At 34.2% G+C, this 109,741-nt stretch overlaps 7 protein-coding genes across 14 annotated transcripts; 2 read left to right on the top strand and 5 right to left on the bottom strand.

Moving 5' to 3' along the window:
- Window positions 1-3,646: 3,646 nt before the first annotated feature.
- LOC132729812 (uncharacterized) lies at window positions 3,647-8,196 on the top strand. Its single transcript, XM_060715638.1, has 4 exons — window positions 3,647-4,012; window positions 4,945-5,122; window positions 6,141-6,379; window positions 7,041-8,196. Exons 1-4 carry the CDS (start codon window positions 3,938-3,940, stop codon window positions 7,260-7,262), a joined length of 714 nt encoding a protein of 237 aa, XP_060571621.1. The 5' UTR covers window positions 3,647-3,937; the 3' UTR covers window positions 7,263-8,196.
- Window positions 8,197-11,480: 3,284 nt separating this feature from the next.
- On the bottom strand, window positions 11,481-22,699 carry LOC132729810 (uncharacterized). Of its 4 annotated transcripts, none has more exons than XM_060715634.1 (2): window positions 22,515-22,699; window positions 11,481-13,289 (listed from the first exon to the last, which is right to left on the bottom strand). In XM_060715634.1, the coding sequence occupies exon 2, from the start codon at window positions 13,167-13,169 to the stop codon at window positions 12,441-12,443; it is 729 nt and encodes a 242-aa protein (XP_060571617.1). In that variant the 5' UTR covers window positions 13,170-13,289; window positions 22,515-22,699; the 3' UTR covers window positions 11,481-12,440. The 4 variants fall into 4 exon arrangements, with proteins under 4 accessions (XP_060571617.1, XP_060571618.1, XP_060571619.1 ...); XM_060715635.1 differs by lacking the exon at window positions 22,515-22,699 and adding an exon at window positions 18,985-19,326; XM_060715636.1 differs by lacking the exon at window positions 22,515-22,699 and adding an exon at window positions 13,999-14,089.
- Window positions 22,700-28,713: 6,014 nt separating this feature from the next.
- LOC132729813 (uncharacterized) lies at window positions 28,714-34,015 on the bottom strand. 3 transcript variants are annotated; one of them, XR_009625674.1, is made up of 3 exons: window positions 32,554-34,015; window positions 30,405-32,390; window positions 28,714-29,315 (listed from the first exon to the last, which is right to left on the bottom strand). XR_009625674.1 is itself a non-coding variant. In XM_060715641.1 (3 exons), exons 2-3 carry the CDS (start codon window positions 29,926-29,928, stop codon window positions 28,837-28,839), a joined length of 606 nt encoding a protein of 201 aa, XP_060571624.1. In that variant the 5' UTR covers window positions 29,929-29,943; window positions 30,474-30,594; the 3' UTR covers window positions 28,714-28,836. The 3 variants fall into 3 exon arrangements, 2 of the variants coding, with proteins under 2 accessions (XP_060571624.1, XP_060571623.1); XM_060715641.1 differs by lacking the exon at window positions 32,554-34,015 and adding an exon at window positions 29,802-29,943 and having other exon boundaries at window positions 30,474-30,594; XM_060715640.1 differs by lacking the exon at window positions 32,554-34,015 and adding an exon at window positions 29,802-29,943 and having other exon boundaries at window positions 30,405-30,569.
- Window positions 34,016-43,209: 9,194 nt separating this feature from the next.
- LOC132729795 (uncharacterized) lies at window positions 43,210-56,145 on the bottom strand. Of its 2 annotated transcripts, none has more exons than XM_060715615.1 (3): window positions 56,122-56,145; window positions 45,191-45,393; window positions 43,210-43,913 (listed from the first exon to the last, which is right to left on the bottom strand). In XM_060715615.1, the coding sequence occupies exons 2-3, from the start codon at window positions 45,351-45,353 to the stop codon at window positions 43,438-43,440; spliced, it is 639 nt and encodes a 212-aa protein (XP_060571598.1). In that variant the 5' UTR covers window positions 45,354-45,393; window positions 56,122-56,145; the 3' UTR covers window positions 43,210-43,437. The 2 variants fall into 2 exon arrangements, with proteins under 2 accessions (XP_060571598.1, XP_060571597.1); XM_060715614.1 differs by lacking the exon at window positions 56,122-56,145 and adding an exon at window positions 49,046-49,138.
- A 298-nt stretch (window positions 56,146-56,443) lies between these two features.
- Window positions 56,444-71,211, bottom strand: LOC132729793 (uncharacterized). 2 transcript variants are annotated; one of them, XM_060715612.1, is made up of 3 exons: window positions 71,111-71,211; window positions 57,288-57,489; window positions 56,444-57,092 (listed from the first exon to the last, which is right to left on the bottom strand). In XM_060715612.1, exons 2-3 carry the CDS (start codon window positions 57,466-57,468, stop codon window positions 56,617-56,619), a joined length of 657 nt encoding a protein of 218 aa, XP_060571595.1. In that variant the 5' UTR covers window positions 57,469-57,489; window positions 71,111-71,211; the 3' UTR covers window positions 56,444-56,616. The 2 variants fall into 2 exon arrangements, with proteins under 2 accessions (XP_060571595.1, XP_060571596.1); XM_060715613.1 differs by lacking the exon at window positions 71,111-71,211 and adding an exon at window positions 57,996-58,072.
- LOC132729792 (uncharacterized) lies at window positions 64,972-66,106 on the bottom strand. The gene is made up of 2 exons (XM_060715611.1): window positions 65,887-66,106; window positions 64,972-65,691 (listed from the first exon to the last, which is right to left on the bottom strand). Exons 1-2 carry the CDS (start codon window positions 66,065-66,067, stop codon window positions 65,213-65,215), a joined length of 660 nt encoding a protein of 219 aa, XP_060571594.1. The 5' UTR covers window positions 66,068-66,106; the 3' UTR covers window positions 64,972-65,212.
- A 4,907-nt stretch (window positions 71,212-76,118) lies between the features above and the next one.
- LOC132729818 (cathepsin B-like) lies at window positions 76,119-84,264 on the top strand. Its single transcript, XM_060715646.1, has 8 exons — window positions 76,119-76,277; window positions 77,582-77,709; window positions 78,443-78,661; window positions 80,291-80,415; window positions 80,964-81,048; window positions 81,471-81,623; window positions 82,242-82,314; window positions 83,977-84,264. The coding sequence occupies exons 2-8, from the start codon at window positions 77,584-77,586 to the stop codon at window positions 84,183-84,185; spliced, it is 990 nt and encodes a 329-aa protein (XP_060571629.1). The 5' UTR covers window positions 76,119-76,277; window positions 77,582-77,583; the 3' UTR covers window positions 84,186-84,264.
- Window positions 84,265-109,741: the final 25,477 nt, after the last annotated feature.

Genomic DNA, 109,741 nt, shown 5'->3' on the forward strand with positions numbered 1-109,741 from the left:
GAATATAATGAATTAAAGGAAAACAAAAATAAATATAATGATGATACTGGCACATGAATAATTTATGGAAAGCTTCTATCGCTTTATATGTCTGATTGAAACTTACCTTCGTATGTAAAAAGACTACATGTATTAATTATATATATAAATATTAAATATCTTTCTAATGATAAATTTATTTTGATATAAAATTGACATATAATCGAAACTTATGTCTAAGAAAGATATTTAGATATATATTTGCTTAATGAGCTTTTGTTAAAACTCCTGATAGAAAATAATAATAAAATCGACCAAAGTGTATGTAGATATGTCCCTGGTAATATAAAACTGATGTACTCACCACGAACAGCTCATTTACGTAATGTCTTTAAATTTTCACAATGAATGATTTATTAATTCATGATAAAACATATGAAAACTCATCTTGAAGACAGAAAACTGTTCTCTAATTTGACTACATTTTATTTCATGTTAATGGCAAATCGACAAACAAATACAATGTGTATCCACATTATTAAAACAAATTGTACAGTTTTTCTAAATAGAAATATATGAAATATAGTTTAAATATTTATACATCGACAACAATATCATATCTGGGACACGAAATAATTACATTGTAAAATCCAAATGAATGCAGCTTTTCTGTGCATTAACATTATTTTATTTTTGTACCGTAATAAATATGCAAAATATTTGAACCAGGTTAACCACGTCCGAGTATCAGTTTTAAAGTGTTTCTTCTTTCAAACATCAGCAATTTATGCACCTCTCCAACCGCCTACTATTTTTCTACATATGTCATGACAATGGCAATCTGATCTGCATACCTAAAATTTTCCCTTTTAAAATATATAATGGTTTCAAAACAGGACATAACAGAACATGCATAAAAGATGTTTATCCAATAAAAAAGTAGCCATGAATGTAAAATTCTTTTTCATTAAAAAAAAACAACAAAAAACAAAGTAGTATTTTGACTTCCATGCAAAATAGTAAATAAATGAAATAATACACGTACTACAACTGTAGTAATTGCCTAAAGGCAACATGGACAAAGGATAGTTCGGGTAATTTAACAATGAGTAACCTTTAGGAAACTAAACAGGACATCAAAGATTTATAAAACTTTGAGAAATAAAAATAAATGCATTTCTGGGGCAAACTGAATCTTTAATTATGTTTAATAATGTACATCTTCTGATTACAAAAAACAACGACATAACTTGAAATGCAGGGAGGAGTTGTGAACGACCGCGGTAAAATTGCTAAGGTTGCATTATCTAGGAGTGGACTTTCTGTAAATCTATAAAAGTTTTAATTATGTAGATTGGATACGTCCATAAAGAAAATAAGAAAAAATATTTTTTGAATTTATTTATTTCATTTCCAATAGGCTAATAAGCACATGAGGACAACTATTACAAACATACTATATATGACATGACAGAGTAATGCATGATAATGATAATAATACATCTCTTTTTTCAAATATTTGAAATATAGGAGAAGGTTGAAACTCGACCTTAAAACTTCTCCAGTAGAGGAGAAACGATTATTCAATACAATACAATATAATATATATGTAATCATGGGAATAGTACTCCAATTTTTAGTCAACCTTTATCGAAATCGAAACAAAAGATAAAAAGGTCAACTAATTGGCTATTCGTGAAACATTAATCATCAAAATAACTGTACATTTATTCTTTTCTCTTTGAAACTTTTAGTATTGAATTTTATATCTTGAAATGAGTAATACTTCAACTGTGCTGTGGCAACCAAACGAAAAGATGAAGAAAAATATAGAGATATATACATTATTTTACATGTATCATTGCCCGTACATAACGTTATTTCTAATAGCAAAAGCGTTGTATACATATATTCCTAAATTTCTAATTACAGTTTTGTTATCAGATTTAATCAATTCTAAAAACTTAAACATATATACTTTTTCCTTAAATCATTATAAAGACAACATTCAATTACAAAATGAAATTCATCCTCCAATAAACCACATAAGTTACACTTCCTTTCATTTCAATATCATTTAGGCAATATATACGAGTATGCACATGTATGATGTTGACGGCATCACATTGATATATTGGTTTTCAAATTAACCATTGACATGAAAGTATGAATAACTACCCATGTGCACTCTATATTATGTATATTTATAAGTCATATTTTATGTATCTGCGCGTACTATTTGATAAATATATAAAGCACCTTTAATCTGTACGATTTTTCAGTTCTGTGGAAAGGAATTTAACTACGGAAACTGCACTGGAATCAACAAACACAAAGTAACTGTTATGTGCCGTAGCCAATGGGATTATGAATTGAAAAGAAAGGTCCTCACGGAATAGACCGTGTTCATGAACAGATTTATTTATTTCTAAGTTACATCGATTATTGACATTTGATCTCTAAGATTCAATAATTAGCCGACTTAATCTATGATAAATGAAGTAAGATCTATGAAAATGTCCGACTTGGTCTTGTTAAGGACTTTGAATAACGGAATAATGTCGTGCCCGTCGTATTTATGCTGCAATACAGTCTTAATGTAAATCAATAATTATCATGATTTGGCGAATTTTTGTAAGTTTTAATACGAATACGCACTCTTACAGTTGTTCTATGTAGATTTTAAAAATAAGAATATAATTCGTAATCAATTACAGCATAATCGCTTTAACTGTTAAAATTATTACTTTGTTAATTGGCGGATTCCTGCATACATAAAACGGTTTGACTATGAAAAATAAAATAACGATAAACTCGTTGTGAAAATGTACAACTGACTTGAGAGCAAGGCTTTCCACTGATGATTTTGAAGCACATCCAAAACAGAACAAAGTACATAAATATTTAAATGAAACTTCATAGGTTTTAGCGCCAGTTGAAAAAAATAGCCATAGGCCTAGAAAGGCTTAAGAATCTTAGGTCCATGTATTCGAAACTAGAATAATATCTTTGCTGTGTAAAAAAATGAAAATCGTGATATCAAAGTTTGAATTTTATTCATGATGACTTAAATTTGCTTCAATATAAATATAGACAGTTCCATCTCGACTTGCTTCGTTTTAGCGATGAATTCCGAATGACATACATACATGTATACAACTGAACAAATCGATGCACATTTTAATAAAGATTTCTTCTTTTTTACAGTTTGAAAAAATGACTTTAACTTTTTATCTTAGACAAAGAAATGAATACATACAAAGATTACAAGAAATCATGAATATTATAAAAGTACGAGGGCTTGAAGCATTTGCAAGGTACGAGTTCTACTTATGTCTGCAATTGAAATTGAAGAGGACACATAGGCCAAATTTCATGTTGCTTTGAAGAAATTGGATTTTGGCGGTTCAAACCGACAAAGCAAGAAAAAGATTAGATACTAACTCGAAATATATAATTTTTATTTCCTTTTAAATCAGACATATATTACAACGATATACAAATGTTTAGAAATCGGACAAAGACCACCAGCTTCGACCGTATTAGTATTTTATCCTTAAAAAGATATAATTACATTTTGTATATTTATAGTATTTCATAGTATTGATTCACGCGCGTTCCCTTGTTCCCGCTCTAGGCGAGTGTCGTCTGCAAAACTTCTATAAATGGACGATTTCTCCAGAAAATGCTCTTGTATCGATTTATTTCCCTCTGAAGTGCGTGTAATTACTGAAGTTCCGACTAAATTAATGGAATATTGTTTTAGTTGTGGAGTGATATACTAGCGCAGGATTCTGTAAAATGATCTCTCATAAAATTTTTATCATTATTTTCACCATTTGATTGTTTACTTTTAAACACATTTTAGAATATTCGTTTTTACAATCGATCCAACAACATCTCAGTGCTTTTTTGGATTTAAAAGGGGCATAAATATAACCGAGGGTTCAAGTTCAATATGAAACAAAGCATATTAACTTTCGCGTTCTTCGCAAGAGTTATGATCTGGAAAATTGCTGCCGAAAATGTTGTTGTAAGTAAAACAAATCATTTTTTCATTATAATACATGTATATTTGCTAACGGGCAAATTGATTGGCATTTTCGCTAGTAGATTCGTCAGCGGCGGATTACAAACGAAAATATATAATTTGATGCTACTGTTTGGTCTTTTGGTTATTGCTTTTTGCATGGAACATAGTTTTGTGTGGCATAATATCATGCAGATGTTTAAGTCATACTCTTGTAAAGGGTTATGATTGCAAGATTTCTGAAATACCACCGTTGGTTAAATATTTTCATGTTTCTCCTGGATCATTTATTCAGATACTTTTATTTTATGTATAGATCAATGTGTTAAAGTCAATACTAATGACCAATACAACTAATACGTCAACCAAAATCATAGATGCTCCAGTATTGCTTTCCTGTCGATGGTTATCTTTCTATAAGAACATATTTGACTTCGAAACACTCAATTGTCTTCAGATCATTACCAATCGTGTATCATAATTTTTTTCATGAATGCGAAATCATGTACACGTTTATGTAAAAATATACATGCATCTCAAGTTCTCGCCTTTCTTAAGGTGATTAAGGAATCAGTGTTTGCAGTTTCTCCTATTTAAAACCCTGCTATTATATTTCCAAAAACACAAATTGAGGATGCCGTTAATGATAAATCTTTATATTACAATTAGCAACCATTACGAAGCATGCGAATATTGCCTTATTCGTATTTCGATTTTTTGAGAGCAAGTAAAAGAAGTATATTAAACTAGAGATTAATAATGCTTGACCATTAATGTTCAAGACTTGCATTCGATAACATTTAAAAAAAGAATTTTTACATAATAATACAGATAAGTTAATAAGTTTATTTTCAATATTCCATTGGACCAAATGGTCCATGAGGATATACATACATAAATATCAATAGTAAATGCATATTGATTCCTTTTTTCAGACGATGGATGACGAAGAAAAGCCAATGTGTCGTTCCAATGCGCATGTCTGTACGTCACTGATGAGATACCCGGATGGAAGCGAGTTCGACGAAGGGCCGTATTGTCGGTGCCCCGGATGTAGTTCCAAGTGGCAAGCAGGCAGTGACCAGTCCCTATCATGGCCACATTACGAAAGAGGTTAAGTGCTTAATGGCGCTTGTTTTCCTTTCTAAGACTAGCAGTTTCCCCTGTTCAGTTACAATTATTTGAATGCATGCTTGATGTCGATCCATTCACTTAAATCTGTTCAATATATAATATATATGAAATGTGAATGAATTACAGCATTGTATTCTCTTATAATGTAACCTGGCTGAATCGGTTAATATATATAGAGAGAGAGATTATAAAATCAAAACCGTGAACGACCAGAATTATGATATCTTTCACCATTATGAATTGCTTTATAGGCATATTCTTCTATTTATTGATATACTGTATAATTATGGCATTGAATCGGTCAGAATCGGTTACTTAATTAATTAGTTCCTCATCTATTAAAACTGTGACAAATCCTCCATTTTGTAAAAAAAAATGACATCTTAGAAAAACTAAAAGTTGTGTTTTTATACAATACTTTTCTGCTGGAACTATCTAATTATAATACATGGTTACAATAATTTACATACACGTATGAACTCGCTCCTCTTTTTCCAATTTCATTTGTTTTATGTAACTTGAAAACCGATTTTATGAAATGAAAGTTATATTAAACAAGACACTCGGGTTTCAAAATGAAGGCTACGACGCCGTTTTAATTTTAAAGTATAATAAGGAGAAAGGTGATGTCACTTGGCTCAATATTTAAACAGTATGGCCTTCTTAATATATAGACCTTTTGACAGATTATATGACTAACGGTTGCAGCTGACAGGTTATATGGTTATATGACCCTATATAAACGATTGTAACAAATCCATAATGATATTGGCTAAATACTATAGTCGTTTTAACGAATTTATAGTAAATATTTCTCTATAATTCAAGCAAAATATAATTGTTAAAATAGCAGCTTCCGTTTTTTAATGATATCTATTGACATTACAAAACTTTCAGTATTATAAGAGGTATTTTTTCAAGACCAAAAAGCAATAGTGCATCACTTTAATCATATCCAACCATGTAAAATTCTATTATTTTTGTATTTCATCTTCAGCGGATAAAACCATTCAATATAAGTTTTGTACACCTATTCTTCCAAAACGAGAATGTGAACCCGGTGACCTTGCTATTACTATGGGAACAACTGCTGGTGAGTGGAGTCCTCACATTAGAGAGGCTCGCTGCGCATGCCCAGACAACCTGTATCAACTTCTAGGATGGTGGCGCCACCCGGCACAGAAACATCACAGTAACAGAACGGGCCAGTGGATATACGAATACTTCTGTGAAAAGGTGAGTTGATGGTTTAGAGAATTTATTTATTTACAGTCTTAATTGACAATTAGGTTATGTTGATTATCAGAAGGATAATGAAAAAGGTACCATATGCATTACTTTAATTGACATTTGCAACACTTACAGACGATGTGTGCCATCTATTAAATAAGCAATTTTCGGCCGCATGATGTTTGTTTTCTCATTGACTTCCGTTAAATCTATCCTACGTCCGATATTTGCCGGACAGATAAATAAATCCAATAGAAAAGTTTGCAAAATGGATCCGTGTGCTTACTACATTGGAACTGAAATTTCTGCTTTTCTGTCATTTCCATAACGAATGTCCCAAACTACGTTGCTGGACATTGTACCAAATATCGGCCGGGTGTTCACTTTTACTTTCTTTTTTCTAGCGTGTAGACACTATAACGGAACTGTCGAGAGCACTCATTAAAACATATCACCAGAATGAAGAAGAGCCACCGTTTAGTGGTGACACGGTGTCATGGTGACTGGGAATATATGACGCTTGTCATAGAATTTTGTTTTGAGAAATAGTTAGAAATACACATATTTAGCATAATTCTTAACAATCATACAACAATGTAAATGACAAAATGCGTTTTATTCCGATTCAATTCTTAGTTCAAACAAATATATTTTGTACTCCTTACAGCCCGAGTGTACTGCAGAGATGTCACCATGTGCAAAGATCTACGTTGATAGGGAGGCAGGCGAAGAGCTAATTCTGGGCTACAATTTCATGTGCGCATGCCCAAGCGGGTACAAATGCCCGGATCGAGATGTCGATGAATCGAACGAAGTGGAAAAGGACTTTAGAGGAACTTATATCCCACGTTATTGCAAAGTGACTCATAAATCGTTGAAACGAAACTAGTTGAATTACACTGCGATGAATAGAATCTTTATACTCATTGAATTGGAAGCAAAAATTGCGGATGAAAAAAAAAGAAAAAAAAAACAATATGCAGAGCAAGGTTTTGGCCTAACGGTGGCGTCGGATTGTCAAATGAACGTTATAGATTTGTAATGAATAGGTGTAAATATACATCGAGTGGCATATCACTGAAATGAAAATCAATATTGGCATCTCAAACATATGGGAGACAACTTTATTTGACTCTTATAAAATACTCATTGGGGTAACTTCCCCTGTACATAACTTTGCATCAACGACATTTTATATATGTTTTAACTCGCTGAGTAAGTTAATGTCATATTGTGACTTTATAACTGGTTAGTCTTAAGTCGTGTACTTATTATATTGCAAATGTCCACGTTATATTGTCTCTTGCACGGAAATGAAATGCATCTCCTTGTAAATAATATACTAGTAGATTTGAGAGTGTGTCTAAGAATCTTTAATTTTTAATAATAACCAATAGCGTTGAGATCGTATGTATGTTTGTTTAATGTGTATAAAGATATTAAGATTTTCTGAAATTGACAGAGAAATTGTTTGTATCCTAGTACAATCCTATTAAAATGCATAATTATAAAATATGAAAGCATGATGTTGGTAAAGTATATTCTGTTGGGGTACTTTTTATTTACATTTGTATTAAAATATTCAAGAGCGCAAAGTAACACAAACATTCGGTGTTAAAACATGTTAGAAATGACCAGAAGGGTCTACAATACTAAAGCGTATAGATTTTAAAACTTTTATACATGTAGTATATATCATCAATTATTATACCTTACACCATTTGCGTATTAGTTTTTAGTCAGTAGATTATTTTTGTTTTTGTTTCCATGCATGCACAATAAACATTTAAATATACACCAAATAAAGCTATTTTCCTACACAATCAGCGTTGTTTCTGTTAAATGTGGCAAAATTGTCTTTCCAACATATATTTGGCATTGTCAAGAATCCCTGACATTTTTAAACGATCAATGTGCTTGGGATATTTCCGAAACCGTAATAAATTTAGTAAACCAAATTAAGTGTGTGCTAGCTAGTGACTCGTGTTTTTTGTAATAGTAGGAGCTTATTCTTGAAATATAATTGTATTTATCTCAATATAGGAAAATAATGCTTCAATATCCTTAACACATGGTCGCCTCAAAATTATTAGGGAACAAAGTCTCATGACACTAGCTTCTAGAATACAACTCCGCCTTCAAAATTGATAAGTCGCTTAATTAGATCACTTAAGTCTTGTAAATAAATGTGTAATAAAATATGTTGATACACTGGTTCCTAACAAATATAGAATAGATAAAATGTTGCAAATGAAATACGTTGACCTTGTGTGTCAATCAATGTACGACAATTTGAACTATCCTTATGAATTCAGGTATCTGTCCTTTTTTGTCAAAGCCCTCACGATGACGTAGACAGTCCGCGCGTGAAGCCATTTAGAGAGTTAAGATGTTGATTAAAACACAGGAACTTGACATTTAATCAATAGATCACAAAATATGCGTGTATTAGTGATATAGCCCTTATCTCTATAGTGTTTTTTATATAGAGATAAGGGCTATATCACTAATACACGCATATTTTGTGATCTATTGATTAAATGTCAAGTTCCTGTGATTAAAAAGACTTATACAAAATATTACATACTTAACAGTAGGAAATGCATACAGTTCATTAAAGGTTAAAGCAATGACGACAAATGCTATGCCATATTGAACTGATTAAGTGTGTGCAATGAAACAATATTACACTATAAGGGGGTAGACCATTCTTGCAAGTGGGTAACCACCGTGCATATCCAGTAACGCTGGAATGTGCAATTAACGTAAAAGTAACGCCGAATCTGTGCAACGCTATCGCCAACGAATAACACAGTAAGTAAACGAACCAAAATATTTTATTCTAAATCAAATTTAAAGAAATGAATTGGCACATACGGCTGCTACGACATTATATTTTAACCAGCATTACAATTTTTGTTAGTAATATGTTTACTTTTTTTTAGATCATTCGTGAGAAAAACAACCTGATTACTGTTTTGAATGTGACTTTTGTGTTTCGTCAAATAAATATGTACATTTAAAACTTTTTTTTCATATTCTGTATACCTAAGACATTTGTCAAACTTCAAGTGTCGTATAACAATTCAAAAAGCTGAGCGACTTTTAATGAGATAACCTCCGTTGCTTCAGTGCTTCATTCACGTTGCTTCAGTGCTTCATTCACGAATTCGGCATTACCTCGTAAAAGTGGTTTCAATTACGTTTTATATGCTAAATTACGTATTATATGACACGAGTAGATTGGAAAATGTATCAGGTACACCGAATTTAAAAGATTATAAAGTAATATGTACGTTATTGTATTTAAAGATATCAACAAGACTAAAATCGCCATCAATACGCTAGTCAGGTCGTCATTTTCACGAATTATCTTGAAAAATAGTAACATTTTCAAGGAAATAATTTTGATGAGGTTTAAAGCATAATGTCTCAGCAACCGTATGTGCTAACTCATTTCTTCCAGTTTGGTGTACAATAAAAATATTGGTCCATTTTCTTATCGCGGTGCTCATTTCAGCCACTAAATTGCACAATTCTGCGTTACCTTTGCACAATTCCACCAGCGTTATTTGCACATTCCTGCGTTACTGGATGTACACGGAGCTACAGTTCTGGAAAAATTAGAATTTGTAGTACTAGCTCTGTCCCGGCTGCCTAGACTAACCTATTGTATTTTGTATTTGGCTTTCCCTAATGGGGTGAGGGTGGCGACTATGTCATAAGCGATTTTGTACATCATATCCAACGCGCATATCTGATATGGCCAGATTCTTTGTGATCAATTTAAGTTGGACTATCACAGGACCAAACTTCAGATGTACATTCTAGTTGTACACATAGTCAAACAAGGTTATTAAAAGCCATGGCCTTAACATGTTTTGAGTTTATCTTGAGTTGCCTTTTTGCTTGACATATTTAAGAGCTCGCCCCATAATAGATCATTTGATAGATCCACAGGAACTTGAAATTCAAAATAACCAATATTCATGATAATATAAAAAATACCCCATATATATTATAAATAAACTATATAGAGGCTATATTTTGGATATTATCGTTAATATTGATAGAATATCAAGTTCCTGTGATATAACCACGCCAAGCCTGAAGATATTTGACCTGAGGTAGTTCCATGAACAGAGAATAATTAGTTGGTATAGAATGTTTCCTCATTGTGTCGTAGATTACTTGACATAATTTTTATGTCCCATGTCCCAATCCAACTCCTCACTTTTTAGGGTATTGAAGTATTCTGAAGGTTGTCATCGATGAGGTATTTAGCCCTCATCTATGGCTTTCTTAAAGAGAAACTCAAGGATAGACAAGAGTTCAGATGCCAGTGTTTTAAGGATAAATGGCTTTATCTTATTAGGGCTATTCGCATTGAGAGTTTTAGGGTGACCAAATGCTTTTCCTTGCCATTTGCACTTAAAAAGATGTGGGCCATTCTTGGGCGTTGCTCATTGTTGACTTCAGGTGGTGACAGGTGATTTGCATCATACATGTCCTGGGGTTTCAATTTACAGTACTTACAACTAAACTTAGATTGGAGTTTTTGATTTAGTACATTTGCTTTCGATATTGTGTCGTAGTGAAGTTTGTTTTGAGACTTAAAGCAGCGCGCCCACAGATTCATGTCAATTTTTATGAAAATTTAAGGAATGCATTTAAAAGTAAAATAATGTGAGTTGAACAAATAAAGTAATTAACATATAGCAGTCGGCACTTACAATCCAAGTAAATAATAACCAGAAAGTGGTCGACATATGCAAAAACAATCCTTACTGCGTTAGTAACGCAGTAGAAATATGGTGATAAAATACCGCAAAATCAGCCGTAAACCGCACATAACATGTAAAATTTAACTTGGATCTTGAATGTTTTTACCTTTCTTTAAATGTGAGTACATTTTTCTCAATATTTTTTCTTGAAATATTTTGGCTCATCTAGAGGCGTGCAGCTTTAAGAGGTGGAAGTGAAGGTGAATCTTGTTTTGAATGCTTGAGGAGTGTTGTTTGGATGTGTATTGACAGGGTTATTAGTTAACATTTGTATTATATATAAGTGTTCGTCCTTAGTTATATGAATATATAACCGATTAAAATAAAACGTCTGCATATATTTTATTATGAACACATATATAAACAAAAAACATCAATAAAACTGATATACATACTAGCATTTCTTAACGATGAAAATATTGCCAATAACAAAACATAACAATGATAATTTACGACTCCACACCACATTTTGCTGGGTACCAGTCATTTATTGTTCGGAACCAATCACGAATTGCAGGTAACCAGTCACATATATTGCTTGAACCATTTACAATCTTCAAGGAATCAGTCACAGATTCAAAAATAACGAGAAACGTCTTGTTATACGTTTGTTTAGTGAAAAAAAATACGCAAAAAGTTGACGCAAGATCCATCCTGCAGTCTATAGTAAAATTTCAAACCCTTTGTTCGTAATATGCATTATTCCCTATCGTTATTTTATGACCCCATCCACTCCCTTATCGCGCTTGCAATCCTTTATTAAAACTACAGATGCTTCACTATACTGTTCGTACCAACCAGAATGTTTAACATTTCCTTCAGTCTATTTAATTATTTCTCAAACAAGAGATGAAGTTTCATGATTTTTTTTTACATTTAAATTTCCGAGATCTCACATACATTGTAATTTCATACACGGAGTCATGAATTTGAATACAATTATAATTATTTCTATTCAGATCCATAGCTCTAATGTCCCTAAATAAATTATCTGCCGGAAGTAATGAAAAAAATCACCGATTATTTTTGGCATTCTTTCTGTATTTAATTCTGTTAAGATATCTGGTTGTGATAAGTTCTTCCTGGCAATCAGTTATTGATATAAATAAATGAATACACGCTTTAACACAGATTGCACATTGAAACTGTTGTTAACTATCGTCTGTGTTGTTCATTTATATTTGTTGCTAACGTTTTGAATAAAAAAAGTACCTATTTTGGAAATCACAAAGTTTACCAAGAGCATTGTTATTGTTTTTCTTTGCTTCTTTACAACTTACAATTTAGTAAATAACCTCATCTGCTTCCTGTGCGTTAACCAGGGAATTAACAATGGACTCATTTGGTGTAATCAGGGATCTATTTCTTGGCGTTTTTGATTTGCGTCTTGAAGAATGTTGTGGTCTAGATGATTCTGGAGCTGGTGTGTTTTGTTGTTCGGTTCGCTGAGTGTAAAGTAGTTCGTCATTCATTGCTTCGTTTAAAATGCTTTGTAAAAAGTCATCTGTTTGAATTCTCGAGGCGGGATACGCGGATGAAGATGGCGTTTTAAAGCGCATGCTACTTTTAGACGGCGCCCGTGTCGGTGAACTGTCCTTTTCTACAATATTTTCAGGATCGGATAGATCAGCCTTATCCCATGGAAATCTAGTGTCTGTCTTACTTGAGGCTCTTAGGTAAGTAGGTTTAAAACTACCACCGCTAGATGTCACTGTTCCCATCGGTGACGTTGGTGTGTACTTCCGGTTTTTAGCGGAAGTCACGCCCAATTTAGAACCGTACAGTCCCATTGCCAACGTACGGTTATTATTGTCTATTTTATTTTGTAACAACAAACTTTCTTTTCCTAAATCTTTCATTATCACTTTTTGTGCCCTGTCATAGTAAGTCATGTCAACTCGATGTCTATTTCCGGTTCTTTGATTGTTCCGTAGAATTCCATCATCATATTCGGAACGCTTCACGTTTGACCCATACGCATCTTTGGATTTGTTCGACTTCCGGTTACTCATTTTGTTAAACTTCGCTGACGTATGCAGTTATGTTATTCATCTAAATCACACTGTTTGCAAATCCTACACCTGCAATATTTTCTTTCCGTTTAAAGTCGTTTACAACTTACTTCTAGGTACCTGGAATATACAAAAAAAAAACAAATTACATTTAAAGTCACGTAACGGGGTTCAAATTTGTAAACACCATCATTTTTGCAGAGGTGATTTGAAGATTTGCAGATTTATTCCCTAACAAAAAACAAAAACTACGTATGATGACAATCATAAAATACCATAATACATTTTATATCATTTTTGCTTTTGACATAAATGTTTGCTAGTGTAGACCATACGAAATATAATATCCATTTCGTTCATCGCATCAAGAAAAAAAATGTTTCATTGCTTAACCCTTAAAATTAAAAGACAATTTTCCTACACACCTTCTAGACATCAAAACGAATAATGTAAATATTAATCTATGGCACGTTATCCCGTTTTATTAATGCTTGGATAAACGCAGAAAATTACAAATTAGATTTTTACTTAACGAAAGTGCGCACGAAACACCCAGTTTTACATAAATAATGGAAAACACTAGATTTATTGGTCATAAATATTTACCACGTCCAATCATTTTATCAAAATAAATAAAACTATACAATGTATCAATATTTATACAAAGGTATGCATTAGCGATACCTTCTCCACCGGTATGTAACAATCCGTTTTTCTAAAAGCATCGAAAAGTTAAAAAGTTCAAGGTATTCAAATATTCATTGTTCTTTGATTATTCCGATCACGAACGTCAAATTCATATGTAACAGCAAATTGTTTTATTACTTACCAAATATAGAACTACCGTGTCGAAATTTTGCGATACTTTAACCCTGATACAGGAATGGTTTTGAAAATTAATTCAATCTTTTATTGCATTTATTTCCCTGATAAGAGCACATGAAAAGAACACTAGCTGTCGAACGTTTTATCTATTGGAAAATAAATTGAAAGATCGAGGGAGACTAACGGATTAACGCTGACAATGCGTTCGTTTAACATTAAAGAATCTGAATTGAAAGGGAATGATGAAATCAGAAAAACAGTTTAAGCAGGGTGAATTATGATTTTAATTTTGAATAATTTGTTAGAATGACGACATTGTCGCTATATACAGTAAAGAAAGAAAGCTAAACTAAGTCCTGATAAACAAGTGTAAAATTGTTTTGATTCTGTTTGTTGATAATAAAATCGCCGTATTAATTTTTCTTTTGCGGCAAAGGAGGAATGATTAATAAAGAGCGTTATCAAGGAAACATAAGAAAAGAACATTTGTCTGTTTAATAGCTAATAAACATTTATTTTCATCATCATCATGATCATTCTCGTAACGTTTTTCCCCAATTCCATTAACACATGATAATGGTGATGATGATAATGATTATGATGGTGATGATGATAATGATGATGATGTTGTAAAAAAAAGGAAAGGCCACGACGATAATAATGACGATGATGATGATCGATAATGACGAAAAAAATGGCGGTTATCATGATGACGACAACGTCAGAGAAAAAAAAAACACTTTAAAAGATGGTGTTGTTGTTTTTGTTGATGGTGATGATGATGATGATGACGTTGATGATAATGATGATGATGATGCTGATGATGATGATGATGCTGATGATGATGGTGGTGGTGGTGGTGATGATGATGATGATGCTGATGATGATGGTGGTGATGATGATGATGATAATGATGATGATCATGATGATGATGATGATGATGATGATAAATACTCTGGTGGCTTACGTTTTAATCACAGTGATGACAACGTGAATTTAAAAATAAAATAATTAAATCGGAACACAAACGTGATTACATATTATCAATATCTATAAGAATAAAATATTTTCGCTAATTGTGCTCATAATATCATAGTCTAAGAGATTTATTTACACAATGGTCTTCCATTAAAATCTGTAAAATCTTGACATAATATTATAAAAGTTCTGTTAATGAGTGAATCGGCGTTTTATAGCGCTTCTGTTTATTTTCTAGAGTGTCAAATTCTTTAGTCTACAAATTGACTCATTCTGTACAAATAAATGAACATTTAAAGATTCACCTGCATACAATACCTTATACCTGACAAATTATCCGAGGTTCAAACCACTTGTCATCTTATATTTATACTTTGTTTGTTAATACATATAAAATTTCGCTTCGCAAGAGATCGTTAAAAGTCATGTCAATATTTTATTTCAGTTTTAATCCCAAGTTGAAGTGAAACGCGCTAAAAATACAATGTCGGTAAGTTTTTATAGCTTACCGTTTTTAAGTGTTGGAGAGCGGTTTGACGGATTTATTAAGCGACTTATAAATGTTATATTGTTTATCTTCAACGGTCATTAACGGTTCAAATCTCTCTCCCGATTTAAGGTCAGGGTTTTAATAACTTTTCAAGTCCTTTATAATCGCTGCTAACTAAAAATTGGGTTAACTAAATTTTAAAAAGTTCTTAAAGAGCACTTCGGTGTTTGTTTTAATAGAATAACTATTGAGGGTAATTTTTGCCTACTTCACCGTATAAAGAGCGAAATTTGATTCAAATTACCCAGTAAGTGTTTAAAAGCTCCACTTGCTTGCGGTATTGATTAGTCTTTTGTAATTCTATCGGAATGAATTGTCTCATTCAACATGCAAATTGAATGCGAAATGTAATTAGGTTTACCAAATAAATATGATGTGACAAAAATGCTTTCGTCATAATGGCAGCATTATTTAAATTATAGAGATATACAACTTAGCCTAAAGACGGTTGTTTAAAGCATACTTCCATACGGCAAAAGACCGCACTTCATCCCATTTGTGGAAAACTTGACGGATCAATCGGTTCTTTATTCAGTACGAAAGTTAATGTCGATTTATCTATTACTTTAACACTTGCCACTCTAAACACAATGTATCTTAAACGGACTTGTCCATCTTTCAATCTTTACATGACCATTCATCACTTAGGGGAAATTTCAAATTATGTACTGACTGTATAGCACACAGTGTCGACAGTGGTCAGACCGTACGGGAGTGCCGAACTTGGTCTTCACTGGTCGTATGTATAGATTGCAGTTGCCGACAAAGGTTAATAAAATGTAACTAAAAGTAACAGTTTTATAACCAAAACGTCAGGGTGACCAAAAAATTATTTTTTTCTCTCGAACTTATATGACCACAGGGTTCGAAAACTTATAAAAAATAAAAGTTCCTAATTTCATAATTATGACCTTTATTCCTTCCTAATTTGACTATTTTATATACATTTATAAACAAAATATCCGCATGATTACGGCTAACAGAATCTTGAAAATCCCCCTAAAGGTCGTCAGCATTTTGACTGAACAACGTCATTGACTCACAGGTAGACCACATTTTTGAATTTTTATTCTATATGAGCCGTGTCATGACAAAACCAACATAGTGCGTTTGCGACCAGCATGGATCCAGACCAGCCTGCGCATCCGCGCAGTCTGATCAGGATCCATGCTGTTCGCTTACCAACTCTATTACAAGTAGAAAAACTGAAAGCGAACAGCATGGATCCTGATCAGACTGCGCGGATGCGCAGGCTGGTCTGTATCCATGCTGGTCGCAAACCCATAATGTTGGTTTTGTCATGACGCGGCTCATATGTACATGAATTATTCATTAGTATCGTTTATTAGCGTGAGATGTTCACGATTAATGTTGTTACAAAAATTCTAAATAAAGTAATCATAAGTACATTGAACGTGATCAGAAGCAATTTATTTATTTATTCATTTTTTTGCGGGTTGAAAGGGGTGGAAGGTGGGGCGGGAAGTTTTGCTCGAGTGATAACATTTTGTTTAATGTTACAAGATCGGGAATGTCTGAAAAAACAAACAACACACACATCTTGGTCTATAGACGGTTTTCCATACGGCCAAAGACCGCACTTCATCCCTTTTGTGGAAAACTTGACGGATCGATCGTTTCTTTTATTCAGTACGAAAGTTAATGTCGATTTATCTATTACTTTAACACTTGCCACTCTAAACACAATGTATCTTAAACGGACTTGTCCATCTTTCAATCTTTACATGACCATTCATCACTTAGGGGAAATTTCAAATTATGTACTGACTGTATAGCACACAGTGTCGACAGTGGTCAGACCGTACGGGGGTGCCGAACTTGGTCTTCACTGGTCGTATGTATAGATTGCAGTTGCCGACAAAGGTTAATAAAATGTAACTAAAAGTAACAGTTCGTCAGGGTGACCAAAAATTCTTTTTTTTCTCTCGAACTTATATGACAGGGTTCGAAAACTTATAAAAAATAAAAGTTCCTAATTTCATAATTATGACCTTTATTCCTTCCTAATTTGACTATTTTATATACATTTATAAACAAAATATCCGCATGATTACGGCGAACAGAATCTTGAAAATCCCCCTAAAGGTCGTCAGCATTTTGACTGAACAACGTCATTGACTCACAGGTAGACCACATTTTTGAAGTTTTATTCTATATGTACATGAATTATTCATGAGTATCGTTTATTAGCGTGAGACGTTCACGATTAATGTTGTTACAAAAATTCTAATTAAAGAAGTAAACATAAGTACATTGAATATGATCAGAAGCAATTTATTTATTTATTCATTTTTTTGCGGGTTGAAAGGAGTGGAAGGTGGGGCGGGGTGTTTAGCTCGAGTGATAACATAATTACAAGATCTGTCTATAATAAGAGCATAATGGCTGTAATAACGGCCCTGTACTAATGGATTTCTCATGTTAAGGGGATGGCTGGTGATTATTTTGTTGTGTTCAAAAGATAACCTTAATGCACTGCGTGGAAGTCTCGGGAATTTCCGGTTGTAACAGGGGAAAGAATACTCTGGGGTCCCATCCGTACTCTTTTTCTGGTAGAACTGGACTAGATTCCCGACCAACAACACGCTAGTTACATTAAATAATTCATCCTCCCTTGCCGACAGTCGAGCAAACAGTTGTGAAGGACAAAGTAATTCAGTGTAACCCGACTACAAAATGCAGGAAATATACTCCTGAATAATCAGCATTTAACTAAATTTAAAAGTAAATCACTTAAAGTAGGCATATTTATATCATTACATTTGTGTTCAGGATTTTTTTCTTACTTCTGGTCATGCCGTTATGTTTGCCGCCTTTCTTTATTTATATTTTGTATTTTTGATGAATACATTTGTATAAAATTAACCCAAAATATAATTTGTCATTATTATAGAAGATGTCGTGAAAATCGTGTTGTTGTTATTTTCTCAATTTTAGATTTTTTTGTTGTTGTTACATAATATTTAACTTGGATAGAATTAGCTTTTTAACTAGATATTCCGCGTGTCATGGTTGACAGAATGGAAAGTCGCGGTGATGGTTACAATTTCATCAAATCGGAGTTGAAAAATCTTATTGGGCCTAAAAAAACTGTACAGATATCATGGGAAAAATGATATGAGACCTTAACTTATATTTCAAATTTATGACTTAAGACATTGTCAATGGGATGGGGGAAGTCATAAAATTAAAATCGAAAATAAAATATAACCCTAATGTTGAAAGATGTATTCTTTAAACAGATAAATAAAAAATATTTTCATACATTTAAAAGTGGATAATAAAGATATATAAAAATTACATTAAAATAAAACCTACGTCAAAATCATGATGAAATTTAATATTAGCTGCCTTTGATAAAATATAAAGAACGTTTGAATCATAATGAAATAGTCACTATATTTTAAAAGTGCGTTAAAGTCATTATGAAATTTTAACTACCTTTTCTAGAGTACGTCCAGTTATTTCCTTTTATTCAATGAATCCGCTGAACTTGTATTATACTTAAATGACGTATGACATTTCGAGGGGAATTTTCTTCTTACAATCTTGTCACATTATTAAATAAATGATAAAACCGCCTTTTACGTATTTACACAAGTAGCACCTCTTACATTACTAATAGACGAGGGTCCAAACACACAAGTGACTTCAAATCTATCTCGCCGTCCCAACAACACGCATATTTCTAAATAAGTAAACAATGCCAAATATTATATGAAACGTTTTAAACATTCAATTTAGATTTCATTAAATTCCACTTGTAGAATCTCTACGTGTAAGTCTACTAACCTCTTAAGACGTATTAGTGACCTAAACTTCAATCTTAAGTCTTAAAACTATCCCTCTGGGTTAACAGATCTTAAAAGTTAAACCGACATGCCGCTCTCACGTGCAATCAGGTTATAGAAGCCCCTTGATTGTCATAGCAACATGTTGGTGTCAATAACGCGCGGGCCCAAGTTCTCTTAAAACTGTTAAAAATATCTATTATTCATTATTAAGAAATCTCCAAACTTTAAAATAACTGTTAATAAAGCTGATTTTGGGATTAAATGATTATTTTTAGCTTCCTAAATAGTGATTTTCTATCAAACTTTGTGATTGTAAAATTCAATGGTTTTGTCATATTATTCCTGGCAGTTTAACCTGTAATAAAAGCTTTAATTGGAAACTTTGGTATTTAATAAAAATATATGTTAAAAGAAATGAGATTTCATTTTGTATTTATACGGTCATTTTTTCACATAAAAGATGGATTAAGTATAAAATTACTATCAGAATAATTTTGTAGGGGAGTTCTTTCTTTTTTTTTCTTTTTTTTTCGCATCTTACATTAGGTAGAAATAAGTTAAGAAAAACAATAAATTAATTTGACAAAGTGTTCCATGTCATCCTTATATATGTAAGACCTTAAACTCCAACCAGCCATGAAAAAATTGAATTGAAATTGAAAAATATTTTTTTTTATCAAGGTGCAAAATTAAAATTCGTGCACTGCTATAACCAAAACCGAAAATCTCAAATTTCGTATTTAATAGTTTTTTTAAATTGTTGAAATAACAAGCAACTTACGATTTTTACCAAATAAACTTGAAAATGTAAATTTGCTTTTTACAAGTACTGTGTATTGAATTATATAAAAAACAAAATAATTGATTTGGAGTGGCCAATTTGTAAAAAACGTCATATATCTTCATACAAAAATGTAAAACCATTAAAGTTTAATATATACAAAATGTTTAATCAAGTAGACAGACATTCAAACAAAGGTCCGATGTATTGTACATACAGTTATAGACAAAACTATTAAGATTATATAAGCAAATAAAAGCTTTTTTGCTGACATGAACGATTGTTTAGTAGCTTTTCTTGTAATTTTCACGAAAATAGAAAATTACGCAGCACTTTTGGGACGCCATATTAATTCTTTTTTATTTGAACACTGGAATTGTCATTTAGTTAAAATCTATTTCTTTGTGACAGACAGAAAAAAATATTAATCAAATATTAATAGTGACATAGGATCGCGGTTTATATGTCTGCACACTAACTGAGGGTGTATGGGATAGAGAGCCATTCCGTTCAAAGCGATCTATTATATTTATATTATGGGGACTCCAATGAGGTATTTTGACGTCACGGGACTGGAAATAATTTCTTGAGACTAATGTTCCATTTGGTGCAAGTGTGGACCAGTAGCTTGTATGCAAAGTTCCAGATCATTGGCTCACTACATCCCTTCAGAATAATCATTCTCATTGGGAAAAATGATCCATAATTGAAAAGCGTTCAACGCTTTTTACTTAAACCGGGCTAAAGATAGCACAAAAAACATTTTTAAGTAGCTTAAAGATCCTGTAACACAATTTTTTATAGTTTTATATTATAAATATGATGCTCCAATTAAGATTTATCAATTTTGTAAGTTCCAAAAAGCATTATTTATAAAGATATTGCCGAATGTATCATTTCATGTAAATAAAGGGAGGTAATTAAAATTATTTTCTTTAAAGTCTAAGTCAAATTTTTCAATAAGAAATGAAACCATATATTTAAATGATTACATATAAAATATTTGCAGTACATATTTAACATATTCTTCGATGTTTGAAAATTGTTTTAAAAGCATAATTATATACTATACACACACACATATATATAATTTCACTTAAATGTGGTATACAACCTAAATTACAAAATACAGGATATTTAATTATCTTTAAATACCTTTCTCTTTTAAGTACACCGGCTTATCACTTTAAGAAATTCAAATTTTATGTTTTTAGTCTTTTGAAACTCAGTGGAGTTCCTTTATTTTTATATGGTATTTATACAAGAAAGGTGCTCCGGGACCAAGAGACTGTGTACTTGTACATAATCAACGAGTTATAATTTAGGAAGTATCTACCCACAAATCTGCCTTTTATCGTAACCACGAATCTGTCTTTTATTATAACATGTAGGCATAGCATTTTGTGAATATGAACAGAACAGAACAGAACAGATACTTTATTAAGATTTGTACATTGTATATGATTTTTAAGAAGAACAAAATCATCGAAAACCAAAGACAAGCGTTATAAACTAAACGCTTGTCATAACAAATGATAATCTTTTTGTAAAATTCAATAACAGTTTTAACTTATGCATAATGCATGTATAATAGCCCCAAGTGTGCCTAATCTTTAAGTAGATTGATCTGTTTAAGGCTTTGATATTATATGCGGTCAATTGGTGTAAATGAAATTCCATTGTGTGACCTGGTAGACTGAGAAAAAGCAAATTTGTATCCATAATACACGGTGTAAATTTGTTATAAAGTTGATATTTGGATGTCAGTCTGTCTGTCTGTCCGTCCGGCCACGGTAATGTGACCTGTTAATACAGTCATAAAGAAAATTTAATTAAATATATCTATTCTTAACGGGATGAGCTCTAAAGATAGGTAGATCTAACATGCATTATAATCAATTAGGGGTAAAATGAAATGTACATGTTTCTCTTAAGCTTTCTTTTCCGAAAAAAAAAGACGAGTTCTTGAGTACAATATTAACTTTACAAAATTTACTTAATTAATAAAAAATGTCGTCAAATAATAAAGATGATAAGTTTACAACTTGTTGAACACTTCCATTAATCCTTTTATTTAAATTTAATATTTTTAATTAATAACCTCTTAGAATAAAAGTCTTAGAATAAAATGTGATATTTATCTTCTTCTTAGATATACTTAAACATGTTATATTACTTATTTATTGCATTTATAAAGTAAAAATTCAGCACATATACTGGATAACTTTTCACGGACAGACGGACGGACATACAAAACTGACATAACGAAAGCACGCTTAAATAAGAAAATAATGAATGTAAGAAATATTATTGTATCGATATATATTATCATGTTCCAAAAAACAGTCAAAATTTTGGCAAAACAAATTAAAAATAAACGTTATAATATGACTTACTCATATATTCCGTCGTAACGTTTCCAAAGTCGCCGAGTTCCATTCACAAAAAAATCGACCACGCTATTCGGTGTATGTCATCTTTTTTATATTATTTACCACAGACCTGTATTGTTATAAACCAGTGTCAAGTGTTCCGTTCAAAGAACTCATCAAATCTATATAATTTAATAACAGGATAGTGTAATTTTCAAAATTCCCCATGGACCAATCAAAAGTCATTATATGGAACGATAAAAACGTCATGTTTACGAGATGGCGCTCTTCAAGTGTATATATATCACGCGATGCTTTCAGACTTAATTGATTTTCATATGACATACCATGCTTATATTTTTTCAATAGGAATAAAGCATTCAGGAACTCATACAATTTATCATAAAAGATATTGTACAACTATATAATTCGCACGTGACTTAATTATCTCTTTTCTCAAATTAATGAGTATGATTTCCTTAATAACATCATGTATATTCACAATAATAATAATAATAATAATAATTATAATAATAATAATAATCACAATAATAATAATATCGTTATTTAAAGAAGGTAATACATGAAGATATACCCTCGTAGAAAACAAATAACATATCTTAATTTTAAAGTGGCCTTCTAAAAAATAATATACATACATGTTGGTAGCCCGTGCAGAATTATGTATGGTTTGTTTTAGAGTCATTTCTTGGCGTTTTTCATGGATATACCATGGGACGATTTATTCTGACCCCGAAATGGCCATATAACGAGTTTGTCGGGAGGAGACTTCAAACCAGCTGTATGAAAAAAGAAAATCAAAGTCCCTGGCGTTAAGGGGCACGTAAATGTTAATCAGTGACCTTGAAATCTCGACCATGGTGACTCCTATTTACCAGAACTTTATCAGCTTCATTTTTTATACAGCAGCAAAAGTTTCTCGCACAACTAATGACACACATATGGTGGTGGTGGTGGTGTTGGTAGTTTTCACTCCAAATCACGCCACTAAGCCACATTGAATTTTCCATAGCACAGTTCAGCCACCGCATCGTTACTGGGTAGGCTGTCAAGCAGTTAACAAGTACTAGTTGCTTTCACTTTCACAAGGAACTTAAACTTCTGCAGAGGTACAGTGCGAATGACCGTAGAAAAAAAATCAGGATCAATCACAACGAAAGTGACTTGCGCCATCCGGGAATCGAACCCGGATCACGCGTTTCACAGCTATTGAGCTAACCGGACGAAACACATTTCATCTTTCACTGTACTGAGAGGAGTGTGTTAGAAATACAGCCTTTAACACATCATCATCACGGGGAAAAACATGTGCCGCTCTAAAATTTAACTCGAACATCTTAAGTCCGTTTACCAAACAGTGAGTTATACAACTGCGATATCCGGAAGTGTTTGTGTATAAATGATAACAATGCAATATTTTATATTTATATTAAAATGAAAATCGTCTAAAAGGAAACCTTTGATAAAAACTGATAATGCCGAAAGAGGCAGACAGACAGTATTTTGAAAGCATGATTCGAGCCGGCAACCTCTTGATTGACTTAGATGTAAAAGTAGCATTATACAGACACGCATAATTTGCATGCATTACCTCTAAACCAATCATAAGCAATATAATAAAGCCCTTTGAAGATGGCATACCGATGTTATGAAAATTTTAATATTGACGACAGCTGTTTATTGAAACACTCGAAATGAAAGATAAAGCTAATGTTGTCTTTCATAACATGACATTTCTCTCGTTTTAACATGTTAATACCCCGGGTTTGATTTGAGGACTAAGATAATCTAAGCCCTTCAACACAAATGCCAGATGATAATATGGTTAATTTATTGTATGCAATATCATTGTAGGGGAATTTATTTTGTATAATATTTATGTTTCATATAAATAACTTTGACATTTACGGAATCAACACAAGATGAAGTGACCCTGTACTTGATCTAGCCCATGAAAAAACAATCAACCGATAAAGAGTATGGCATAGAAAAGGACGTTAGTTTTTAATGCATTATTTGCTCTCGGCACTGTCGTATTTAGCGGGGAATTCTGAGTGATCGAAATACTTTTATTCTGAAGCTAACTCTATTATTGATTTACAATAAATCTTTAAAAAAAATACGTCAGCATGTAAACTGATGAGCAGGGTGACTTTGTTTATATACTGTCAAACCTGTGACAAAGAACATCTGCGAACAAAGACCTCCCTATGAATAAAAGCCAGTCTATTCACAACACTTCATGGGTTCAGTAGATCATTGTAACCTCCAAATTAGGACCACTTGTCTAGAAAGGCCATATTTGGTCTATCCTTTGTTCACATGTTTGACTGTACTGCCAGTAAGCTAGAGCGTCCAAGATTTCGTTTGAATTATTTTTCTTTCGTGGGGTCAGTGTCCACTTCAAGGTTTCATAAATTCATAATCCACTTGCGCTTTTATGTAACAATGTTTACCGTATTTTAAAACCACGTCATTGATTAATAGTAAAAATACATAAAATATAATTCGCATGGGAAAATTAAAATTTGCTAAAGGAACATAGGTAGTATATAGGAGTTATTTGTATACAATACTAATTAAAAATCAACATTGTCATTATGTGAAAATCTCAGGTTTAGAAAAACAACTTCGGTCGTTCACCATAAATTGTTGAAAGATATTTTTATTGAAATGTGCGTTTTATTGATAGATACAAATATTTCTTTTACGTGAAATATAATAACAACATAATCTTCATCGCTTAATAATAATATTGTCAATTCAATATTTAATAATTTATAATTCATGTACGAATGTTTGTTTGTTTGGTTTGGTTAAGTGCAAGTTTTCAAGTTTTTGTTGTTTTAATTCGTTGGATTCATCGCCTTATTTGCTTTGTTGGATTAAGAACACGTTTTTGTTTTGTTGATATCAGCGCAAGTTTTTGTTTTGATGATTTTTAAAAGCGCAAGTTTTTGTTTTGTTTGATAAAGCACACGTTTATGTTTTGTTAATATCAGCGCAAGTTTTTGTTTTGATGATTTAAGCGTAGGTGTTTGTTTTGTTGATATCAGCGCAAATTTGTTTTGTTTGGTTAAGCACAAGTTTTTGTTTAGTTGCCGTTAAAGTAAAGTTTTTGTTTTGTTGCGATACTCGTAAGATTTTTTGTAGGTTTCAGCACAAGGTTTGTGTGCGCGACTTTTCGTATTGTTGGGTTAAGCGCCAGATCCGATTTGTTGGATGAAGCGCAAATGTCTGTTGTTTTTTTGGTGACATTCTTAGCCTGATTTGAGTTAAAAGCGTTTAAATTTGGGTCATTTTTCACACTGAAAATAATTAATCTGGAAAAAAAACAGACATGAGCATTGTGTTCTGACTTACAACAAATGAGACATTAATCTTGGAAAAAATATTATCAAATTATCTTAGTAGAATCGTTTACTTAACCGAACCTACGACATTTTCATTTTTTACGTAAGGCTATATTTTGGCTCTTTTAACCATTTTATTGTTTCTGTGTCAGCAATGGTTATTTCTCAATGTTTTTTTTTTCAATTTTCTGTAAAAGGGTCTTCCACTGAGAATCTTTTTAATGATGGGACTTGAAATAGTTTGACATTATTATACGTTTTAATGTAATTTCCATTCATTCCTTTTGTAAGAGAAGGTCAAACTGGACGAGCAGGAAATTCTAGAAAGAGGATACTGCTAATGACTGTCAGGTAGATGTTGACCTAAAGAAGGAACTGAAGTTCCTTGAGGAATAATTGTGACCAAACTAAGACCAGATATTGTTTTGTGGTCTTCAGCTAGCAAACAATTTGTTTTACTTGAACCCACAGTGTCATGGGAAGAAAGATTCGAAGATAGTTATGAAAGGAAATTGGTAAAATATCAGCCTCTTGTGGATACCTGTAAGGAAAGAGGTTGGAGGTATTCGTGCTTTCCAGTGGAAGTTGGTTGAATGGGGCTTCCTAGCGCGATCACTATGGCAAGCATTTAGATGTATGTATTGGTGTGACAGGACAAGCGCGCAACAAAGCCATATCTTCCATAGCACATGAAGCAGAGTCCGTCTCCTTGTGGATCTGGCCCAAGAAAGAAGAGCCATGGATAGTGGGTTGAAAGACCAATAGGTAGGCAGTACACGCTTCTAGACAAATGAAGCAGAAATAACACAAAATAGAGAAAATAAGAATTCCAAAAGAAAGTCCAGAACGGCAAAATTGAAAATGTTGCAGGCTCGGTTTGATTGAGCATGTTCATGGACATGCTGTCAAGTACAAACTACCGTCCACGCCCCCTAGCACCGGCTTGAGCAGAATTCAACATTTAAACATGAAATGGTAAAATTTTGAATTTAGAAAAATCCGCAGATGTGTTCATAAAGCGGTTATCATGGAACCTTCAATGTAGCACTTCCGTGCCATTCCATGAAAAGCGGCGTATGGTCCCCAAGTTATAGAAAGCGTATGCCCTAAACGAGAAAACAATCGGCGGAACTAAACAAAATGGAATTTTGAAAGGAAATCAGAGGTTATGAAGCCTGCATATCACAGATATTACGTCAAAAGACAAAGTTTAAGAGCAGACAACATATCCAAATGATTTAACATTATTCAAGAAGGAATATTGAAACCATCCAATTAGAAAATGCCAAAAAAAGTACTAAAATACCACAAACACACTGAGCGATCTTTAAGGATCGAAAATATAACTTCTATGATTTAATGTACGGGGCGACTTTTTACAGCCTCCACATGGCACAAACAACGCTGATGTGGCGATAAATAGAGAAAATAAGAATCCCCAAAGAAAGCCTACCATCTCCTGGCTAAAGCTTGATATCACTCTAGTCGGCGCACCATATATTTGAGGGCGTGATGGGAAGCGCAGAAACGTCCAATTAATATGGCACCCACCTGAGGAAGAAAATGGGAGCAGCAGTCAATGCTGTATCTTGCAACCTGAGCAAGTAATTTTTGTGAAAAATTTCAATTCATTTGCTTACTCCGTTTTATCAGATTACTCTTTTATATCAAGTTAGACCTACGTTACAATGAAAAACGTTAAGAACGTTAACAAAAGTAAAAAAAAAAAAAAAGGGATTTAGGGAATGATCTGAAATTTTGCACGCAAGCTAGTATCCCAGACCTACATCAAATATATTTTCAGACCATTCATGTAAAAAATAAACCCCAGTGGAAATGATTAAAAAAAAAAACTTAGGCGGATAAAAAAAATCAAGCGTTTCATTTCTTTTATGATGTTTCTTTTTGATGTTGAAGACGACATATTTTATGTATGTCAATGAACTGTGACTTCTCCTGTTGTGATACAGATTTTAAAAAAAATCTTTTCTGCACTGATAACAAATTTATATTTCAAAGATATGTCAAAGTCGTGATTTAAATTTTAAAATGTTTTGAACAACAAAGGAATAAATTTAACTAGGTTGACTCATCAACTTAGTTAAGGTATTCCCTCCAGAATTTTTGAACAGCTCGGGTGATTTCGGCTTACTCCGTCAGTGCCCGATTTCAATTTTTGTGCAAAAAGCGGCGAGTTGAAAATTTTGCTCTAAGTAATTTAGACGCTTATTCCATATTTTGACAGCTCTGAATGATGCGAAATATTCAAGAACATACGCGAGCATGTAATGTGTGGAACACCTTAAGGAGAATGAATCCCGCTGATGTCCTTATACAAACTGGTTCACCTCCCTAGTGATATAATCATGCGTTCATGGTATGCCGTGCTCGATGCATTTTAAATGTAATAAAAATCTACATAAAAAATTCCCGATAAAGAGGGGAAAAAATTAATCGTCGATTTTGTGTGCGTTCATCTACAATAAACTTTGACGATCGAAGATTGTTTGTTCGAGATTTAATTGATATAATGACGTTGAAAGGAAAATGAAATAAAATTTAATTATTTATACAGGCCCTGATACAATAGAAAAAACAACAACAACACCAACAAAACGACGATGGTGGGTAACCGTTATAAATGAACTTGCATTCGATACAGGACGAGTTTGGATGCTATGAACATACTGCTAATAATCCTGGACATTTGTTACGAGAAAGGCGAAATATGCCGAGCTAACCTGGAGTTATTTAATTTGTCATATTTTGACAAACGCTTACTAGGGTATTCAAGGCTATTAGCATAGTATAATGAATTACTATTATGTACAGGACAACACACGCTAAGATAATTTTGACAACAACACTTTTTTTTAATCTTTTCTTACTGAAAAATGTGAAATATGATAGCAATAAAATATTTTCATTTTCTGAAACTTATGAAGCAGTTAATTTCGTATACAATATTATTTTTATTGACAAGGTTTTTGTAAAGGTACACTCAAATATTGTCCTAGTTCTTCTACAACATCGATAGTGATGCATAAATGAAGCGGCCCTTGTTTCCCCTTCATGATGGCCTCATCTTGTAGGATATACATGCCTTGATGCCAAACATTCGGATGACATTGAACACCGAAACTTCCGTCAAAATAAAATGCCCTCACTGTTGCGGGGTCAAAATCGTCCCCTGGAGGAGCAAAAAGACCTATGAATGCATCCCCATTCTTTGGGAAAAATACCTCTCCACAATCTGGATGATACGTCATTTCCTGTACTAAAACGGACGTCACTTCTTCATTAGAGCAAGAAGTTTTCGTAAGACGACCTATTTCGTTCAAACGTCCGCGTTCTTTCTTCATGGTAATACCTTGCTCATTACGTGCGTATGTTATTTCGAAGACGTCCTCTCCTGGAATAATATCTGTCCCTTTTCTTGCCTTTCTCCAACCTGTAGCGATTAAAATTATATTTGTCAACTCATAAATTTATTCTTTATACAATAAATAAGAATGGCAATAATTATAGAGGCTACAAATTGCCGGACTTCCGCCATTTCGTTAAGACACAATCCGGTTGCTGAGTTCCAAAGTTTTCTATTTACTACTAGAACACTTAAATAATTTACTTTTTTGACTGGGTTTGGGAAAGAATAGCACACCATAACTTTGTTGGGTTTACGTCGCAACAACAAAGCATAAGTCATTTAGCGACTTTCCAGCTTTACTGGTGGAGGAAAATTATTTCAGACACGAACGGGCATCTTAATAGAACCACCGACGTTCCGTAAGCTAGCTGGATAGCTTCCTCAGATGAAATACCTGGACTGATGAGGGGTAAGTCGTTTGAAGTCGACGACCTTAACAACTCGGTCACGGACGCTCCTCTGCACGTGCGGCATCACCTACATTTTCAAACACATCGCAAAGCTACTCACCCTCAACTGGCCACGGACGTTTCTCTACCCTGGTATTTTCAAAATCCGTCACAATAGTACCAAATCCTTGTAGAGATTCCTTAGAAGCCAATGCTATCGGGACGTTGAAAGGTCCTTTACTCATCATTTCGTGAATCAAAACCTGTACAAAATTTTAAAATGTGTGTTTTCCCATAGAGTGTTTACAGTAAATATAATATGCAAAACATGCAAATATGAGAATCGGGGCGTGTTTAAGGTACCCATCCATAAAACACACTCCAGAAATCGGTATCTGTCGCTACTTTATGTATTATATGAACAGAATAGACCGGAAACAGTAACGACATTGTTCAAGAACCGAAGTTTGCCGAGTATCTATCGTATGTTTATCATTTATCATGCCGTTAAAGACATCAAAAAATTAATTTAAGCTATAAGTAGAATCTGATCCGAAACGATCAAATTGACCTGTATAAAAACTACTAATATTAAATTTTTTTTACTATCCCATCCCCATCACCCTCCTTGCCCCGCCCACTTAACCACCTCTGGTATCAATTGTAAATAGATTAAATACAGTCTACATGTATATATGTTAGGTATATAGTGAATCAGACTTACCCTCAACGAACAATTGTGATTCCTTTAAAAATAAAATAAATGAAATGAAATGAAATAAACCACCGTCACCTTAATTTGTATTTAATAGTTAAGGAGGTCGCTATTTAACATTCATTTCACACTCACAATACCGGCATCCTATATACATACTTGTAAAGTTCAAAAGCAAAAAAAAAAAAAAAAATTGAGTCTGAATTTAATTTTCAAACCGAGATAACGGCTGATGATAACAATGATGAGAAAGGTAAACATATATCGTCACTTTAGTGCAGTAACAGAATAAGTCCATATAAATTTAATAGGAGTTAATCAGTTATTGCACTTAGGTGACGATATGTGACATCTGTTATATCTGTAACAAGAAAATACAGTAAAACTTGCCTTCAAAGACCACTCAGCATGTATAAGAAAATACTGATGTCCTCGTTGAGATGTGGTTACTAAACTTATGATATCAAACACACTTATAATAGTCTGATTAGCATAAAAATCTGACGCTTATACAAACCAGTCGCGTTTCTTTTTCCTTCATGGGAACAACAAGTACTGGTAATTTGGTATCTTACAAAGAAACAAGGTCGTTACCCCAGCAATGGACGAGCCCGGACGTCACCCCAGTAAGGGACGAGCCCGGACGTCACCCCAGTAAGGAAAGAACTAGGACATTACCCAAGTAAGGGACGAACCCGGGCGTTATCCTAGCAAGGGACGAGCATGGGTATTATCCTAGCAAGGGACAAGCTCGAACTTTATCCCAGTAATGGACGAACCCGGACGTTATCCCAGTAAGGGACGAACCCAGGCGTTTCCCCAGTAAGGGACGCACCCGGGCATTACCCAAGTAAGGGATGCACCCACTACACCTAGATCGAGAGACAGTTATCTCAAACACAAAGGTGCTCAAAGTAATCTTTTTACAGGTATAATAACTTCAATTGATAACAAGCTAATTTACATTTGTTGAACTGATCTCCCTCTGTATTATACAAGTCACTTCATTAAAACTTCTTGATATCATGTACCCATTTAATGCGAATACAAGTTTTTTTACATGATACAGCGCTCGAAAGAAAAAGAGCTGTGTCTGACAAATTAGATATATAGTTGTATTTAACACATATTATATAACACATTTTTGAGATATTATGACACTGAAATACCATTACTGTATGACATTGTATGATGTCATCATTTAAAGAGTGTTACTGATTTTACTGAACTTTATGTTAAAAAAATAACGTCAACTATTCTGCTTGTCTTTTACCTGAACAAATACTGTCAAAATATCATAGATTTTTTAAAGAAAAATACATTTAATGCTTTAATATTTTGTTCCTAAAACATCTGTTCAAAAATAATTTCTCGCAATTTTACACAATATATATAACGTTCATTTCACGTCTGTGCATTTCATGTAATAAACATAACGTTAACATGTATGATTTAATAGCTTGTTGATAAAATGTTAAATAGTTTTTTTCTACTCCTCTGGTTTCACTAAGGGCACGGAAATTAAACGACCAAACTCTTTAACAAAGTTTACAGACACGCACGCGTGTAACAGGCCTTGTTTCCCTAGAAACGTAACATTGTCTTTCGCTGAAAACATTCCAATATGCCATACAAATGGGTGAGTCTGAATTCCGAATGAACCATCACAAAAGAACGCTATGAAGTCTTCCGGTTTTATGTCGTCGCCTGGCAACGCAACAACAACAACAAACTCGTCGCCATTTTTCGGAAAGAAAACTTCGCCGCAATCCGGATGATACGTACTTTCCCAAGCTAGAACGTGCGTTCTTGATAATTTTTGGTCGGCGTTGCCAAGTAATGAGATGTTGTTGTTGTTGTTGTTTATGACACCAATTTCGTTCTTTCGACCATGCACTTTGTCGGCAATGTATATGTTATTTTCCCATTTGTAATAAATTTCTCCGGTGTCCTCTCCTTGTATAATGTCTGTATCGTCACTTGCCTTACGCCAACCTTATAAGCAAAAAAAAGTGCCAAGAATTAATACAACAAACTTTTTAAAAAATCTGTTAAAAATTAAGAAAATAAACCAAAACATGAATTAGTAAGTATGGCTAACTAAAATGCAAAGTCTTAAAACATTTTTACCACTGCAAAGTTTTCAGAGAAACATTACCTTTCAGTGGCCATGGCGTTTTTTCGACCTTGACAGTCGTAAAGTCTGTCACAATGGAAGCGTAACCCCTTAAGGATGCCTCTGTTGCCATGACGATAGGAATTTCATAATGGTCAGCTTTTACGCTAGACAGGTCTGGAACCCGACTCATCTTCTAAAATGGTAACACAAAAAGTAAATATTTCATTTAAACGCTGCAGTTAAAGCTTTAAGATGTGGGGTTTTCTTGTCAAACAAGTGTATTAAATCATGTAGTACTACAAAGCTGCCAAATACAATAAATATATATATATAGAGAGAGTTCGTGAAAATTTGGAAACGGTCGTATATTTCCGTGCCATACAAAAATATAAGGACTATAGGAGCGACACATGTACTTAAAAATAATTCGAGCAAAGCATTTTTACAATTTTGATTAAAGAAAGGAAATAAGGAAGCTTGCCTGGTTTAATAAAGTCATTCATATTTAGAATTTATTACAAAATATAAAGGAGTGTGGTGTTTAAAGAACAATATATAAATAAATTAGGTCATAAAATAATTATAAATATAAGTAAATAAAAGTGTTCATGACCTACCAGCATCTGTTAAAATATATTTCTCTTCTCTTCAATTTAAACTTAAACTATTTAATTAGAATGATCGCTGACCGTTTAGTTTGTGATGATACATTATATTATAATATTTATTATGCAAGTTTTTCTTTGTTTTATATTGAGGACAATGTCCGACCTGGTATGACTTTTCAACCGGCTTCAACCACAAAGTTACTGACCATCATCACGTACGGTTTCAATTTTTAAAATACAAAATTTCCCTTTACATGTTCTTCATTACCAATAGAGGAATGCAGTGTTAGAAAATGATGAAAATATTTCATTAAATCTTATATATCTAAACAATAAAAAAACTAGACTGCATAATAGTATGCTTATTCATTGTCTACAACTCTAACAAAAATGACGATATCCTCTTTTTGTGGTTGTCATGTTGTAGTTTGTGCTTCAGATGACGGTGTCATAATAGTAAAATTGTATGTCTCTCAAGCAAGCAATATTGGTTCGAGTCTCGTGAATATCTTTCCCGAAATATTACCGGTACTCCACTAGTTCCAGGAAACAGAATCTTAAGTGATTATAAATTGCTGTAGGTTCCTGCCAAATATAGTTTAAACTACTAGTAAACATATGTGACACGCTGTAAACGTCTGAACTATATGCAAACATCTGTGGTACGCTGTAAACGTAAGCATATCTTCCTCGCTGTAAATGTGTACATCTGCGATTTGCTGAAAAAGTAAACATCGATGTAACGTTGACATCTGCGAATCTATGTTAACATAAACACCTGCGGCTTGCTGTAAACATAAACACCTGCGACTCGCTGTAAACATAAAAAACTGTGACACGCTGTAAACATAAACACCTGTGGCACGCTGTAAACATAAACACCGTGGCTCGCTGTAAACATAAACATATATGACACGCTGTAAACATAAACACCTGCGGCTCGCTGTAAACATAAACACCGTGGCTCGCTGTAAACATAAACACCTGTGACTCGCTGTAAACATAAACACCTGTGGCTCGCTGTAAACATAAACATATATGACACGCTGTAAACATAAAGACCTGCGGCTTGCTGTAAACACCTGCGGCTGAGGCTTGCTGTAAACATAAACACCTGCGGCTTGCTGTAAAGATAAACACATGTGGCACACTGTACACATAAATACCTGCGGTCTTCTGTAAATTTAAACCTCTACGGTTTGCTATAAACGCTTTCTGTGGGCGCTGTTAATGTTAACATCTGCAGCACACTGTACACATTAATATCTGTGACTTGCTGCAAACGTTATCTGCGGCGTGCTGTAAACGTTAACATCTGCGGCTTGCTGTAAACACTATCTACGGCGTGTTGTAAACGTAACCATCTGCAGTTGCTGTAAATGCTATCTGCAGGAGCCGTAACGTTAATATATGCGGCTTGCTGTAAATGATAAACTGCGTAAACATAAACATCTGCAGCACGTTACACACATTAATACCCTAGGCTTACGGTAAGCGTTATCTGCGGTGCGTTGTTGGCGTAAACAACTGCGACGCGCTGTATATCTGCGGCTTGCTGCACTACCTACGGCGTGTTGTAAACGTAACCATCTGCAGTTGCTGTAAATGCTATCTGCAGGAGCCGTAACGTTAATATATGCGGCTTGCTGTAAATGATAAACTGCGTAAACATAAACATCTGCAGCACGTTACACACATTAAGGCTTACGGTAAGCGTTATCTGCGGTGCGATGTTAGCGTAAACAACTGCGACGCGCTGTATTGTAAACGCTAAACGCTATATGCAGTAGCTGTAAAAACGTTAACGTATGCCGCTTGCTGTAAGCGCTAACTGTGTAAACGTAAACATCTGCATCACGTTGTACACATTAATACCCGAGGCTTACTGTAAGCTTTATCTGCAGCGTGCTGTTAGCGTTACCATCTGCGGCTTGCTTTAAATGTTATAAGCAGTACCTGTAAACGTGAACATATGCGGCTTGCTGTAAACACTATCTGCGGCACGCTGTAATATTAACATCTGCAGCACGCTGTACACATTTATACCTGTTTTTGCTGTAAGCGTTATCTGTGGCGCGCTGTTAATTTTTTCATTATACCATTAGGTTTTCTGTAATCGCTATCTGCGGTGTGCTGTAAACCTTACCATCTGCGGTATGCTGTAAACGCTATATGCTGCGCTCTTTCAACGTTACATCTGGGGCGCGTTGCAAACGCTATCTACGGCACGCTGTAAACGTTAACAACTGCGGCTCACTGTAAGCTTTACAACATGATGAGATGCGCTGTTTGCTTAAGTAGCAAGGTATTTAGCAATTAAAATATATAAACATCCTGTAAGACTGGACATTTCTAAAGACCGGGCTAAAATAGTCATTACAAAATTCTACTTCAATTTTAAATTTCTTTGGAGGCCATCTTGTTAGCAGGTTTTAATTTTTCAAAACCAGCTTTTATTCAAATCGGAAGCTTATGAATGTTTTAGTTACAATTCCATAATGAATTCATAAAATACGGTTTTGTTGTAAAAGCAGTTGGATAGTGGACACTTGCATTTTCTGTTGTCCTTTAGAACAATGTCATTGTTTCAGTCAATAGATTTCACGGTTATTGTCACAAGTTTTGTTTAACTTCACCTTGGATCAGTTATCAGTCTAAAATCTGGTCAGTTGAATGACTGGTCACTTTAAATTATTAATAAATTCATATTCATTACGTGTCAATTAGGGTCAAAAGCGGTTTGCCACTCGTGGTACGAAGTCACATACGAGGGATGACCAGAAAAGTCGTAGACTTTTGCTGTAAATTCTGTAATTGACGTCACAGGACTCTAAATATTAGGTGGATTATTTCAATTCATTGTAGTTAAATCAAGGATTGCTACATATAAATTATACGATTATGCACATAACTCATACATGCACTTAATTTTATTTCTGATAAAGGCAGAGAACTTTGTCACACCTACACGAGATATTGCCAATATGCAGATATTTTGGTCTTTCAATACAACCTGTCCGGTTTTTTAAGATGCCAATTTTACTGAAATGATCCAATAGTATTGCTATGGTTGTTCATTTCATCTAGCTACCCATAAATTGATAAAGATCGTCTTTTTTTATAACTAACTTGTTCTATCTCTTATCTTCCTGGGGACAACAGATTTTATACTTGCAAATCATGGAGACAAAGAAAAGCCTTGGGGTAGCGACCTTAACTCTACACATCGTCTAATTGTTGTTATCATTATATGCGAAGTTATTTCAAAAACGTATCATGGCTAAGTTAAAAAGTTATGGGACAGACACGAAAATATTACGGACGGACAGACTGAGTGACAGACCATTTAAGGAACTAAGCGTAGTAAAAGAAGGTCAGTCTTATTTTAGCAAAATCAGTAAATGTATTCATTTCATATAGAAATGAATTCTATTAATATTGATCATGAATTATTAAGGGGAAGTAAATGTTAAAATACTGGTTATGTAAAGTTACCTAAGTTATCCCCCTTCATTTGTCGCAGTTTGCTTTTTTGTATACATTGCTTGCAATGTATACAGAGTTATAGCTGTATTTCAGATTTAGTACACCTAACGTGTTTTGCTGAACAACATCCACCTTTGGATGAAACCTCGATAAAAGTAGATCCTCATTTTGCAGGATTGTCACATTAAGATCACTTTTTATTAATTATACTGTTTGCATAGTGGTCAATAAGCTTTGAAAGTTCAAAACTATGCACTTTCAGTTCAAATAAACATTTTCTAAACATGAAAGCAAAAAATATGAAAATTTTTATTTCATTCATAAAAGCATTGTGTAAACCTACGCTTCAAACTTCGTATCCACGCATGCGCGTGCAAGAATGAATGAATTACGACAGACTCTGTATAAAAATATGTCCAACACCCAAAATTAATATTAAATCAAACAAATAAACCTTATTTACTTTTAAATATAGATTTGCATACTTTTTCTATTTCAAACTGTTTTAGAAAACGAGCATATACAGATATATATGTCTTATTTAGTATTACATGTATGTAACATTGTAAGCGTCTGTATGAATGGATTAAAGTTTACGTTCTGACGTATTGTCATATAATTGCATATAATAGAACCCTATCAACGTGGTGGCATCGGAGGAGTATGCAATTATTTGTTTCACACCTGCAGTGTGAAGTATTTCTGCAACTTTAGTGAAATATATCGTCCAAAAGCCATTTTCGGGAAGAGGAAGATTCGTACTCAATATTATTCGAACTAAGGATTTGTACTCAATATTTATTCGAATTTAGCCTTTTCGTAATCGGTATTATTCGAACTGACAATCATGGCAGATATGTTTAGACCCCCTAGACATTTAGATGTTGAAAATGGTAACATATCACATAACTTTATCAAATGGAAAGTGCAAATGAAATTTACTTTACCAGTGTTGACTGCCAGTGGGAAATGCTGAGAAAGATGAAAAGATACAAGTAAATATCCTATTACACTGTGCTGGACCTAAAGTTATCAATTTTACATGGGCAAATGCAGAACATAAACTGAAAGTGAAAAAAATATTTGACAAAATAGAAAGCTATTGCAATCCTAGAAAAAATGAAGTGCTAGAATCACACAGATTTTTGGGTAACAGATCCAGATAATTATTCATCATTTGACAGTTTTCTTACAGAGTTTTGAAAGCATGTTGAGTCCAGAAATATATTTTGAAATATGTTATTTACAATCAAATCACTCAGTCAGGCTGAGCCACCCTTAACATTTTTTTTACATAACTCCTTAGACTATTGATATATATATATATATATATATAAGGTAAAATTATTAGCCCATATATGAGCTTATGATTGCAGATGTGGTCAGTTTTTAAATTAAAGCCATTAGTAAAAAAAGGATTGACCTGGGATAACCAAAGTGAAGAGTGAACTATGACACTCAACACAGGTACATTCTAAATATTTAGATTGATGTTTATGATCAGATTTAGCACAAATAGTAATTTAATTTCCCCTGATACCACAAATATGAATTTATTTAGAGTCCTGAAGATCTTTTTTATGATGAAATCTTAACTGAAAAACCAGGTTTAACTGAAGAATTATAAAAATTCCTTGCCACACTGATAACTAGAAGGTACATAAAGCCAGTCAAAAAAAATATTTCTATCCATATTCATCATTCCTGGACCTCCATCCATTTGATGAATTTCTCCAACTGGTAAATTTTTCATCTTATTATGTTTTGTTTGTTAATATAAAAGATTTTTTATGTTTATATACAGCTAGAATAGTCTGTAATGGCTAAAGCCTCGGTCTCACTTACTCCCGGCAGAGCCCAGGACCATCCCGGTAAGTTACCGGGACGATCCGGGATGAAATTATTGTTGCGGTCACACTTACCCCGGCAGCACTACGGTAGTTCCATACTATCCATCCAGGATGCGCTCCGGATCATCCAGGCAGAGCCCAGGTGAAGCTACGGTTCATGCCGGTGCTTCCCCGGTCGTTCCCGGATGACGCCGGAAGAGCCCCGGTTGACCCAGGCAGAGCCCCGGTCGATCCAGGCAGAGCCCCGGCAGAGCCCAGGACAATCCAGGCAGAGCCCCGGTAGAACCCCGGTGGATTGAAAACGCCCGAAAATGATAACTTTGATACATAATTTTTATTTAATATAATATCTATTGTTCCAGAATAGTAATTCATGATGATTTTCTGAAAAATCCTTATGCCATACTGGATAGAAGGGAAATGGGAAGGCTTTTAATACAAGCAAGTTCAATCATCGCAAATTGTCCTTATTCTTTTGAAATGATCCGGGCTTTGCCGGGGCTCTACCGGGATCAACCGTAGCTCTACCTTTATCCTCCGGGCTCTGCCTGTAGTTACCGGGGCTCTGCCGGCATATACCGGGGTTCTACCGTAGCTCTACCGTAGCTCTACCGGCAATATCATACCCCGGATCATCCCCGGTTTGTGCCGGCAGAGCTACGGTGCTTTCCCGGTATAACCCCGGTCGTTCCCGGCAGAGTTAAGGATGAAGCCGGCAAAGCTATACCTTCCCGGATCATCCCGGACCACCCCGGTGATATTAAATATTTTATTCCATCTGGGGTCGAATGCCGGATGTTCCCGGATCATCCCGGATCATCCAGGACGTTGCCGGCAGAGTTACGGATGTACCCCGGTTGTTCCCGGTCGTACCCCGAATCACCCCGGACGTCTACCGGGGCTCTGCCGGGGTTCTGCCGGGATGTTAGTGAGACTGTAGCTTAAGATAGACAGATAAGAACAAACTATTTAGTAAACATGAGTTACATCCCTTCAAATGGAGATAAAGGTGAAACCCATAAGAAATTGCCATGTCTGACAGACAGCAAATATAAAAATTCTGCAGGCTCAGTTTACTTAGGCCCATTAGGAGGTAGTGGTAATAACTGTGGGTCAAAAATGAAAATGATATCATTTTCAAGGGATGTTTCTGATATGATTTACTTTAAATAATGGGTCATTATCAATGAATGTTTTCTTTGACTTCTATTGCCAATGTGTAATAGATTATTGACATTGCCAGCTAGATAGCTCAGCTGAGTGAGTCAGTACAGCCCACATACATGTATAATATTCTGATTCAGGTTTGATTCCAGCAAACTGCACATTTTTCTCACCCTATGATATTTTCACCCTGTTACTTTTAGGGTCCAATATATGTTTATGATGGTACATAACTGAGTCATAAGTCAATTCACTTTGTTACTTAAGTGTGCCAATGAAAAAGGAAATTAAGCTGTAGAGCTGCTGTATGGTATTCCAAGGGTTCTGGGTTTTTTGGTAGTGCTGAGGTATGGTATTCTGAGTGTCTCTGGTTTGAGTTTTAGTCAGGCTGCATTTCATTTTCTCACTCTTTGATATTGATAAATATTTTCAGCTCATTATTGGCTGGACTGCATATATTAATGATTTATTTGTATTAAATCAATATTGTTAAATATTTAGTTATTGTCTATATATGCATGTGACTTTATTTTTGATAAGGCATTGTAACAGTACTACTTCTTAATTTGACCTTTTTTGTATTGGGGGAGAAGCCCTTAATTAACTCCTTACCAGTAAGTTTTATTGTACACGATTGATGATAGCTTGAAAGGATTTAGCTTAAAAAAGATACTACATGAATCTTTTTTTTCCTATTGGATTGTAAAATATTTATTGATTGTCAAAAACTATATGGAGTTCTCCTCGGTGACATTAAACAGTCCCAGCTGGCCATACATGCAGGACCTTGCAGACCATGAGACAGGTGGTCTGTACCAAGACAAATCCAATATCGAGACATGGTGGGACAGGACAGACAGTGATGTTCAGATCTCCCACTCAGAAAGGAAGTTACTACACTCAAGGTCCTGGTCTTCAATTACTTCATTTGCTTACTTGGAGTAAAGGTGCCGGAAACAATAGTATGGTATCACAAAAAGCAACAGACTGTGATAAAAGTCAAACCAAAAAAAAGATACTATAATCAGAATTCAATAGATTATTATAAAAAGAAATTTATTAATTCTTTAAGTTTATAGTTAACAAAAAAAAAGATTACTGAGTATTTAATTTTGATATATAACATATTAACACACATAAAGTGCATTATGCCATATAAATTTCAACTTAGTGCTTAAATACTTTCTGATGAACTCAGTAAGCAAACACGATTTACTAATCTTTGGATTCCCACACTCCTCTCCACCTAGCTCCAATGAGATCCACTTGGTTGACCATAACATGTACCATACCTCATATTGTTTGTTTACAGTTTGGAATAAAGAAATGAAAGTTTATTCTAGATATTATAAAGCTTAATTTTATTAAATTTCACAAGGCTTTCAACACATCAACAATGTAATTGTCATTTTATTTTTTGAAAATGTGTTGGACTGCTGGTCTGATGCATGTAGACGCTGTGTTGGCATATAGCGATTCCCCTGTTTTGTGTGTGTGTGCATGCATGCGTGCATGTGTGTGTGTTTTATACATTATATAGTTAACATCTTTTTTGAAAACATCTTGTCCAAATTTCAACCAAACTTGACAGGGTTGTTTCCATGAGTAAAGGGCTTCCAAAGTTGTTCAAAGACTTAAATGAGGCCTAGAGCATAGATATTTTGCAAAAAGGCATTGTCTGGTAGACATTCACAAGATTTTCACATTATACCCTGGGTGTCAAATTAGCCCTGCACTAGGGTTCATAGATTTTCCTGATATGTATGTAGTTAAAACTTAAAATCTTCTCCTCTGAATTGACAAAGACTAGAGGTTAGATATTTGTCATGAAACATTTGGTAGTTAACCTCTACCAAGATTATTCACGTTACAGCCCAAGGGTCAAAATTAGCCTCACCCCTGGGGTCATATATTAAGGTTTTCCTTATATGTATATAGCAAAAACTTTTTAAAAAATCTTTTTATCAGAAGGTTTAAGGCTTAGAGCTTAGATACTTGGTAAATAATATCATAAGTACGTCTTTTACCAAAGTTGTTCAAATGTTGCCCCTAGTGAAATAGCACCAGGGTGTCATAGGTTTTCCTTAAATGTATAAACATGTATAGATAATAACTTGAGAAGAAATAAGCCTAGATTTGTGTTCGAAATTGATTGTAACCAGAAGATGACTTCTATTGAGTTCAGTAGATTAAAATCACATGGTCTTGATGTCAAGCAATGTATACCTCAGTGCTTGCAGTGCTTTGATTTGTATAATGTATTGTAGCTTAAATTGATAATGTTTGGTAAAGATAGGCAAATTCTTGTGTATTATATACATGTATTCATATGCTTTTTAAGTAATTTCGTATCTCAAATTAAACATTCTCACATCACATAAACCATTATTTTGTAATTATATATATTCATGTCATGTGTCATTTATGTATTATATGTTGTATTTGTATATTTAATATGGTGATGAGCTTTTTATGCTTAAACCAAGAAATAAAGTTTCTGTTCTGTTCTGTTCTTATTTTAGCAATTTTCTTATTGAAATGTTTATAAAAAAACAGCAGCATATTAGACATAGACTGATCTGACAGGTTCTTGCAGGTTTTCTTGTTTGAAGACTCCTCACACACTAATAGCATAGGTATATCATTCTCGCTATATATTTGGCTGGAAATTGTTTTTCTGTTTTAACGTCTTTTAACATATTTTGAGTCATATTAAGCCTAGCCCGAGAATCGTAGCAGCCACCGCTGGATTACTTATCCGATACTGTAAAAACCTTCTTTCAATGAGCTATAGTTGAAAAAAGGTTTTAATACACCAGTCGTTTATAACTCCGGTCATCATTATCTTGTAAAATCATCACTTTTCAAATAGAGAACATACACGTAAAATGATGAAGATTACAGAAGGTATGAGAAGGAAATTATGATATGATGATGTAAGTTTTGTTCGTTCACCTGTTTGTTTTTTGTTTTTGTTTTTTAGGGCTTTACGTCACATCGACACAGTATAGGTCATATCGCGACGTTCCAGCTTTACTGGTGGAGGAAGACCTCAGGTGCCCTTCGGTGCATTATTTCAGGCACGAACGGGCACCTGAGTAGAACCACCGACGTTCCGTAAGCTAGCTGGATAGCTTCCCCACATGAAAGAATCCAAAGTCCCTGTCGGGACTCGAACCCACAGCGGTGAGGGGCAAGTGGTTTGAAGTCAACGACCTTAACCACTCGGCCACGGACGCCCCTTAATTTACGTTGGAAATCCGTATGACATTAGATAAAAGGAGCTAACTAAAACATATGGAAATGAATGAACGTTTGAAATAGTTACGCGGAAAAATAAACGACGTGCGAGTAATAGTATAATAATACTGAGGATTTTTCTGACAGCTGTTGCTTTGAACAAGTACTTCTTATAAGAAGAATTATATTTAAGTGACCACATAACTAACAAAGGACATTACTGTTAAAGATGTCAAAATCTGTTTATCCAAGAAAACATTTATGAGGAGAAACAACTTTAATCGTCCCTTGCAACAAGATTTGTTAATACTTGATCGGTCATTTGCCGAAAGGACAAACAAATTAAGTGCAATTCAAAATTTATTTAAAATCACTTATAGTTTAAAACACCTATCAATTTACTTCTCCCGTTTAGCTTTTTATCAAAAGCAATGGAGAATCATATTCAATGTTATATGCAATCGTCTCGCTCCGGTATTATTTATTATCATTAATTCTATTGGTAAGCACGAAGAAAATGTTCATATTGTCAAGTATACAGCTAAATAAAAATCTTTGCTAACTTTGGTTAAGAATCATCGAGTTGGCTGCAGTGGAACAAGAAGGTATTTCCCAAATTCATCAACTGTGTCAACCGCTACGCATGCGTGTACAGCCCCTTGTTTTCCAAGAAACACCGCCTCGTCGTTTATTGGATAAACTGGTTGGTGCCAAATGTCAGCGTGAATCTGTACACCAAAACTTCCGTCAAAATAAAAGGCAACAAAATTATCCATTTTAATATCGTCACCAGGTAGGGCAAGTAAAGCTATAAAGGGGTCTCTATTCTTTGGAAAGAATACTTGACCGCCATCCGGGTGATAATTGGCTTCCCTCACGAGCACGTGCGTCCGGTTTGATGGGGACACATTAGCTGGCAGCCTGCCAGTGACATAGTCTCCTCCTACTGCGTTATTTATAGCCGTGCACTGATCCCCGACCCACTTATACGAGAAGTCACCACTGCATTCACCACCCATTGCTCCAGTGCCAGGACACAGTTTGCGATGACCTAGAAATTAAGAAATTGCAGCACATAAGGATTAACAAACTTTCCCTGAGAAGAACTAGGTCTCTTTCATCATGATGAAACTTAATATATAACCAGATTATTTCCGACCACTTACATATCTTCACAGTGGAAGTTTATCCGCCTACAAGAATCTATATTCAGCAACGGCTAGACTTTATAATGTAGACTCGAATGAAAGAAGATTGTGGAAAGATCATTAAAATATGTAAAGAATTTTTAGGAACTACGTATTATCTTCCGTGTGGTTGGTTTTAAAAAGAATTTAAACGACCTCAAAATGTACGGATAAAACAGTTCGGTTATGGGTAAGGTGGTTGCAGTAAGGTATAATGGTTCTTGCCTGGCCATACTTAATAACCCCTCCTAAAGCAAGTTTAAAAAAAACCAGCAGAATGAGAAGATGCATGCTTGTCATCCAAACTTATAATCCATACTATTAGTTAAGTCGCAAAATAGAAATTAACCTCAGTACGTAAAGCATTAGACCTACATTCTTCGTGATTCGCAATGCAAGTTCCGAGTCTAGGCGCGGCAAATGTTATTCCCGGCGATTCAGTTCTAAAATCAAACGTCCATTGCACAAATGTTTCTAATGCTATTTTTGGAGAAGATATAAATTTGGAAAGCAACGAGTTAGTGGATAAGAATATAAATGCGTAAGGTAACTGTCCAGCGGTATATGATCATAGTACTTCTAAACTGGCACTTAACCAAACAAAACCAAATAAACCTATTGTCAACGGAATGGCTAGATACACAGTTGACGGTTTCTATTCTTTAACAACATCGCGTTTGAAGAGGGAACGGACTACACAGCGACACAAACGTTTTAGTATCAGCAATTACTTTTTCCCCTTTCTTTTCGTTAGTCTTAAGTCACATCAACATCCTGATATCTCAGCTTTAATGGTGTTTTCATTAAGACATCAACTGCCCTTACACTCATCATTGCCGTCATGAGGATAGAACTACTGACCTTCAGTTGGCCAGCTGGATAGTTTTCTCACATGAAAAAAAAACGAAGTCCATAGATGCATTTAAAAAAAAACAGTGGTTAGGTGCAGGTGACACGAAGTCAGGTCGAAATATGGTGATTGTGGTGTGACTTAAAACCAAACCATAAAACACGAAGTCAGCCACCTGAACCATTCAGTCATTGAATACCCACCCCCGCCCTCCAAAACCAACTTTACATGTCAGCGGAGAAAAAAAAATCGCCAAATTCTATGGAATCTATACTAATAAAGCGTGCAAACCTTTAACCGGCCAGGGTGTAATCTCGACTTTCTCATTCTCGAAATCTGTGACAATTGTTCCGTAACCTTTCAGCGTCTCTGCAGTTGCAGTTACCAAAGGAACTGGAAATGGTTCTCCATATTTTGGATCAAGCGCATCTTCGTAACTGGCATATCCACTCATTGTGATTTCTATAGCTGTTACGAGTACAGGTTTGTGTTTCCTTCAGCAAAAATAGAAATTATCAATAGTAAAATCTTTATTTACTTTATTTCACTCTTACTGTTTTACACTATAAATTTGATATTTGTATTATATGCCCTATTCATGTGGTTACTAAAATTATTTTAAAAGTTGTGAACAACTTTGGTACAGTCATTGCATGCAAGGCATACACAATGCAAACTAAATAAGAAAATTGTTGGACTCATTTGATGTTAAAACTATAGCACGTGTTTGTTTAGATCAAAACTGGTATGAAATGAAATTGAGTAACATCTTGTTAATAAATGTTATTTCTAATGTTTTCTTCTTGGAGTGCCCGAGCAGAATTATGTTGCTAAGAAACCACGAGGCCTTATAATTGATTTGTTTTTGTAGTGAATCTAAAATTGTTAGAATACACAACCATCAAAACAATGAATAAGTTCATTAAAATCTTTCAATAAGGCAGTTTGACGGGGACGAGGCAATGTGATTACAATAAAGTAACTTAAAAGAAATTCCTAGCAAATTCTTCGTCTGTATTACAAAAGATGTGCATCTGACACAATAAATGGGTTTTCTAATATGCAATCTAGCTATCATAACTACAGCTAGTAACTAAAAGTTACAACGACGGATTGCAGTAGACTCTAACTGAAATGAATAGTAGCACATTTACTTTGATGAATCGGCTATCTATTTAACAGCCAAGTAAATCGACTGGTTAAAAGATAGGTTCAAACATTCATCAGTAAATATTTAGGCGCGTCAGTGGTCCAATGGTTAGGGTAGTTCACTTAAAACCACTTGCCCCCTTATCGCTGTGGGTTAGAATCCCGACAGGAACTTTGGATTCTTTCATGTGACGAAGCTATTTAGCTATCTAAAGGAACGTCAATGGTTCTAATCGGGTACCTGTTCGATCCTGAAACAATGCATTGAAGGGCGGCCGAGGTCTTCTACCGCCAAAGAAGCAGATAAGTAATCACATGACTTAAACTGTTTTGGTGCAAAAAAAAGTTTACAAGCTTTTACCGAATTAAACTGATCTAAAAGGGCCAAGTTAATTTTGTAAATGCATAATAATCACGGGGGAGAAAGTGTTACACAAAGGATGGAGTTCTTATGATAACTTGTTCAGGAGTTCTTATGATAACTGTCACGGAGTTCGTCGGAAAACATCTGTATCTACTACAAAAAACTCGTCAAAAATGGTTATTTTCATCGTTCAAAAATGAGTTTAGGTGCTAATTTAAACTTTAATGATTAAGCTTGTCTTACATTTTGTATTATGTGTCAAAAACTAATTCACGGGCCATTTTTCATCGCCTCTTGCTTCAAATCTGGTAGTTTTGAGTAAAATTTCCAAATTACTTGTCAATTCACAAGTTTTGACCGGTTTATTTCTGGCCTTCATCCTTGCCATACATAATTACCTAATTATAATGCAAAATTGCAAACATAAAGCACCGGCTTACAGATTTATACCCGATTTTTCAAATGTCTTGTTCTTGTGATAACTCTGAAGATGTCACAGAGTTCTTATGATAACTTTTGTTATTGCCATTGTGTTCCTTGCGCTAAATCACGGCACGTTTTGGCGTTTATTATCATTCAATAAGATTGTTAATCATTATGAAATGCAGTACGATCATCTTTTGCACAAAAATGTGGATAAAACGTTGGTTTTAAGTGTCTGCAAAGGATAAATAGGTGATAGGCTATCATCTACAGTAAAAATTGAACCAGCGGCCACTGATATTCAGCAGTATAATGGCTTAAACCACAAAACAAAAATGTCTCAAAACGTACACGTTGTTCTCAGTTTCACATGTTTTAAGCAACCACCTTTCTTAAGAACTAAGTTTGACTATATATTTTTGTTATCAATTACAGCAAAAGTAGTTTCCTCCACTAAGATTACAAAGGGGAAATACTCATCAAACATCGACAGAAAAATATACATGAAAATACCATATTTGAGTATTTCAAAGCGCATTTTATCACGTACATAAATGCCCTATTTGTTTCATAGCAGATTCCTGCCACAAATCGCACTTTTTAACAAATAAAATAAAAATCTGTCTACCGAAGAGTGCAAACTTTGACAGAACAAAGCTAGGTTCCTGTCCAGCATTACCTTGTTTTAATGTTGCTCTTTTATTTTACATTTTAATGGAATAAAGGCCTGAGATGTAACATCTTTGCTCACATTTTTTTTCTAAATTTCATAGCAGTTTTCCGGACCTATATTATTTTGAATAGAATTCAGTCACCAATAAGCAATGTTAAGCTGGGTTTTTCAAATAGATATAACTTCCCAAATTTTTCTGTGTCGTCTTCAAATATATTGTTTAAAAGTAGTGATTTAACTAGAATGGGATTTCAGTTCTTGTGCATGGGCATTCAAACTGGAATTCCCCAGGTGTTGCTTATAAGTGTCGCAAGTTCTCTACTGTAACTTAAAACAACAGACAAAACTTTAAAACATATTAATCGCTGTACTATTATAACTGCTGTTTTACATAGAAAACAAATGTTTCATTGATTGATGCAGTAACATAGATGCTTAACTGAGAAAAAATAGACTGTATGCCTTGAGGACCAGAATACTGCTAGGAGCCGGAAACTGCTAGGAAAACAGTACATAAATCCTTTTTCCAGGCTACGAAATCTGCGTCAATCAAAAAAAAAATACTATGAAAAAGAAACGGGAGTAAGAAATAATATCTCTTGAACTAAAATTCACTCAAAACCAACGTTATATATCCTATTTTTTGCGCAAAGGATGAGCGTACTACATTTGATAATGATTTATAATCTCATTGAATAATAAAAAAACGCTAAAACGTGCCGTGATTTAGCGCAAAAACACAATGTCAATAACAAAAGTTATCATAAGAACTCTGTGACATCTTCAGAGTTATCACAAGAACTCCGGGACATTTGAAAAATCGGGTATAAATCTGTTAGCCGGTGCTTTATGTTTGCAATTTTGCATTACAATAATTATTAGGTAATTATGTCTGGCAAGGATGAAGACCAGAAATAAACCGGTCAATACTTGTGAATTGGCAAATAGTTTGGAAATTTTACTGAAAACTACCAGATTTGATGCAAGAGGCGATGAAAAATGGCCTGTGAATTAGATTTTGTAACTTTTTGATACATAATACAAGATGTAAGACAAGCTTAATCATTAAGTTTAATTTAGCACCTAAAACTCATTTTTGAAAGATGAAAATAACCATTTTTAACGAGTGTTTTTGTAGTATATACAGATGTTTTCCGATGAACTCCGTGACAGTTATCACAAGAACTCCTGAACAAGTTATCATAAGAACTCCATCCTTCGTGTAACACTTCCTCCCCCGTGATAATGAACGCTAACCTATACATAAAGTCCACTTGTATTAAAGTTTAATTGATAATGCATGTATATCAGGACGTTTTGTATAAACAGGTATAATAAGTTACAACTTATACAGCAATATAATTATAGATCTATCACATTAATTATCTGTTAAACCAATATGACCATGTGACACAACATGAACTTTGGCTAGATCCAAAAAAGTGTCTTTTAGTGTTATTTATATTTATTCAAAAAAGTCATATCTAACACAAATGAAGGCAAGACAACAATATAATTGTCAAAGTAACTTTTTTACCTTAATCCGTCCAGTCAACACAAATCGGGTACAAAGTACGGTTTATTAGCAAGGGAGAAAACTAATATTGAACTAACGAGGTTTCAATCGTGTTATTATCGTTGAATGACCCGAAATATTTTTAAAGTTCTAACGCCCGATCTATTTTGTCTGTTTAAAGTTGGGTCGACACTTTTCGGGTCATATGGCAGATTGTTAGGGTTTTTTTGGCAAATGTAAAATGGACCTGCAGCATTTAGTATTTATTTAGTATTGACTGAAGAAACTCATCAAATTTATTATAGAAATTAGGTATCTCTTGCGCGAAATAGACTTTTAAAAACTACATATGTACCATTTTTATAAATGTTAAATAGGTATAGGATTCATTTTTATCAGCTATAAATTTTAAAGTTCTGCTAGTTCCATTGTAAATAACACACTTTGATATGAATTGTATACGTGTACTTGTAAGTCGACCAGAATAAAATTCGTAACTTAAGACATTTTGTTGTTGTTGATCGTCGAAAATGTCCAAATTCGACGACATTTAATTAAGTTTTACGACGTGTTTGACACAACCTCGTATGCTTTGATCCGAAAATATTTAGGCACAAATATGATAATGACCTGTCGACCCTTACGCTTTTCCAATCATAGCAGTAAAAATTCACATGTTGTCTGACAAATGTGGAGGACGGGCATGTTTAGAAAATATTGTACAAATTTGCTCCAGATGGACGTAGTCTGTTGTAGAATTGTTAAATATTCTTCAGCACAAAGCTCTTGCAAAACTTTCCATTGACAGTTCTGTCTTTTTGCAATGGAATCTAACCACTTTATGCACCCTCCCAATTAAAATTATTGCATACAACACTTTATATGCGCTTTTGCTCCGTCTATTTGTCTATGTGAAGGAGCCCTCGGTATAATGATATTGGCAATCACGAAAAAAATCATATTGTCAAGATCTGTAACACTAATAATAAAGCTTACATTAAAATCTTTGGTATCATTAGCATTTGTAGGTCATTTAGAATCAATAAGATGGTTTTAGTGGAACAAGCAAATTAGTCAACTGTATCAACATCAATACATGCGTAAACCGCGCCTTGTTTTCCTAGAAACACTGCCTCGTCGTTTAATGGATGCACGGGGTGATGCCAGACCAAAACTTCCGTCGAAATAAAGGCAACGAAATTATCCATTTTAATATTGTCATAAGGCAAGGCAGGTAAAGCTATCAAAGGATCTCTATTCTTTGGAAAGAAACGAGCATGTGCGTCCGGTTTGACGGAGACAAATTTACTGGTAGTCTGCCTGTTACATAGTGTCCGTCTACTGCGTTATTATAGCCGTGCATTGGTCCCCAACCCACTTATACGAAAAGTCTCCACTGCATTCGCCAGCCATTACTTCAATACCTGCACACAGTTTGCGATGACCTAAAATTAAGATATTTGTAATTTGTAACATCTGGATTTGTCTCTTTAATGCTTCTTTACGACAGAGGTTGGATCAATGTTTGTGGAAAAATATAATGATGTAAGGCAACATGAATGTCCGCTCATTGTGATTTCTAACTTTTAAGAATACAGGTTTGTGATTCTTCAATGTAAACAGAAAGTATTATTTTTTTATCTTTTATGTTATTATATTCCTATTGCTTGTCACTAAATATTTCATATTTGTACCTTTACCCAAGTCAACTGTGATTTTTGAAATCATTTAAACCATTTTGGAAATATCAACACACATGTAATAGGGGCACCCAGACTTACTGCCTTAACATTTCACGTGGAACACACTGCAAACTTATCGTTGTGCTTATGATAAAAACATAAAGTGCGCGTTGTTTAAAGAAAAAAAGACTACATTGTATTATTTGATAAAAATGAATAAACGTAACACACGTTCACACGTTAGTTTCGAAAATCGCAGCCAATTAAATGCCAAAGTTTTGTCTTTCAGTCATTCAAACAGTTGGGTGTTGTTTCTCTTTTTATTTTTATTTTTTTATTTTTATTTTTTATTTATTTTTTTTTTTTTGGTAAATCCATGGCGGTACATAATTCAAAAACATGGAATGTTATTCAAAATAGACCGTTGGAAGATATTCAAAATAGACAAAGGCGAATTTAGTAGCGCTTAAAAAAACAAGATATGTTTGTAAAACATGTATGCCCCCTATCAGCAGCCAATTAGTCATGTGATAAGGTTATTATGCATGACTTCTGACCCAGTGATCAAACAATTAATAAGGGTTATCAAGTATCTACTGGTCATGACCTTAACCTTTGACCCCTTGACCCAAAACTCAATAGGGGTCATCTGCTGGTCACGACCAATCATCATACAAAGTTTGAAGTTCCTAGGCCTAAGCGTTTTTAGTTAATTGATCAGAAACCGTTTTTACCTACAAGGTCAACGTGACCTTGACCTTTGACCCCTTGACCCCAAAATCAATAGGTCATCTGCTGGTCATGACCAATCACCATACCAAGTTTGAAGTTCCTAGGCCTAAGGGTTCTTTAGTTATTGATCGGAAACCGTTTTAACATACAAGGTCAATGTGACCTTTGACCCCTTGACTCCAAAATCAATAGGGGTTATCTACTGATCATGACCAATCACCATACCAAGTTTGAAGTTCCTAGGCCTTAAAGTTCTTTAGTTATTGATCGGAAACCGTTTTTCCTTACAAGGTCAATGTGACCTTGACCTTTGACCCCTTGACTCCAAAATCAATAGGGGTTATCTACTGATCATGACCAATCACCATACCAAGTTTGAAGTTCCTAGGCCTTAAAGTTCTTTAGTTATTGATTGGAAACCGTTTTTGCTTACAAGGTCAATGTGACCTTGACCTTTGACACCTTGACCCCAAAATTAATAGGGGTCATCTACTGATCATGACCAATCACCATACCAAGTTTGAAGTTCCTAGGCCTTAAAGTTCTTTAGTTATTGATCGGAAACCGTTTTTCCTTACAAGGTCAATGTGACCTTGACCTTTGACCACTTGACCCCAAAATCAATAGGGGTCATCTACTTATCATGACCAATCACCATACCAAGTTTGAAGTTCCTAGGCCAAAGCGTTCTTTAGTTATTGATCAGAAACCGTTTTTACTTACAATGTCAATGTGACCTTGACCTTTGACCCCTTGATCCCAAAATCAATAGGGGTAATCTGCTGGTCATGACAAATCACCATACCAAGTTTGAAGTTCCTAGGCCTAAGCGTTCTTAAATTATTGATCAGAAACCGTTTTTACTTACAAGGTCAATGTGACCTTGACCTTTGACCCTTGACCCAAAACTCAATAGGGGTCATCTGCTGGTCACGACCAATCATCATACAAAGTTTGAAGTTCCTAGGCCTAAGCCTTTTTAGTTAATTGATCGGAAACCGTTTTTACCTACAAGGTCCATGTGACCTTGACCTTTGACCCCTTGACCCAAAAATCAATAGGTCATCTGCTGGTCATGACCAATCACCATACCAAGTTTGAAGTTCCTAGGCCTAAGGGTTCTTAAGTTATTGATTGGAAAGCATTTTTACCTACAAGGTCAATGTGACCTTGCCCTTTGACCCCATAACCCCAATATCAATAGGGGTCATCTGCTGGTCATGACCAATCACCATACCAAGTTTGAAGTTCCTAGGCCTAAGGGTTCTTTAGTATTGATCAGAAACCGTTTTTACCTAAGAGGTCAATGTGACCTTGACCTTTGAACCCTTGACCCCAAAATCAATAGGGGTCATCTACTGATCATGACCAATCACCATATCAAGTTTGAAGTCCCTAGGCCTAAGGGTTCTTTCGTTATTGATCGGAAACCGTTTTTACCTACAAGGTCAATGTGACCTTGACCTTTGACCCCTTAACCCCAAAATCAATAGGGGTCATCTGCTGGTCATAACCAATCACCATACCAAGTTTGAAGTTCCTAGGCCTAAGGGTTCTTTTGTTATTGATCAGAAACCGTTTTTACCCAAGAGGTCAATGTGACCTTGACCTTTGACACCTTGACTCCAAAATCAATAGGGGTTATCTACTGATCATGACCAATCACCATACCAAGTTTGAAGTTCCTAGGCCTTAAAGTTCTTTAGTTATTGATTGGAAACCGTTTTTGCTTACAAGGTCAATGTGACCTTGACCTTTGACACCTTGACCCCAAAATTAATAGGGGTCATCTACTGATCATGACCAATCACCATACCAAGTTTGAAGTCCTAGGCCTTAAAGTTCTTTAGTTATTGATCGGAAACCGTTTTTCCTTACAAGGTCAATGTGACCTTGACCTTTGACCCCTTGACCCCAAAATCAATAGGGGTCATCTACTGATCATGACCAATCACCATACCAAGTTTGAAGTTCCTAGGCCTTAAGGTTCTTTAGTTATTGATCGGAAACCGTTTTTGCTTACAAGGTCAATGTGACCTTGACCTTTGACCCCTTGACCCCAAAATCAATAGGGTTCATCTACTGGTCATGACCAATCACCATACCAAGTTTGAAGTTCCTAGGCCTAAGGGTTCTTTAGTTATCACTCGGAAACCATTTGGTCTACGGACCGACGGACCGACGGACCGACAAGTGCAAAGCAATATACCCCCTTTTCTTCGAAATGGGGGCATAATTAAAGGTCTCTAAAATTCAGAAGAGACACTTTGTAAAGGCATACATGGCAGTTGTAATTTAATGTTTTGACTGTGATACAACAAATTCATAACAAAGACATATGGGATACGTTTTAAAAGGAAATCGATCAGTCAGTAATTTTTCTAGCAGAAAACCAGGGTAAACACAGGATATTTTATAGGCTAAATTTTAACTAGTTTTTATTTGTATTTACTATATGCATCAAGGATCTGTCCTTGGACCTTTGCTTTTCATCATATATATAAATGATCTACCACTCCATTTGAAAACCTCAGAGGCAGATCTTTTTGCTGATGACACTACTCTTACAGCAGCAGGTCTCTCTATACAAGATTTACATGATAAACTCCAAGCTGACCTTGACAATGTAAATCTGAGGTGCAAACAGAATGCAATGATGCTAAACTCAAAGAAAACAAAAGCAATGAACCTGTCATCCAATAAAAATAAACAACAATTACAACCACTACACCTGCAAGAACATGAAATTGAATTTACTGAAACTGAAAAGTTATTAGGTGTACATATTGACAATAACCTTAAGTGGAAAACCCAAGTAGATAAGACGTTAAAGAAATGCAATACTCAGTTGTACCTTCTTCTAAGAATAAAACAATACCTTGATGTAAACGCAAGAAAACTGTTCTTTAATGCTTATATCTTACCACATTTAGATTATTGTTGTACAGTCTGGGGAAACTGTAGCAATGAACAGATTGTGGATATAATAAACTTTCAGAAAAGAGCTGCAAGAATCATTCTTGACAAAAGTTATGATGCCCCATCTACTGAATTATTTAATGAATTAAATTGGATAAAAATTGATGAAAGAATAAGATACAAGAAAGCTGTCATTATGTATAAATCATTAAACAATGCTTCATTTCCAAAGTACATGAAAAACAAATTTCAATTTATTCACCAAAGACATGAACGTAACCTTAGGTCAGCAAAAAATTCAGATTTATTTATACCTCAACCAAAAAAAGAAATTTTTAGAAAATCTCTGATTTACTCGGGCCCCAAACTATGGAATAATATCCCTCTCTCCATTCGTAAATCTGAAACTGTTGGAAAATTCCAAGCGTCCTATATCAGTTGGAATCTCTCTTAAGTACCTTGATCTTACATAGATTTAGTGTAAGGTAATGTGTGTTCATGCATTGTACATGTATTTTGAATATGTATTGTGTTTTTAATTACTTACTTACTTACCTTACTTACTTCCTTACCTTACCTTACCTTACCTTACCTTACCTTACCTTACCTTACCTTACCTTACCTTACTTTACCTTACTTTACTTTACTTTACTTTACTTTACTTTACTTTACTTTACTTTACTTACTTACTTACTTACTTACTTACTTACTTACTTACTTACTTACTTACTTACTTACTTACTTACTTACTTACTTACTTACTTACTTACTTACTTACTTACTTACTTACTTACTTACTTACTTACTTACTTACTTACTTACTTACTTACTTACTTACTTACTTACTTACCTTACTTACTTACCTTACTTACTTACTTACTTACTGAGCTGTGTAACAGAATATAGACATGAAAATCAAAATCTTAGCCAGTCATACTTAAAATGATATTAATAATCGGAAAAGTGTTTCTCTTTAACCCGGCCTTCCCTTCTCTTAATGGGTAAGCAGTGTTCAGAATTGAGCCTTTGAAAAGATGTATAACGTGTACAATAGAATGCTGCAGGAAAAGAAAGCAGTGCAGGAAAGTAACTAGAAAAGCGCTGCTGAAATTGATAGCAATTGTTCACATATTGCATTAGATATTTCTCTAAAATGCAGTACATGTACATGTATATGCAAGTGCTTCTTATATACAATCTAGTTAGGTTACAATGATACTTACAATGACTAAAAGAAGTCGATTTGTTTATTTAAATAAATTGATTTACCTATACGTCCTAATATACGTATATATGCATAGAATGAATTCAGCCAGCGAGCCAAGTTCCTGTCACGTTAGCTATAAATCGATAACAATTCATGAAGTCGAACTTCAGCTAAATATAAAAATTTCTCCATGGCACGCGATAGATATTTTTAGACTTCAATGCCAATTTTTATTGTTTCTACAAATGAAGGCATTTCATCAAAAATTACCGAAGAAACGAAATTTACCCATTGAGTAGCAAGGGTGTTAACTTATATTGAACTAACTAATTTTCTATCGTGTGTAATCTTAAAATTATTTAGTGTCTGTTTAAAGTCGGGTCTACAAAGTCAGTCATGATATGCTTGCCTATCTGTTTATGAAATATTATGGATCTACAGCGTTTCGTAAACTGAAGAAAATAAACTATTTCATGAAAGAAGTTCTTTACAGTGCGTTTTATAGAGTTGTTATAATTCATGTCAAATATTAATGTAGCCTCTTTTTTCAACTATACCTTTGTATTCAGTTTGGAAGCACTGTCAGATGAGCGACTATGTAGAGACTTATTTTAAATAATTATGACCTTCACGTTATACACGATATAGCTTTCAAAATCGCATCTTCTCGGCTTTCGGAAAAGAAATTATTTTGATGCAGAGGTGTAACGATTGTAGCTTCCATTGCAAATGGCGCTCTGTATATAAATGGTGTTTATTTGTATAAGGGGAAGTAACAATCGACGTTTGAGGAAAAGGTTACCATACGGAAACTTGTAGATATTTTTTTTCGTTTTATTCTAAAATATTGACCAAACAACATGAAAATTCATTTTTGCGTAATCGTTTTTTACATCTATTTAAAGACAATTTAACCAATAGAGTTATCTGAAGTAACTATAAACACTTTATAAATAAATTCCTGTAGATAGATTTTTTTTGTCGTCAGAAAGCACAATACGCTGCAATGAATTATTTCATTTGTTAGAGGCTCATTTTGACTTAAACGTTCACTAAGGCTTTGTAAGTGGCACCAATAGGAACTTCTGAAATTCCATGACTGTATCGACACCTATGCATGCGTGTACCGCCCCTTGTTTACCATAAAACTCCGCCTCGTCGTTGATTGGATAAACAGGTTGATGCCACACACCTGTATGCACGTGGACTCCAAAACTTCCGTCACAGTAGAAAGCAACAAAACTATTCAAATCAATATCGTCTCCAGGTTTCGCTAGAAGCATAACAAACGGGTCGTTATTCTTCGGATAGAAGACCTGACTTCCGTCCGGGTGATAATTTGCGTCCTTCACAAGGACATGAGTGCGGTTATTAGGCGAAACATTGCGTGGTAGTTTGCCAGTGACGTAATCTCCGTCGACCACAGCCTCGTTAACTGCTGTACAAACGTCTCCGAACCACTTATACTTGAAGTCACCGCTACGTATGCCACCGAGTGATCCAGTCTTAGGCCAGAGTTTCCGCCATCCTGAAAGTTATGTTAGCATCAGTAAAGTTTTCAAAACGGACAATTTCTATAAATTATTGAAAAGATATGAACATATTTGATAAAGAAATAAAGACATTACGATAATGCAACAAATTGAAAATATATGGAATGTTTTCAAAAATGATTATGTTCAGCTTACATATTGGGTGCTTCACTAGAAGAATTGAAGAGTACCTTTAACCGGCCATGGTGTTATATCTATTTCCTCAGCGTCAAAGTCCGAAACAATATTTCCGTATCCAACCAGCGTCCGTTCTGTTGCCATGACGATTGGGACAGGATGTGGGTCGCCATATTTAGGATCAAAGGCCTCGTCGAAATTCCCGTATTCGCCATATTCCCCGTACACGTCCATTTTTACTTTTTTTTATTAGATCTGTAAGATATAAATGTGTTGTTTAGCTAGTTGTTGTTAATGTTATTATTGTTGTTTTTGTTGTTGCCATTGTTGTTTTATTGTTAAATATGACACAGAGGAAACACATAATACCTTACGTTATCTCGCGGGTGCAAGATAATAGAACAAAATAAAACAAAAAAAAAGAGAAAAAATCAATTTCTTTTATTTTAGATTCCGCAATAACCTTTCAGCATCCGTAATCCTGTAATCATTCTTTATCATAATAATAACTATTTTTTTATATTTTTTTATTCATTTATTTATCTTTTTATTTTTCTTTATTTATTAATTTATTTTGTATTATTATATATACGCAAGAAACAGATTTTAACATTCTTGCACTGAGTGAGGAAGAAAGTAAATTAATTATTATAGTGCAATAACAAAATTAGAAGACGAAAAGAAAACAAATAAATAAAAACCTATCTAAACACATACAAAACTTTAATATTAACCAATGAAAATTTCACCTACGTACTAACCTTATGTACAAAGAAATTACACATTTAACTAAGTTGTCTGATAAAATTACGCCGCTACAACTGGTATACTTCTTATTCTTTCTTTTTATGTGATCCCCTTAAACAATGTATTTGTTCCATAATAAGAAATATTATATGTACATCTAGATGATCACCTGGTTATCTTACGTGGTCTCCTTATTTCTGTTCAATGAAAACTATAGTATATGAACATCTAGGTGATTCCCTTGTCATTTTACGCGATGCCCTCATATCTGTTCCATAACGAAAAAGAGTATGTACATCTAGATGATCCCCTGGTCATCGTACGTGATCCCCTTATTTCTTTCTGTGCAATTAAAACTATATTAAATGTACATCTACATGATCCCCTTGTCATCTTACGTGATCCCCTTATTTCTTTTCAATGGATACTATAGTATAAGTACATCTAGATATTCCCCTTGTATTCTTACGTGATCCCCTTATATCTGTTCCATAATAAAAAAAGAGTTTATGTACATATAGATGATCCCATTGTAATTTATTTGATCCCCTCATATATGTTCCAGAATGTTCCGAAATCTGTTCTGTAGCCTTTAAAGGGCATCTTCACACTGGCCATAGCTTTCGCAGAAGCGGTGGGTCTACCGGTGCGGTGATGGAGAATTCGTCGCAGAACTGGTGGAAAAACATGGCTGTCGGATAGTTTTTTGCTGGTGTCGGTAAGTTTATGACTTATTTTTACGTTATGTTTTTATGTTTAACTGATAACACCTAGTGAGACTGGAGCCCACATATGTACTCTTCCAACTTATTACAAGCATGGGATGCAAATCATGACCAGTTATGCAAACACTTCTGTACAGTTTGACGAGGGGACGCCACTTTTGTCTTATTTTGTTTATAACACTACAAATGTACTCAAAACTACCCCTAGATACACTGGCATCGCATCGTATGTATGATAATTACACAAAAACAACCATATTTTGGAACTTTTGGAAATTGATATTCCCATTTTCATAAAAGAATTGACAAAAATTGATTACAACGCAGACGGCGGTGGATTCGATTGCAACGCAGTGCGGTGGGCCCGATTTCATTTATGTCTTTTTTTTTAACGTTAAAGTCACAGACACTTAGGAGTTGAGCTCCAAACGCCTTAAAATACAAATGAAATATATATTTGTTAATCCTTACACATATAGATGTTATATATTTCAATGAAAGTAAATATACGCTTTTTTGAAAACAAAATGACTCTCAGATATGCTGTATATAAATGCGCTTTGAACTGAGATAATGCGGGTTCTCACATTCATAGCGCACCGCATTTAAATACGACAGAGCTGTGTGCCACGCTTGAATTTGTTGAAATATTTTGTAAATAAATAAAACGGCGATAGTTTTAATTTTTTCACATAGTGTGTTTGTATATTGAAGATGAAGTTTGATATTGTTGAAAAAGAAAAATATGATGAAAATATATAATAAGTACCAGTAATATATGTTTAATAGATGACTCGTGTCGTCTGTGGACAAAAGGATAATGTGAAAATATTGGAAATAGAATAAATTGGTGATTTGAAGGATGTGCGATTTTTTTCTAACATTTTTTTTTATCTTTTATATATTTTTGACGTATAAATATTTACTTTTTCTTCAAAACAGCATATATGTAAGTTTTAATGAAATATATGATAAGTTTATGTGCTGGAATTAATAAATATACATTTATTTGGATTTTAAAGCAGCACACCTCAATATTCATGTTTATTTTCATGAAAAGTTTGGAAATGTATTTAAAAGTAAAATATTGTGGTGTGAACAAATAAATTAATTAACATATTGCAAACGGCACTTACAATCTACAAACAATACCAAAAAAGTGGTCAACATATGCAAAAACAGTTCTTACTGCGTGAGTAACGCAGTAGAAATATGGTGATAAAACACTGCAAAATTAGACTTTAACCGCATATAACGTGTAAAATATAACTTGGATCTTGAATGTTTCTAACTATTTTAAAATCGTGGTATATTTTCTAACTATTGATGTTCTTGAAATATTTTGGCTCATCTGATGGTTTCCAGCTTTAAGGCTTTTGCAGCTCCAAAGTGTCTGAGATTAAAGTATAAATCAAGATATTTATACTAATTAAAATAGATACTAACAATGACCTTTATATTTCGAAACTTAAATGTACCTTTTTGATATGTTTTTTTTAAATCACTGTGGAAACAATTAATAAATAATTATAATAATTATAAACCTCCAACGTTACGAGGAGTTTAAACACTTTTATCTTATTTTCTACGTGACATAGCGTAAGATATAAGAGGGTGAATACATGTGTATGATTTATAAAATAAAGAGCAGAGTCCATGATAAAGAAGGGTTTAGCCCCTCGGAAGACTGATAAACTTTTGATGTTTTAATCAGCAAATTCTTATCAATCGTTTCTTTTTTTTCTTCAGAAATTGTACCTGCACATCATAATGTCACGGAAGAAATTGAGGTTTTATGTTTCATCTCTAAAACATAAAAGAAGAAACAATTATGCTTCACAAAAAAGAAAGTCAGAAATTCATGAAACGGTCAACAAAAAAAATAAAGTAAAGTCACCCTACAAAATAGCATCCATCAGAACATTGACAACGCCGCAAAAATATAAAAGAATTCTTACTCCAACTTCTAGCGCCAAGAAAGCAAAAATACAGCTGATTAAAACACCTTCTAAATATAAAGAACGGATTAACAATCAAAAGGAAACAGAAATGGACGTTTTATTCGATATTCCTGATGACAAAAATGACACAAAAACGGAAGAAAAACAGTTTCTGGAAATTTGCTGTGATAATGATGTACTAAGAAAACTTTCAGATGCGCGAATTCTTCACTTTTTCACAATATTTCTATGTCTAGTAAAAAAGGACAAATATATGAAGCTGATTAAATTAATAAAATAGCAAATTAATAGGACTTTTACCATTTTAAATTTCATTATCACCTATAACTGAATTTGCTGATACAATAGCATAATGTTGATTGTAACAATTCATCCTTTAGTATGTAGTACCTGCTATTTACCTGTATTTTTTCATTTCATCACATTATTTTTCTCAATTTCTTAATTTTCACAATTTAAACAAGTGTTTGGTATGCTTGACAGGTTGTAATTCTAATAGATGTCAAGATAAATGGGTGCTGTTAATTGGAAGATACTGACATTTTGAAGGTTTTTCAATGACAAGTATAATATTCCTTCACACCTTTTTTAATTTCCGGATTTTGGAAGTAAATTTTAGTTTATATAACCAAAATTTTACCAGAAAATCGTTCGGAATTCAGAAGTTCCGTAATGCAGAGGTTTTGATTACATAGAAAACAGAAGGAGAAATTTCGGGACCCTGAAAAATGTTCGGATTTCAGAAGTTTCCGGATTTTACGGATTTTAGAAATTCCGGAATTAAGAAGTTACACTGTATATATATTTATATATACACTCGGACATCTATTTGTATTTAATAATACTGTTTTAAACACCAAATAAACACGTTTCTCTGAAGTCAAAGAAAACTAAAAAGTTGTACTTCATTAAAAGTGCGTTGTGTCAACATAAACCCTCAAATTAGACATTAATGGTGTCGGCCCACCGCACTGCGTTGCAATCAAATCCACCGCCGTCTGCGTTGTAATCATTTTCGATCAATTATTTTACAAATAGTCAGGGACAATTGACAAAATTTCAATTATATATGTTTTGTGAAAGTATCATACATACGATGCGATGCCAATGTATTAATGTGTCGTTTTGAATACATTTGTACGTGTTATTACCAAAATTAGGCAAAAGTGGCGTCCCCTCGTCAAACTGTACAGAAGTGTTTGCATAACTGGTCAGGATTTGCATCCCATGCTTGTAATTAGTTGGAAGAGTTGATATGTGGGCTCCAGTCTCACTAGGTGTTATCAGTTAAACATAAAAACATAACGTAAAAATAAGTCATAAACTTACCGACACCAGCAAAAAACTATCCGACAGCCATGTTTTTCCACCGCTTCTGCGACGAATTCTCCATCGCCGCACCGGTAGACCCACCGCTTCTGCGAAAGCTATGGCCAGATTTTCATAACTGGCATATCCGCTCATTGTGATAAAGTATTTTTTTATCTTTTATGTTATTCCTATTGCTTGTCACTAAATATTTCATATTTGTACCTATACCCAAGTCAACTATGATTTTTGAAATCATTTGAAATATTTTGAAAATATTAACACACATGTAATATAATAATTTAGTCGCACCCAGACTTACTGCCTTAACATTTCACGCAGAACACACTGCAAACTTATCGTTGTGCTTATGATGAAAAACATTAAGTGCGCGTTGTTTAAAGAATTAAAGAAAAAAAATGATAACAATGAATAAACGTAACACACGTTAGTTTCGAAAATCTCAGCCAATTAAATGCCAAAGTTTTGTCTTTCAGTCATTCAAACAGTTGGGTGTTTTTTTTTTTTTTTTTTTTTTTTTTGGGGGGGGGGGGGGGGGGGGGTTGGTAAATCCATGGCAGTTCATTATTCAAAAACATGGAATGTTATTCAAAATCGGCCGTTGGAAGATATCCAAAATAGACAAAGGCGAATTTAGTAGAACTTAAAAAAATTAAAGGTCTCCCAAATTTAGAAGATACACTTTGTAAAGGCATACATGGCAGTTGTAATATAATGTTTTGACTGTGATAACAAAGACAAATGGGATACGTTTATAATATTTTATGCCCACATAAAAGATTTTATGTCATTGGACCCTATTCGTGACGTCCGGAACTTAACGATGTTAATCAGAATTTAGCTAGACGCATAAATTATGCTATTAACCAATCAGATGTTTACATTTAAACATGTGATCTTTCTAACATTGTGTACACCGGTCTTACTGACGATATTTGAGACCGGTGCGTATACAATGTCGCTATTTGAGACCGGTGCGTATACAATGCAAGGTTTTGTTTTTCTATACCGCGTGACTTAGTGGGCGGAGCGATAACGCGTTTGGCGTCTGGTCAATTACTTGGCGATGTAAAGAGCAGAGATTGTATCCGCCCATATGACGACTGCTAATTATCATTATCCAATCAGAGCGTCGCTTTATACTACCCTTCTACCTGTACCGCCTACTCTAAACAGTAAATAATGAGAGCATCGGCCCGAAACGGGTATAATTGTGTGACATTTTTGCGAGTTTAATATGGGATTTAGCGATAATTATACATTGTTTTTTCCCAATCATCTAAACACGTGCAAATGATCTCAGTCCGAAAAATTGTTATGTCGCTCACGTCATGGCTACAGGGCGAAATGCCCAAACCCAGCAGTAAAAGAAAGTTACCTACGCGAAAATTTAAGAAAGCCAATTTTGCAAAAATCATACGATTGGTATGGTATGACAGTGAGAGTGTTTGGCATTGTTATCTTTGTAGAAATGCCAAATTTGACACAGCTTACGCACGTGGGCACGACATCCCTGAAAAACTACGAATCATGGTCTGCAGGCTACATATCGGTCGTATATCATGTGTTCATGTATATAACAACAAAATTTGTCAGGAAAGAAGTGTTCTTATTGTTTCAATATATATATATATTTGTTTTAATGTCATAAATATGACGCTCACATTAAGATTTATCAATATTGTAAATTTCAAAAAGCATTATTTATAAAGATATTACCGAATTTAATATTTCATGAAAATAAAGGGAGGTAATTAGAAATTTATTTTCTATAATTTCTCAGTCAAAATTTTCAATAAGAAATGAATGTATATAATTTTAGTGATCAAATATAATGTGCACAAATGTTAGCAGTACATATTTTACATATTCTTCGATGTCTGAAAATTGTTTTATAAGCATAATTATATGCACATAAATGTGACATTACAACATCCAAGGTCTTTGCTTCTCCAAATCCCTCCAGAGGCGTGCACGTCGCGGAGAAGGCACACGGCAGGTCAAGGTCAAGTCATCTTAAGTACCAGAGGTGATTGGTTGACCTGTCGTGACTAACTCTGGAGGGTTGGCGCTAACGAGAGCCGTTTTTGTTATCGACCAGTATGGAGCTTGATGCCTGGCCAGTATTATCGTACTCCTCTACCACCAACGAACGAAGAATAGGCTTCAGGAAAGACTCAGCATGAAAAAGACGTCCCCGATGTGACTACCCTAGTGGACCGGCATGGATGCTATATTCTCGGACAGATGGTTTAACCGGCGCCGAGTATAAATAAACTCAAACTGACTGACTGACTGGCAAGGTCTTTAAATCAGAACAGAATAGAGATTTTAATAATCAATATCCAATGTACCTTTATCTTCTTTTAAAAGTGAGGAAGGTAAAAATATAAAATTGATTTATTCATCATATTTTCTCTCACTTATTATCAATAAATCTACATGAAAATATATAAACAAATATTTAGAGAAAGCTTACAATGACTGATAAATAGATTGTGTTTATATTATAGTTAAAGGATGTATATAGCCAGCCCATATATGCATACACATTGGGTTGTTTCCCTTCTCCCTAATTTTCGCGAGGAAGTCACTTCTCCCTAAAATTTCCTCCCAGGAATGTAGTCTCTTTTTTCAACTATACACATATAATTAGTTTGGAAGCACTGTCAGATCAGCGACTTTGTAAATACATTTTGTACTTATTTCAAATAATTATTGACCTTCAGTTTCAGTTTTTATTAAACCAAGGCATATAATATGCAACTGGTTATAACAACAAACAAACATCACGTTATACACGATATAGCTTTCAAAATCGCATCTTCTCGGCTTTCAGAAAAGAAGTTATTATGAAAATAGCCGAGGTGTAACGATTGTAGCTTCCATTGCAAATGGCGCTCTGTATATAAATGGTGTTCATTTGTATAAGGGGAAGTAACACTCGACGTTTGAGGAAAAGGTTACCATACGGAAACTTGTAGATATTTTATTTTTGTTTTATTCTAAAATATTTATCAAACAACGTGAAAAATCATTTTTGCGTAATCGTTTTTTACATCTATTTAAAGACAATTTAACCAATTGAGTTACTCTGAAGTAACTATAAACACTTTATAAATAAATTCCTGAAGATAAATTTTTTTAGTCGTTAGAAAGCACAATACGCCGGAATGAATTATTTCATTTGTTAGAGGCTCATTTTGATTTTAACGTTCACTGAGGCTTTGTAAGTGGCACCAATAGGAACTTCTGAAATTCCATGACTGTATCGACACCTATGCATGCGTGTACCGCCCCTTGTTTACCATAAAACTCCGCCTCGTCGTTGATTGGATAAACAGGTTGATGCCACACACCTGTATGCACGTGGACTCCAAAACTTCCGTCACAGTAGAAAGCAACAAAACTATTCAAATCAATATCGTCTCCAGGTTTCGCTAGAAGCATAACAAACGGGTCGTTATTCTTAGGATAGAAGACCTGGCTTCCGTCCGGGTGATAATTTGCGTCCTTCACAAGGACATGAGTGCGGTTATTAGGCGAAACATTGCGTGGTAGTTTGCCAGTGACGTAATCTCCGTCGACCACAGCCTCGTTAACTGCTGTACAAACGTCTCCGACCCACTTATACTTGAAGTCACCGCTACGTATGCCACCGAGTGATCCAGTTTTAGGCCAGAGTTTCCGCCATCCTGAAAGTTATGTTAGCATCAGTAAAGTTTTCAAAACGGACAATATCTATAAATTATTGAAAAGATATGAACATATTTGATAAAGAAATAAAGACATTACGATAATGCAACAAATTGAAAATATATGGAATGTTTTCAAAAATGATTATGTTCAGCTTACATATTGGGTGCTTCACTAGAAGAATTGAAGAGTACCTTTAACCGGCCATGGTGTTATATCTATTTCCTCAGCGTCAAAGTCCGAAACAATATTTCCGTATCCATCCAGCGTCCGTTCTGTTGCCATGACGATTGGGACAGGATGTGGGTCGCCATATTTAGGATCAAAGGCCTCGTCGAAATTCCCGTATTCGCCATATTCCCCGTACACGTCCATTTTTTTTTTATTAGATCTGTAAGTTATAAATGTGTTGTTAAGCTTGTTGTTGTTAATGTTATTATTGTTGTTTTTGTTGTTGCCATTGTTGTTTTATTGTTAAATATGACACAGAGGAAACACATAATACCTTACGTTATCTCGCGGGTGCAAGATAATAGAACAAAATAAAACAAAAAAAAAAGAGAAAAAATCAATTTCTTTTATTTTAGATTCCGCAATAACCTTTCAGCATCCGTAATCCTGTAATCATTCTTTATCATAATAATAACTATTTTTTATATTTTTTTATTCATTTATTTATCTATTTATTTTTCTTTATTTATTAATTTATTTTGTATTATTATATATACTCAAGAAACAGATTTTAACATTCTTGCACTGAGTGAGGAAGAAAGTAAATTAATTATTATAGTGCAATAACAAAATTAGAAGACGAAAAGAAAACAAATAAATAAAAACCTATCTAAACACATACAAAACTTTAATATTAACCAATGAAAATTTCACCTATGTACTATTCTTATGTACAAAGAAATTACACATTTAACTAAGTTGTCTGATAAAATTACGCCGCTACAACTGGTATACTTCTTATTCTTCTTTTTCTATTAGTGGTTACACTTATTTATGCAAACTCACGTGGTGACGTTATAATACGTAGTGACATGATACTAATAGGGTTATTTGAAGAGAAGTATGTTTATCTTGAACTTGTATTTGACTAGAGTGCACTAACATCCATGAAAAGCAAATTAAGATACTCCTAAATAAATGTATAAAAACTTATTTATCAAATACTCGTACCGATTTTGTAACTACATAAAAATAGTAGTGCACGGCCGTGCATATATTTTGACGTGATGTCATTTAAGTTATACCATCATAGTGTAAAGACGCGCTCATTGTTTGAGTTACACTGAAAAATTATTCTTTTGCACTTAAAACAGTCTTCATTTTGGTTTTGTGATAAATAGATAGATGTTCGTGAAGTTGGCAGCCTAGCAGCCTGAAGTTGACAGCCAAACAGCCTGAAGTTGGCAGCCTAGCAGCCTAAAGATAAATAGAATATTATATTCGTGTAGGTTTATTGCTCGCATAATATAATTTTATTCAACTAGTTCAATATATTCAGTATTAGTACCTACACTCATTTAATATTATAACGTAATTGGTATAACGTCAGCAACGTCATTCCAGATCATACTCGCGCGTGACACTGATTTTTTTTCTTACTGTCGGGGTCGTAGTTGCGTGTGATACAAGAATTGAATCTAGAAAATACATGTACTAAGTCTTGTATTTAATAAAGCACGGTATAAAATGTTCACAAAAGGCCAATTGGTGAACATAATGAGGTGAAAAAAATCAAATGAGTGGATAGAAAATAAAATGTGTAGTTTTACATACTTTTTGACCTCTTGCTTAAATAACAAACCCTCTGACATCTTTACTTTTCACAATACGAGTATAACACAATCATGAACACGTATCGGTTTTACCTGACCTTACTTTTTATTCTCGTTTTACTTAAATGTTCAATACTCCTGGAGGTGGTGAGATTTTTTTTATAATTTTGGAAGTTTTATTTTAGGATTTTTGTCTAAAATGGTGTTTTTCCATTGTACATATGGCGCAATTTAAGCTACAGGTTAGGCAACAAAAATGTTTTGCCCAGTCAGTGTCTTTTGATATACCCGTATTACAAAGTATTCATTGATACAGAAATGAAAATCAACAACAACAACAACAAACCGGGTATATGCAAAATGAATGCATTTCAAAATGTAAAATGATACTAAAACATCATAAACTAGTAATTTTCTTAGTCTTTTTAAAGACAAAAAATACAAACATTTTTTATATATCAGTATATACTGTAAGCAAAATGTCGAACTTAGGAAGTCCGCTACACTTTTCATATAGACATAACATAAACAGAATGAAAACATTGCATATGATTCATTTGAACTTTTTGCATGGTAACAGAAACATTTTAACTTAATTAAGCAGAAAGTGAGGAGGTGGAATAGACTACCACACTTCTGAGTTATCTGCCCTTGAATTGAATTTTTTGCTTATCCGTCGTAATTGCAAGGGTTGATAACTAACAGTTTAGCATAATTTGTCTGTTTTTATGAAGCCGACTTCCTTTTCAGTCATTATGCAAATTTAAAAATTGGGTATAATGCACATTGATTCTTTGAATCTACTTTGAAAACTGGAAAGGATCAATACTGTTTTATGGAACTCCATGAAATTTTGTATCGTGACCAAGAATGAAATGAAAAACATAGCCAAAGTAAGAATAAGATTTTTTAGGCTTAAGTTTTTGTAATATGTCCTTGAATTTATCTAAAATGATAAATAAACCAAATTCGAAGGCAGATAATTCTGAAACGAGATCTTCAATGCCCCACAGTTTTTGTTTTACATGTTTTTATTTGATCTTATTATTTATTGATTGATTTATCACAGAAGTTAGGCGCGTTGATTGGTCACTACTAAATATATATGTATCGTTTGCTTTTGTTTTTTTTTTTTTTTTTTTGGTGAAATGACGGAAATTGAATTAATAATAAAAACATATTTCAAATGGAAAAATACTGCAGTTAACATGGTTTTGGAGGGAGGAGGGTTGTAGAGTGGATCATGGGTGGGGGAGGTAGTGACCAATCAACGATCGAACACCTGTGTTTTTCACAGTATATAAACGATTTGAACCCCAACCGGATCTTGTGAGAAGATCTCAGCATCTAAACGTACAATCAGGCGCAATGACACATTAAACTATTAAAAATCGGCTTGAATTTAATATGTTACGGTATGTTAACATTTGAATCATATTAAGAAATAATTCATCTTTGCTTAAATATACACCCATAACCTTCTTCGTAAAATATATGCGCATAAAACGCTGTGCTCTTCGCCTCATGTTGTGTTTATGTCAACACACGCCGATTACACAAGCAAATGTATGCCTAAAATTATTTTACTTCACTATAACTCATATCTGAATCTTTGATTTATTGTCTTAACCTCATGTTACCAGACAGACACTTTTGAAAATATCTTTGAATATTGATAAAACATAGTTTATAATAGAGGCGACATTTCTGATAACTGTACCCGTCTTGCTAAAACAATTTTAATGATCTGTACCCTACTTGTGTTTTCACTGAACCATTACTTGCGAGTCACTTTTGATGATTTTTATTGTGTTTTTGTCGTATGTTCCAAATTTTATTGTGCAGAATATGAAGTTATTGTGTCACAAGAGAAGGGTACATGTTTTACATGTAAGTAACTAAAACTGCATATGAATGGAGGAGCTTCGTCATGTTTTCACTGTCTACGAAAGTGGCTGTCTATACGAATCAGAAAGTAAATTATTTCTTGATAAGAATAATAAACCAACAAACCTCATCTTCACTTACCATTCATTTTTCTTTGGAAAGATATAAAGCTAAAATATTGCATATGTACTATAAATTTTTTATATTTAATTCAACGGCATTGTTGTCATATATAGTTTTGACGTGACCGTTATATAACGTCACGTATCAATAAACCTCGAAATATCATTACAAGATTTTTTTTGCAGATTACGTATTTCAACATGTTGAAAGCTTTACACCTACCGTTGATTTCATTCTGCTTTTTAAACACCGTTTTTTATTCTCAGAAATTCATTGACTTTCTATTTCTGAAATGTAGACTACGTCAGTGTTTCAGCAATTGGTGTTATAAACTTCTTTTCTTCGTTTACGTTATTGGCTGTAACGCTGATTTTTTTTAAGTTGGAAAATTTATTCTGATCATTATTTACTCTTATTTTCAAGTCGCAGTCTGAATGGCGAATAATTATGTGGTCAATGATTGCATTGAATTTCGTAGTCTTTACTGAACAGTATATGCAGTTGTATTCTTCCATGGTGATCCGAAAGAAAAATATACATAGCATTATATATTTTATTAAACAAATGATTAACAATATTATCAGTTAAACCAATTCTCGGTAAATACCTTAGATACCACCTTATATACTAAAATTCTATTACAATCATTTATATTTTCTGGCAATAATTGATACAAAATCGCAATGAACTCCAATAAATCTTTAAAAATACTCACAAGTCAGGGTACAGATAAATTTCGTAAACTCACAAGTAGGGTTCACAATCACCAGCAAGTAACGTTCAGTTTACGGAATTGACCTCCTTGGTAAAACTCTTAAATTTATGTTCAAGATACAGCAATATGTTATGCATATGGCTAAATTATCGTTTGTTATTGATTACTTTAGTAGTTCGATATCACAATTCAATGTTTAACTAAATCATCATTGGAATAAGACGGATTTTTGTTCGTGTTCAGTGTTGATCACCTGAAAGCTGTTCGTGAGTTTCGATTATTTTATAGCCTTCGTGCTAACGTTTATGTTTTGCATAACTTAAACGTTTAATTAAGTTTCTCTCTTACGATATAAATATAGATTTACTAACCTAACGTCCATCTGTATCAATATAAATACCAATATCGTAAACAAGTGTAGTGGCAGAATATGGCTGACACTAAAATCTTCTCACAAGATCCGGTTGGGGTTCAAATCGTTTATATACTGTGTTTTTACTAAAATTGTTTTGCTACCATATTTTTAGATTATTATGCTAAGATTGAATAAATCTCTGTTTGTCTATATGAAACCAGAAAGTGGATTCAGTTTCAGTTCTTTTATTTTTAATCAAAACATCCAGCAGTTATTCATACATTGTACAAAGCGCTAGAAAATTTTCATTTGTATCTTTCAAAATAGGTCACATTTATTTTCTGTTTGCCACAGACCTGTACAACTCGTTCAGGTAATTTATACATGTTATACATAATTATAACCTACATACAAAAAATGTGTGATTGTTTATACATTTTAGTTTATAGTCTATTGTTATACGCCGCGTGTGTATTCTTGTGACTGAAGTATTATTTTTATATGTGAAAAATGCAGAAAACACAAACTAGAATTAGAAAAAAGTGATTATTTACCAAGATAAGATATCCGCATGTAGGTGCACACAACAGAGAAATTATCCATACAGAGTCGTCGTTCGTGGCTTACAAACGCAACACGCAACAGAAAACATATATTTTACGTATACTACAAATATTAATTTTATTCAAATCCGCAGTATTATAATTGCAGTTTCCAATAGTTTCCTATGTTTTCACTTCCATAGCTAGCTAGGCTACACTAAGTATGAAATTAATTATAGCTCACTGATAAAACTTTTCATTAAGCTAAAAAAAATTATAATGTCATATATATGCATACATCGCCTATTATTTTTCTATCCGAGGACTGACGAAAAGGGCCCGAAAAGTTGTTGCCCGGTCGTACAATTCTGCTTCTACGCGAAAACGGCACTGGTACTTTATAAAGAACTTCTAAGATTCACTGTAATTATGAAAAATATAAAAATAAGTATAAACAGGAGGCTTCAATTATTTACTTTGCATAGTTTGATTTAGAAATGTCTTGAAAATCGCCCCAACCTATTGCAAGTTTTTTGTTTGTATGTTTTTTTTTCTTGGGTAGGTCTCGCCACGTGGTCAAATTAAAGAAAGCATTCACTCCTTGTTGTTGTTTTTTTAGGAGAGAAGAGACACATTATATAATTATTGTGTTTATACACCGACAGTACAATTGTATGGTAATTCATTTGACATGGTAAACGCTATATAATAAAAAAAGAGATATTGAGGGATGAAAGGATGGTGGAGTGGGGGCGCCGTGAGGTTTGTATGGCACTTGATGTATACCACACGATTATACAAGGAACCAACAGTATGGTGCACCCGTTAGAGGGCCTGGCGGAGGCAGACAAAGGGTGACGACAGCATACGGTGCGTGGAAAGTTGAGCATGGGTAATCTGCGATCATGAAGATTTTGTGTAAGAATTCCATTGACTCGTCGTCACCGCAAGGTCCGTGAGAGCATAGGACGAGACATCCGTGGAGACATGTTCTCTTTACTTACGAATCTTGGTTTTGCCTTGACTTCAATGAGTCTGAAGATGATCTGGGGAAAGGTTTCAAGCCGAAAATTTTGCTGAACTCGACCGCTACGGGGATGGGTCAATTATGGTGTGAGGAGGCATCAGATTGAACGGACGGACGGACTGGCCTCGTTGTGCTAAATAGATCTATAGGAACCTTAACTGGTCAGTGGTACATCGATAAGATGCTAGATACTCAGGTTAGGCTTTATGCCTGGTCAGAGGGCGATTAGTTCATTTAAATGGACGATAATTTATGCGGAACACCACAACATAATTTTAAGTATTTGTTTGGATCATACTAGTAGTAAGCTGGGGGCATAATTTCAACTGAACAAAATGGCCGGACTTGTTGTCAGTACAGCCTTACATGGCAGCTTATTTGCCAGACTACAGCCTAACAGTACAAGTGATTGGACTTGACCAACTGAACAAAATGGCCAGACTACAGCCTTACAGCACAAGTGATTGGACCTGACCAATCGAACAAAATGGCCAGACTACAGCCTTACAGCACAATTGATTGGACTTGACCAACTGAACAAAAGAGCCAGACTACAGCCTTACAGTACAAGTGATTGGACCTGACCAACTGAACAAAATGGCCAGACTACAGTCTTACAGTACAAGTGATTGGACCTGACCAACTGAACAAAATGACCAGACTACGTCTTACAGCACAAGTGATTGGACTTGACCAACTGAACAAAATGGCCAGACTACAGCCTTACAGTACACAATTGATTGGACCTGACCAACTGAACAAAATGGCCAGACTACAGCCTTACAGCACAAGTGATTGGACCTGACCAACTGAACAAAATGGCCAGACTACAGCCTTACAGTACAAGTGATTGGACTTGACCAACTGAACAAAATGGCCAGACTACAGCCTTACAGTACAAGTGATTGGACCTGACCAACTGAACAAAATGGCCAGACTACAGCCTTACAGTAGCACAATTGATTGGACCTGACCAACTGAACAAAATGGCCAGACTACAGCCTTACAGTACAATTGATTGGACCTGACCAACTGAACAAAATGGCCAGACTACAGCCTTACAGCACAAGTGATTGGACCTGACCAACTGAACAAAATGGCCAGACTACAGCCTTACAGTACAAGTGATTGGACTGACCAACTGAACAAAATGGCCAGACTACAGCCTTACAGCACAATTGATTGGACTTGACCAACTGAACAAAATGGCCAGACTACAGCCTTACAGTACAAGTGATTGGACCTGACCAACTGAACAAAATGGCCAGACTACAGCCTTACAGTACAAGTGATTGACCTGACCAACTGAACAAAATGGCCAGACTACAGCCTTATAGCACAATTGATTGGACTTGACCAACTGAACAAAAGAGCCAGACTACAGCCTTATACAGCACAAGTGATTGGACCTGACCAACTGAACAAAATGGCCAGTTTACAGCCTAACAGCACAAGTGATTGGACTTGACCAACTGAACAAAATGGCCAGACTACAGCCTAACAGTAGCAAGTGATTGGACCTGACCAACTGAACAAAATGGCCAGACTACAGCCTTAACAGCACAAGTGATTGGACCTGACCAACTGAACAAAAGAGCCAGACTACAGCCTTACAGCACAATTGATTGGACCTGACCAACTGAACAAAAAGGCCAGACTACAGCCTTACAGCACAATTGATTGGACCTGACCAACTTGCCAGACTACAGCCTACAGCACAAGTGATTGGACTTGAACTGAACAAAAGAGCCAGACTACAGCCTTACAGTACAAGTGATTGGACTTGACCAACAGCCTTGAACAAAATGGCCAGACTACAGCCTTACAGCACAAGTGATTGGACTTGACCAACTGAACAAAATGGCCAGACTACAGCCTTACAGCACAAGTGATTGGACTTGACCAACTGAACAAAATGGCCAGACTACAGCCTTACAGCACAAGTGATTGGACCTGACCAACTGAACAAAAGGGCCAGACTACAGCCTTACAGCACAAGTGATTGGACTTGACCAACTGAACAAAATGGCCAGACTACAGCCTTACAGCACAAGTGATTGGACCTGACCAACTGAACAAAAGGCCAGACTACAGCCTTACAGCACAATTGATTGGACCTGACCAACTGAACAAAATGGCCAGACTACAGCCTTACAGTACAAGTGATTGGACCTGACCAACTGAACAAAATGGCCAGACTACAGCCTTACAGTACAATTGATTGGACTTGACCAACTGAACAAAATGGCCAGACTACAGCCTTACAGCACAAGTGATTGGACCTGACCAACTGAACAAAAGAGCCAGACCACAGCCTAACAGTACAATTGATTGGACCTGACCAACTGAACAAAATGGCCAGACTACAATCTTACAGCACAAGTGATTGGACCTGACCAACTGAACAAAAGAGCCAGACTACAGCCTTACAGTACAATTGATTGGACTTGACCAACTGAACAAAATGGCCAGACTACAGCCTTACAGTACAAGTGATTGGACTTGACCAACTGAACAAAATGGCCAGACTACGTCTTACAGCACAAGTGATTGGACTTGACCAACTGAACAAAAGAGCCAGACTACAGCCTTACAGTACAATTGATTGGACCTGACCAACTGAACAAAATGGCCAGACTACAATCTTACAGCACAAGTGATTGGACCTGACCAACTGAACAAAATGACCAGACTACGTCTTACAGCACAAGTGATTGGACTTGACCAACTGAACAAAAGGGCCAGACTACGGACTTGCCGAGGAAGTAGAATATAAATCAAATATTTGACCCGAATGCATGACGAGTTGGATGTCACTTAATCAACATTTTTGCATAGTTACTGGTTTCCTAGCAGCTTCCGGCCAGAAATCGCACTTTTTAACAAATAAAATAAAAATCAGTCTACGGAGGGGTACAAAACTTTGACAGGACAAAGTTAGGTACCTGTCCAGCATTGCCATGTGTTTAATGTTGCACTTTCATTTTACTTTTTAATTTGAATATATGCCTGTAATGTAACACCTTTTTTCACCTTTATTCAAAAATTCATAGCAGTTTTCCGGACCTTTTTTATTTTGAATATAATTCAGTACCCTAAAGCACTGTTAAGATGGTTTTATCAGACAAACAGAACTTCCCAACCTGCTTTTCCATGTTGTCTGCAAAAATATTTTCTGAAGAACTGATTTTCCTAAAATGGGGTCTTAGTTAGTGTGCATGGATATTCAAACTAGAATTCCCCAGGTACGTGTTGCTTTTTTTTTGAAAGTCGCAAGTTCTCTTATGTTATGTAACTTTAGATAACAGGCAAAACTTCAAAACATGTAAATCGTTGTACCATTTTAAATGCTGTTTAGCATAGAAAACAAATGTCTCTGTGATTGATGAAGTAATGTGGATGCCTTACTGGTAAAAATAGACTGTACTGGACGAAAATGATAAACGGCCGGAAAACTGCTAAGGGACGGAATCTGCTAGGAAACCAGTAAACATTATTAAAGCGCACGCGTGTACATAAAGTTTTGTTTTTATGTCAAAGAAATACATATATTTAGTGTATACCAATTTTTTTAGTTCGATTACTGTCGAATACGTTTATGGAACCAAGCAGTACTAAGGAATGAGTGTAAAGTTTCTTGCTCACGGAAACAACGTTTGAACCCGAGGTGACAGCTAGAAATCCTTCAGTAGATTACTATAGTCCGACGCGTTAACCACGCAGCCACGCCGCCACATAAATATTTGACAATAAGTCATAATAAAATAATCTCCCGTACTGTACATTAATCATAAAGAACACTTTAAATTAACTATTCAAGCACTTTCGATAAAACTTATGAAGGATAGCCGAAGAATTACGATTGATTTCCTATCCAGCGCCTATTTAATTAATATATTATATAATATATATAAATATTCAGAGAGTTTAAATGTATTTATATCTTTCTGATATGATAATTTGCAGGTCAAATGTACGTATTAATATAGTACACCAGAATACACCATATGGCCGTATTGTAAACGAATCACACACGTGACTGTCATGTGACATCTCATGTGACAGGTACAGTGTAACTCGTGATTTCAAAGCTTTTTATATGACGATTTGAACAATATCTTATCACTTTGTGTTGTGATCTCACTCAGTTCAGTAAGTTTTATTCATGTTTTATTTAACCCTTTCCTATATTTTCCACTCTGGCACTCTTTTTTAAACTTTTTTGTCTGTGTGTTTGAAAGAATTCATACTACATGTAGACCCGGAACTATATAATTTTCTTTCTTTTTCTGGTGCACCAATTAAAATAATCATGTTAAGAGTATTGAGAAGATTATCTGATTTAAAATCACAGCATAAAATCTGAAAGTTTCGTTGGGAAAAATATTGCCGTAATCTAATTAGTTTTGTTACTGTTGTGTCAAAATATTTTGACGTGTCAAAACTAAATTTTTATTGGCAATCTGAGCCATATATTGGCCAGTAATTAGTAAAATAGCACAATATCCCAACACAAAGTGAAATAATTTGGACTAGCCAATTTGATGTGCTTAATATCCACTTTACAGTACCATAGAAATGTGTATCAATATCAGATTCAATCTGAGATACATGTACTTTAGTTTTGGAAGGAGATACTGACTGACAACACATAATGCCTTGAGTATAATTTGTTTAACTATAATATGAATAAACAAAAAAATGTTATACTAAATTAGCAACATACAACAGGTTTTAATTCTTAAAAGACCCTACACATAGTGAGAAAAATACATGTACAAAGAATGACAAATTTATATATATCTATAGATGCATGGTTTCACTTCCTATTGTTACATTAATAATTAGACCTGTATTTTATTTCCTTATACTTTTACATGTATGTACTGTATAGATATTTTTTTTCTATCTTCTTCAAAATTTACCCAAAGAAACTTGTTAGTCATTGACTTTATATAGTGAAGTTACTAAATTTCCTTAATTCAATTGTTGTCCATCATTTTTCAACCAATAATGTACTATCAAAGTCACATATGTATGAATCAGAGTTGTAAAGTCACATGCAACAAGATTTCAATTGCTAAATTACTAGAGGTCAAAAGTAAATGATAAATATCTGGTTGAAAAGTTACTGTAATGTAAAATATCTTACATTATTTAAAAGTGTCATTACAATGATTACATTATATTAGTACTATTAAAGGGAATTTTAAGAATTTGCAGTTAACCACTTAAAAATTATTTCTTGCATTTTGTTTCATTATATAGAAATTTTCAGTTTATAACTTTGAATGATTTTTTTCTCAATTTGACAAATAATACAATGTACAAGGACAATTTGTTAGAACAGAATTCTGAAAGTTAAGTTTTATCAGAAGAAAAGTGGATATAATGTGACTGACATTGTATAAATGTAAAATTAAACATTAAATCCTATTTCTACATTATTATTGCAGGCATGAAGGGTCTAGTGGTACTGTTGTTGGTTGGTGCAGCTTGTGGCTACAGGTTTGACTTCCATGATGATTACTTCAGCGAGGCATTCGTGAACTATCACAACAGTCGTGATGATGTCTCATGGAAGGTACAGGAATTAGATATACTTGGCTTACCATTAGCTCGTTAGAACAAAAAGTCATTAAACTTTGCCGCCAGTATAAAGGCAGACAGGCCTGCATGTGCACCTGTGCAGTCTAACTAGGCTCTTTGCTATTGGCTGACTTACTTAATTTGTTATCTTCATATCCTCTAAAATTGATTAATAAATAAAGAAAATAGAAGCTGTCAGACAAACCCATTGCAAAAATTCAGCAGGTGTACATTGAATGAATCCAGATTTTGGAAATATAGAACACAAACAAGACAATGTACATGTGTATAAATTTGTTAAGTAATAGCAAAACTATCGAGATAACCTTTGAGTTTATCTATTGTAAAAACTTGATTAAATAGAACAATGTTAATGTTTACATTAAGTTATAGATAAAACTACAAGTGTATACTAAATTATATAATTAATGACAGCTTTACATATACTTAAACAAAATATGTAGATAAGTATCATATGATATTGATAATTGTACTTGTATTATGTTAAAATTTAATTTTATATCCAGTTAATAAAGAACACTATAATCTTGGGTGTCCATTATCTGGGCCATATGTTTATAAGATCTGCCTATGCCTGAGTTACATGTATAAACCTATTGTTCAACAGTGTACCTATATACATGTATTACCCTTTAATGCAATGCTGAAAAATTATTGTTTCATAAACATTTGTACTTTTAATCAAAAACATTGTTTGGTAATCTTAGGCAACCACAGATAACTTCAAGAATGTACCATACAAGGGTAGGATGGACTACATCAAGAGCTTGTGCGGTGCTAAACCAACCCCACCTCACATGAAACTACCTGCATTGGACATCACAGTCCCTAAAGATCTTCCTGACACTTTTGATGCCAGAACTCAGTGGCCAAACTGCCCTTCATTGAAGGAAGTCCGTGACCAGGGAGCTTGTGGATCATGCTGGGTAAATTCCTTAAACTGTTTGTGTGTCACTGTACGGTTTTCCAAACTGTTGTGTTATGTACAGTGTAATTTTCCAAGCTTAGTATACATAACAGATTTACATATTTGAACTACACAGTATAGATTTCCACACTGTAACTACACAGTACAGATTTCAACACTGTAACTACTACACAGAACATAGTTTTTTAATTTTTTTTTTTCATATTTACAAATATGTTCTGTCTTTATTTATATTTTTTATTTATATATTATTATTTTTTTTATTATGCCCCCATTTCGAAGAAAAGGGGGTATATTGCTTTGCACTTGTCGGTCCGTCGGTCCGTCGGTCTGTCGGTCCGTCGGTCCGTCGGTCCGTAGACCAAATGGTTTCCGAGTGATAACTAAAGAACCCTTAGGCCTAGGAACTTCAAACTTGGTATGGTGATTGGTCATGTCCAGTAGATGACCCCTATTGATTTTGGGGTCAAGGGGTCAAAGGTCAAGCGTCACATTGACCTTGTAGGCAAAAAACGGTTTTCCGATCAATAACTAAAGAACCTTAAGGCCTAGGAACTTCAAACTTGGTATGGTGATTGTTCATGATCAGTAGATGACCCCTATTGATTTTGGATTGGTTATGACCAGCAGATGACCCCTATTGATTTGGGGTTAAGGGGTGGTTCAAATCAGTAGATGACCCCCTATTGATTTTGGGGGGTCAAAGGTCAAGGTCACATTGACCTTGTAAGGAAAAACAGTTTCCGATCATGACCAGCAATGACCCCTAATAACTAAAGAGGTAAAAATGCTTTCAATCAATAACTTAAGACCTTTAGATCTAGGAACTTCAAACTGGTATGGTGATTGGTTCATGACCAGCAGATGACCTTTTGATTTTGGGCAAGGGGTCAAAGGTCAAGGTCACATTGACGCTTGTAAAAGGTAAAAACGGTTTCCGATCAATTAACTAAAAAACTTAGGCCTAGGTAACTTCAAACTTGTATGATGCATTAAGTCCGTGACAGCAGATGACCCCTATGAGTTTGGGTCAAGGGGTAAAAAAGTTAAAAGGTCATGAACCAAGTAGAATACTCGCGTGATAATCCTTTTTAAATTGTTTGATCATCTGGGGTCAGAAGTCATGCATAATAACCTTATCACATGAACTAATTGCCTGCTTGAAGGGGGCATACATTTTTACAAACATATCTTTGGGGATTTTTTGGAGTGGAGGGGGGCGGGGGGGGGTCATGGCAACTCCTAATGTAAATTTTGTATTTTTCTACAGCTTTTGTCAATTTGGAAAAGTGCTTTATTTAGACACTAAAAATACAAAAAAAACACACCCAAAAACACTTTGCTTCTTTTGCCTGTTTAAAATTTTAAGGAATTGTAATTCCTTCTCACTGGAAATCTTTAAAAGAAGACAACAAACAGTCTTGTAACCCCTACAAAGCTGCCCTCTGTAGAATAACAACCTCTTTACAATAATGTTATTTTTTTTCCCCAAAGTAAGACTTCACAATGAATTTATCCTCTTTAAAACAATACCTCTCATCATCAACCATGATGTTTATCTCCCAGTTAGTGTTGCTCATTTAGAAGTATTGTAATCTATTGAGACATTTTAATGATTTACTCACAGGCTTTCGGTTGTGTAGAGGCTGCCACAGATAGGTTGTGTACCCAGACAAGGGAAAGGGTTTTGAAGGGCCCGCCCCTTGGCAGTTTTAAAAGATCTCACCTTTTGTTGCAAAACATGGGAAATGGGTAAGTCTCCATTTTTATTTAAAATATTGTAATTTTTTTCACTTTTTTTAAATTTTAAGAATTTAAAAAGGGCCCTATATCCCTGGAAAAAAAACAAAAATTTCTTTTTAAGAAATAAAAAAAAAAATTGGGGTTTATTATTTTTGTAAATAATTTTTTTAAAAGATGTTACCCTGAAAAAATTAGTGCTGAAAGTTAAATAATTTGTTATTAAGGTAGTGAAATTTTATCAAAGTAGTATTTTGACTACCATACAAAATACTAAAATACTAAATCACTTGAACTATACTAATTGTCAAAGCATCTTAATAAAAAAGTGAGCAGTCTTTTTGAAACTGTTTAAGGACACCATAAAGAAACAGCTTTTAAAAAATTGAACTTACAGCATTTTTCAGGCTGAATGGGATCATATTTTAAGAATTTCTTTATGATATTACAAAAAAAAAAACAACAAAAACGATGTTTAAACAACAACAACACATGCAGTTTTTCAAAATATTATTATTTTTTCAATGTTATTACATGATTGTTTTGTTATGTATTACTAGATGTAATGGTGGTTTCCTGGAAGGTGCCTGGGATTATCTTAAACGTGATGGTATTGTCACAGGAGGTCCTTACAACAGTCATCAGGTCAGTGTATTGTATTATAAATGTCACAAGAATATCTCAGTATTAAAAACTAATAATTATATAACAATATTTGGTATTAAGGATTACAGAACCATATACTTGCAGACCTGTATACATGCTCTTACATGCAGATGCCATGTTGGTATTTTCATTATGTACTGGCAATACAGTGGAAAAGACCTCTCCATATTTTTTTTATCTATTTATTTATTTTTTTTTTTTGGTTTGGGTTTTACATGTTACAAATATTCCTAAACACTGCAAAATCAGTCCTCTATGGCATGTAACATATAAATTATTGCTTGAATCTTCAATTATTTTACTTATTTTTAAATCTTAGTACAAAGAAATATATAATCTCATGTCTGAACAAGACGCTTGAAAATACATCCTAATTTAATCATTGATGGTTATGTTTACAGGGATGTTTGCCATATGAAATTAAAGCCTGTGATCATCATGTTGTTGGCAAACTAGACCCATGCAAGGGTGACGGTCCAACCCCAAGATGTTCCAAACGCTGTGAAGATGGCTACAATGTCACCTTTAAAGATGACAAACACCATGGTAACTGTCTTTGAATATCAGCGGTTATTATACTGTATGTCTGTAACATCACTTTTCATTGGATAATTGGGATGTTTATATAAACTATATACATAGCTGTTGAAGAAATTTCCTTTTTTCGGTCCAGTGAAAGACTTTTCCTTTATTAAGAAGATTCTTGACAGGTTATATGGCTGTATAATATTATATAAGTTGTTGTTTGTAATACATGTATATAAACTTTGTCTAGCAACTCGGGTTATATAGGGCAATCTAATCTTTCTAAAATCTTTAAAAAAACAAATAAAGCATTGTTTTTCAGATACCTAGGCCTGTGACAGTAGATTCTACCCACATGCAACAAGTGCAGACTAGGATCAGCTGGCACATTGCCAAATGATCATTTTCTGCATTGTTTGTTATTCTGTCAATACATATGTTGAAATTTTCTATAAAAATGATGAATGGTCATATCCAGATAAAACTGCATAGATTTGCAAATTTTGTCAGAAAATAAAAAAGAAATTAAATTTTTTTGCCCTTTCCCAAAGTGTTAAATCATGTATTTTATTTTTTTTAAAATTTTTTATCCTACAAAACAAAAAAAGGGGTCTCGGTCAGGTGTAAAAAGGGAAAAATTTTGACAGAAATCAGAAACCAAAAAACCAGTAAAAAGGCTGCCCTTTTCCCTGTACGCTGACTTCCCAACATACAAATCAGGTAACATTTCTAAAATACATTAACTGTTTTGGTTTTTTTTTTTAAATTCAAAAAAACATATGAGCCGGGGCAGGGCAAAACCACATAGGGTTTTCACCCTTCCGCCCGTCCTGATTTCAGGAAACCATTTCTGTTCCTTACCAACTCTTAAATTCCCAAATAGATTTAACTGGGTAAACAAACAGATGGATCCTGATCAGACTGTGCGGGGTGCGCAGGCTGGGTTTGGGTCCAGCTGGTGGGAAAACCCCCTATTGTTTTTTTGAAAACGTTCATATAAGAAAAAGGGGATAAATGTTTTGTCCTTTTTCCTCTACCTTGTCATTAAGAAAGTGAGGGATGATAGATTTTTCAAGAATTAAGGGCCTTAGCAATACTGTATAAAGTAAGGTTTAATTAGGTAGACGGCGGGAAAATATTGGTCGAATTTTTTTGCTAATTGGACTGAAAAAATAGCTAAAATTTCCTTTAGCATAAATATCAACCAACCTGTTTTTAAATTCTACCCTTGCACAATTTGCTTATAATTCCTCATGCGAAATGTCTGGAATTTTAAATTCGCTAACTTTTTCGACATATCCACTTATACAGTATCTGGTCATATTTTACATGGCAATGAATTGAAATGGTTTTACCAATGCACCAGCCTGTTGTGATCCCTTGCCTCCCCCACCTCCATCCAGGGAACAATTATTGACTTTGGGACAAAAAAGTGGTTTAGCCCTTCCCTGATGGAACTGAATGATTTGACTAAGTCACCAGTACAGAGTCCTGCATGTTTTGTTATTGGGAGTTATAATCAAGCAGTCTTCACAAAATAGTGATATAACACAAACATGTATACTATATAAGATGTAAATTTATTCTCCTGTTATCCCTAACATGGAGATGCTGGCTAGACATGTTACTGAGCAAGCACAATATGAGCAGCATCATGACAAAACCAACATAATGGGTTTGCGACCAGCATGGATCCAGACCAGCCTACGCATCCGCGCAGTCTGACCAGGATTCATGCTGTTCGCTATCAGTATCTCTACTTGTAAAAGAGTTGGTAAGCGAACAGCGTGGATCCTGATCAGACTGCGAGGATGCGCAGGCATTACGTTGGTTTTGTCGTGACGCGGCTCATATGTATATATTTATAAACTAGCTAATAGCTGATATTACTACACTGCATACCCATCTGTACAGTCAGTGCAGCCTCTATGATGTTGATAGCTCAATTATTGTGTATTTAAATATTAAAATCCCTTAACATGAATGGGCGGCTCTTGTTTCAAATTAGGGCAAAATCTATTACACGAATTCAGTAGTTTTAGGATTAAGCTATTTCCCCTTATATTTTTAACTTCCATTACATTGACCAGATTACATGGCAGGTTGTATGGGGAGAGCTGAAAGTCATAGCACAATACCCCTGCTAATCCCACACCCCTTAAGAGGGGTTTGGGACTAGGAGAGCTACAAATAATGATGCATTAAGTGCTTTTTTATGCCAATTAGGCTTGTTGAAATACTGAAAAATGGAGGTAAAATCATTTAAGATTGGTGAACTGAATACAGATATGGTTAAAGTAGAAATACATTCAGCATTGTCATTTCCCTGCCCTTTGAAAACAAAAAAATCTAATGCAAAATAACATCATGGTTTTATTACAGGTGTATATGAACACAAGTCCGGTGGACCACTCGGGGGTCATGCCATCAAACTTCTCGGCTGGGGTAATGAAGACGGTAAAGAATATTGGCTTGTTGCCAACTCCTGGAACCCAGACTGGGGAGATAGCGGTTTCTTCAAGATCCTCCGAGGACAAGACGAGTGTGGCATTGAATCCAACATTGTCGCTGGAATGATGGAGCTCAAATAAAATGTGATAAAATTAAACAATCGAACATTCCAGAAAATTGTATATTTTTTTAAAAGAAAAAGCATTGTATATTTTTGTATTAAGAAAGACTACACAAACATCTGGTTTTCCATGAAATGAGGATGATTGAAAAATTGAAACTGTTTAAAGATATTAAAAAATATGAACGTTTGATTATTTAGCATTGATTTTCAGTTATATTATAATTCTGTAAATATTTAAGCTATTTTTTATACATTTATATATTGGTTTACAATTGTTGACAAGTTGTCATGGATATTTAGCTTGCTAGTTTCCACCAAAATCATCGAACCATGACATTAATTTTTTTCCTTACATTGTATTTAAACATTGCCTTATATTTGTACCACTATAACCAAACAATATTTTATAGTTTCTTTAACAAACTATAAAACTGAGAAGCATTTCTGTGAGATTTTTGTAAATAGTTCACCCAACAATAATTACAAGTCAATTAGCACAAGATTTTTTTTATTCTCAAATTTTTCTGGTAATTTTTTTCTTCTTCTTTTCCATAAATTATATCTTTTAAATTCTATCTGGATATAACTTTAATATTACAATTTTTGTTAATTGGTTTACTTTTCTGATATTATTTTTCTTTGTCTCAAATTTAAGTCTTTGCCTTTTGTGTCATGCAAATCAGGTATTGAAAATAAATAAATCTAATTTTATACTACACAGAAGTGTTGTCTGTTTATTTAGATATCAAAATGATAGAATAGAAGTGTATTTTTAAATTTGCAAATACTGTAAATGCTTTGCATGCAATTTTATCAATATGCCCAGCTTTCGTAATCATAGATGCCAAATCTAGAAACTGTGAGATAACTGTACCCATATGTATGACTGACTAATGTGGTACATAGAAAATTTAGCCAAAGGACATCATGGACCAGGTTAAAATATCCCAGGATAAATTAATCAACCAAAAATATTTTGGCAGATGTATTTGATGGGTAATTTAGACAAAAAATATTTTAAGTATTGTGTGTTTACGGTCAATGACTTCAAACCACTAGCTTGCCCCTTACCACTGTTGGTTCAAATCCTGTCAGGGACATTGAATTTCTTTTATATGGCAGCTTCTAGAAGATTAGTGGTTCTACTGAGGTACCTGTGTCTGAACTAATGCACACAGGGACATATGAAGTCATCCTCTCCCAGTAAAGCTGTTAATATTTTACATGGCAATGAGTTGCCATTATTATGACCTCTACTGTGTTGGTGTGCCATAAAACCCAAACAAGAAAAACAAAGCAAGGTTCTGCCAGTTAACTACAACAGTTTAAGAATTAAATACAAGGTAAAATAACATAGAAGTATAATCTAATTTTAGGTTTTGTACTACTAACAAGGCATTATTGGTATGACTCCAATATTTGGACAAAAAAAGTTTTAATCAAATGTTATTATCTATACTGTGAATGGGAATCAGAACAGATGGTGTATTATCTATAGCACGATTACACCACGGCTGTCCTAAGATTGTGGAGAGAAAGACTTCCCAGAGAGATTGATGTTTTTTATAGTAACCCAATGGCCAGGTTCACAAGCATTTCATTTTTTATCAAACTTATACTTTCTTTACTTCTACAATACATGTACAAATGTACAACCATGAATGGCCAGGTATTATAATTGCTGTAAAGTTTACAAGCGTACAACTTACATGAAACTTTAGTCTGTCTTTACATTTATACAGTGTATTTGTTCATTATGACTATGAAATTTAAACTCATTATTATTATCACTGACATAAGATAAGGCAGGAACGTATGTGCCCTATCTCACACATGTAGCTTGTAACCTACTTAATTATCTCTCAAATATTCAATGTCATTATTATTAGGTTATCAGTCACAGACGTACATGTATATGATAGAGAACAGACGCATGTATTCACATATAGAAATGATAATTATCATCCAAGTTCATTAATATAATGCAAATCTAGAGGCAAATACTTGAGCAGGGACATAAAAGATTAGATTATGTGTACAGGCATGCTCTCTACCCAAACCTAATTCTACAGATGGTGGTTAATCTAATTTAAAAAGGACTTTTATTTTTAGGCTTTTATATGGATAAAAATGATTCTACAAATTCATGCATTATAACCCACCTCTAATTATTGGCTTCTCAAGACTAAATTACCTTTATAGATGTGTAACACAACTGCCAATCCAAAATCAAATATTTATACATGTATAACAACTGACAAACCAAATTCACACCAGGTGAAATGTCCACTACTATGACGAATTGGTCTGTAGAAGAGTAAGGTTAAAGTTAAAAGATTTGACTTGAAGCTTTAAATACAACAAAAATGCTGTCGAGAAGCACAACTAGACAAAGTTTTTACCATTCCTGTAAAGTTTGGATAAAAGGGCACCAGTAACTTCTGACGAGAAGTCTCCGGATAAGCTGAATAACTGACAACAAACAAAAAAATCATTAAAGGGCCATTACTCGGCCAAAAAATATTCAAGGGGAAAACCTGTGTAATATGCCCAAGAACTTGAGCTAAAAAGCAATTCTGTAAAGTTTCATTACAATTGCATAAGTGATATAAGAAAAGTAGTCTAGACAAACTTTATAAAAACTCACGAAAGGACCATAACTCAGACAACGATCACATGTGTCGCCTCATGACTCAGCGAAAAATCATTCAACCTAAAAACTTATGTCACAGTGTTCACAAGAACTTGAGCTACCGATCAATCCTGTAAAGTTTTATTTTAATTGCATTTATAAGTGGTATAACAGGAGTAGTCAGAACAAATTTTAAAGTTAAAATCATTAAAGGACCAAAACTCTGACAAAAATAAATGGATCGAAAAATGTTGATGAGATGCACAACTAGACAAGGTATTGATCATTCCTTAAAGTTTCGGAGTAGTAGTCCAGACAAACTTCTGTGTAGCTGGCAACACAAAAAACAAGAGCTGTCGGTAGGACAGCAACGCTCGACTATTCTTAGTGCTTGATTGTAAAAAAAATGCTTGATACAGTTACCTCCTCCTGTTTACAGGTTGGGGTAATGATGGTGAACAAGTGTGCAAAGTTTCAAAGCCATATGTCAATGGACTTTGAAAATATTTGAACTATTACAAAAACTTTAATGTAAATTCTAAGTCGAAAAAGGGGCATAATTCTGTCAAAATGCTTGATACAGTTACCTCCTCCTGTTTACAGGTTGGGGTTATGATGGTGAACAAGTGTGCAAAGTTTAAAAGCCATATGTCAATGGACTTTGAAAATATTTGAACTATTACAAAAACTTTAACGTAAATTCTCAGTCGAAAAAGGGGCATAATTCTGTCAAAATGCTTGATAGAGTTACCTCCTCCTGTTTACAGGTTGGGGTTATGATGATGAACAAGTGTACAAAGTTTCAAAGCCATATGTCAATGGACTTTGAAATTATTTGAACTATTACAAAAACTTTAACGTAAATTCTAAGTCGAAAAAGGGGCATAATTCTGTCAAAATGCTTGATACAGTTACCTCCTCCTGTTTACAGGTTGGGGTAATGATGGTGAACAAGTGTGCAAAGTTTCAAAGCCATATGTCAATGGACTTTGAAAATATTTAAACTATTACAAAAACTTTAACATAAGTGGTTACGCCGACGCGGACGCGGACGCCGACGCTCGGGTGACTACAATAGCTCTACTTATTCTTATCGATTAGTCGAGCTAAAAATCCATTTTTAATTCAAGGGCAATAAATTTAGCCAAAATTCTTTCAAGCTGAAAACTTGTGTATTATGCACAAGAACTTGACCTACCAATCAATCCTGTAAAGTTCCAGTGAAATTGCTTAAGTGGTATAAGAGGAGTAGTCCGGACAAACTTTAATTTACACCCTTTTCATTCAAGGGCCATAACTAAGCCAAAAATCATTCAAGGGAAAAATCCATGTGCTATGCGGAAGAACTTGACCTACCAATCAACCATGTAAAGTTTTATTGAATTTGCATATATGTGATAAAAGAGGAGTAGTCCGAACGATCTTTAAAAATAAAAATAATTAAATTAAAGGGCCATAACTCCGACAAAATCATTTAACCATAAAAAGCCGATGACATGCACAACTAGACTTGATACTGATCATTCCTGTAAAGTTTGGATGAAATTGTACCAGTGTTCTTTTCTGAAATTGTCCGGACAAGCTTTTGTGTATCTGGCAACACACAATAAACACTTTTTTATTCAAGGGCCATAACCCCTTATGAGTAGTCCGGACACCTTTGAATTTAAAGGATTAAACAAACTAAATTCACGGCCAAAGATGGAAAAATCAAAAGTGAAAGCATACAAAACCAATCAATTTTGTAGAAAAGTGTGTTTGTGGAATTGCAAGGGAAAACAAAATAACAATCGCAGAATTTTACATAGTACAACATGCTGAATCTTTATTGTCTTACCAGACTTTGTTGAATCAAATATTTTGTCGAAAATAAAACAAATGCACACTACAGCACAGGACATTGTGGACATATATTCAGACCGTTTCAAAGGTGTGGGAAACTTAAACGACAAGGAAATTTAGCTTCATATAGATAAGGATGTAATTAAACTGTTGCTGAAACACACCGCCGGATTCTGTTCAAACCAATCTGGAAACCACCACCAATGGCAACACAACCGCAAGTTCAAACTTCGCTGCCAGAGCCTGTATCTCAACAACCACCGTAACCGCCAGATCACCACAAACTATACACCATAGACCAAAACGAACCATAAATAAACCTCTATGCCCTCGTTAATTTGGATTTTACTGTAACCGTAATTTTGTAGTACAGCATACCCAAGCACAGATATTGTGAACTTGTTCTATAAGTAATAATCAGTGATTTATTCTGTGTAATTTCATTCATAAAACAATGGAATTAGTTAACAAAGTAATAAGAACATAATTGAAATTAACTTTAAAGCAGACCAAATGGGAAATACCAATTTACTTATAATTGGACAACCAGAGACTTTAAAAACTTGCCGCAAAGTGATAATAAAACCTTACACAATAAGTTCTACACATCTTGATAGTGACATTGATAGTGACAAAGACTGTAATAGTTTTACATCGGAAGAATAACATCATCACTAAGTGTGACATTGACAGTGACAAAGACTGTAATAGTTTTACATCGGAAGTATAACATCATCACTAAGTGTGACATTGATAGTGACTAAGACTGTAACAGTTTTACATCGGAAGTATAACATCATCACTAAGCGTTACATTGATAGTGACAAAGATTGTCACAGTTTTACATCGGAAGTATAACATCATCACTAAGTGTGACATTGATAGTGACAAAGACTGTAATAGTTTTACATCGGAAGTATAACATCATCACTAAGTGTTACTTTGATAGTGACAAAGATTGTCACAGTTTTACATCGGAAGTATAACATCATCACTAAGTGTGACATTGATAGTGACAAAGACTGTAATAGTTTTACATCGGAAGTATAACATCATCACTAAGTGTTTACATTGATAGTGACAAAGATTGTCACAGTTTTACATCGGAAGTATAAAACATCATCACTAAGTGTGACATTGATAGTGACAAAGACTGTAATAGTTTTACATCGGAAGTATAACATCATCACTAAGTGTTACATTGATAGTGACAAAGACTGTAACAGTTTTACATCGGAAGTATAACATCATCACTAAGTGTTACTTTGACAGTGACAAAGACTGTAACAGTTTAACATCGGAAGAATAACATCATCACTAAGTGTTTACATTGATAGTGACAAAGATTGTCACAGTTTTACATCGGAAGTATAACATCATCACTAAGTGTGACATTGATAGTGACAAAGACTGTAATAGTTTTACATCGGAAATATAACATCATCACTAAGTGTGACATTGATAGTGACAAAGACTTCACATATTTACATCGGAAGTATAACATCATCACTAAGTGTTACATTGATAGTGACAAAGATTGTCACAGTTTTACATCGGAAAATATAACATCATCACTAAGTGTGACATTGGGGATATAGTGACAAAGACTTTACATATTTACATCGGAAGTATAACATCATCACTAAGTGTTACATTGATAGTGACAAACACTGTCACAGTTTTACATCGGAAGTATAACATCATCACTAAGTGTTACATTGATAGTGACAAAGACTGTCACAGTTTTACATCGGAAGTATAACATCATCACTAAGTGTGACTTTGATAGTGACAAAGATTGTAACAGTTTTACATCGGAAGTATAACATCATCACTAAGTGTGACATTGACAGTGACAAAGATTGTCACAGTTTTACATCGGAAGTATAACATCATCACTAAGTGTGACATTGATAGTGACAAAGACTGTAACAGTTTTACATCGGAAGTATAACATCATCACTAAGTGTGACATTGATAGTGACAAAGACTGTAACAGTTTTACATCGGAAGTATAACATCATCACTAAGTGTGACATTGACAGTGACAAAGACTGTCACAGTTTTACATCGGAAGTATAACATCATCACTAAGTGTGACATTGATAGTGACAAAAACTGTCATAGTTTTACATCTGAAGTATAACATCATCACTAAGTGTGACATTGACAGTGACAAAGATTGTCACAGTTTTACATCTGAAGTATAACATCATCACTAAGTGTTACTTTGACAGTGACAAAGATTGTCACAGTTTTACATCGGAAGTATAACATCATCACTAAGTGTGACATTGATAGTGACAAAAAACTGTAATACGTTTTACATCGGAAGTATATAACATCATCACTCAAGTGTTGACATTGATAGTGAGCAAGATTGTCCACAGCTTTTACATCGGAAAGTATAACATTCATCACTAAGTGTGACATGATAAGTGACAAAGATTGTCACAATTTTTTACTAATCGGAAGTATAACATCATCACACTAAGTTGAACATTGATAGTGACAAAGGGGATTGTCACAGGTTTACATCTGAAGTAATAGACAACATCACTAAGTGTTAACATTGATAAGTGACCAAAAGATTGTCCAGCAGTTGTTACATCGAGTATAACATCATCACTAAGTGTGACATTGATAGTGACAAAACTGTAATAGTTTTTACATCTGAAAAGTATAACATCATCACTAAGTGTGAACATTGACAGTGACAAAGATTGGTCAACAGTTTTACATCTGAAGTATAACATCATCACTAAGTGGTTACATTTGACTAGTGACAAGATTCGTCACAGTTTTACATCGGAAGTATAACATCATCACTAAGTGTGACATTGATAGTGACAAAGTGATTGTAACAGTTTTACATCGGAAGTATAACATCATCACTAAGTGTTGAACATTGATAGTGGACAAGATTGTAACAGTTTTACATCGGAAGTATAACATCATCACTAAGTGTGACATTTCATAGTGACAAAAGATTGTCACAGTTTTTACATCGGAAGTATACATCATCACTAAGTGGTGACATTGACAGTGATAGTGACAAAGATTGTAACAGTTTTACATCGGAAGTATAACATTTCTCACTAAGTGTTACTTGAATAGTGACAAAGATTGTAACAGTTTTACATCGGAAGTATAACATCATCACTAAGTGTGACATTGATAGTGACAAAGATTGTCACAGTTTTACATCTGAAGTATAACATCATCACTAAGTGTGACATTGACAAAGTGACAAAGATTGTGACATTGATGTGACAAAGAGTACAGTTTTACATCTGAAGTTATAACATCATCACTAAGTGTTACTTTTGACAGTGACAAAGATTGTCACGTTTTACATCGGAAGATATAACATCATCACTAAGTGTTACTTTGATAGTGACAAAGACTGTAATAGTTTTACATCGGAAGTATAACATCATCATTAAGTGTGACATTGACAGTGACAAAGATTGTCACAGTTTTACATCGGAAGTATAACATCATCACTAAGTGTGACATTGATAGTGACAAAGATTGTCACAGTTTTACATCTGAAGTATAACATCATCACTAAGTGTGACATTGACAGTGACAAAGATTGTCACAGTTTTACATCGGTAGTATAACATCATCACTAAGTGTTACATTGACAGTGACAAAGATTGTAATAGTTTTACATCGGCAGTATAACATCATCACTAAGTGTTACTTTGATAGTGACAAAGACTGTAATAGTTTTACATCGGAAGTATAACATCATCACTAAGTGTGACATTGATAGTGACAAAGATTGTCACAGTTTTACATCGGAAGTATAACATCATCACTAAGTGTTACTTTGATAGTGACAAAGACTGTAATAGTTTTACATCGGAAGTATAACATCATCACTAAGTGTGACATTGACAGTGACAAAGATTGTCACAGTTTTACATCGGAAGTATAACATCATCACTAAGTGTTACTTTGATAGTGACAAAGATTGTCACAGTTTTACATCTGAAGTATAACATCATCACTAAGTGTTACATTGATAGTGACAAAGATTGTCACAGTTTTACATCGGAAGTATAACATCATCACTAAGTGTTACATTGATAGTGACAAAGATTGTCACAGTTTTACATCGGAAGTATAACATCATCACTAAGTGTGACATTGATAGTGACAAAGATTGTCACAGTTTTGAATCAGATGTATTTCATATCATCACAAAGAATGTCGCAAATTATCACCTTAAGAGTGTCAAGCATACATTTTAACAAACAGTATTGACATAATTATATTTCTTAATGAATGTTACATATTTTTATAAAATTTGTTTCATAGCATTACTTACTTACACTGCCTCAGTAAATATATTTTTCTTCATTTACAATTAAAACTTTTCAATATATGATTTAAAATACTATTATTATGTTTATTTAAACTGAGTTGTATATTTAAAACAAGTGCCTCAAACTTATAAGGCAAGTGCCTCAAACATATAAGGCAATAAGAAGGCTTATTTAAATGCTCAATGTACATGAATATACCCAAAAGCTATGAGTGTTTTTCTTCTGATACACTTAGAAAAACACTATCGGTTTGTGTATGTATTGTGTTTACAATGAAATGATTTAATCAGACTCTTGTATTGAATATTGCATGCAAATGTACAATTAATGAAAGTAAATCACGATATTCTTTAAAGGTCCTGTAACACTATTTTTTATGGTTTTAATGCACAAATTAAGATTTATCAATATTTTAGGTTTCAAAAAGCATTATTTATAAAGATATTACCGAATTTAACATTTCATGTAAATAAAGGGAGGTAATTAGAAATTGATTTTCTATAAATTTTGAATCAAATTTTCCAATAAGAAATGAATAAATATATTTTAATGATTACATTATAATATGCACAAATATTTGCAGGACATATTTTACATATTCTTTGATGTTTCAAAATTGTTTTATTAGCATGGTTATCGGATGGACCCTCATTAAGCATTAACTACATACATACGTGTTTAACCACTTTACTTACAACATACACGATCTTTAATGGTATATGATTAAATTTTATAGCCACAATATTATTGTATATCTATACTGGCATGTGAGACGTTCCCACAAAAAAAATCGTAGATACTTAAAAAGTACTTTTAATACGATCACATCTCTCTGTAGGAAGTATATGCCTATAAGGCCTATACTATTTAAGGCGTTTAAGTTAACATTAAACACTCTTCTTTTAATATTTTTATTAAAATTTTATGTAATTTGAGTCAAAATTAATATTTTCAAATCGCACCTTGTACATTACTTTGTTGTTGTTGTAGCGCTTTATTTTATTTATTTGCACTGACATCTTTGACTTACGTTGTCAGGTCATAGATATCTCAATTGACAACGACTTGACTGGACGCCCGTATGGACATTCAAATAAATGACCTTGGGCACAAACTTTTACAGGTATTCCGGGGAAATTGTCAACTGGTTTGATGCCTTGTCGAAACAATTGGCTCTTTCGCTAGCTCGAAATGAGCCTAGCTCACCTTACACCCACCAAGTCAGGTTAAGCAAAGTCAAGTAAGACCCCCAACTGGTTTTGATAACATTCAGTATATGGGCCGAGGATTTGAACCAGTCCATCATACGGACAGCAAATCAGTATTTGTTGAGCAAACAGGATAGAAATTATTCCAATCCTTGTTCTGTTGGTATGTTGGGGTGTGGAAATTTCCAACAAATGGATGGGTCCACAAAACAACAGAAAATAGATATTGACCGTATGTTGGCCATCATAAGAAGTTGTTGTCAATGCTGAGTCTTATGTGGCCTGCTTTTTGACGTCATATCTGTGATATGCAGGCTTCATAACCTCAGATACCCTTTCAAAATTCGATTTTATTTAGTTCCGCCCATTGTTTTCTCCTTTAGGGCACATGCATTTTTTTCCTTGGGGACCTTATGCCGCTTTTCATGGAATGGCACTAACGTGTCACTTTGAAGGTTCCATGATAACCGCCATATGAACACATCTGCAGATGTTCCAAAATTCTAAATTTTACCAGTTCATGTTAAATGTTGAATTCTGCTTAAGCCGGTGCTAGGGGCGTGGACGATAGTTTGCACTTTACAGTTACGTCCATGAATCAAATCGAGCCTGCAACATTTTCAATTTTGCCGTGTTGGGCTTTCTTTACGGATTCTTATTTCTCTCTATTTTACTAAGAAAAAATCTCATTTCCAGGATCAGGATGACCCAAAACCAAACCCAAGGCCAAGAAATCTGAATCGCCCAATCGACCAACAATATCTGATTCCGACATGGTCAGCTCAACCGACACATGCTCCACTTCTTTTTCCGATGATTTCATGGGAAATAATCAGGTAAAAAAACAAAAGAAGAGGAAAATTCTGAGGTAAAAATAATAAGGTGTCTTGGCGCAGTTTTATGGACAAATTTGAGCGGACTGCAAAAAGACGAGGCTGGTCAAAAAGTAAAAAAAATAGATCGTCTTTTTGATTGCCTCACAAATAACGCTTTGGAGTAAGCCAGTAGGTCAGAAAAAAGACACAAATATAAAGACCTGGTTGAAGACCTAACTGTTAGATTTGAACTTCGGGACACTGCACTGGCTGCCCGTCAGAAACTTCATCTCATTAGACAAAAGGAAAAGGAAATCTGAGAAGGATTTTCTCCAAAGAGTTCTCGGCCTTGCTGTTGATGGTTATAATTTGAATGAAACCACTCAGCAGTTGGCTACTGAAGCATTTCTGAGGTGGCTTAAGCATTCTGTTCACATATGAAGAGATTAAGCGGGTCTCATCCATCAAAAATAAGATGGACAAACTTTGCAATGTGGTTCTTGGGAATTATTAACTAAAGTCCCTCATTATGTATTTCCACTTTAATGGGGGATTATGAAAAGGCACTTGAAGATGGACAGCAACGTTTCTGTAACTGTTGGTGTCAATCTCCACATGCTTTTTATATGGGCCTACAATTGATCGTTTCGTTAACTTGAGGATTTGGTGAGTGGTAGGAATAGGTGAGGTGGGCCTCGACTTTACCACTGCTTGTCGATGCCGACAATCCCATGATCGCACGGTTTGCAAGAGGTATAAGCTTGAGGCGCAGCCTACGATTCTCTGCATGATTGTGTCTTCCCATGGCCTGGTCGATAGAATGAGTAAACTAATTGTGATCCGCTGCAGGAATTCCGGTAATAGGCTGGAAGCCAAACAAACCCTGTTTCTGTTTAGGGAGTTAAACTTGACTCATATGCCTGTTCAGCGACATTGTTTCATTTGCAGTACTGAAGAATACTGTCCTTCCTAATTGCATATTTAGTCTGTCCATGCGCTCACTTCAAGTCCGAAATACATGTGCAGGTTTAGTCCAATACAGGTTACTTTTGGAGACAGATGCTTCCTATCTAGCTAAAGACCCTACAATATGGATTAAAAGTTGTTCTACCAAGTGGTTTCAGATGTGATAATGTAAAACGAATGTATATATTTGACATCCAAAAGAAAAGTAATGTCTGTTTCGGTACACTTATGATGAATATGTCTGACAACAATTTGTAATTCAAATATGCCCACTGGTGTACATTTTTAAACAAATCCGACTCAATGTCAACAGGTTGTTTGCTTTAAGTGTTTTTTTTGTACTTAACCATAATAAAAAATATAGAAATAATGTATTGTTTGCTTTTGTAGCTATGAATTCTCTTAATTTATGTGGACTTTTACTACAAATATTTGAAATAAATTTGTAAACAACTTTCCAGCATTAAATTACTATTTGTTTACATGATTAGTTTATTAGCGTAGATTAGACCGAAATACCGCATTCGTTATGTGTATTCATACTATTGTGTTCGAGGTCCTTATCCGAAGACTGACGGAAAGGGCCGAAAAGTTGCGATTGACACAATGAACGGATACGGTATTTCAGTCCAACCTCAATTGGTTGCACACTTGGTTCAAGCGAGGAAATTAGTTGCAAACTTGACAAAATAGCTACAGGGTCATGAATATTTACAACATTCGCACGTATTTTCTTCAGGTAAGTGGGTTTGTATGTTACTTTGAAATATTTTAATATGCCTATTCTTTAAAGCAACGTTTATGGCACTCTCAGCTTCCGACATGTAGCTCCTGATATGACTAGCTCCTGGGAAATTTTCTCCCCCACCCCTTCTTTGCTTTCTGTTTTGGATGCTATATTACACTCTGAAATCAAACTTTTCTATAAAAGATTGTAAATGAAACTTGAAAACTTTAAGAAACCTCTGACGTGTGTGAACACTGAGAGAATATGTGTGTGTAATTAAGTTTCTTAATACTCGCCATCGGTTGCCTGTATAGACGAGTCCTAGTCCGAGTATTAGTCGTTTTAGATTTTGGAGGACAGCGCAAGATACAGATAGCAAGATGCCACAATTTCAGAAAAAAAATATGACAAACAAGATCAATAAGAAAAGCGGCGTTCAATGAACGCAACCACGACACTAACCAGCAACAAAGGATGACCCCCATCAAGGAGCCAAGCAGTACACCAAACACTCTTCTTCTTCTTTACCTAGGCAAGTGTTAAAGCACTCATACACGGGACTATGCTTTAAAGTCTCGTCCGAAAGATTCCTAGTAATTTCAGTTGGTCATCCCGGGAATCGAACCCACAATGTCCAGATTATAAGTCTAGCGAATTAACCGATTCAGCTCTGCACGCTGGCTAATGAGAGAATGATGGTGGTATTTATGATTTACCCTGATGACTATGGCAGTAAGCCAACTTGAATATACAACCAGAGCAAAGTTCAGCCACCGTATCGTTCCTGGACAGTCTGTCAAGCAGTTAAACAGTAATAATCTCTTTCACTTTCGCAAGGTACTGATTATCTCTGTACAACTAAAGTGACCTTCACCGTTGTCCAAGAATTGAACACAGGTCGCCTAATTCAGAGTCCAAGGCTTTTCCTGTCGTAAGGTCTGTTTAACAACCCTAACGCTATCCTTACGGACACCTTAGGACCATACCCCGTGCAACGCACTGTGTCCATCCGGGCAGTAACCTTTAAAGACTCCTTCGGTGACCGCTCATATACCGCTCGGAAACTGGAGAAATATTTGGCGCCCAGGAGGTGAAAATTTTGACCGGTATGTAACCGATAACAAAAGGTGTCTAGCCGGGTATCGGAGGGTATTTTCTCGTGTCTGCTTTGTTGAGCTGGCGATGTACCGGATGCCGGAAGAAAATAACTCTGCACTAAAATTCTCCGATTACCTGTACAGTGCCCGACCGGTCACTTGACACCGGAGGGTCACCGACCGGAGACCTTTAAAAATTTGGCAATTTCAGCCCGTTCAGACATCGGTACCCCATCGTAAACCTAATCGGAGTGTAATGTGACGCAGGCTTAAGTCGGATTTGTTTAAAGTTGTACATCACTAGACATAATAATTGTTCCGAAACAGATAATATTTTCTTTGAATGTCAAATAGTTATACGTATATACATTAATTTTACAATGTCGAAGATTATAATCTCTGTTTCTGTTTAAATCTAAAACCACGTGGTAGAACTACTTTCAATCCATATTGACTCAAAAGGTTATTATAGATAATAGCATTGTATACACACTGGTCTCTCAAATTTCGACCGGAGTAAGACCGGTGTATATACACTCCGAATATTTTGGTTGTTAAATAAATCCCGTGCACGTACTCTCCAATTACAAACTCGCTTGCATGATTTCAGTCGGCCATATTCCCTAGCCACGAGAAATAACTCCTGTTTTCCTGTCTAAAATTCTGCCAAATTATTCCCCTTTTTAACGAACTCAAAGAATGGACCTTTTCTAAAGACTTTGTATTTATTAATTCGAATTTTGTGAAGAAACTGACATTTTTTTTCAATAACCTTATTTAATTTATTTTCTATCTATATATGGTTGCTAAGGTAAACATATGAGTTTTGATGGTAAACAAGGGAATTTTCTGGACCGGAAGTAATCTTACAAAGCGTTCGCCTGCTAACTAGCTGTCATCACATGTAAACAATATATTAAATGGGAAAAAATATTGAGATATTTGTTTGACTATCAGTTGGAAATGCAAAATATTAATATGGAATACAACTATATAAAGTTTGTGTGTGTTGTTTTAATTTGTTTGACTGATATATATGTTGTAAAAGCCATGTTCACTAAGTGTAGCAACAGCCGGACACATGACGCTTCGTAGCAACCACGTTGAAAACGTGACAGTAACTGTACGAGACATGGCAAAGCGCATGCTCACGCACTGACTTCCGCTCTATCGAAATACTGTATATACATATAGCGAAAGTTCGTAAGTGCTCTCCCTCTCTCATCTGCCCGACTTTGCACTGTCAAGACGTTTCACTTACTCTTTCAACGAAGTCTGAAGTGATTGTCTAATACAGATAATTATCAAGTAAGTGATATTAACTATTTACTTTAATGATTAACAGGATGTTAAACACGCAAAGAATAAAAAATCTATGAGTTACAGAGTTGGAATTTAATTAATTTTTTAAATGGAAATTTAATTCTTTGAATCTATTAAAGTGTTTAATTGTCAGTTCGATATCTGACTTAATAATATTGAACAGAAGTAATATTATTCTATAATTATGTGTATTTACATGACATCAATAATTATAAATTAGGTGCTTGACCTTTGGATCTGCAATGTAAGTGGGTTTATTTAGAGTAATTTTGTAGAGAAAAGTTCTTTTTTAATATCAGGGATACAGATATATCCCGGTAGAATACAGTACATAAAAAATAATCCCAGAGGTAAAAGGTTGCTGGCTTTTGACATCTGAGGTGTTAATCAGTCTTAATTTAATTGAACCATTTGGATTGGTCAAACCAATAATTTTATCATTTAAAGAATGTATTTTTTATTGGTCAATAATTTCTTGTTTAAGGGTCAGTTTTTCATTGGTTCATTATTGAAACCTTTGTTACATTTATTCCTGTATTAATAAAAAAAGAGACAGAACATTTTAGAGAACCATTTAAAGAGTCAGACAGAAAACATGTATTTGTAAAAGTTTAAAAGGCTGGTGCCGAAGTTTTCTGCTTTGCATAATTATTACCGTACATAATAAATAAATAATTATATATTTGTTATTTTGACCGGTCGAAACTGTTGTTGTAAATATTAATATATAAAAAAGCAACTATATTGAAAACCGAAAACAATGGACTTAGAGAGTCGTGATTTAATTATTATCTAAAGGATAAAAAATTGGACATAAATAGTTATTATATATTAATGGAATGTTACACTACGGAGAAAAGCAAGGCACATACATGTTTGTTGACAGAAGAAACCACACCTCACACTCCACAATAAACCCCGCGCCACATTAACTTAGTCTGACTAAGTCAGATAAATTTCATTACCTGTTATATATTGTCGTGATTTCATTGCAAATACCCTAAATTACTCAATGTACAATTGCACAACCACACATGATGGCCAACATTCGTGTGAAGTTTCATGACTGTAGCTCAAGCACTTTTTGAGCTACAAATCATTCCTGTAAACTTTCTTGACTCTATCTCAAGTACTTAAAGAACTACATGCGATACAACAAGAGAACACAGAAACAAACACACGATCGGACAATGGCAAAATAAAATCCCCCCCACACTGTACAGTTATTATTGCCCTTGCATCAGCAACATTATTTTCATTGTATGTATACCTATAATTATTTTTCTGATGAATATAATAAATTATGTCATTTATCTTTAAGAGCATGGAGGCACATGCAATTTTTCTTTCGCTTAATATTTGGGATAAAGGATTAAATCATGGAATTTTTATAAAAGTCATTTTTTTAAAATTTTTAAAGTTTAAATTTCCAATTTTTTAAAAAATCAAAAAACTTTTGGGCCCACATTAAAAATCGGTAAATTTTCAGTAAAATTTCCAAAATAAAAATTTTTTTTCCCCATTTCCTTTTTAAAAACGATAAAAAATATAAAAATATCAAAAAAAATTTTTATTTATTTTGAAACAAAAAAAACCCCAAAGGAATTTAATTTTTGCATGAAAATAAAAAATTACCATTGAAATTTTTTTAATTAATTCTTCTTAAAAATTTATATCAAAAATGGCTTTCATCTGTTTTTAGGGTATCGTGGGGGAAAAAAAAAGTAAAAAGTAAAATATTTTGACAATTAAATGATGACTGAAAACGAATTTTTTTTTTTCCAAATTTATTACAGAAAGTACAAAAACCCGAATACAAAGGAAAAATATCACTTCGGTTTTAAAAGGGTTTTTAAAGACATTGGGGTCAAGAAAAAATGGTTTAAAAAAAGTAGAAAAATCTGCAAGGGGGTAAAAGGGATGAAAAAAAAATGCTGACCAGGTTTTAATGGCTTAATTTAAATTACTATTTTTCTAAAGGGAGTTTAGTTGAAGGGGAAACTACTTTTGGCTTAAATTCAGAAAGTTTATTTACTAATGGGGTTTCCCTATTCAAAATAAAACAAGAATGGTCAGGTGGGGGCATTTGGGAAAAAAAAAACTTCTATGATCAGGTAAGAACCTACCCTGGATATTTTTCTTACAAATGCTTTGAAAAATTTAAAGAACCCCCTTCCCCCACTATCATTCCCCCAAAGAACAAATATCAATGAAAAGAAAAGGGAAAAGGGATTATATAAAAAAATTTAATAATAATATGTTGATGCCGGGGAAATTTTTTTCCAAGGGCCCACTCCCGAACAAAGGGCAAAGGGGTTCAATGATACAGACAAGTGTTAACTTATCCCCGTAAAACATTGCATATCAAAACAAAGGGTTGGGGAGACGACAAGGGATTGGGGAATTCCAAACAAATATGAGAAAAATGCAGCCAATACTGGTTTTTTGTTGGCAACTTTGGGAAATAATCAGTAAAAATCCCACCCGGGAAAGGGGGAATTAAATTTTTCCAAATTTGGGGAAAATTATAAATTTACAAACTAAAAATTTAAAAACAAAAAGGGGCTATGTTTATTAAAATTTTTCTTAAAATTCTTCGGGGAAAAACCAAATTTTATCGTTTTATTTTGTAAAACTACTTTGAAATTTATAGGGGAAAAAAAAAACCCAAATTTTTTGGAAAAAGGAAAAAATTTTTTTAAAAAGTTTAAAAAAACTTGCTTATCAGAATTACGTAGCTGTGTACAGAATGACCGTTGTTCACATTTCATCATTCAGGAAAATAATTTGATGGCAGGGCAATTTACAGATGAAAAAAAAGAAGAACTTTTTAAAAAAATAAGTGAATTTATACAGGATGACATACATTTAATGTTATGTAGAATCAATATTGATGATCTTGGCCATAGACTGCAAGTGAGCCTGGGCATGGTACCACATGGAGTCAACTTTTATCAATCTTCAGTTCAAATATATGAATGTTTTTTTACCTTGCAACATATAAACATAGCATTGCTAATAAGTAAAAACCATAAAGATATGTTGATATATTTAAACAAAAGAAACATAACCAGAATGAAGCATTGTATAGGTAAAATAATTACTTTTAGGAATAGTAAAAACCCATTTGAACAGTGTGCATTCAAGTTGATTGCACCTTTTTTTTTTACCCTTTCGGGTTGCCCCGGGATCAAACAGTATTGATGGAAAAACTGAAAAGGTTTATCCCGTATTGATTAAAATTTTGCCCCGGCATCATCCGTTTTTTTGAAAAAAACAGTTTCAACCCAAAGCATTTTTTTTGGTTATGAAGGTTTTTTTAGATATCTCATCTAGCCCATTAAAATTGGGTTTAGTGTTCTACTTTACAGGAATAGGGGAAGGTAAATAATTCTAGAAAACTGAACAAAAAAATTTTCTTCGTAAAGTTTACTATTTTGTAATCTTTAAAAGCCCCCATTTAAAAAAAAAGAAATTTATTTGGGTTTTGTATTGACATGATCCCAAAAATGGCTGTATCAAAGGGAAAAACTGCTTTTTTTTGGCAGATTCATTAGGAAAAGATCAACTGTGTCCCTCATAATACAAATGAAAGTTCAGATCTACAAAAAAAGACATTAAAACACAAACCCAATTTACGACTGTTGGGTGGATTGGGTGTATTTAATTCACTTTCCTTTTCCTTACTTCCCCACAATTAAATCTCAAGGGATCTAAAAGGCATCAAATCAAAAAAGGACTTTTAAAATTTTTAAGAAATACGGGAAAAAATCAAACCTTACAATAAAAAAAAAGCCTTTAAAAATTTTTGGGCAATGTATGGAACAAGAAAACAGACCTCAACAGGCATTAAGATGCTATCTGCTTTCTCTTAAACAAAGGGAAAGAAACAATGAAGAAAACGGACATATCTGTAACAATGCAGCAAACTTACATATCTGTAACAATGCAGCAAACTTACATATATGTAAGCTCCTTTCTGGCTTATTGGCTAGCCAATAATAAGTGGTAAAAAACAAGTTTTTAATGATCATAGACCGCTTGTGTGTATCAATCTGAGTGACACAGATGTATGTTAAAATATATGCCTTTCATCATTCTTTCTGTAATATTTTAGTTTCAAATAATATAACCAAAGTGAATGTACTAACATTTCTAAACTTCTCTCTACAAATTGAATTTAATTATAATACTTTAATATAAATTAGCAGCTAATATGTTAATATGTAATAGTATTTTGTATATATAATCTTATACTGTCTTATGATATGAAATAAACAAATAAAATCTGTATAGACTTCTTACTGCCGCACTTCTGAGAATTGTTTTAAAACTATTCTGAGACTTCCACTTGAGAAGGTCTCTGTCTTTTTGTATAGAAATAAACAATTTCTGCAATGACCTTTAAGCTTATGTGGCCATAAAAATGGACAGACTTTTACTGGAAAACTGGTATGCAATTGAATAGTGAAGTTATTTTATGTTTAATTCATTTGAGTATGAAACTAAAACTTTGATTATTTCTTGCTGGAAATTCCACTCTATTGTAGCTGGAAATCAACACATCCAATGTAAATTTCTACTCCTTGATATAAGACTTAATTAGTTAACTATTGTTTTTGTCAAGCCCTGATATTGCTACCTATCAAACGTGATTTAAGGTCATTCAAATCACAGGGGGCCCACACGCTGTTTGGATAGTAAATACTGCTTGATGGTGACCTTAAAATGAGATTTTAGTCATAACCTTATATTATGTATATAAATATAGACAAAGGGCATTACTCGCTAAATAGAGAATATTCGACCACCCACAAATTCATGCCCGATTTTCCTCTAATAAAATAAAATATTTCCACAAACTATACTGCGTTGCATAGCTTATTCAATCCACAATTGATAAACACTAACTCTTTTCTGATTCCCTTAGCCCACTTGAAGAAATTTATTCCAAACCGTTAACTTCTGTCACAAAATTGCTTAGTCGTACGAGATGTCGCAACACCAAATTCTACGGGTGAAATATCAATTTTAAAAGGGGGAGGTACAAATAAACGCATGCAAACAATAACACAACATGGTTTCTATTATCTACCTGCGCAAATAGTCGTGAAGCGCTCTACATTCGTCTGTTCCGAACGAAATCTTCAAATCAGAGCAGAAATTAGTCTCAATATTTCGATGGCAAGACAGACCGATTTTATAATCTGATATTTCAAGAAGTTGTCTTTGAAGGGCGACCATCGTCTATATAAAAAAAAGCCCTAAAGCGCACAATTTGTTGGGCTAAGCAGAAATCTGCTTCGATGTTGGGAAATCCCGGTCATGTGACCAGCCGGTGTATCGAGACCTTTCGTTGGTTCTCGCCCAAGGCGATATGGTGATAGATATGGCGAGAACCAATGAAAGGTCTCGATACACTGGCTGGTCACATGACCGGGATTTCCCAAGATGTCTACGTCGAAGCGGCGCAGAAAAATCTTATCTCACATGGGCTTATCTCACATCTCACACTCCACGTGCAATACTTCTTTACGTATTCCTACACGTACACGACATTCAAGTCTCTTAACAGCAATTAAACTTCATGAGGGTCGAATGCATTAGAATATGAGTGCTAGTCTAATATGCAAAAGGCAAAGCCTCAAACTGAGCTCGGTTTACTTTTACCGTCAAATAGTATAATTATCGTTCATTTTTATTTTACATTTTCCGTTTGAAATCTGTCATTCGATATTTTAAACACTGCTTCCGTTTAGTCTTGTTCCCTGTCCAACACTCAGTGTTTGGACACCACCCCACCCTGTATCTGGACTCCTGCTACAACCCTGAAAAAAATTCAACACTCTAAGGCTAACTATAAGATACCAAATACAACACCACCGATAAAATTATAAAAAAAATACAGTTATAGAAAGGTGGAAAGCGTATTATGTTCATTTGCCAAACAATGTGGAACATGGGAAATCGTCGTTTCGGCGATTGAGGCGCATTCTGGCGGTATTTCGCTGCATCATTAATAAACATCAATAAAACGAACTAGAATTCCACAGCTTACCTAATTCAAGTCCATCCATTTTGGATTCCGATACCTGCGTTGTAATACGAGATCTGATTTGGACGTCCAATCAGATCGCGTATACTATATTCAAAATTACAATTTTCACACCCGTAGTCATGGTAATAAAAATTACCTTACCTTACAGTTGAGCATTTGTGTCAAGTTACATTTTGTATATTGAAATCCCTCTATGCATGTAGAAGTTTTGCCCCGGACAAGCGTTTTTCATGACCGTTTAGTGTGACCTTTGACCTAGAGACAAGGTTCATGTCCGTGACACAGCTTATCATAATGGTGAACAATTCTATGAAGTTTCATTAAAATTCCTCCATGCATTTAAGATATATGTTGTGGATGAAATCTCTATATTCTATAATCTTTAGTGACCTTGGCCTTGCATATTTTAACCTAAATTACATGTTTCACACCCGTAGTCATGATAATGACCATTTGGGATTCAATCCCTCAAAAAAAATATTATTTAATTGTCCGAATACACATGTTCATATTTTTAACTGAAGTTTGACCCTAAATGTGACATTGACCTTGGCCTCAAGGACCTTAATTTTGCATGCGACACTCCGCCTCACAATGATGAACATTTGTGTTCTTATATTGAAATCACTCTATGCACGTAGAAGTTTTGCTCCAGTCAAACGTTTTTCAATGACCTGTAAGTGTGACCTTGACCTTTGACATAGAGACCATGTTCATCTGCGCCATACGGCTTCTCATAGAGGTAAACTTTCTATGAAATTTCATTAAAATTCCTCTATGCATGTAGGAGAAGTTGATCTTTTTTTTAACAACATTTCTCGGATGAAAACAAGTGTTTGGAGCCTAAATAGGACATTTTTGCACCTTTTGAGACCTCAAAGGGGAGGGATGATAAGCTGTCAAAACACGTCTATATGAGGTTAAGTGTTAAACATGACCATTTTACATTGTTTTTAATACGCTTGCAATTCATGTGCAATCTATTCATGATAAGCTGAAACCATTTTAAATTTCAAAACTATCTTTGATACCCTTAACAGGAAAAATTTACAAAACAAAGTCAACTGGAAACAATAGAATATTTATTTCTAGAATTTCAGTTAATCAATTATTAACTTTCTATTTCAAATTCTGACATTTAATAATTGACTTTTCCCTTTTATAGGTTCATTTATGTTTAAATTTTGCATCCAAATTTTGAAGTTATAATCCCTAAGCATGTACAAAATTTTCCTCTTAACAGCACCTTTCCCATATCGTCAAAAGTAAACTGCGACAAATGGCGCGCAACGGGAGATCGTAATTAATATAGCTCAAAAGTTAATTTATATTGCTCTGTAACTCTGTGAAATTCAATATAGCAGGGGAGTATGTCACGGTTCAGAACTGTTCACTATTTAGGGGAGAAGATGTGTAAGCGGCCAGATAGCACAGTCGGTAGAGCCGCGGAACAGTATTCCGAGGGTTCCGGGTTCGAGTCCCGGTCAGGCTGCACATTTTTCTCACCCTGTGACATTCATAAAGTTTACCTAGTAGATAAACACTATGAGAAGATTAATACCGGTACCCTGTTTGTTACTGTTAACACAAGTTCATTGCCGGTGCCCTGTAGGTGCCATTGTTATATAGAGATTAGATTCGAGTAAACAATTGTCGGTGCTACAAAGGTACACAATTTTGTTGAGTAAATATAATTACTTACCGGCTCTTTTGTTAAAAGCGATCTAGTAAATCACTTACCGACCGCTTAACAGGTCTGCAAATATTTACCGACTTGTTTTTGTTCTATTGTTCTCTATACAATTGAAAATATGTGAGGTCGAGAAACTCGTGCATTACACAATATTCACCGTAGAAATAACGCTGAATTGTGCAAATTTATATGGGTGAGAGTAATGACCACTTTGAATAGGAAAAAGGGTCGATATATATTTTAAAGTACAATTCATCAAATTAATAGAAATAAATTAGCGCATACGCTGTAAGGACCCTCATGACATATATTCCAGATTATTTGTAAGAAAAACGAACTGGCTACTGTTCTGGCGATGAAGTTTGTGTTTCACCGATATTAATGAGTATATACAGCACACATTTAGCTTTTCTTTTGCGGGTATACGTAACACATTTGCCGAACTATATAGCTTCATAAGATACTAGTTTTCGGTATTATTTCCACAACTATGTCTGATTTTGCACAATCCTGCATTATTTTAACAATTCTGCATTATGGGATATATACGACGACATTATATTATTAGTGGCATATCGAATCAAAGTCAACTTATGCATCTTTCTTTCCCAAATTTAATTACTTTCCAGTGAGAGTAAAGTTCGTCTTCAGTATAAGACCGTTTTTTTTTCTCATTTTTTTCCAGTTTTTACATTACAATTTGGATTTTGTATACCAGTGCTCGCCTGTCCTTTGCAAGAATACGACTTGCGCTTCCATTCTAGACTGCCTGCTTACATGCGGTCTTATCAAACATATGAATAACGGATAATGCTAATGAAGAATACACCGAAAGAAAATTCTTCCAAACATGAATGAAATTCTAAGAATATCTAAAATCAGCAATCATAAAAAACAACAAATCCAACGTACTTAACGGTATATCTACATGTATTACTAATATTTATTCATAGAATCCTGTCTTTTACTTTCCTTTGAAAAAATCGTATATTTCAATTCTATTGGAGATAGCCTGATCATCTATTTACCATGAACTTTTTTACGTATACAGATAAAGTATTCCGTTTTTATGATTAGAAAACTTTTTTATCTTCCTTAATATTTGTATATATTGTAATATGTTATGTATTCATATATCAAAATAATGATCTTACCTTTGCCTACTCGACAAATTCTGTTTTCATTTTCCGTGACTCAACTCAACAAGTACATTACCTGACCTTATTACATAATGAAACCCCACGAAAAACACGAGAAGATTTAAAAAAATAACACCTGATTTGTGAACGACTAAATTACAAGAGCGTAGCCGGTGATATCTTTGCATGGCTTTGAATGCTTTCTTAAACATAATAAAGTACATAAATAATATGGTTCTTGTGATTAATTTTAAAACATACTGAGTTAAATACTGATGTATGGATAGAAAAACAAAAGAGCATGACTTTGTATAGGTAAGATAGTTACCGCACTCGGAATAGGTCTGCATAGTATTTACAGACCTGGTGGTCTTTTAAAAAAAAACGCTCTCTCGGTCTTCAAATCGCCACCCGGGTCTGTAAATACTATGCAGACCTATTCTTCGTACGGTAACTATTACTAACTTCCGTTTCAAAGTCGGTAAAATGTCGTCTGCTTATGTTTTGCATATTCATATAGCGTATGAATATTAGCGGGAAATTCTCGTTTTTCTCGTGCTGAGTATAAAAGCACAACTCGGCGTGTTTTAGGCCATTCGAGGCTTTTACATTGGTAGCGAAACATATCTTTTTAGTATTTCCAACCCACCCACCCAATTTATCTTAATTATAACAGCTTATAATTGACAATTTTTGTTTCAATGTATATATATAGATCGGATTTGTTAAAGTTTTAATAACAATTTTTTTCGTTTCAGTTTTTCTTCATCCGATGCTTTCCGAGAGATAGATGTGGCTTTCGTCATTTTCTGGTCCTTCGATGTTCTTTATTTTTTGTGCACATAGAAGCTGATTTTCCAGTTCGACGAATGCTTTCTTTAGTCCATGAAAGCGACGACGTATTACAGACGTCAGGCGATATATCTTGATTTTGAAATGAATTGTCGATATATGCTACCCCAATAATAAGCCATATTCCTACTTGTGTCTTGTTTTATATTAATTATATATTCAGTGTAAAGAATGTATTAGGTTTTATCACTGTTAAGGATATTTGCAGTTTGACGACTTTGATAAGGAAATAATTGTTTTACTCGCGTTTCAAGGGAGTAATAAATGTTTACTTAACGGGTTTGTAGAAGTTGATTATTTTATGGAATAGTAGTCCATTATTAAGCAATTATGGATTGTGAGAAATGGCTATCATTGGGAGAGCTCTAGGCTTGGGTTGAAGGACGGGGATTTACGTGATTATGTTCAAAAGAAAGAATCAGAATATCATGAAAGAAAAGAAAGAAGTTAAAAAACGAGGCTGGGGGTCGCCTTGATACCCCCCCTGCACCGGTTTGAGGCCAAAAATTGCCAAAAAATTTGAAAAGTCCCAAAAAAATGACATAGAGCGATATAGAAGGGAAATTTTTTAAAATTCTCCAATTAAATCAAGGAAAGGAAAGAAGATAAAAGGGCAATAAGCTTTAAATTTGTTATTAAAAGGGCAAAAAGGGCTTGAAGTTTTTCCCTAATTTTGCCCCTGAGCAAGCATCAAAATATCAAAATTTTAAAAGATACCATATGCAAACAGGACAGCGGTAGAGGATGTTATTAAGAAAATGCTTGAATGTGGTAAACAAACTTTGATTATAATTCTTCAATTGTTTTGGTGAAGAAAAAGGAAAGGACAACGTGTGCGCAGATTACCTAAGTAGACTCGATACCGGAAAAGAGACATTGTAGA

Source organism: Ruditapes philippinarum, unplaced genomic scaffold, assembly GCF_026571515.1.
Source record: "Ruditapes philippinarum isolate M1 unplaced genomic scaffold, ASM2657151v2 ctg26_1_1_1_1, whole genome shotgun sequence".
In the NCBI taxonomy this organism is placed as follows: Eukaryota; Metazoa; Mollusca; class Bivalvia; order Venerida; family Veneridae; genus Ruditapes; species Ruditapes philippinarum.

Coding starts and splice junctions, on each gene's coding strand:
- LOC132729812 (XM_060715638.1), top strand. CDS start 3,938: ATGAAACAAAGCATATTAACTTTCGCGTTCTTCGCAAGAGTTATGATC. Junction 5,123..6,140: donor ATGGCCACATTACGAAAGAG/GTTAAGTGCTTA, acceptor TTTCATCTTCAG/CGGATAAAACCATTCAATAT. Junction 6,380..7,040: donor ACGAATACTTCTGTGAAAAG/GTGAGTTGATGG, acceptor TACTCCTTACAG/CCCGAGTGTACTGCAGAGAT.
- LOC132729810 (XM_060715634.1), bottom strand. CDS start 13,169: ATGAGTAACCGGAAGTCGAACAAATCCAAAGATGCGTATGGGTCAAAC.
- LOC132729813 (XM_060715641.1), bottom strand. CDS start 29,928: ATGATGAGTAAAGGACCTTTCAACGTCCCGATAGCATTGGCTTCTAAG. Junction 29,316..29,801: donor ACGTCCGTGGCCAGTTGAGG/GTGAGTAGCTTT, acceptor TAATCGCTACAG/GTTGGAGAAAGGCAAGAAAA.
- LOC132729795 (XM_060715615.1), bottom strand. CDS start 45,353: ATGAGTGGATATGCCAGTTACGAAGATGCGCTTGATCCAAAATATGGA. Junction 43,914..45,190: donor TACACCCTGGCCGGTTAAAG/GTTTGCACGCTT, acceptor CTTAATTTCTAG/GTCATCGCAAACTGTGTCCT.
- LOC132729793 (XM_060715612.1), bottom strand. CDS start 57,468: ATGGACGTGTACGGGGAATATGGCGAATACGGGAATTTCGACGAGGCC. Junction 57,093..57,287: donor AACACCATGGCCGGTTAAAG/GTACTCTTCAAT, acceptor CATAACTTTCAG/GATGGCGGAAACTCTGGCCT.
- LOC132729792 (XM_060715611.1), bottom strand. CDS start 66,067: ATGGACGTGTACGGGGAATATGGCGAATACGGGAATTTCGACGAGGCC. Junction 65,692..65,886: donor AACACCATGGCCGGTTAAAG/GTACTCTTCAAT, acceptor CATAACTTTCAG/GATGGCGGAAACTCTGGCCT.
- LOC132729818 (XM_060715646.1), top strand. CDS start 77,584: ATGAAGGGTCTAGTGGTACTGTTGTTGGTTGGTGCAGCTTGTGGCTAC. Junction 77,710..78,442: donor GTGATGATGTCTCATGGAAG/GTACAGGAATTA, acceptor TGGTAATCTTAG/GCAACCACAGATAACTTCAA. Junction 78,662..80,290: donor GAGCTTGTGGATCATGCTGG/GTAAATTCCTTA, acceptor ATTTACTCACAG/GCTTTCGGTTGTGTAGAGGC.